Source organism: Trachinotus anak, unplaced genomic scaffold (assembly GCF_046630095.1).
Source record: "Trachinotus anak isolate AG129_WGS33_773 ecotype Australia unplaced genomic scaffold, CSIRO_AGI_Tana_v1 ptg000031l, whole genome shotgun sequence".
Classification (NCBI taxonomy): Eukaryota; Metazoa; Chordata; class Actinopteri; order Carangiformes; family Carangidae; genus Trachinotus; species Trachinotus anak.
The window spans coordinates 1-113,508 of NW_027273882.1; the positions used below are offsets into that span (position 1 = coordinate 1).

General features: G+C 41.4%; 3 protein-coding genes across 4 annotated transcripts; 1 reads left to right on the forward strand and 2 right to left on the reverse strand.

The window, feature by feature from the left end:
- Positions 1-6,176: 6,176 nt before the first annotated feature.
- LOC139612400 (protein lin-28 homolog B-like) lies at positions 6,177-12,145 on the forward strand. Its single transcript, XM_071467938.1, has 2 exons — positions 6,177-6,462; positions 9,526-12,145. Exons 1-2 carry the CDS (start codon positions 6,287-6,289, stop codon positions 9,836-9,838), a joined length of 489 nt encoding a protein of 162 aa, XP_071324039.1. The 5' UTR covers positions 6,177-6,286; the 3' UTR covers positions 9,839-12,145.
- A 9,353-nt stretch (positions 12,146-21,498) lies between these two features.
- LOC139612332 (glutamate receptor ionotropic, kainate 2-like) lies at positions 21,499-80,941 on the reverse strand. 2 transcript variants are annotated; one of them, XM_071467816.1, is made up of 16 exons: positions 80,411-80,941; positions 62,053-62,220; positions 61,058-61,321; positions 58,380-58,561; positions 56,817-56,870; positions 55,170-55,343; positions 40,542-40,685; positions 39,572-39,679; positions 39,310-39,423; positions 38,976-39,182; positions 37,775-37,998; positions 34,030-34,148; positions 32,809-33,026; positions 31,897-32,122; positions 27,847-28,097; positions 21,499-24,781 (listed from the first exon to the last, which is right to left on the reverse strand). In XM_071467816.1, the coding sequence occupies exons 1-16, from the start codon at positions 80,532-80,534 to the stop codon at positions 24,617-24,619; spliced, it is 2,742 nt and encodes a 913-aa protein (XP_071323917.1). In that variant the 5' UTR covers positions 80,535-80,941; the 3' UTR covers positions 21,499-24,616. The 2 variants fall into 2 exon arrangements, with proteins under 2 accessions (XP_071323917.1, XP_071323918.1); XM_071467817.1 differs by having other exon boundaries at positions 61,064-61,321; positions 80,411-80,940.
- A 10,807-nt stretch (positions 80,942-91,748) lies between these two features.
- On the reverse strand, positions 91,749-95,642 carry LOC139612446 (cartilage intermediate layer protein 2-like). The gene is made up of 10 exons (XM_071468026.1): positions 95,555-95,642; positions 95,165-95,203; positions 94,963-94,996; positions 94,797-94,844; positions 94,533-94,562; positions 94,378-94,407; positions 94,072-94,243; positions 93,319-93,428; positions 92,987-93,161; positions 91,749-92,342 (listed from the first exon to the last, which is right to left on the reverse strand). The coding sequence occupies exons 2-10, from the start codon at positions 95,174-95,176 to the stop codon at positions 92,243-92,245; spliced, it is 711 nt and encodes a 236-aa protein (XP_071324127.1). The 5' UTR covers positions 95,177-95,203; positions 95,555-95,642; the 3' UTR covers positions 91,749-92,242.
- Between the last annotated feature and the right edge of the window lie 17,866 nt (positions 95,643-113,508).

Sequence of the window (113,508 nt, forward strand, 5' to 3'; positions counted from 1 at the left end):
ACATACAGCGGAGTGATTGGTAATTGGGAAGGTGGCGGAGTAGAGAGCAGAGCAGAGCAGGGCTAAAAACAAGTCGCAGTTCACCTGAAAGACAAACGGAGTCCAGCTCAGCGGCTAAAAGTTGGTTGTTGGGTTTTGTTTGCACCTCTGACATTTATTTAATTTAATTTAATTAACGAAAAAAATTGAACAGACTGAATCCTTTCAGCAATAAAAAAAAATCTGTAAATATGTCTTTTTCCGGTACTTAAAATTTTTGACTTAACAAAAATAATCGGGCTGCAGTTATTTTCATTATCCATTAATCTGCAGATTATTTTCTTGATTCATTTTTCAGGCAGTAAAACAGTCAAATATTCTCACAGACTAAGATACAACAACAACAACTACATAAATATATATATATATATATATATATATATATATATATATATATATATATATATATATAAAATCCAACCAACAGTCAAAAGCTGAATTTTATTTAGTTTACTTTCATATATGACAAAGAAAAGCGTTGTAGTTTTGGGTCAACTAACCATCTCTAAAAGATATAGGGGTAAAAAAATGACATTTTCAAACAATATATCAATATCTTGGATATGGCAAAGCATGTGTTAAAATGTGTTAAATGTTTCAAACAGTGTTTCAAATGCATCAGGAATGGCAGTGGAATTCAAAAAAAGCCACATAAATAAATCTAAATGTCTCTTTTCTTTTTCTCCATCAGTCAGTTTTTATATATTGACTGTTTGTGTGGTGCCTCGTCTCCATCCGTCGTTTTTGGAGCAACAGTCGCTGTTTCTGTGAAAAGCTTTGTGCGTCGTAGTGGTGGTTGTGTTTCCAGTGGCTTCGCTTATTAGCAGGCTGTGTGTTTTATCACCAGTCACCTCAGCGAGGTTCATTTCCCCTCTCGTGCTGATAAACGTAGCAAGATGATCTAGTGCTTCCTCCCCCAGATCAAATATTTGCCCCAGTCATAATCAGGGGTGTTGGATGTTGTTAATTTGAGGTAGGGGAAACATGAAGGCTTTTAAGTGTTTGATGGGGGTTGGGCGGGGTTCAAGGGTCAGGGCCACTAATGACAACGTGTTGAGGAGGGCTGGGGTGTCCGCGTCATGAGAGCGGCTCTGTTGGTGGTTTTCAGCGGCATGTATGGGAGTGGGATTTTTTTTTTTCTCTCCCTCTCTCTTTCTTTCTCTCTCTCCCTTTCTCCTTCATCCAGCCTTCTCTCTCCTTCTCCTCTCCTCTCTTTCTTCTCTGGTTTATATGCATCCTGTTGGGTTATGTCCATCTGAGCTGATCTGGCCCAGCTTTGTCCACTTAGCATTTCCTGTGTGTAAAAAGCTACTTAATGGCACCACACCACATGGTGACCGCCATCTCCCTCACGCTCACCCCTACACGCCCCCTTTTCCTCTTAATGCGAGCACGATCCGGCGCGCGGCTCCGCGTGGGCCACCTTCAGATTTAAAGCATCCCATAATTAGCCATTCCATAGCTGGTGGTCACCACGGAGAGAGTGAGTGAGTGAGAGAGAGAGAGAGAAGCTGGTGGAGGGTGATGGGTCCTCCTCTCTCCCGCTTCCCCATCCCCTCACGTTACAGCTTCCTGTATCGATTGCTGGGCCTGGTGATGACGAGGGCCCGGCCAATGAAAAGGAGGGCTATTTCTATCCAGGATGTTGGAGTCTGTATTGATCGCTGGCTCCTTCCCACACACACATGCACACACACACACACACACACACACACACACACACACACACACACACACACACACACACTCATGAGCACACACACACACACAGTCACACACATGTAAGGCTATAGGAAGATATTTATTACATATAAGGAAGCTCGTAAGCATAATCAAGCCATTTCAGAGTCAGCCGGTTCCCATTTTGTTGGCTCGGTTTTCAGTTTGTAGGATGTGACAGTAGCTGCCGGTGGCTCTGAGTTAAAGAGTAGAGAGCTGGTGTGGTCCTCCAGTCGGGCAGGGGGTGGTGCTGGGATAGTTATACCGCTGACCCCTGGATTTCTGCCGCTGACCTGTGGGGCTCCTGATCAAATGGGGGGGTTTTGTGCCTGGGCTCCCCTGAAGTCCAGCCACTGATCAGGAGTTGCTCCTCCATTGGAGCTGAACAGAATGCGCTTGAGGCATTTCTATGAACCCCCCCCCCCCCCCCCCCCCCCCCCCCCAATCCAGCACCCCTGCTCCAGGCCACTCCTCCATTTTGTGTTCTCTCTCTCTCTTTTTCTTTTCTCTCTCTCTCTCTGACGTTCCCTCTCCCCAGCCGTGCCCTTTCCTGACCTCTGTGCGTAAACTGAAACGGGTCAGGACACCCGCCAGGTCACTCGAGAGGAGGGGACTCGGGTTGCAGGTTCTGATTTGTGAAGTTTTTCTTTTTTTCTTTTTTCCACACACATTGACACATGCATACACCAACTCAGACGCACACACACACACACACACACACACACACACACACACACATAAATCCACATGCTGCCTTTTATTACATAATTGAGGAAACTGAGCTGTTGCAATCCCGTGCTGCAGGAATTAAACGGAGACATGCAGGCATGAGTGTGCTACCACGTCCTATATGGAGGGGATCTGTGTATGTGTGTGTGTGTGTGTTTTCCTGCATTTCTGCAGAACAAAAGAGGTTGTGTGGTTTCCTCACTGGTGCATTGTGGGCATTGAGGGGGTGGGAGAGGGGGGTAGGGTGCTGAGACAAACCACTCAACTTTGACCTGGAGAGACAAGCAGCCCATGGACTGAAGACAGGAGAGGAAGAGGAAGGGCTCATGCGCCTCGCAGTCTCCCAGTCGATGATTATTCATCATTATTCAGAATACATTGTGTTGCATGGGGGAGGGGTGCAATTTTTTATTTGCTTTTTGACAAATTACACTGCAGGAAGGCCGTTGAGTCTCCGGGATGGTCTAATGATGGTAATCATAAAAATCAACTGGTGCTTTCATTTGAATGTTCAAACAGCTTGGGGTCCCTTTGTTTGTTGTTCATTAAAGAAAATATAGGAAGCCATGCGTGTTCCACGAGCAGTTTTGGTCGATACATTAATAACCAAATTGATGAATCGGTGAATTGTCGTTTTTGCGCAGGCACTTGTGATCGACTCTCAACGGATGCACAGAGCGACAAGCTCAGTTTGCGACTCACCTCGTCGTCCCCTCTGTTTTATTTCCCCCTCTCACATCTGTTGTGCAAAAAAAACTTTGCGTCCACTTATTTTTATTCCCTGATCCTCGTCCCTTTCCTCGACGCCAAATCCAATATCTGACTGCGCAAATCGCACCAGTTGTCCACCAGCGATCGACTTGAAGCACAGCGGCCTTGGCTGTCACCCTCGCTAACCGCAGGGAGAGAAAGGAGAAGATTTCTGAGAGAGAACAGAATTAATGAATTTAACCTGTGTTGAATATTTAAACGCCGACAATCTTTTCTTCTAAACTGTGGAATTGTACAAATGTGTAAATAAGGAGGAAGACTAGCTTCAAAGAAGTTTGATGTTAAAGCTGAAGGCATAGTTGTTCTGTGTACAAGTGAAAAAGCGGATTTTATTATTATAAGTGTCATTGTTATGCATGTTTCAGTTTCTCTAAGTTGAGGCAAAATTTGTTCTGTGATTGCTTTGATTGAGTCTGTGTGATATCTTTGCCTTTTGAATTTGACACAGTGCATAACTACTCAAGTTAAAATTTACTTAATATATATAATACATGGTTATGTTCTAAAAAAATGAATATTAAAAATAAAATCTAATTATACACATTAATTTAAAATTAACTGACATTAGACAAAACATGTTCATGTCTGTATTTGTGTTTTTAAAGTTTGAGAATTTTGATTTGAATTCTATCATTGTAATCTGCATATTTCTCATCCCCGAATAAACATTTTTAGTCACAAGATCGTATTCACACATGAGCAACGAGAAGGAATTGTTTTAACTTATTTAATTTGAATGTACTAAGTTTATCTTTCATACAAAAAGTTTTAGATGTTAAAGTTAAAGTTAGGTATTAATCCAAAAATCTAACTAACAAAATTGAGTGAAAGGATGTTTTTAAAAGATATTGCATGAAAAATTCATTTTGAAATAACCTGAAACTGATTTATTTCATTCAACCTTGAGAGGTAGAATTTCTGATCAGCTTTTTGTGCATTTTGAAAAATCTTGGCTTTTTTGACATGATCACATTCTGCTGAGTTCTTTTCGATTCAGTAAATATCATCATCATCATTTAAAAATAGTTTGGAATTATTTTGTGTTGAAAGTGAGTTAAATAAACCAAGCCCAGAATTGTGACATTTTCAGTCAGACCATCTGTCAGCTGAATTTTAAAAGCTTTAGCCTCCTAATAGATGGAAAGACAATTCTTTTATTTTGATTACATTGTATTGCTGCTTTTACTTTGTTTTCCCCGAATAAATTAGATTTAGAAAATAAGGGTCATCTTTATGAAACAAGATTTAAGAAATAATTTTATTAAGGTTATTCTCGACAGACTTGTTTTTCAGAAGCAACTTTTAACATATTTTTATATTGTTATGTAATATGTAAACATATCCTCTTATCTGTATTTTAATGTACTGTGATAATCAGATATCCGCCGCAGTGCAGTGAGTTCAGTGCTATTCTTAGTGTGTAATTAATTTACACGCCTTTCTTTCGCTTCTCCATTTCTCTCTGTTTTATACATTCTCACTTAAAAAAAAAAAAAAAATCTCCTACATATTCATTTGTATCTACAAATAGACCACCTATAGAGCACCTTCAGCTTCCTGTTGCTGTAGTCGTTGGCACGGATGTTATAGGGAAAAAAAAAAAATGCTGCTGAGCACATTTTTGCTTCTTCCTCTATAGTTTCACATTTGATTCCCTCTGATCATTTGCTCCTTTCTCTTCCTCTGTCTCCTACACATCTGTCTCTAGAGCAGGAACTGCATTTACAGATAGCCTGTGTGTTATTTATAGGAGTGGATGTATAGTAGGTAGTAGGTTCGCTCTGCACACTGCATGCTCGTGTGGGTGTGTGTTTACCTATGCCGAGATTTGCAGGGCTTGCTGCGATTCATGAAGGTCATGGATACAGCGCCTATCAGCAGTCCGTTCTGTGCGATCAACAAGGCATAAATCATTGTCCAGTGGTTATATAGTAACTAAATCAATAGCTCCGATCATGTAGATAAGATGGATGGTGGATGTGCTGAGAGAAAATGATTGCATGGGTGCGACGCTCTTGTCTGTTCTCCCTGCAGAAAGAATAGGAAGTGGTGTCTCTGCGAGAAGTAGATAAAGGGAGTCTAGCAAGTCCCTCTGTGCACAGACTGTCACGACAGTTGGTGCAAACCACATACAGTCGACCCACCATATTGGAAACGATGTCTCTCCGTGTTCATTGTGCTTTGCTGCACGTTTGCCGCGTGCAGCAGGGCTGGCGAACCCCCACAGTAAACTCGCAAGTGTTGATAAGTTAAGATTCCTCTGCGACAGTTATTTGGGGGGAAAAAAAGGCTTGATTGGACAGGTGTTTGTTCCCTCACATACCCGATAATATCTCTGGCAACTGTTCATTCAGTGTTTACGTTAAATTTCCCTCTGGTGGGTGTGGGAATGCAGAACATTAACGCAGAGCTCTGTGCTGTTGAGACAGGAAGTCGAACGAAGGCACTAAATTGAGTCTTTTCATCGAAAACCGACCCTTTCTGCTCACTCACACCTCTCACCTTTCACTTGCCAGTCGAAGGCCATTTATGTGTAAAGCTATACAGTCTTTGTCTCATTTAATTCATCAGCAGAGGATAGAAAGAATAACCACTGGGACCAGTCAAGGTAAAACACATCCTGATGATGCTGTGTAATTAAAAGCCTTTAGAAATGATGCGTTGGAGATATTTGAATCGCCTTTATTTGGTTCTCAAATCACTGATCATTATTTAAGGACATGCAATGTCTAAGCTAATTAAAATAATTTAAAAATCCTTCCTGCTATGTTACATAGAGTTGTGCTCATGCATGTGTACTCCACCAGAATTCATATTATAAAGATTATGTCCTATCATCAATCTACCCCATAGAGACAGGTGGAACTTCACGTTTGATACTAACATTAGAGCTAACACAGCTAACACAGGCACTGACTTAAACACACATTTCTTGTATTGTTGGCATTATCTTTAAAAAAAGAAAAAAAAAAAAGCTGCCACTGTTAAACGGATAATTGCTTTTTCCTCCCTACAGAGCAAACTGGTGATGGAGGGCTTCCGCAGCTTAAAGGAGGGAGAGCAGGTGGAGTTCACCTATAAGAAGTCCTCGAAGGGCCTGGAGTCCCTGCGGGTAACCGGACCTGGTGGGGGACCCTGCGCAGGCAGCGAAAGGAGACCCAAGGGGAAGGTCCCACTCCAGAAACGCAAACCAAAGGGTGATCGGTGAGTGTGATAAAATCAGGACAAAAATGTGTTCTGTGTGTGCAGGACTATAATAACTCACATGTATGCCTGCACCAGTCTACGCTTCATCTAAAAAAAAAAAAAAAAGCCCTGAATGTACGCGAGTGCTGGGAGCTGCATTCACAAAGCAGGGCAGTGCTATAGTAGGAGACATGTTATACGTATATCTCGCCGCAGTGAGCTGTTTCTGAGTGGGCTAAGATTATAGATAAAATCTATTAAATCTGCCCGAGTACATGCCTGTTGCTATGGTTATTGTGCACCATAATAAGGAATTGAATAGGGCACTTTGCCTGCCATTGCTGCTATTTTAAATCAATTTGCCAGCTTTTACATTAGAGACGGCTTCAGCAGAGGGATGGATTGGGCTTATATGCATCTCAATGCGGCAGTAGCTCAATCAATTGTTTTGTCCTGAGTAAAATCCTGAAGGGTGCTTTGCTAAAATCTGTCAGAGCGAGCCATATGGAGCTCCTTGAGCTCCCAGTGGTTTAAGCGGAGGAGGAGGCTGTGCTCCCTGTCCTCCTGCTGACAGAGAATGCCTTCATTTGATGTATAGCAAACCCTGCAAGGCAGAGCCAAGTATATGCTGTGTCTGTCGTAGGAAGGCACCACATGACTGCAAGGCTACATTTACATTCGAAAGTCCGGCTTTGCCACTTCTTTATGTTGCAGCATCACAGCTGCTACAGTGGAATAACCCTGTGCTATCCAGCTTTTTTTTTTTTTTTTTTTTTAAGGTGTGAAAAGAGAAGCTTTTGTCAGAAAGGAGGAAACAGTATCTGGGAGAGAAGGCTCCCTGATTGTTTTACACAGCTGAATAATTCAGTTTATTTGGGATAATTGATCCAGTGTTAGGTCAAGTGTCTCTACCTTCTACTAAGGTGGTAGCAAGGCAGTATTGGGTTCAGATATGGCAGGTAGATCCCTGTGATGTCATCTGTCTTTGTGAGCGCGCTCAGTGTGAGCGGCTCCTGTGGCAGTTACGCTGCTCTGACCCCTGCTGGTCACTCTGTTACGCAACCAACTATTGTGTTGTCTGTACACTAGTGCACCTTAGATCACAGCTGTCTCATGAGAATTGTGCAGAACAACCAGCAGCCAAGGAGAAAGTGGAGTAAGACAGTGGTGCGTTCTGGAAAACACAAATGAGGGCACAAGCAGGATGTTTATAACTGGCTGCTGAAGAAATGTTCTCCAAATGTCACTGGATTTTCTGGATTGTTTAATAATTTCATTGCCAAAAAAAAACCCTGCTTCCTAAAAGAAAATGTCTCTTCAACAAGATATTGTAAAACAATGCTAAACATTTTAAACATGTCCACAGTTTTCAGCTGCCTTGTCTTCATCAGAGCTGGTAGCAGTTTCTTTATATTTAATATAGTTAGTCAGTTAGTTACATGTCTTGTAAATCACCCTAAATACAAAGTATCAAAGACAATATTGTTTTCAGAATCGTTACAATATTTAATAAAATGTCTTTAGCATTGTACATTAGGTTGTATCTAAAGAGCAAAAGTACATAGTGTTAAACAATTTCCCTGCGGGGATCAATAAGGTTTTTCTGATTCTGATTGTATTGTATATGTTGCTAAGAATAATTTAATTGCATTTCTGACTCTATATTGTTTCTGTACATGTTAAAATGAACTCATCAAACTGTTTGTCTTATACTTAGTGACTGCATAATCCCAAATGTATAATGTAACGGTTTTGAATTTATAATTTAAATTTTACGAAATCTTTATGAAATTTTAATATAATAAACTATTATAAACCTTAAAGTAATCTTAAATCTACAATAGTGCATTTTTTATTGCTACCTGTGGATTTGAAATATAATTAATTTATACATATAACTGTTTGATGGTTATAGCTCTTTTAAAAAGCAGCATAATTTAATTTAAAGATCACTAATGAAAGTATATTTCATGATATGAATGTAGCTCTAGTTCTTTGAATCCAGACTGTGGATTGTAAATCCAGAATTGCTATGAATATCTTAAAACTTGCCTTTAAGTTTTACCTAATATATTGTATTTCACTGGTTGCTACCAACAACTTATCTGCAGTTATAGAAAAATACTGTAAAAATCTTGATTTGTAAGAAACATGAACACAAGTAAATTATATTTCGTTAATTCAAACTCCACGGGTGTTTGTAATAATATTATTGTTGTATGAAAGCTTCCTGGAAATAATTCAGCCTCTTGTCAGAGGCAACGAAGGCTGAAACAGACATTTCAAGCAGATTTTATTTCTTTAAATTCTTTTATGTAGCGGTATGAATTTGCTGACACACTGGTTTCCTGTGTCTGTGCTTGTATTTTTTAATTGGCTGTCAGATATTGGACGCATCTTGAAATCCTTAAAGTCGACCACTGTTTCATGACGGTGAGCTTGTTTAGCTTACAAATGAAATCAACATTAAAAACACAGTGATGTGTAAAAACTGTGAATATGTCACGTGTTCTAGATTGAATTGCTTAAGTGGTATTAAGCATTGAACAGCAGACCAACAATAAAAAAGGCATTGAACCCTGAATGGTGACATGTTTAGGTCATTAAGGCTTAAATAAGAGCATCTGACGCCTAAAGCAGCAAAAATTGTCCAAATGTCCGTTTGATTTGACGGTGTGCCAGAACGACTGGTGGCATCTTGACAGGCCGACATCTCCGTCACCTTTGCCTTCACAGTGTTCGCCGCTGCTCTTTCAGCGCTCTTGTGCCTCTTGTCAAATTTAATAACATGGTGTAGTTTGGCAGGCCACAGAGTGCCACTCACGTTGGATCCAGAGCAATAGCAAGTGTCACACTCCCATCTAGTGGTGAATTCACAGTGGAGCAGGTATTTCAACTCAGCAGGGCTGATGTTGAAGGAGAACGGAGACGACTCTTTGTATTTTGATTAAAAATGAAACGATGGTGCGCGTTTTATTCATGAGACTAAGGAATAATGTGATGAGGGTTTCTGCTTTTTATTGCTCTTGGATAGTTTGGTCATCATCACATGTGTTGTCTCTTTCCTCCACCCCTCCGTAGCTGTTATAACTGTGGAGGTCTGGATCACCATGCCAAGGAGTGTGGCCTGCCCCCCCAGCCAAAGAAATGCCACTACTGCCAGAGCATCACGCACATGGTGGCTCAGTGTCCCCACAAGGCGCTGGCGCCCGCCACAGGCTCTCAGGACCAACATGCGTCTACCTCGGCCTCCAGCCCAGGGACCGGGCCCTACCTCTGCGCCCTGGAGGAAGAGGAGCACTCCGGCTCGTCTCCCCTGGAGGGCTCGTCCTCCTCCCCCGAGGAGCCCCACACACACCGTGGCCCCCGGACCCAGAGGTGGAGGAAATCCTGAAAACGGCCCATAGAGGTGAACCTCTCACCGCTAACTCCCCCCGACCCTCATGTCTCCCCTCAATCAAGGATACCTGAAGCCCCACCCCCCCTCATCTACCTCACACCTGTGAAAAAAAAATGGGAGGTCTTAATTTCTTTACTTTTATTTTATTTGTATTTTATTTTGTTATTTTTTCTAACCAGCGCAGCTATGGCAACGATCAATGGGGTACGGACGTGCGTGAATGTGTGTGACTGACTGACTGACTTGCAGTCATCTGGTGCAGCTATGGCAACCACCGCTGGAATGGTGACTGCAGGGAATGACTGTTTTTTTTCTTGTTTCAATCAGTGCAGCTCAAGAGTGAAACGACGTGGTATGAATTTTGGTTTGATGATTTTTTATTTTTTTTTCTTCCCTCCCCCCCCCTTGGACCTAAGTGTTGGCCATTTTGAATGCTTTTTCCTCACAGATGTTGTCGATTTTAAAGCCGCAAATTATATCCTGTAGGCCTAATCATTCCGAAAACTCATGATGCATCCTATTAGCACACACGGTAGCTCATTTTAAGAAGGATTAGAAGAAGACTTTTAAAAGCTCTAAGACCCTCTAAGCGATAATCCAGACCCATAGGATTGTTAGCTTGGCTTATAAAGATCTCTAGGGAAACTTTATGGATTCCAGAGGGAATTTTTTTTTTTTCTTTTTAAAATACGGTGAGCTGCTGCTCTTGAAAACACTCACTACATACCTCTCTCTTACATGAAATAGACCGGACCAACTGATTGTCAAAGGGTGAGCATGTGTGTTTGTGCATGCACGACTGAGAGAGAGAGAGAGTGAGTGAGAGTGTGTGTGTGTGTGTGTGTGTGTGTGTGTGTGTGTGTGTGTGTGTGCGTTGTGCATGCAGACTGGAGCACCTCTTCTTCAGGTGCAGGTCAACACTATTAACCTTTTAGTCTCCTACTATGTTAGATAGACACGCCTTAGAAAAGACATCCTATAATTAAGCTAGATCATAGTTTAGATTCAAAGTAACGAATCGATCGCTAGACTTCCATTTTGATTGTTGTATAATTAGTTTAAAGTAACATTACAGTTTATAAATCATAGTATAAGTCATTAATATATATGTAAAGCCACAAGATATAATTGAAATTCTCTTAATTTTAAGTAATGCATATATAAGGAATTAGCTCTGACGTAGGTGAATAGCCCTGTATATTGCATGGGATACTTTGTTGTCGTGTGAAAACTCATAGCTCTCTCCCTATTTGCCTGTTTTCATCCACAACAAAAACAAACGGACCCTTTTTAAAAAAAAAAAAGAAAAAAGTTAGCTCCACGCCGCCTTATTCCTCAGTTCAAATAAGTCAGCAATCACGTCTGACACAGCACAAAGACGCCTCGTTTGATTACAGCACTAGTATCAGACCATTACAGCATCATCACAGCTGCTCTACTTACTTAAGTAATACCTCACCAATTCTTCCTCTTGGAGACGAATGTCGCAGAACGTCAAGCTGTTGGCTCTCCCAGCTGTGTTAACAGTAAGATCGAACCTCACCTGGTTCCTCCTCCATCTGTGCCTACCATTTGTTAGTCAGCACCAGCCAGGGTAATGCTCGCTCCTCTTGTGGGATGAGACGCCGTCGCTGCTGCTGCTGCTGCTTCAGACTCACTGAAGAGAGAGAGAGAGAGAGAGAGAGAGAGAAGGAGTGCTGCTTTTGGTATAACTTGAATCCCAAGCATGGCTTTAGTGGCACTTATATGTGACCTAACAACTCTTCTCTGACCATATTGAATGTGAAAAGAGCTTATCTGAAGTCGACTCCTCACAAAGTTCACGTCGAGTCGCTTTGGAGTTGTATCTTAATGTTCTGACAAATCAAATAACTTTGTATGATGATATCAAACTAGCTTGTGTGTTTTTAAAAGCTCTAAGTAGACAACCAACTTTTTTTTGGTATACTTCTATACCAAAGAGTTTGGCTTTATTTTTTTGAAGGCATTTAAAGTAAAGACTTGGTTGACGTGCTTGCTATCCTCGCTCTTTCAGAATAGGAGGGACTTATTGCTGAAAGCGCAATACTGCGGTTGTAATTTTTCTTTTCTTTCCTTTTCTTTTTATTTTTTTTTTAATGTACAGCTTTTTGAATGTGTGCGTGCGTTAAAAATCAAATCTCAAGAATGCAGCATGACAGATAAAAAAAAAAAAAAAAAAAAAAAAAAAAAGTGAATGACCAAACCACAGAAGGAGCACAGGCCATGCTCAAATCTCTATGGAAACAACATCTTTTTGTATGATGTATTTTTACATTTTTACACACAATTCCTCTCAGGATGATGAACTGTTCTCAGGGAATTAACCAAAAAAATGTATTGTATTCTTTTGGGAATCATCCACTGACTGACTCAACAAACTCTGTTAAGCAATGGTGAAGAGACATATGTAACCGATTCATGTACTGATATTAGCAACTACCTCTTGAGTTATACATAGTTGTGCATTTCTTTTTGTTTTGTATATTTTTTGATGAGCTTGTATGATTAACTGTAGGTCTCTATTGTACTGAGGTGTTGTGTGAGAAGTTCCCTAGTGTTGCCACAGACTCCCTGGTCTTCCTTCCCAGATTTTACTTTTACTGCAAACCTTTTTTTTTTTTTTTTTTTTTTTTTTAAATATTTTTTTTTTGTTTACAGCAAAAGCCTACCTCATATGCGCTGTTCCTCCACAAACTCCTTACCTCCTCCCAGCCCCTTCTACCTCCTCCATGCAGTTGTTTTTTTCTTCTTTTTTTTTTTTTTTTTTAAATTACATTGCCACTTGTCGCACTAGAGTCACACGGCGTTTTCAACAAATCAGCCCTGAAATGGCTCATTAACCTGTGACTCCAAATATATCTTACAATCAAAGCCCTTTTTGAAGATTTCACACAAGTTTTCGGAATGGGCGTGTTTGTCTCACACATCCAGGGTGAAGTTTTTCTGCCAGCTTTGTGTGATACTGTCGTATACTGACAGTATATCACATAGCTGCAGACAGCCAGTGAGTTTACCTCAGTTTGTTGGGCTAGCTATCGACATGTTAAATATGAAATATTTTACATTTCCGTGTGAACACATTTTGACACACATGGACTGTTGATTTTAGTTTGTAAGTATTTTATCATAACCGTTTTTGTAACCACTTGATATGATGGGCTAAAGGTGGTGAAGAATAGGATTGTACTTCGCACAAGGAGTGCCTATCTCTATGTTTTGTTTGTCTGATCCTATTACCAAATAGATATTTTCTTCTTTTTGGGCTCCATGGTAATGGCCTTTGTCAGCCGTTTTTACAGCCTCAGATAATCAGATGTTATGTGGTTTGGAGATGATGCCCCTTCTTGTTGCAAACTACATTTGTAGTTTAGAGCGACATTGTTAACATTTAACATGAAATCAGTAGATTTTTGTACTAATGGTGGCATTGCATAGACGTCATTCTAAACAAATGTTTATGAAGATGAATATTGTTATCATTACTTTTTAAAAACTAACTCATGAGATTAAAGATTGATTTTGCAGATGACTGTAGTACTACACTTCACACTCAGCTCAGAGAATCACTAAGTGGCAGTGGGCCTACATATGGAGTTATGCCAGTTATGAACAAAATAAACGGCCACAGTAAAATATAGTAATATTATTGTTGTTAGTAGCTTTATATTTCCTTCCAATCAATGTAACTACTGATTGATCTCTTGTTTATTCTCCTGTTCAGTATTCGACATAGCCAAGAAACAAATTGTCCCCTTAAGGTAGAAATAATCAAATCGTTTGTCAAGGCTGCATGTAGAATAACAAATTGTTCATGTTATCAATTTTCACACGTCTTAAGTTCTGAAGCAAAGAGCGCATAAGGTTGCATAATGTTGCATTAGGTTTTACCCGAGATCAAACATTAGCGATTCTGAATGTACCGGTTATATCTCAGCAGAGGGCTCAGCTGGAGTCTCAGACCTTGAAAAGGGAACACGGTGTCTCAGATCTCGGATTTGAGGTCACAGAATATAACAGTAAAATCAAATAAAATCTAGAGTGTGCTTACAAACTCATTAGAGTCCAATCCAAATTGAATTTGAGATTTATACCGATCTGAGAGTCGACACTGGTGCATTTCTGTCCCTCACTGGTGGTATTAAAGAAATGAAATGTCAGATGAAGAAGAAAACACTCGCTATTTGGCGTCATGCAGTGCTCAAAAGCTTTGAAGAGAAGATTGTATCACTCATGACACCTTGTTAACAAAGATTGTGATATTTGTTGAGAAACTGGGATAAATCAAAATAACATTTTCAAAACATTTTAAAAAAAAATAAGGATTGGCATAAAGTTGTGTATTTGAAAGGGTAATTCATGTTTTATATTTTTATCGTCTCATGATTCAGTATTTAAAATTGGGCAGATTTCGTTGCTGTCCTGTGAAACCAATGTGGCTCCAAATGTAAAAAAAAAAACAAAAAAAACAAAAACGGGTCTTGTTTTAAGGGAGTAGTTTGGCATTTTGGGAAAAAAGCTGAGTCAGTTCTTTCCTCAGTTCAAGAGAGAAGATCAATACCACTCTCACCCCCCATTTTTGTCTGTTAAATCTTAGCTTAGCTTAGCAAAAAAAACCAAAAAAAAAACACATACACACCCTACCACCAACTGACAACTGAGAAAACATTAGTTAATCTCACATTATACCTTTTTTAATTAGTGAGCTTTAGAGGTGCTGTCACCCTTGGACAGAGCCAGGCTAGCTGTTTTCCAGTCTAGCTGGGGTCCAGTCTTTGTGCTAAATTAAGCTAACCAGATTCTAGCGTAGCATATGAGCATATTTCCCCAAATGCCAAACTGTTGCTCAAAGCTTTGAGTTGAACTTCAATCCAGTAAAAACTTTTAAAGGACTTAACCTTTTCTCAAATCCTAACAATCAGTTTATTTGACAAGTTCAGAATCACAAAAACTGGAAATACTGGGGTTTCACTGGACAACAACCTAACGCTAATGAAATTAGAATATTGTCAATTAATATATTATAATTGAAGGAAAAGTGTGTTATCTGTGTCTACATTTTTCAGATGCTTAAGAGACAATAAATAGCTTAAATAAAACCATATTTGGTCCAAAGAGTACCCCCAAAACCCACGAATGATATGAAAAATACCTTCGTACAATGATGACAGAGGCCTGAATTATCCTTAATAATGTAACAAAAGCCTTTGAAGACAGAGAGGATGTTACTATGCCATGATCCCAGCCAGGGAAACCTCAGCAGGCAGTCTCACTGCTCCCTCGTGTGGTTGTTTAGGAGATGACTACAGACGGACCGAAGTTCACATACCTCAACTGCTGCCTTTGTCAGCTGCTCTGTGCTTTGCCTTGACTGGAGAAACAATGTGTTTTAGGGGATGATCATTTATGATGTTTATTTTTTTAACTGAACTGTATCATGTCGGATTTATATTGTGTTTATGTACGTGAAATCCATACTGGAACATAAAGGACCTCTAAATCCAACCAAGGCAGTTCAAAGCGCAGATACCTCCTTGTATTGACCAGTAACCTCACATTTCTCATGTTTGTCTGTGTTTTTACTCTCTACATCATGGCCAGAGGGAGCCTTCTGAGCTCTCTTTCTCTGGAGTACGTCCAGAGCCAAGCACTGATTGCTTCTGTATGGGGAAAAATGTTCTGCTATGTGCATATCACTCATTATTTTAGCCCCAGTATAAGTGTACTGCCTTTTTTATTTCTGTGAATCTTGGATTGGATTTTTAAATATGTCTTAAATGTTTTACTTGATTGGAAAATAAACATATTATATTGGCATTAAAGTATGTATAATTTCCTACTAGACACTGAAGTGGTTTAATGCTTGCTTGGATATTTTTTTAATATGTAATTCGGATTCCAGCATTAACTCTCACACACATTTGCACACACGTTTGTTTTACTTTATTGTTACTAAAAGCATATTTCAGTTGAAGGGGAATTCCACTGGTTTTACATATTAAGATCCGTTTACTTATCATGGGGAGAGTTATTCTGTGAAAACAGTTCTGCTCTGGAGGAGCTTCACCAATTTGCCAGTTCTAATAAGATGGCGTGACTGATTATCTTGGCCTGGGCTTGGAGACTACAAACGTATAACAAAAAGCCTGCATTACAAACAGGGTGTATGGAGTTGACACGAGCGTTTACAGGAAAGGAGGGTTTATTGAAAGATACTGATGTTAAGTTGCATTATGGGAAGTGTAGGCTCCAGCATTTTTTTGAAGCTTGACCAACATAAAGGACTAAAAATCACATTTTTGCCTTTTCACTATTCTTTTAAGAAGGAGGTATTTTTCAACCTGTTTTTTACGAAACAATATACAACTATCTATAGATAGTCAAGGCTAATTTCATCAACATTTGTTTGGACAAATAGAAGTGTTTGAAATTATTTATGTGAAATTTCAGTTTATTTGGAAAGCTTCAGGAAACCACATTCATCAGCATGTTGTTGCTGAGGTTTCCTGAACCTCTCAAACCATGGTGGCGAGTGCAGAGTTAGCATGATTAGCGTGATCACTAAGAATGGCCACAATTATGAAAATAAGATTCTTTACATTTTAAAGTTCCTCCTTTGCAAGTTCCTCAGCTTTATGTAAGAGCAATACTAACTCATTGGAATACCTCTTTAAAATCTTTTGCCTAAATAGCAATCTCCAAACCATAGACTGTAAATAAACATTCAAACACTCCAAACATACCTTCAAACCTTAGCTTAATGATATTTAAAAGGGCTGTTTTCTTTTTTTTTCCTTTCCTTTTTTTTGACACTTAAAAAAAATAAACTGTCAATTAATAAACAAAGTAATCAACAGATTACTTGATAATGAAACCGAGGAGAACTTCTGCACTGCTCGTTTTCCTTTAAGAGTTTTTTTAGTTCAACTCATTCTTGTCCACTTTGTGGTTTCGACCTTGAATAAAGTCAATTCTTTATAGTTTTTCGGTTATCTGATAAGAGAAAGAGTAATATACATCAATCACAGCACCGACGTGTCACTGAACCTCAACATAAATGATGGCAGACACAGCTCAGAGTGCAGAGAAATGGTTTTCTTTATTCTCTCAGTTCTCAGCTCTGGTCACTAGGGGGAAACCTGGTGCCGCTGTATCGTTGTTCCCCCTCAGGCCTGTGAAGGACACAGCCAAAGCAGATTAATCACCTCAACAGATCTGACTCACCAAAGACGCTGGTGTTTCTTCACAGCCATCTCTCTCTATTCTCCTGCTCCTCTTTAATGGCCCAGCGCCTTGCTTTTTATAACCAGCTGTCTCTCTCACTGTCTTTCTCCTAAGCACATCCAGGCTTAAGGGGGTCCATTAAATGCACACTCTTTGTTTACAGTTTCCCTTTGTTACCCACCACCATATCCCTATACAGCTCCCTCTTTTTTTTTCACACACCATCTCTGGAGATGGCTTTGTCAAGGTCAGCTATTTTTACAACTTGTGAAATTGGAGAGACACGGGGAGACAGTGATAAGAAGAAGGAAAGGACAGGAGAGAACGGATACGGAGAACTAAAGGATAAATACTGCTGGGCCTTTGCTGCAAATAGCACAGGGTTGTGTTTTCAGGATGTCAAAGATGGCACACAGGCCAAGGAGATGAGGGGAGTACATTTCTTCCTGGTCTTTCTCTCTATCGTCCTATTCCTCATTCCTAAACTGCATGTTGACCTTTGTAGTACCGCCTCCAGGCTGTATGCTTTAACCTTTCCAGTGAGAGAAAGGGGGCCCCTGCACTGGGAATACAAGATAAATCACAACTGCTGTCTGTTAATGCGACAGACAACAACACACACTGGCATGCAGGCACTGCCGAAACCTCTGTCCTTTCTCACCGAACCCATCTAGTCCCCCAAAACACACACATGAAAGCTCGTAGATGGCCAAGCCTCCATAAAAATGTTCACATCATCAGCACACTGGGCTGTTTCATCCACAAGTGCAACCTGAATTATTCATCCTTCATTAAAATGCATTATGAGTAATGACAGCCAGGAGTGTGTTTTGGGGTATTCTTTTTTTTTTTGGAGTAAAACATAGGGGTCATTAGGAGTCATTTCTGGTCAATTTTGTATGATCAACCATGCTCCAAAGATAGACAGAGAAAAAAATCCCATTTACTTTCTGTGCATTGGGAATTCATGTTGAAAGAGATCAAAGGGGACAGACAAAGAGATGAGAGAATCGACATCTTCTCATCTCCATTTGGCCCCCTATGAGAGGAGGAAAATTACTTTAAAGCTGCTGCCTTGATGAAAGAAAAAGGCCTTATGCCTGATGTATTCCTCCAGAGGTGGAATCAACAGTATGAATGACTCAAAGGCAGAGCGAGGTGGGGAGAAAGAGAACATTTGTTTGAGAGAACCTAATGGGGGATTTTGGTGAGGAGAGTGCTATTTGACAGCAGTGAACAAAACAGCGATTCCCCTGTCAGGAGATGTGACTGGTTCTCCACTCAACACCGTTATTTCCGGTTGTGTGCATAAAAAACGCAGCAGATGTCATCAGATAGCGAGCTCATTCGCACTATCAATCTGGGGATTTTATCAGATTGTGCCCCATCATCGTGTTCATCTAAAATGTGATTTAGCGCCACATTCTCCTTACCTTTCTCAGAGCAAGTGCAGAATACGTCATGAAAATGAAATAGCCTCCAAACGCCCCATTAGTTTTTCTCACCCTTACTCTAAGAGACAACCAGCACTGTCATTTTTCTGACAGAGCTGTCAAAGCATCCAGCCAACCACCCTAGTTACACATAAAGCAAATAGAAATGAAAACATTGTCAGTGAAAAGACTCATGGGGTAACGGAGACGCCAGGAGCAGGGTGAATCACTTAGCAAGCTGTGCTCCTCCATTCTGCAGCTGCCACCCACCACAACACATCTGCCACTGGGAAAAAACACTCAGATAGAAAACCACATCCAAACGAATTGCTACATGACACAAAAGATCACTTCTTCAAATTGAAATTCATTTGCTGCCGAAACGGGGTTTGTCCCCCTGGGCACACATGTGTGACTGTAGAAACCCACATACAGGTGGCAAATGGTGGAGACTCTCCATGCAAACACACACTTGCTTACACAGATAATACACTTAGCTCCTGTAAAACCATTAGACGTCTTTGTGTGTGGCCAGTGGTTCTTCCAATACACCCCCCCCCCCCCCCCCCCCCAATCCACCCCACTCATGCTATCTCTGGGCAGACACATGCCACTGCTGGGCAAGATTCTCGTGCGTACCAAATCATCACTTTTCGACCAACGACGCCTGCCCGGCTCAGCCAGCTACTGCAATTCCCCTTTTATTGCATTTCCCCAGGATTTCATATTATATGTGCTGAACCTCACAGAAAGGAGGACTGAAATGTCTACAGAGGGGGAATCATCAACCGCAGGCTGAATATTGCATCATATTGTTGATATGAGCTGCTTGGTAACATATCATCAAATTATTTACACAGACCATGCCAGGAATCAGTGATTGCTTTTCACTGAGGGAGAGTGAATGAAAAGATGTGAAATTATTGGATTTTTGGCTCTGTATCGTTGTCATATTTAGCACGATAAATGTGTAAATAAATTGCTTTCCTTGTTAAAATTAGCTCAGCTTTGACATAATTTGCTCTGATGTTTGAGAGTTCAAATGAAATCAATTGGAAATGTTTAGGTGAGTGATATTCCCAAGCATTATTCTGTTATGGGTTGCAGTGATTTTCATGTTCATTCACTTGTTCTAGGTGTGACAAGTACAGTTATGTATGCTTGTAGTATTATATATATTATTGTATATAGTGGGATATTATACATTTTCTGGAAAATTAAGTAAACAAGACTTTACACCCATGAAAGCTGCTCTAAGACTGTGCTTTAGCATTAGCATAGCAGTGCTTGAGCTAAAATGCTAATATCGGCATGCTAACATGCAATTGTTCAGCAGGTTTAGCATGTCAGCCATCTTTGCTGATTTGCACTGAGCACAAACTAGAGCTGAGGCTGGTGTGATTAGTTTAACGTGTTTTTGGTTATGAGAGTGCATGATCAATTAAAAATTTGATCTGATACTAAGTGAAAGGTCAAGAGATCAAAGTGATTGTATCACACTGAAGGGGACGTGAATGTCTGTACCAAATTTCATTGAAATCCATCCAGAGGGAAAAGTCAGCGATCTCCGAAGTCAGTAGGCTTCGTCCTCCGGGAGCCTGAATGTCCATTCATCCAATAGTTGATGAGATGATGATATTTCAGTCTGGACCAAAGTGGTGGACTTACCATGCAACGCTGCCCTTAGCATGGCTAATAAAAACTGTTTACGGAGACAATAACCAGAGAGGCATGTCTGATTTATGGTTCATCAAGCAAATTAAACACCTGACAAATCAAGGTTATTCATCAAATTGATGCATAAATAATATAAAAACCAAATTTTACCGTAGAGCAGCCTTGCTAGTTGTTTTGTGGCATTTTCCATAATTGTCTAAAACACCAAGGGAACAGATGGCACCAGTATGAACTGCATGGTAAAACCTCCTACGATATATAGTATGTCCCACCTTTAATGGCTTTACAAGTACATGTACTGCACCTTGTTCAACAGAAAAAAATCAAAGGGGACTTACATGATTCTTAATCTGGAATCCTGAATTATTAAACTGAATGGGAAATGAGCACAGGATTACATTTCCTCCTTCACAAAACCCTCCTTGGCAGGTGCTATTAGCCTGTAATATCTGTGTGACAAACCAAAGTCACATTCAGAAAGCAATTTTCTGTCCACAACGCAATCTCAGCCATTAATTGCCTAATGAACAAGATGTTATCCAAGGATACCTTTCCAATGACCACTTAGGAAAAGGAGGAAGAGGTTTTAATATGATGGAAATAAGTGTGACAGACTAAGCGGTCCCTGCTGAATGCACTGACGCATGCTCTGACCTTCCCTGTCAATCTGGAGGGCAGACAGGGTGGCCATTTATGTTGTGGCGGCAGAGGTTGGCCTGCAGAAACAGTTTTCATCATTACTCCCAGAAAAACCTTGTCAGAAATGCGAAGCTGTCTGACCGCCTCCCGCCGCCTGTGGGAGGGAAATAACAATAAACAATGAAAAATCTGAGAGTCAGAAGGCGTGGAACATTCTCGGGGCCCGTTTGTCAGGCTTTGCAGTCTCATGTGTATCATTGCGAATTCTATATACTTACAGTCATCTGGATTTCTGCGATCTCAGAGGGATATTCGAGAAAGTGTGTGGTCTGAGAAAGCCCGGCACAAAGCCAGGTGGATAGATGCACCAACAGGCGGGGTGCAAGTCAGGGAAACAGCTGCCTAAACATGCTTACAATCCTGATTTGATTAACAATGTTAGCAATTACCTAATGTAGTCAGTTAGATAATACAAATCAAGTCTCTGGGCATTTTATCAATTAGAAGTGCCTGACATTGCAGAATACTTCAAGAGATAATGCTCATCATTATACTTGATGGCATCGATGCACTCTGAAATGAGATGCCAACAGAGACCCCGTCTTCAGCTCGTCTGCTCCCAAAAGAAGGTGAAAAGGTTGTATGAATAATATAAGGCAGAACTACAATGATGACATTTTTAATGACATTATTTGTAAAACCTTGCATCAGTGTCAAATTCCATGAGTTCATACTTGTTTTCGACAGGACAGCAAAGCCTCTGGAGTTGTCTCTAATTAATGTGTTCCAGGTATTCAATCAACTTCAGCTCGTGCCAATAGATTTAGCTGGGTGGAAAAATGACAAGCAACACCGGTAGAGCACCAGCAAGCTTCAGGATTATGTCTTCCCCCGTCAGTTTTCATAGTATATGTGGTTGTTTTTAAAGAAATCATTAACTATACCCATTCATGTACAGCACAGATGTCATCACTGGCGATTTATTTATTTATTATTTTTTTCTCTTTGAAATCCTTGGAGTAACAGATCAAATAATTAATAAAGTGGGAAGACAGGGGCAGTGATGTAGTGCCCTACCGAGTATGCTTGTCATTTCACAACATGGAACAGAGTTAACAGACAAGAGGTGTCGTGGGGCCAGATGTGATTGTGTCACTTCGTGGAGAGAATATGCATTTGGAGACAATTAGTGGATAAATGATCTTCTCCGCCCATAAGCTATCATCAGCATCACGCCCCCAGTTGTTGAGGTTGCGGCAACATGAGTGAAGTGGCGCCTGGCATACGAGTGAAGGTGAGACATTTGCTATGGTAACATACGGCAAGGGCCTCGAAGCTGCTGCTTATTCCCACATCAGACCCACTGCAGATGCACCGTTTCATACATTCACTCCTGGAAATCAGCAGCTGAAAAAACATCATCACCACAAGGCACCTTTAGTAGCCAAACTGGACCTCTCGATCAGATAACGTGATCTTCATCAGCAGATGCAGTTGGAAGTTGTTGGAAGTGTAGGTGTTCAGATTTCTACTTTTATGAGCACTTGAAGGATTTCTCATCCACGTTTGCTTAAAAGTGGAAACTCCGCCTGCTGATGAAGATCATCGGATATGATTGAAAACTCCAGAGCTGCTACTAAACGGACCCTGGGGTACAAAAATCTACATCTTATCAAGTCATTTTTGCCTGTTATTGAGTCCTAAAGGTAATATTTTCTGAAATAAGTGAGAAATATCTCCCAGTGGTAGGAGATTATTTTAACCTATTTCAAATACAAATCAACTTGTGTTGAGAACCAAGTGACATTTTCCCTTTATTCAAGAGCAGCCATCTGTTCTATTCTGTCTGGGTTTGAGACAGTGGCACAGATTTTTAATAACTTCTTGAGAAAACTTGATTTGTGTAGAAAATATGACGGCCTTTCCAATACCCTTATGCATTGACACCCTAACTGAACAGGACAGCCTTAATGCATTGACTGGATATTTTTATAGCTAGACCAATAAATTGGCCAGGCCGATATTTGCTGATAGCAGATATATTGATGTGGATGTATATGTCAGCTGCTAAGTAACAAGACACTGCAGTACAGAAATGCCAAAATAGGTCATTTAGAAACAGTTTATCCACCAGAGAGCACTGACAAGTAGATTTTTTTTAAATTCCATAGTATGTATCCATATCAAAATTGTTTAAGTTGTGTATTTAGGTTAAAACAATTACTACAGGCCAATATATCATTATCAGTATTGGCCTCAAAAACCCAGTATTGGTTATAGTATATAGTATAATTATATAATTATTTTCACTAGTTTAAAAAAGTAAGACTTTAAGACTTGATACTAGTCAAAAATCCTGTGATAAAATTTGTTTTCTTTTTTTTTTTTTTTTTTTTTTTTTACAGTTTCCTAAGGCTAAAATGTAGTGTGCTAACAACATTGAAGCCTTGTATCTACAATTAGGTTCATCTTCAACACAAGCAACACTTCCATATTTTACTATGTCTTTCATGGTGACTCATCACAGCCACTGTTAGTTAACCACACTGGTTGTCAGCGCGCTTTCGCTGACAGTTGCAATTTCTCCAATGAGTCACCGCCTTCCTTTACAGTTTCATTGTTCTTACCCACCAAAATCCACCGCACTGTCCCCAGACACTATGTACAGCAGGCCCCACGAGACTGACAGAAAGAAAAAGACTTAATCTCTGAGTGATGAGAGAGAGATGAACCCTACACAGCAGAGTTTGAAGCCCCATAGCCACCAGTTGTCAGAGTTTGAGGGCTGAGATAGTATCTGCTACATATTTTGTCCACGGGAGGGGCTACCATGATACAAAGTACTACAAAACTTCTTGTTCTTGTACAAAAACAAACATTTTTGTAGAAATACTGCATTTTTAAACAACAACTGATACAGAGTGAAAACTGCAGACCGTGTTTAAGGACAGACATGAAGAAGGACTTTGACAGTATACGTTGCTTGTAGAGGCTTTGAACATAATAATAGGCATGGTAGAAAGTTCTTTACAATGGCAGAACTTTGGCACGAGAAAGGCATTACAGAAGAAAACGATGAGTATTCAACAAGGTCAGCATAGATGATTTCAAACTAAATATCACTTTTTTATACATCAGTTCATAGCAAACTGTTTGGCTCTGTCTGCCGTTCCCTTTGTTGGTGAGAGATTAGTGTTTGTTCAAATCATTGGAAAAAAACTCAATCCACTGAAGGGAGGGGCTGATGGGGTCACACACACATGGAGGTAAGACAAAAGGGCATTGACATCAACAGAAAAACTACATCTGGTGTTACTGTCACAATAGTGTTGTCTCTTCTGCACAGGTGTGTCAGATAAGAGTGTGTGTGTGTGTGTGTGTGTGTGTGTGTGTGTGTGTGTGTGTGTCTGTCTGTGTGTGCGCACATACATGTGTTATGTGTGTGTGTGTGTATATGTGTAAGTCCACCTCTAGTGTGGACCAGACTTATGTGTTGTCCCAAACCTGCTTCAATCAATTTCAATTTACATACTTTATCAACACAAACACAAACGAGTCCTTCCTTTCCAGCTCCCTTCAAAAGGTGAATGTCACAGTGAGGTGACACTGCTCAGGTATCTATATTTCCACAGGAAACATCTGTCTACGTAAGCAAGTGGGTTCAAAAGGAGTCCTGTTTTGACTGCTAACCTCAGTTTGCGGTTAAGTCAGCATTAATTTGACCCTGTCTACACCCTCCATGTTTGTTTAGTGAGGGGTGCGCTCGGGGTACGTTCAGTGCTCATGCCATGGTTTCTTTTCCTGGGAGTCTCCTGTCGTTGAACGTGTGCATGTTAATGACCTCCTCGGTCTTGACGATGACGGGCGGCTGAGGCTTCTGTTTGAGACGGCGCTGGCACTTCAGAGACACGCGCAGCTCGTCCATCATGGCACTGCAGAACGATCGCTGCGGAAGGCGAGAGGAAAGAGGGGAAAGTTATGGCTTGCATCACGACATCTGCCACATTAGTCAAAGCTGTGCAACTCTGCTGTGTTGAATATAGCTAATATTGGCATTTTTGTCAATACAGACTATTGGCAAGACATTATGATCTCCTAGCATAAATAAGTGTCTAGAAAATGTGATGAATGTATTTGTTTACATACTGTGAGAGTGCACAGATCAATTGACAGTTTGGACTGTCCATTATTAAAACAACCATGTGTAGAATTTGTATGTGATTTTAGCAGTTTTCAATTTTCAGGTGGCATTTGTTACTGTGGAAAATTTAGACAATACTGCAGGAAACTGGGTGCAGTCTATTATATGCGTTCATGACACCTCAGTATTCCTGGGTCAGGGTAGCGGTAAGCATTGATGATGTTTTTTTTTTTTGTTTTTTTTTTTTTACCACTAGGGGGCACCAACATTGAAATTACAAAAAAAAAAAGAGAAATGTTCACGTAGTAAATACTTCAAAAATCAGTTCAGCTTCCCATGAAAACAACATTAATGATTTATTGGACAAACATATGAAATGGTGCTTTCTGTTCCATGCTTTGATGTTTTTTCTTTTCCGTCTTCAGTTTTTTGTTTATATTGGTGCTGGTGTTGGTTTCATGTTGCGTGATTATGCCTAAGCCCTTTTGATCAGAAAATAATAGATTTTGATTTCAAGAGACCATTTACCTGCCTGGTCGTTCAAACTTCAAATGCCCAGTGTGCAACACAGGCTTTCTCTTAAAAGAATTGAAATCTAAAACCCAATCTAAAACATTTCCTCGACTTCAGAAAGCTCCTACAGAGCTGCAGAGGACGATACACAACTGTTTTTACATGCTAAGTGCTACTTCTCATGAGGAGTAAACCAATGTTCATGTGTAAAGTTGGTGAAATACCCCTTTAACAATGGCCTTATTGTAATTTGTTTTATTAAACCAACTGAAAATACTTTAAATCTTGTAAATGTAAAACTCCTAGATCCTAAGTCGAGTTTCAGCAACGGACAGAACAAATGAGGTTCATTTAATTTAATTTAGCTAAACAATATTTTTTGAAAACAGGCCTTTACTTAAAGGTCTGACGTGTCCCAGATTTTCCCCTTTTCAGCTTCGCTGCCACACAAAGGTGTGAATGCTGGTTTTGAGCGTTTTGCGTTCTGCCAAGAACTAAATCCTGAGCAAATCATTCAACACTTGTGCTTTCTGGCATGTAAGAGGAGAACATAAAGATATCGAACAAAGAACAAAACATCCACTTCAGCAGATTAAATCCCAAAATATTGGTACCGTCTTTTAAAACATCAATCACCCCCTCACAGAGTGACATGCGTTATGTAACTTCTGTAATATGAGCCTCTGTTGTCCCTGCATAATGCCTGTGGTGTGAAATCCTATAAAATGTCAATATGCTTGTTCACCAACGTTGCCAAGACGAATTCCCATATATTCACTTTCTGATTATGCAAAATCTAATTCAGATTCTTAGAGGGGGTAGGAGGAGAAGAGATATAAAAGAGGAGGGAGAGCATTAAAGTATGAAGCTATTATTTTTCCTGTTTGTGTATGTGTGTAGGTGTGTGAGATGGATATCTGTGGGTGGCTTATGCATCAGGTATTTTTATTTTGTTTCGCTGTTTTTTTTTTTTCTCCATTTTTACATATATTTGTCTGGTGTATGAATGAGAGATTGTGCATACTTGGGAAGATGAGTGATTACAGAAGTAGAGAAGGGCATGAAGGGCGAGGGGAAAAGAAATGGTGAAAAGCAAAGAGGAGGGATATGGATTAGACTGATGGGGGGGAAAAAAAGATGGAGAACCAAAAAAAAAAAAAAAAAAAATGCTGGTGATGTTTGGGTGGAGGAGGTTGGCAGGGCGAGGAAATAGAGAAGGAGAGGCTTGTTGTCAGCATGTAAATTACAAGCACCTTGGCAGCCTAGAGACTGTGGCATTTGCAAATTATCTGAATATTGTGACCCAGTCTTGCGGCTCTTGATTAATGATATCTAAAATGTGCTCTGAAACATATGCAGCCGGTAAAAAAAAAAAAAAAGGAAAAAAAAAAAAACGCCAGAAACTAATTACTATCCCAATAAAGTAACACACCACTGCGCTGTGATAATTCTGTAGATGTAAATAATTAAAATACGCTATCAAACGGACTTTCACAATTATCTGGAAACTTCATTGCACAAGTTAAAGTGCACTAAAATACATGCTCCACACTGTGTGATGAATCATGTGCACTCAGTACTGAAATAGACCACAGATAGAACAGCCTGAAATGTATTCAGTCTTTTGCTTTAGAGAAATATAACCAGAGGCTGGAGAAAAAAGCTGCACATGTATACGCATGCTGAATGTTTTACGATTAAAGACCGAGCTCGCGTTCTTCAAAAACAATACTCACACGCCCATATTTAAATTGAAATAGTTGCTGTAATTGTTTTGTCTGTTCTTACCGGCCGTGAAGAGACTCTGTCTAAATTCAGGTAGGTACAGAACCAACCAAAGTTTCAGTCTTTTAAGTAAAACATCAAGTCTTTTTGTTGCTGTCACTTTATAGTATGTGAGTATGTCAAAACACAAAGTAAAGGACAACAGAGGAATCTCACTGTAGAGCAGGAGGAACAATTAGAGCGACCAAAAATGATTTCAGTCTAAATATGAGCATGAGTATTGTTTTTAGACAGTCTTAATCCTTTAAATTCCTACAAAAAGAACAGACATACAAACTAAACTAACTAAACAAAACACTACATGCTCATAGAACAATATGTATGTTGTTGTATGTTTTATTTGATTTTAGTTTGGTTTAATTGCTTCAGTTTATAGTTCAACTCTCTTAAACATAAGCTAAAATAAGAAAAAGAGACAATCAATTAAGATGAGTGATGAATGAGGTGGTGTCAAATCCAAAATGAGACACAGCTTAAATTAAAAAAAAAAAAAAAAAAAAGAAAAAAAAATGACAGGGATAGGACAAGCAAGGAAATGCAGCAGAATCTTTAATTAGAAAAGACTCCAGTACCTTCTCCAGCTGTGCGTTCTGTTTAGACTTGTAAAGGACCTCCCCCACAGCCACGAACACTGACAGCACCAGCCCCGCAGCCAGCACGATGAAAATCCCACCGATGTTCTGCACCCCCAGAGCGCTGGCCTCTTTGCTCTCCTCCTCGGGACAGCCGTTCCCTCGCCACCACTTCTCCTTCATCATGTGCAGCTTCCCTTCCTCCTGCAGCTGCAGAATGGCTATTGTGATCTTATCTCTGTATGGAGAGCCTGTGGGGACAAAAATGCAACATGAGACCGGTGGACATGGGTACTGGCAAAATACAAAAAAAAAAAAGAAAAAAAGAACAGATTATGTTTAGGAGGGAAGCCATGATATCAGATTTTTTTGTTACATGGTTATTGTGGCCAAAAGAAACTATGATAACGATATAATCGTAACGTCTATACAAAATTTGAAAAAAAAAAAAAAAAAAAATGCTATCATTCAAATTCTTTAACTTTGTTTATTGTATGTTTTTGTCTCCTTTTTAACTAATGAATTAGACTCATATACGAATCCAGAGAGTCTGTGAAAAGGCAACCAGATGAAGTGATAAACAAAAGATCCACAAGGCCGAACATCACAATATCATGTGCATATATAACCACTGGTGGTGGGTGTATGAAACATGTGATCATATAACCTGTCATGTTATTGTTTGCTGCTTAGAGGGAGTTTTTTTGTAAGTCCTTCCTCAAATCCCACTAATCCCTATATTCACAGAGTGAGTCCAGAATCCTCACTCATCTCTGCAGTGTGTGAATTATAACGCACGGGGAGTTGGCAACAAGCACTTGGCTTTGTGTAGCCGAGCTGCTGTTGATTCTGATGAATTAGCTGCTGTTTGCACACGCTCCTGTGCACCATAAATGGAGCACATAAACAGGCGAAGCGCAGCAGCCCAGTGGGGTGTACGTTACATGGGTGCATATGTGTTTGGGATTATATGTGTGTATTGGAGATAGGGTTTCTCTATCAATGTGTTTTTATACATGTTGATTTCATGGTGAGTGAAAGAACCTAAATCCAGAGACAGTAGGAAGACGCCAGAATTAGTGACAAGGCATTAAGGCGCAGTGGGTGCTAGCGTGATCAAAGGAGGAGTAATCGTTGCAGAGTACCCGAGTGGGGTCGTGTTCCTCTCCCTTCCACAGCATGTTTGACACAACGCACGGCCGATCGAGGCGCAGCACAGACACACACGCTCTGCCCCAACCAGGCCGAGAAAGATTAATACTTACTGTGAGCGTTCATGTTTCATTTATGAACTGCTTTGAAAGCTTGTTAGTGTATTTATGTGATTACAGAAATCATACGTAATGAAGCCTGGTGGTACATTTCAATTTCTATTTAAGGCGTTTTGGCTCATGTGCTTACTCAGAGCGACTTAAAAAGAGATGAAACAGCAGTAAAAGATGAAATTTTTATAATGGCAGCATAATAGAAATCATTTTACAAACATGGGAACATTTTGTGCTAAAGACCTGAATCTGGCTGCAGGTAGCAGGTAGCATCACTTTGTCTGCTGCTCTCATACAGTTTTGGCTGTCAGCCCCTGTAGTTGATTCCCTCTCTGTCTCATCTATCATTTATCTGTTGCCATCCATCATCCTTTCATCTCAGAGTCTCTGTGTACTTTGTACTGACAAAAGGGACATTAATACAAAAAACTGGAAAAATACATAGAATGGCACTGATTTTTGAACAGCCTATCTGTGTTCACTAAAAAACCTTGTATTTTTGAGAGTTTATGTGTGTGTGTGTGTGTCTGTGTGTGTCTGTGTGTGTGTGTGAGTACATGCAGTTTCCTTTTCTTTTCTTAATGATGTGCACGGTTTGAGGTAATAACATAAAGCAAAAATGTGCATTCTGTACAGCAGGTATGTGGTGCTTTGTATGTTTGTGTGTATATATATATATATATATATACACACACACACACACACACACACACACACACACACACAGATATATATATACACATACATGTGTGCATGTGCATGTGAAAAGCATATGCTTGCTTCATTTGAAGATGAGAGATCTATCAAGTATCTGAGTTCCCCTGATTCTGGCTCCCCTCATATTTCAAATGATTAATGATGGCCTAACAAAGCAGGCCTTGGATAAATGCTAATAGGATGGGTCCTTTGAGAGGAGGATATGGAGAGCGGGGCCTGGGCGAATGGAAAAGCACTGTGCTTGACACACTGTGCATACACAACTACCTGACAGATGTTCAACACCAGAAGACATCCATCACTCCCACACTGTCTGGCTTCTAGTATTAATGTGATCACAGTTTAACTCGATGGCTGCAGATGACGCATTTGCGTTTTGGGAAAAGGACGTGTGAAAACCGACAAGCGCTAAAAGGTTAAGACTTATTATACGACTTGCTCTGGTTTACTGCCGTAACAGCCCCACAGGGAGTGAGCTGCTAAACAGTGCTCAGCGGGGGCAAAAGTTATAGGCTAAGAGGTCTTCATAGGGTTTGGGACAAGGACACAAGGAGAAAGCAACAATCTGCAGAAAAGAAAATATTCCTCCTCTTCGCAGACGACTGCTGGCATGAAAACAGAGCTCACTTTGAACTAATAAAGTAATTATCTCTAGACCTCTTCTATCACAGAGGAAACATTTTACAGGCTATAATCAGCTTTATTTCTGAAATACTGAGCAATGAACATCAGGATTAGAGATTGAAATGAGTAAGTGGGCAGTAATAACTTTGAAAGCGGACATTTTAAATCATGCATTTCAACCACTTATCGCTGAATTAAAATGATTTGGGTTATATTTTGTAGTCATATATTTGATACACTGTGTTGGCACATGAATGAAAAGAGAACTGATCCACGGACTCTGTGTCCATCTCAAGGGCATCAGTGTAAGTACTTCTGCACTTATGGAGCCACAGCGGGACTATATTTCACAACATCATCTCAGCTTTGTTACAGCTGCGGCAATCACGGCATCCCTGCAGATCTATAACTGCCTCATACCCATCAGCTGCGGCCGGCTCCAGATGTGGATGGGCAGAAATTAATCCTCCATATTTTGATGGCCTTCCTATCACTGATGATAGATGTGGCCATTATAGTGGGTCGCAGTGCTCTCCCTGGCCTCGTCATGACCACTCTAACCTCCGCGACACCGGGGCTGGAACCATCACCAGCTTTCAGCCAGGGTCCCCAGGAATGCCAGGGTTGTGAGCTGTACGTTTATTAACCCTGACATATGTTCTGAATACAACAAAACTGTTGGCGGAAAATATTTGATTCATGATATAATTTTCTAAAATGTCAAATAAAAAACAAAAACTGTGGTTTTGATGGTTTTAGCTCATCTGCTTCATCATAGGGTAATGGCCCTTTAAAATGTCAGAACAATAATTCCTGACAGGAGCTGGGTCAAACAAGCAGTTTAAAACAGTTCTTAGTGCTCGTTTTATACTTTCTGAAGTGGTTTGTTGTTGTGGTTTTATGCTCAGACACAATTCAGGTGGTGTCAAGTAACTCACAGGGAATTGCACTAAATTGACTTTTGGGTTGCTTTCTGCGATTGTTTCACTGTCTTGCACTCATCATCTTGCCTTGCATGACCCCAAAGTCGGCTAGAACACACCATTAAAAGTATTTGTGAACATTGTTTAACCCAGGTTTGCTTCTCTACTCTGTAAATAATCCTGGGAGAAACTCATTATGGGCAGAAAAAAAAGGCAGATCTCGAAGGGTGCCTGTTTTTCGAGCCTTGGGCACATTTTCACCTTATCCATAAATTCAACCTCTTCAGCCATTTGCTTTTCATTAAGCTAAACCTTTTACACTTCACTCTGTCGAACCATTATACCCATGACCCCATCAATAAAGGTCAAACTTTCCATTCTCGGAGCTTATCCATCATCCACAGTATATACCTTTATCTGTCACATAGTATCTGCAGTATTTCTCTCTGACCTACAGCTATTCAGACATTTTACAACACAGCAGGCAACACAGAGGTGTATAGAGGTTTGAGGTCATTTACCCATAGGTGTTCCCACTCCATAAGCTTTGGAGTCTATGAGGCCTCCGATCTGTGTGAGGTTGCAGTTGCGCTGGGTGACAAACTCGATGGTGGTGGACTCCATGAGGAAGGCGTAGTCCGAGGTCAGCACGCGCTGGATGCCCTCCTCCACGTTCTTCACCATCACAGATTGCCTCCTGCTGTTCATGAATTCCCACATCTTGTCATAGGTGGAGATTTTTGTCTTCTGCAAAGTCACCAGAGATAAGGAAAAGGAATGAGACTGGAGGCAGCATTAGGAAAAAAATAAATTCTGATGTTATGATGCAGTTAGCAAATTTGAGAAACAAATGATATAAATATCTGCATATATTTATATTTATTTATAAGAAAGGCATTTAAAGATATAATGATGAAAAACTTTTTTTTAGGCTATTTGTGGTTGGCATTTTTTCAGCAATAGCAATTATTAACTGAACATTTCCGACTGCCGCTGCTTCATGCACAAAGTGTTGAACTAGTGAAACACAGGGTGACTTTTATTGTGAAAGAAATGCAATTTAATTTTTAAAATCCATCTACTGAAACCAGACATGGTTATTTTCAGCATTTCTTTGAGACTGTGTCAATTTGAAATATTGCAGGGGTTACAGGAACAAGAGGGAGCAGCAACACTGAGTTGTTAGATGAGAATTGAGGCGATGCACAACTCCAACTTCTCAGAAAGGTAATCAACTCCAAAGCGCAGCGGGGTGCTTTTGTGTTGAAAACTACTTGCACAGTGTGCGGAATGAAATCAGACTGCAGTCGCAATTATTGTTGACTGATTCCTTGATTAAAACAACACGACTTTGTCTGGCTGCACTGTAAACAGACAGAAGTGACAAAGAAAAGCTTCCTCATAAAACTGCTCGAGGCGCCCAGCTCAGCTACCTTGAAGAAGGTCATGGTGGCTCCGTCCTCCACCACCCCGTACAGGATTTTAGTTTGTTTGGCCAGGTCATCGGCTGAGTCTATGGGCGACTCCATCCTCTCCACAGTGAGGAAGGCAGCCAGGTTGGCCGTGTACGAGGAGATGATGATGAGGGTGAAGAACCACCAGATGCCTCCCACTATTCGAGTCGACAGGGCCTTGGGCATGAGCTCTGAGCCTGGTGTGAGGGAGGTGGCAGGGGTGAATGTTACACTGCAAAATACATTAATCTCAACATGTCCTTATTATGATTCTAATCTTGTATCTATTGTGATGATGTCAAAAACAAGATAAGATCAGTTCCTTTAACAGCTTCATAAAAAAAGAAAAAAAAAAAAAAAAAAAATTCGGCTTATTTCAAGAACTCTTCAAGTTTTTTCAGCTGAGGCAGGTGCGCCACTCACTTGGAGATGAAATCACTCGAGAGAGCTCTCAAAACAAGATGATTGTTGGATTTCAAACAAGTGAAATTATCTTGTCTGAGTCACAAGTGAGTGCTTTAAATAATGCAAGAGACACAGAAAAGTGCTATTTAAAATGTCCCCCGAGGACGAGAGGTTTGCATAAAATCAATGCGATCAAATAAACACATTCAATATCGATCATTCAGAGCAGTGTGGAGAAGTGACGGGCTGTTTGGGCCAGAGAGTCATGTACCCAAGGTAACCTCACATCCTGACTCCACACCCCACTGATCTCTAGGTGCTGATGGGCCAAGGGCAAGAGGAGAGGACACTGGGTATTACAGCGTTATCATGACTGCGATAAAGAGCTGCATATCATTTAAAAAAAAAAAACAACTCAGAAGTGATGCTGTTTGAGCTGCTGCTGATAAAACATTGATGTATATTTGTGTAAATCATAATCTCTAAATCAGGGTTTTTAACGCGAAGGAAAATTGATTTTACTCAAGTGGTGTGAGGGCTGTTCAAATCTATCCCGCTCATATACATGTCTCATATACTCCTCTAGTGTAGGTTTATTCTATTCTATGTCCCCATGAGCTATGCTGATTAAATTAAAAAACCATTACATGCACATTTACTCCAAGTTCTGTCTGGACCCCCAGAGGTCTCTCTGTTGCCGCTGGCTTGTATAAAACAACCAATTCCTCAGAGACAGTGGGATATAGAGAGCTCCAGCTCCACAGAGCAACAGCAGCCACAGGCTGAGGCAACTACCTTGCTGCATGAGAGCCCCAACTCCAAACCAGAAACTATTGAGCAGCGTAAAATTGTTTTCCACTACGTCTGAGTCGGGGTTGCATGGATGCGGGTTGTACCACTCATAAGGGCTAAACCTATAAAGGAGAGAGAGCACAGAGACAGATATGTCAGCACAAAGCAAAGAACAGTGTGTACCCTGGTGCAGATTAAACAACAGATAAAACATCCATTTTGAAACACAGTGAGCAGGAACAAAGGGAATGTAAATGTGTAGGAATCCTGTGTTGTGGCCTCAGGGTCAGAGCTTCTGCTGAGACCAAAGCAAATCATTCAAGCTTTTGCTGAGATCAACTTATTGGCATATTCAAATGCCATCAGTTTATTGTGAGAACAGATCAATAGGCTGGAATAACACTGTCACTGGTGATAATGTCCAAGTACGTGATGATCTTTGGAGCTCATTTGGATTCACTGACTCAGGAGCCTTTATGTGTTCCCCCCCAGCAACTGCAATCACCATTACTTTGTAGACGCAATATCCTCCTTTTTTTTTTCCTTCTCGTTTCCCAGCAGCCTACCTCCATTCTTCCTCTCCGTTGCCGCCTTTTCTCACATTCCCTTCACACCTTAATCTCAGTTCGCTACCCTGCACCATTCCCACCCCAACAACCCACACCTCATTTTTTTTTTCCAGATTACCTTTCCTCCCCTATGAACCTCCTTCTTTCAACCCCCCCATCCTCCTGCTGCCTGCCTCAGCTTATTGTCACCGTCTTCAGGTCAGCTGTGGACATTTCTCATTTATTATCCTAAGCAAAAGTGGCATGGCATTAGCGCGGGGTGATTGGGTTAGCGTTAAGCATCAGGAACTGATTGAGTTTGTGCTGAAGTGGTTGATAGAAGGAACATTGCTTATGCAGAGTTGAGGGCCCCATCACATAAGGCTGCTTAGGAACCCCCCCCACCCCCCTCTCCAACATGCTGCATGCTAATAAGCCTGAGGGCCGGGTCTTAAGGGTTCAGATGGCACTGCAGTGTGGTGCTATTTGTCAGCTCCAGCTTTTAGAGACGCACAGATTATAGGATGGCTGTTTAATGGTGGCACTTTTTACCGCACAGCGCGACTTCTGTAGATCTACATGCAGATATGTCATCTGATCGCTATTTGTTGTTGTTGCAACAGCCTAATTAACGGTCTTATTCTACAAGCGTTGTGAATGCGGCAACATTTTTGTCATATTGCTCTTCCTTTACAGCTATTTTCTACGCTGTCCCCTTGAGAATCATCTACGTGGTCATGGCTGTGATGACACACTATAATTCTTCCTGTCAACCCCATCAGGATGCCTGATTTACTGGAATGTCAATGAGCTCTGTCTCCTTGGAACCACAGGCAACTGAAACGGCACAATGGCCTTGTGGAGCTGTACATAATGCAGTGTGCGCACTCGCGTGTGTCTGTATGTGTGTACGTTTACATGCCTGTGTGTATCAAAGCCTCTGGCCCATGAGCGTTTGCCCATGCGCCTTAGCGAGCTGTGTGGGAGTGGATTTCTCTGCGGTAGCGACTGTATTTGCACTGGCTCAATCAGATCTCAAAGTCAAATATTTTCAGGTTTGATTTATTCATGTTGTTGTTCACAGATGCTACATATAGTGTTTAGCTGTTGCCTGAGGCTAACTGTGGGCGCCATCAGATATGTGCCTCTGGTATCATAGAGGGTTTCAATCTATACAACACGCACTTGGATTGTGTTTGTTTCTCTCAGTGTCTACATGTGTATTTTGCATGTACCAGACCCGACAGCTCCTCTGTATGACCTTTGCCTGCAGCCAGCCTGTATTCCTGCGGGCCGTGTACTGCACACTGATCACCAGGAAGAAGGGGATGTGGAACATGCAGACGTAAGGTCACCTCCTCACACCGAGCACGAGGGACATGTCGAATTGCACACAGAATTCTAAAAAGATTCTTCCCCCCTCTCTCTCGTTCTGCCTGCCCCTCTCCTGCTCCTCTTCCCCTTCACACGTCCCCGGCCACAATAATACAAGGCGCTCCCTCCATTAACTGTCTGTTGGATTCAATTACTCTGGCTGGCTTTATAGATCTGTTGCCTTTCTTCTCTCGGGCCAAGTGAAGAGGCTGTATGGGGGGGGGGGGGTGTTAAAATCACAGGCGTCTGGGACTTGGACCACAAAACTGCAACAGCCTGTAACTATATGTAAACATGTTATAATGGAATTTATATCTTCCACTCCACTTGGCAGGTAGATGTCCTCTACTTTGGAAAAAGTTTCTATGATCTGAAAGAAGGCCATTTGTTTTGTTAATAAAGAGAGGAATCAATTCATCCACAAGCAGAGCGGGAAGGAAGCACCGAGTGAAATGTATTTTTCTGTAGCTTGAAGTGAGATCGCTTATTTAGCCAGAAAAGAAAAAAGTGTGTATGTGTGTGGGAAGTGGTTCAAAGACGCTGCGAATCCCTGGTGAGATTGAGGTGTTTAGTGTTTTATTGCGCAAAACCGAGACTTCATAAGCTCACTCCACTCCACTCTATTTGTAGGGGATTAAAGAAAATAATATACTCTGCATTTGGGGAATTGGCCAATCAATCGCTGGTCGTGCAATCAATACTACAATTATGAAAGAACCAGCTCAGTGAACTGTGGAGAAATACTGTTCTCCAGATTTAAACTTTGCTGAACAGTTTTTGGCCACACAGTGTTGTGAGGACAAGCACTATTTATTGCCATGGTGTGCAGAAAGGCACAATTGCATGCACGCAGACCAGAGCATTATAATTTAATAAAAGTAACAAGGCCATTTCATTACAACCAGAAGAATATCAATAGAATTGCATGCTAATCACTTACCCTGACAAACCGTGGAAACAAAAAGGGCTATGGGTATAATTTGCATATTCTGAGCTAACTTAGGTGACAGTTGCTGCTTTCCTCTCATGTGATCATTGTGCCGGTAACATTTCTGATGGAATGTGCATTAAACCCAAACCTCTCAGGATCAAAGGGGAAGAAGAGGAGCCCTGGGGTTAACACACATCTTTCTACATCGTTCATGCATCTGTGGTCTTGGGGGGAGGTGGGTAGGTGGGTGAGTGGGGTTGATCAAGATATTGTAAGAATTGTACTTGTACAATGTTGGCATTGTACTCGGACATTTCTTACAGCTGGTTAAGAGACACATAACGGGGGGCTGGATTTACAGTTGCTGGTGCCTGTGCGTAGGCGCCTGGAATAGTGTGAGAAATTAAGACTCATACCAGCGTTTTTCCTAATTGCTGTAGCTCATTTCTCTGTTTTCTTTTCCTCTAAACTGCTTCATCATTGCATGATAGTAAGACTAAAGCAATCTCTACGATTTAATTTGAATTTTTAAGTAATTTGGACAGAAAGAAAGTATCTAAAAACCAATGGTGTACTTTGGAAAATGATCAACAGTAAGCAAATGTAAAAACATTTGTATGATCTTTTATAGTAACGTATTTGCTGCAGATTTGATATTCTTTTGTTGTAGACCACATCTACATCACTGAAATCACCTAAGAATAAAGAGGCATGCACTGCATCTTGCAGGAGTGTTTTTTTTTTCAGCAGTCAGAGCTTGATGATTTTCAGCGAATGAATGACCCTCTTCAGGCCCAGAGGGAGCAACTGCTACGTTGGTGAAAGCAGGAAAACAGGTAGGTAAGGAGGAAGGAGGAGAGGACGGAGGACGGGAGAGGGAGGGTTGACATGTTACCTGGCTATGACAAACAGCACACAACTGACACCCAAGCAAGCCAGCAGAATATACATCCAGATATCGGGTGAGAGGGGGTTGAGGAAGGAAAAGACCCCGGGGTTGGTCCCGTTGGGCTTGCGGTACAGGATACTTATCCCCAGCGTCATGAAGGGCTTGGAGAAGTCGATGACCTTCTCTCTGACATACGTGATGGCCAGAGGCGCCACTGCCAGGTCTGCTTTCTGCAATGAGATAACAAACACCAATGAAAAAAAAAAATAATCGAATTAACATCTGATTTCTGTCAACAGCTGGTCTGATCAATATGTACAGGAGGAAGAGGCATGACAGAGGAGAGGAAATAGTCAGGGTCATTAGTTCAGCTAGATTAGCAGGTGGGAGGCTGGGGAGGTTTTGAGGAAATTGCAGGTTATATGTTTAATCCTTCTTATGTGGTGTCAAAGGTGAGTCACTGAGGCAACAATCTTGGGATTAGATTAATCTGTGACGAATTAACCCTCTGTCCCCTTGAACGTAAGATTAGCCTTTTTTGGTGCTGGCTCTGAAGTATTTTTGCATAACACCTTGAAGACATAACCTACTCATCCACATTCTGGTGTTTCAGTGGATTTTTTCCTCACATATTCTGCTCAAGATATTTGAGATTCTGTAGACGGCATGGCATTTTCTGGTCTTTGTCTGCCGGCTCTTGCTGCTTCTGTTAACTTAAGAAAACTACCATTCATTTTGGTGGAAAGTAAAACACACAATTTCCCATGTGCTAAAGGATCTTTACTGCCTAAATTTCTATCTTATCAAGTCATTTCTGTATATATTTGAGTCCTAGCTTATTATCTCAAAGGGACTATTTGTATGTTTTGAATCGTGCTTCTCTGCCGATACTGTGTCGTGGTGATTGTCGCTTGACAAGAGCTTCAGAAATCGTTGTCTTTATAATACAAGAGGTTGTAATCCACTCTCCGAGCAGCGCTACGTCTTCAGGGCAGATTGGAGGCAACAGTGAGCTGCTATCAGAAAGTGACAAGACTGACTGGGGGTCGGGGCCAGCTGGTTAGCATGCTAACTTCAGTGGAAGAAAAGATGTGATAGAGAGAGGAGTTAGCACTGGTTTTTGCTTTCCTCCGTAACTCTTGGGGAGTAAAGGAATACATTTTTTTTATTATTTTACCATGCGCAGCTTTGTTGTTTGTTGACTCACATGATCCATGAGCTCCCGCACCATGCCGTTCCATTGACCTGTGCTCTCATCCAGCGCGCCATACTTCCCATCTTCAACTAATCGCACCTCATAGCGGAAACCCAGGATGGCAGAGAGCTCCCTTAGCAGGTCAATACAGTAGCCTTCGAAACGGTCGTTCCCATACAGAGGCTTGTCTGACTTCTTAAACATCACATATGGTTCCTCCTGTACAGAAAAAAATAGAAGTGCAGAAGTCAGTGTGTTTGGTATTAGATAAATAGTTTTTTTTAATTCTGTGTGTATTTGTTGACTGTGTATGTATGTGCTCATGTTTTCATTTGGTTGTGCCTACCAGTATGGTGGATACACGCAGGGATTTGTTAGCCAGAGAGTCGGTGATGTTGGATGTCTTGCTTTTGTGAGTCTCTGTCATATTCAGACCGCTGGGAGGATCCCATGTTCCAATCTGTTGAAACAGTTCAGTGTCAAGTTCATATCACCTTGTCTTTTCTACAGAGGGGAAATAAGATACTCTGAAGCATCCAGACCTCCAACAGTTTGTTATTTAAGACTCAGAAGCCAGACAGCATCAATGACACCAATGAGTGACACACCTTTTCCAGCCCCTCTTCCTTCAGACTGATGACATCCAGGTCAAAATCTGTTCTCAGTCCATTGGTCTTGTTGAAGAGAACACGTCCTGTCAAACCATCCCAGTGAGCCTGCAGACAGTAATATACAGCATAATAAACTAAAATCTTCAGCTCTCAGCACAGTCATTCCATTAACCTTAAGGTATCGTCTTTCTCAACAATATCAGTCCAACCTCTAACCATAAAATTTTTTTTTCTGTCCCAATTATGAATGCTGGCTGGCTCTCTCCTCACCGTCTATCTCAACAACATAACAAGAAACAATAAAGCGGCGAGAATAGACGCAAGTTTGACAGGTAAGACTTCATTATGCATGTGGTTCATTGTGCTTGAAGTTTCACTTCAAAGCCATTGGAGGAACAGACGGGCATGGAGAGCGACAGCAGACACAGGAGGGGGAGGAAGCGCCAGCTACCACAATGGCTCATTCCGAAAATTACCTGCAATGATACTATCCAGAGAGCTTTGTAGAACAAAGCAAATGGCTGACCCTGACTCGAGTTAAGGAGACACACAGTGGCTTTGATATAAACACGAGTGGAGATATGCAGGGAGAAAAAGCAGGAGGAAGAGAATGAAAGATCACAAAAAGCATGTCGTTACTGTGGATAATGCAGCAGTTATTTAGATTACAGTTTGATGAAGATTTGTGAGAGTGTTAAAATTGGGCGATAAACTTGTTTGGGATGTTTATATGAGTTTTATCATGATCACACTTTTCTACAAGAGAAGAAACGGTTGCTGTGAAAACCACTCTCATCACACTCATAATGTGCAATAAAGTTCAATAAAAGCATTTCAGTGATTTACAAGGGAAATGCTTGCAAACACGTGATTGCACTGATCAATGTAACACAACAGAGCTGTAGGGTTCAGCAAATTCTACAGGTCAGAGGTCAAGACAGAGTGCTCGTTGACAGCCGTGATGTACCTCTTTGATGAGGCCGATGAAACGCCCTCCGAAGCGCCACGGCTTGTGGCGATTACACTGCAGAGAGCTGACAGTGATCTGCTGCGATTGCTGCACTGCCACCGCCACCACATGCACTGCGTCATACATCAGCGCTGCATCCGTCTGCAAACAGGAAGGTGATATTATTAGACGTTTTTATAACACCTGTCGATACATCTCTCCACCTGACCTTTAATCCCTCCATTTGCTCACCTGCGGAGGGACATAAGGAAGTGTGTGAAGTCTCGGGTGACTTGCTTTACACTTTGGTCGGGAAAAGAGAACATAAATTAGAAGTAATGCCAGCAGTAAATGCCCTGCACAAATGGCACCGTGTCTCAGCCTGTTAGTAAAAAATACCCGACCACTGTCTGAAGCAATGCGAAAGCTCCGCCAGGGAGAGTCTCTCAGAGGAAGGCCAGCCTGTCAGTGTGAAGACTAATGGTTCCTGATGGGTGTGCCTGCTCCCCAGAGAAGGGGGGAACGCAAAACAGGCACCAGTGCAGATGGGACAATTCTGACTGGCACACTTGGTGTAACATGCTAAACACACACACAGACACACACAAAACATAGCTGGGATACATGGTGGGTGATCATCCATTAACCCTAGTAATAAGTCATCAAAAGGAGTAAATGCTCAAGCTCAGAGTTCACACGCTGACAGGCTGAGATTTATCTTTAGCACTCCACCACACTTGGCACACTCGATTTCCTTATCCACATTTACTCAGATCAACACATTACAGCTCAGCTCAGATCCTCTTTTCATGGTCCCACACAGGCTGAAATACACTGTGGTGATCTTATTTGACAAGTCCTGGATGACCAACCTGCAAGTATGAAAAATGACTTTGAGACCACAAAGTATCTGCAGCTATAGGGTCTTTGTGGATGTACAGGCTGTCGGAGAGAATGAGCCGTGCTTCATCAAAGCAGCAGACGACTGACTGCAGACCGCTGCTTAGCGCGTATCAGTTCCCTGTGTTTGCCTCTATAGGGGCAGTGAAGCATCTATGCCATCCACGTGGGAGAAAAGGGGCAAGAACTATGCTTCATGTACAATTTACTCAAACCTTATTTACGGTGACAGGCCAATTAAAGAAATAAATCTCACATCCAACAGTGAGGAGGGAGGAAACTCAAGATAGAGAAAGTAGGGAGAGTTTATGTGTGGTTGCGGCAGTGGGTGCGGTAGTTTGTCCCCCAGTTCTTCTGTGCTTTTGGAGTTGGTGGCTGCTGATGTCAAAGGCAGCAGCAGATCAGAGGATGGGAGAGCAATCTCTGCACTCTTTCATCCCCACTGCTTCCCTGGGAAAGGGAACAGCTAGTGCCATATCTGCTCTCCCAGTGCCGACAGAGAGAGAGAGAGAGAGAGAGAGAGAGAGAGAGAGAGAGAGAGAGAGAGAGAGAGAGAGAGAGAGAGAGAGAGAGAGAGAGAGAGAGAGAGTGAGAGTGTGTGTGTGTGTGTGTGTGTGTGTGTGTGTGTGTGTGTGTGTGTGTGTGTGTGTGTGTGTGTGTGTGTGTGTGGTGGTGTTCATGGCAAATGCTGATTAGGAAAAGAGTCTGCCATTCCACTAATCTATTTCTTGAATAGAGAGAATAGAGAGGAGGATTTTTTTTTTTTTTTTTATACACAGCCAATATCCAAACACTATTTTCTCCACTGAAGGGAAAGTTCATCATGTCCAATCATCCAATTATTGTGTTACCAGCTACATTATGTACAAAGACATGCTGTAGGATTGAATCAAGGTTTTTCTTTTTTTTTTTTATATCCCCCTCTCTCTCCGGATGCATTTTCAAAAAACAGCTCGGCCTGAATTCAGAAAAGTTGCAACAATCACATTCAGTTTCAGTCCACTGCTTTCCATTTCAAAAGTACATGATACATTTTGAACTCATTTATTCAACAAATTCTTTTTGTGATTGATTTCAGTTTGGCTGTGGCATGGTTGAATTCATGCAATTCAAAAAAAAAAAAAAAAAAACCTGCCTGCTTCTACTGATCTTTTTTTTTCCTTCATGAATATCTCTGCACTTCAGTTTTGCTTCTGACCTTTTCACTTTTCCTCCAACAACCTTGACTTTTTTCATCCATATTCAATCAATATCACATTCCTATTCTACTAGCTGAATGACTTTATGACTTTATGACTTTATTCATTTGGGTCAAAGTACAGTAAGCCCTGCATTTTCCAACAAATCATTGTTGCTATAAATATATTCTCTGAAGAACACTTCAGGAAAGAAACAATCTGACAACGTGTTTGCAAAAAACAGACAATGTCTTAAAGATCTGCTTGGAAGTTTATTTTTACCTTTCTTTTCATACCGAATTATGCCCCGGTATAAAATCCAGCTGGGATATTTTAGCACAGCCTTGATGTGTGACAGAAGGCTGATAATTCATTTCATAAAAGCTTAACAGATATTATGTGGTATATTTGACTTCAAGAAATGCAGGGTGTCGAACTGTTTCCTTTTTTCCCTAAATATATGTGGCACAAAGAGTATCCATATCCAATTGTTTATTCCACTTCTTATTAAGTTGGATTTTGCATCAAAATACAACACAAGCAGCCTGAGGTGAGAGTTTCATTTGTTTTCCATGAATATATTTTCAGTTTGTTTTCTTTTAAGATATTAATGCTTTGCAGAAAATTAAACCCTCTTATGGCATCGCTGGAAATGAGCGGGATTATCTCATCCTCGTCCTCAGCAGATATTTCACATGGTTTGAGGAAAAAAAAAAAAAGATTTTATGAATAAATGTGAGACTGAATTAACTGCTAAAACGGACATTGCTAGTGTACTCTGAAAAAGCCTTATAACAGTCTACATGGACAGTTTTACAATGATAACAACATATTCATGCTTCATCAACAGCAGAGTAAAGAGTGCGTTTCTTTCTTTTATCTGGGCAACTTTAGAGACAGGAATTTATTTATTGTAACGTAAAGATCGATTTGGCTACAAGCTACAGTTTATTTGGGAGTTTATTAGATGTTCTGTAGTAGAAACACATTTGTGTATGCCACGGTGTTTGCAGTACGAGGACACAACACTATATCCCCCCCCATCAGCCTCTTTGTTTGAATGAATGATTTATATCATTCTGTTTGCTTCTCCTCTGGCTTAACAACCATTCCTGGAACAACCCCCCCCCCCCCCGGCAATCTTTTAACTTTTGAATGCTGTGATATATCAAATATTGCCCGACTCAAATTATTTATATGGCAAAGATCTTTTTCCTACTTTCCTTTGGAGCAGAACAATTCCTGAAAATCCCTTTGTGATGGAAACAAAAAAAAAAAAAAAAAAAGGCTGGCATCAAGTGGAAGGAGAAATCGAGGGGGGTGAAGTGGGTGGGAGGTGGGGGGTGGGGGGTTGGGAGGGGTTGAGATGATGGCTCACAGCTTTGGCAGATTGCATTCAATTTAAAAAAAATCCAAGAGTGATCTTGATATTTATTTCAGAGCCAGCACAGGTCCTGTGGGGTGCTTTAAGTGTTTTAAGTGAAACCAATCTCAAACCCCTGGGACACTGAGACAGAGATGGAGGGGGTGGGGTGGGGTGGGGGGTTCAAACAAGATGCCCAAAAACCTTCGTTGCCTTGTCTTTATCACTGCTCCCTTTCTCTCTCTCTCTCCCTCCCTCTCAAACACCCACATAACCATCAGAAATCACACAAACCCCTCCTGCTTCAAGAAATAGAGTAGTCTAGATACCTCCATTTAATCACACTTTTTTTTTCTCCACACCTCACATCTTCTTTTCCAGCCATTGATGTCTCAGTTCATCTTTGCATTTTCTCTCTCGCTCATAAATATGATACGTGAGGAACATACAAATATTAACACACGCGTAGGGACCAGTTAGCATGATGTGTGTGTGTGTGTGTGTGTGTGTGTGTGTGTGTGTGTGTGTGTGTATGCACAAAATATACACAAAAACACGAACACACTCAGGCACAATGACAAACCTCAACTTGCAGGCTTCCCAGAGGCAGATGCCTCATTTGTCGTAGTTGCATGCAGTTTCCTCATTTAGAGCAGGTGAACTGCAAACTCTACTGAGCCGGCTGCTGTGTGTATATCCGTGTGTGTTTACACAAATATATTCATTTTCACTGCATCAGTATTCACACCAGCTCTCCACCTGCGCATAATTCCATAATGCCTCTGATAATGTAGCACCCTGAAAAACGACATCTCTCTTTCTCTTCTCACCTCCTCTCAATCACTCATCCTTTTTTCCCCAGCATTCCTCTTACCGCACACACAAACACACACTGCTATCCATCTGGTGATGGACGTGTGCTGCGGCTGCTTGTGTACAGTGGAACTCCACTGTTTATACATATCATATACATCTGATTAGCCCTAATGAGATTAGCACTGACCTGTTATTCACCATGCATCGCTGGGTTGCAGCTGCCAGGCAGAGAGCAACAACACCCACACACACACACACACACACACACACACACACACACACACACACACACACACACACACAAACACACACACCGTCTCATACATATGCACTCTCTCTCTCACACACACACACGCACACACATATATTGGCAGTATTGCCATCAGCGTCAGAGTCACAATGTCAGCGGGAGAGAGAGAAGCTCATTGTTTTCTCGGAGCTGAAGTCACTCTGCCCTCAGATCACAGACAGACCCATGGGGTTTGATGATTTGATAGAAGACGGGGGTAATTATTCATTTCATTCCATAGTTTATATGTATTTGTGCCGCTTCACTGCACAGCCGGTGCAAGTATCACAGTCACCAATTCTTCTGTCAGATAAATTGCTGCTTTTCCAAACTTTATGATTTTTGGCTATTAAATCTTCAGAGTCTTTTATAAAAAAAAAAAAGAAACACAAAATTATAATTTCGACTCAGATACCACCCCCACTGAGTGACTTACTGTATTTGTTTTATCTGCCAAGATGAAATTCTCATGAGGGACATGGACACTGGTGGGAAATGTCTGTACATAATTAGTGAAGAATTTTAACTGCAGCAGAAAGCCTCAGTGAGATGCTCGGCCACTCGCTTTTTGACAATTAGATGAGAGGAGTAATACCACTCTCTTGTTTGAAGCTGGAGCCAGCAGCTGCTTAGCTTAGCTTAGCATAATGACTGGAAACAGGAGGGAAACAAATAGCCTGTCTCCAGGCTGTTTGTCATTTTCTTTTTTTTCCTTTTTTTTTTTTTTTGTTATCCAGAGACAACTGTTTCCTAACATCTCCTGGCTCCAGTTTCAGATTGAACAAACAGATATGACTGTTAGACATATATTTTCCAAAATGCTGAACTATTCCTTTAAAGTCCAGTGTTCACAGATGTTTACAAATGTTATATGATTTCTGATACCTCAACTGTCTCAACATAGTTATGTCTTTTCTGCCTTTATTTCTTTTGGATTAGTAGTCTTTTTCTGAGTCTTACTCTTCTGTTTATTCAGTAATTTAAGATTAGGCCTTTGCTAATGTATTAACTGAATTGTAATTTCAAGATGTAACCATGTGTTTCTGGCACTGGTGCATTACATGAGATCCTGGGCAATAAAAACTGTGTCACTTCGTTGAGAAGTTTCACTTTAGCACAAAAAAATGAAATGATGAGAGTTGAAAAACCCTGAAATGTGACATGCGTGATTTATGGGGTATATTATGGCTGTTTCAGGCTTCCTAGCAGAGAAGGGAGACCGGGCAGTGTCAGATAATTTTGCTGGGGAAAAAAAAGCCCTCAGGTGACTGAGGCTCACTGTAGTGTCATCTCGCTCTCTGTCCATAACTTTTCCTCTCCGTCTCGCTCCGTCTTTTTCTTTCTGACCGCCTATAATCTGCCCCAGTCCCTTTCTCGCCGCCCCCCTCCTCCCTTCCGTTCACTTCTATCTCTCCCTCCTTTCATCCCTTTTGTATTTCTTTCAGTGTCTTATCCAGTAGCTCTCTCCAGTATTTCACTGAGCTGTGTGTGCACGTTGCTCACTCACAGTGTGGGTATATGGGGTGGCTTTGCCAGTGCCGTCACTGTCATTTTTCCTCTTTTTCTTTTGTGCGTTGGAGGTTTAATCCCTTTCTCACATTGCATTTCCACATGCTGAGGCAACAGAGCAGCCGTGTTGCATTTTTTTTTTTTTTTTTACAATGCGTTTTTTTGTCACAGGGAAGTAAGACTGGCTTCCTCTGAGGAGGACCCCTGGGTAACACATCCATTGATTTATGGATTTATGTGAAAGCACATTCATGGCTTTATTGTAGATTTAAGTGCACTTTAAAGGGGGATAAAGAACTATACTGCAGAGAATTTTGGTTTTAAAGAGAGGGAGTCCTGTGGGAGTGATGAGAGAGTGAGCAGAACTGTTTGATGTATGTCTATATATATCTATTCAGTATTGATATTGTGTTATTAAAGTAGCCTCATCTTATCAAATACTGACAGATGCTTTAATGTCAAAAAGCCTCCACTCTGACCTTACATTATACTTTTGTCAGTGTCTAAGTGATCTCTGTGTTTCAAGAAGAACTTTTCACATCCCTGTAACCTTATAGTTCTCCCTGTAAAGCTAAAAGGACATTTTTGAACTTGGGAAAAAAAAAAAAAGCCAGAACGGTAGAGACACTTTGTGACCTCATGGAACTTCGAAAACAAACAATTTGTTTACATAGCTAAATGGGTAAAGCAGTTCAAACATGCACAGACTGCTCGTGCTAGCTATCTAGTTCATTCTTCTGTTTGTCCCAAACAAACCACTGCTGCCACTGCCAGAAACACACTCTTGCATACCAGATTTCCCCCCATAAAGATGTCTGATATTGGGTGAAAGAAAAAGTAATAAAGTTTAAGTACATAAAATTAAGAGTCCACAGCTGCTCTGTGGGGCTGTATTTAGGACATCAGAGTACTAACATGCCCACGGTCACAATGCTAATGTGCTGATGTTTAGCACAATGTTTACCATCTTAGTTTAGCATTTTAGCATGCTAACATTTGCTGATTAGCACTAAACACAGATGGAGATGTGACTTTTGTGGGTATTTGGTCAGAAAGCAAAATTCAAAATCTGACCTGCTGCTAGATGAAATGTCAGGGGATCATCAGAGTTACTACAATTCATCCTGAGGTGAGCAGGAATGTGTGCACTGCTTTTTCATAAGAATGCGTCCAATATTTAGTGAGACGATTCACTTTAAACCAAAAATGACCATCTCATGCTAATGCGAGGTGTAGGACAGTGTCAGTTGGATCCATCCTCTGGAGGCCATGAATATGTGTACAAAAGTTTGTGGTAAACCATCCAGTAGTTTGTTGAGATAGTTCAGTCTGGACCAAAATGGTGGACTGAATGACTGACAAACTGACATTGCCACCCCTAGAGCCATGCCGCTAGTGTGGCTAAAAATGTCACAGACTGTTACTGTAAGTGACTGAGAAACAATATGGCATGTGCCAAACTGAGTCCTCGGAGCAGTGGTGTCCCACCAGACCCTTCAGGCAACAGCATGCTGTTGGCAGCACTGTCCACTTCAGAGTCCACCCTAATTAGCGCCACGCTGCCTAACCTACATCTGATTAAGTGGCTGTTTAACATGATGGCCTTTCTTCATATTTAATCAGCCTCCAGCCAAATTTAGCTAAAGAGGCTGGTAGGTGCCCCACTCCACGGGTTTTTCCTCCCCTTAGTTCATTAGTTACTCTGTCCAAATTTTCCACAGTGACAAAGCTTTTACTATTCAAGCCCCTTGAAAACAAGCCAAGACATGGGTTGTGATTAAATGGTGAGACACTTAAGAACTAGGCTTCATCGGCAACAACCACCAGATAAAGCTGGACTCTACAGAGTGGAGGAGGAGAGGAGAGTTTGTTGGAGGGCTAAACAGTCCTTCGCATTTCGCTACCATCTGGTGGAGAGGATGCAGGCAGTATGGAGGGAGTCCACACTTGATTTATAGTGTAAACAAAACAGGCAGTGTTAATTACATCTGGGTTGCAGCTAAACAGTGGGCATTTCGCAGGGGTCTCTCCAGATTACCCGGGTAGAATGATGCTATCAGTTTCAAAAAATGCCCAGGATCATCTTTTTGTTCACTGCATGCTGATATTTCATGCGACTGCATGTGCACTAACTTGTTATTTTTAAACTGCAATAATGGAGCAACAGTACAGCATGAATTCCTCCTTGTTTTCCACGTGTGCATAGGAGAGATGTGCTTTTTGCAAGCATTTCTTAACAGCTGTGTTAGTCATTTCTTTTGTGTGCATGACTATGCATTGGTACGTATAAGTAAGTTTACTGTGGTAGTGGACGCATTCAGACCCTTTACACAGAAGAAAATAAAAGTAGCACTATCACATATTCCATTTCAAGTAAGTCTTGGACCGGAAAGGCCCCTTTCAAAGGGTCCTATTATCATATTATTGGATCATTAATACTGATGCAATAATGTGTAAGTGGTCTTTTAATGTTGTGGTTGGTCGTGGTGGAGCTCATTTTAAATATTTTATATACTGTTGGGGAATGCACTGCATAACAAGGCATCTTTTACGCTTTATCTCAATATGGAGTGACCACTAACAATAACTGCACAAATAAATACAGTGGAGTATAAAGCACATCTATACATACTGTGCATTGTATGTGTGTGTATGTGTGGCTGTGGGCGGACCAGCCTCCCCAAGGATGATAGTTTGCCAAGGCCAGCCAATATCCCTGAGCAAGAGTGTGACCATGACACACACAGCCCCTGCTGGCTGCATCAGCCTCCAGGGGCTGATTGTATGATAGTGATCTGATGATGGTTGTAGTCCCTGATTGCAAAGGCTTTTATTGTCCTATATAACATCAGCAGGCGCCCACTTGCATTATTCTGTCTGTCGTGTCAATGGTGCACGTGCGTGTGTGGCTTACAGGGTTCAGGATTGTGTTTGGTGGTGTTTTGTTGTTTTAACCTATTTGTATTGTATTATTGTTTTCCCCCTTTTTACAGCTTAGTTTATGAACATGTAAAGACAATAAATAAAAGAGACATTTAAGTAAAATGTGTTGGAGGGAGCAAAATCAAAGGAAAAAACAGATAATACATGCCTCCTTTTAAATTCCTCCTCTCCCTCTGCCTGTTCCCGCTCACAAAAGGCTTCTATGGACCGAGGGAGTACTGGTGCTAATAATGTTGATGCTGTGCCAAGCCCAGCTGGTGGTGCCCGGCACAGGGCATCGAGTGTCTGCTCTCCACAGTCGCTGTCTTTAAAAGGCTCTCTCCTCTGCCAACTGGGATCAGAGGGAGTGAGATCACATTGCTATAATGAACGCAACCAACCTGTGAGTCTGTGTGGAGCTCACTCTGTAAGCTCGGTCCGTACTATATCAAACGCAACATCCAAACAAGACGTTATTCTATGGATTTGTCAAAGCACTGGGGAGCAGGTTACAATGACACTTAATTAAAGGCTGACATATACCAATATATATATATATATCTATGTATATTTGACAAGAAAAATCTATAACACAGAGAGAGATATTTGTTTTTTTTTTTTAAAAGATACAGACATAAAAAATGAACACAAGTAGCTCTTGAGGGGGATATTTTAAAGTTGCAGAATAATTTTGTATGTGCTCTCAGAAGACAGACTACAGTTACTGAACATATAATTCCTTGTAACTAATTGGCTGACATATGCATATGTCATATATGCAATATATCTGAGATAAGCTAAAAATGGCCATATCATTCATGCTGATGTATCGGTTGGCTGCTGAACCAAACAGAATCTGCTGCACAGAACTTCTATGTGTGGATATTTAGTGTGAGCGCATCCTGTGCACTGTAGAACTTATTTAAGCTGCAGGGTAAAGACTGAAATCAGTTTTGAACAAAATGCTGAATCTAATTTCCAGTGAAGTTTATTTGTGCAGTGATTCGTATCAGGCAGAATTACAGTATGTGTCCTGCATTCAGTATCATATTGACAGGGGAGCGCCAAATTTGGCTCAACACTCACACCGAGGACCCTCATTTGGTTGAAATGCTGAATGCAGCTCTCAGGGAGAGGGATCCATGTGTCGGTATTCTCTTCCTATTGTCAGGCAGCCATGTGCTTCCCTGCAACAAACCCACTGGCACGGCCAAACTGGAGCCAAGTACCCCCCCCCCTCAGAGGACCACTAAACATGGGGAACTCAATCAGACATACTACAGTGTGTGCTCAGCGTGATTCACACTTACATACAGTACAGTATAAACACTCACTTGTATGTAAACATGCATGGTGAAACAGGCTCTAATCAGCTTGCAGGTTCCTCCATCCTGCTCTCAGTGTGTGGGCGGCTCCCTCTCTGCTCCCAGCAGTCCTTGTTAATGCAGCAAGGTGTCTGTTCTCTCCCCCTGTGTATTTCTCAGCAAACCTGCTTCCTCCTGTTTTCCCTTTCCATCTCCTTTTCATTTTCAGCACACAGTATCCCTAATTCAAGCCCGAACTGAAATAAAGTTTACTCAGCTCTTACTGTAGTTCTTAGTAAGTACACTTATTATGTATTCAGCTGTAACGTACTGCACTAAAATAATATTTAAGGCACAATCTGAAACACAGATGTAAACAAGTGGGTCATCACATCCAAAAGTCAAAATACCATAGTAAAACTTATACAACAAGTGCATTGCAATACTACAGTTCCAAAGAGACATGTGTCGACTGCTGGGGGAAGCGAACACGCCTTGAAAAGCAACTCTGTCACAAAAGCAAAAGAAGAAGAGAAACGTGTGTGTGTGCGTTTACGGTGTAACCAAGCAAACCATGGTTGACAGGATTCATCGTGTCACTACAGAGGTCTGATGAAGACGTCAACCAAACTTATGGTCACACGTTGTCTTTCACATTTTATCAAATGCATGCATGATTTGGATTTTGCTTTCAGAATAAAATCCAGGGGCCCGTTTCACAAAAAGCAATTTGTAAACGCTGCTTACGCACAGGCTGCAAATGGTGGCAGCGTCACGTTTCACAAATGACTCACGGATTTATCTGTGAGCTTCAACAGAGCACTGAAATGCACAGGCATGGGTTGCAGGTATGGGGGAAAAGGGGAGAGGGGTGAGGGGTGGGGGGATTATTTCATGCTGCAAATTTGGTGAAATGGAACCCAATCTGTGCATGCATCATTGAATCCTGCCTGCGTGGGCATGCAATTTGTATCCCCTTGGGGGGGGGGGCAACTATATAGGGATACAGTTACACAATGCAAACACACTGAAGAAACACCAGCATGAACAGCAATGTATAATGACAGTCTTATAAGACTAAATATGGAAAATACATCATGTTCTCACTTCATCATCTGTATGTCACCAAAGTTAACTTTCCTTGTGTAGCCTGTGCAGCCAAACACAGCTCTTTTATGACAGTACAGCTTTTTTTTTTTTTTTTTTAGGAGGAAGTGAAAAGGCAATTTAAAGTCGTGTGTTAGGAGCAAATGCTGTGTTGTTGTTTTTTTTAATCATTGTCATTAGCAATTATTTACAGTATCCTGGGAAAGTTTGCTGAGCATGCATGTTCCTGTGCTGAACTGAAGTTAAGTTTCTTGCTCAAGGATACGTTTGCAATAGCTGCTGACGGAGAGGGAGAAAACAGAGTCATAGCGGTTTGGAAGTATGTTAAGTATCTCCATGTGTTTGTTGTTTTTCCAATTCATTTCGCCTGCGTTAGTCTCGCATGCTTTTTATGCTGCCCCATGTGAGCTGAAGGAGCAGCCCCATCATGCCATTCACATTACACAAACAACCTCTCTCTATTAATAACAGAGTCATTATTAGGAGCTATTACACCAGAATTTTCAATTGTGTTGAGGACACTGGAGAACATCCAGTCCTCTGTTGTGGTAATTATAGCTCAATGAAATGTAGACATAAATGAAATGATGCAGATGTAGAAAATATCTGGCCCTAAAGCTTCAGTGAGCCGTACAACTGGGAAACTGTTTTCTTTTTTCCTCAATTAAATCCAAGTCTATACTTAGTTCAGCAAATGGGGATTTAAAAGAATTCCAATTACAACAAAGCGTTAAAACCAAATATCTCATTAGCTGCAGGCAATAATTATACACAGATGGGACAAAATAACAATCAGATTAGATGCGAAAATATCTAATCTGTATATCTATCTATCTGTACACAGGTTTGGGGTCTCTAACTGCTGTTAATTCACACGAGTTACAACAGTTTGAGTTATAAATTACTCCAGGGATATGGTTAAAGAGTCGTCAGATGATGAAACAGACGATATCATCCGCAGTTGCACGTCCACACACAAACGAACTGGACTAATTAGCATCCCTAGACTTATTATGCATCGCTGTGTGTCAGAGATGCCTCTGACAAACAGAGTTAAGAGGCAGAGGCCCAGTGTGTTTGTGTCTGCTAGTCAGCTTTGGCCGAAGAGGGACTTCTCATTATGCATTCTTCCCTGAGACAACACTCGGCCTCACCCAAGGCTCAGAGTGTCACTGTGATTATACACTACCCTGCATTAATGCGAGCCTAGTGGTGTGAAAAAACATCACATGCACCTCTCAACGCTCGGAACAACCCCACCCCCATCTTTCCTACCCGTTCTCCTAACCCACCCCCCCGCACTCCTCCTGCCGCCACCATTTCACCTACTGCACCTTCCTCCTCCTCCTCTTCCTCCTCCTCCCATCTCAGTCAATCAATCCCTCATGAAATCACAAGGTGACACGGACGGCGTTGTCCTGGTAACCATTGCTACACAACTGTTGCCTGGCCACCGAGCGCAAACAAGCCCAGAGCCCAGCGAGGCTTCTGTGTTGCAGAGAATGACAAGGTATGAGAGAGAGGAAATAAAAGGCTGGAGGGAGGGTCGCGGGTGGAAGGTCACACACTGGCTGCCGCAGCCCTCCTACACTTTCATTTAATGATACCCTTCAAGGTGGCTTCTCTGCCCAGAGCGCCGCAGCATAAATGTCGGGCAAATCTACAAATTAATTAGACACATTTGAGTTGCAGAGAAACCAAACATTATTCTATCCCATGCATTCATAATGGAGATACAGGCTATTTTTTTTAAAACTGCTCCTCGATTATGCCTCATTATACCATCAAAATCACAATGTGTATATTCTCGGTGCTATCTCTTCATTCACTCATTATAAAAGAATCCTCTTAGGGTGGATCACTCTACAGAAAAAAATACATCAGAGCTGGAATTTATAAATAGAGCGATCTAATTAAGTACTTTATCAAGCTTGCGCAAGGCTTTGGACGTATTATTTATTATTTAACGGTGGTTCTAGTCCAGTGAGATATGTCAATATGTAGTATAGGATCTGACAAAATGATTCATGCAATGCTAATTAATCAATTCAACATTCTCTACTAATATCCATTAATTTCCGGTGGAGGGAAAAAAAAAAAAAAAAAAAAAAAAAAAAACACTAGTGATTTAACATCTTTGTGCATTGCATTAATCTTTTTGCATACATAACTGCTTTGCTTGTTTTTCTGCACTGGATTGCTGCACAGGAAGGAGGATGCACATATGAAGAGTTTGTGAGGGATAAAATATGATGTTTCTGTCATGCCAGCAGTGTGTGCTGCATGTTTCTGACAAGATATTACAGTAAACTGTGACATGTTTACAAGGCTTTGTATTTAGGAAAGTGAAGTTAAAACACATTTATTTCCATGACTGAGTGTTTGTTTTTATTTTTGAATGTATGTCAGAAGGCTGTGATTGATATATGAATAGGCATCAGGCACCGTATCTAATCTGAAGACCTGTCTTCAAGTCTTTGATGTAAAGACGCTGCTTTCATTACACAGATTTCTCATAGCAGATCTTAAATCTGCCAAGAAGAAAGAAACACTGGCTGAAAGAAGGAAAAAAAAAAAAAAAAAAGGTGTTTGTCTGCATGGAAGGTGTCGTGAGGGAAGGGGGGGAGGTAAATGGACTGTTTACAACAAGAGACACAGAGAGGGACCTTGAACGTCCATGACGAGCTCCATTCCCGTTTTCACTTTCAAATCACCTTATCCAATGCTTTTTTGGATGGCATCCTAAAAAACCAAGGCCATAATTTCCATCCAATTTGCTCCCTCTCTCTGCATGAACACTGACAGATTGTCATATTTTGGCCACGCTCCCAGAGGAGAGTTGTGAGAGGCAGGAGGGCAGATAAACGGCTATTACCATTCACACCGGCTCATTACTGAGCATTTAGACCCAGGAGCACCAGCCCAAAAGCTCCACGCAGAGGGTGTTCATGCTGCTCCCATACCCACCCCAGGAGCCCTGAACCATGGAAACTGTGATTGACAACTCATGTTCCAATTGTATTTTTCAAAACAATGATGTATTTGATCTACCATCATGTATATCTTCATAAAGATCATTTTATTCAAACACAAGTGTCTGCAGCATAATATCCCCATAGGTGCAGTTATGTTACATATGGCTTTCAATTATTTTCTTCACTTGGCGATAGAGGAGTGAAGCAGTGGTAAAAGCATGTCTTTTGCATGCACAGCACAACACGTGCGTTACGTAAGCAGCATAAAAACGTTTAAGCCTACCGTCATGAATCCATCCAGCAGGCCTGAGTCCGGTTTGGGCGGGGCTTGTAGCCGCTCCATTGACCACTTCTCGATGATTGATGACACCTGAGAGTTTTCTGTGTTGAGGATGCGGAACCCAGTCATGTTGACTCCACTGTAACGATACGGTTCCATGTCCAGGGCAAAGAGGTCCTGGAAGCATAAAGATGAAAGTCTAGATGTGTTTGAGCTGCAGAAATAATTAATTTTTCATCTTTGGTTGTGTGCTGCTTTATTTTCTTAACATCTACCACCCTTAATAATTTAGGAATCATTTCTAAAAGCTATTTGAGTGGCAGCTTTAGCAAAAGAAGTGAGAACAGAAGAGTACAGTCGAAGGTATTTCAGGAGTTATTTTATCTCATGCTGAGGCAGTAGCCTTGATTAAGGCGAGGCTTTCAAGGTTACAGGCAGGCTTTTGGTGGACTGCCATCTATCATGTGGAAGTGAAAGGACAACCCAATTGTCCTGCATACAGCATGTCTGGCATCTCACCAGGCAGATGTCTCTGGGACGCTACAACACAGTTGACAGAGCAACAGCAGGTGATGGACGCAGAGTGGGGTGTGCCATGGTCAATGTTTGCAGTCCTATTCCGAAAGCAGCATGCATGGCTTGGTACCAGTATACACCAGCTTTGGCCAGCACAGTGGCCTCCAACCTGCCAAACACTGGCGGATGTTAAAGTAGGCGTGTTGCCACCTCGACAAGCAGCAGCAGCAGTGGCATGCCGTTGAAACACACCTATAGTCACCATTCTCTTTCCTCTTCCAATGACATACCTGCTGTCATTCACTGCCCTTTCATCTAGCCTGGTTCTTATGTGGATGCACTAGGGATAGCTGCATGTCCTGTGTACTGTCTTTTTCAGGTCAGTTTTCTCCAACCTTTTCCTCACCCTTTTTGCAATTGCGCTCCAAACAACACAGCATGCCATTTATTTGTTAGAGCTATAATGGACCAAATGGGTGACAGTCTCATCTGCTCAGGGCTATTATCTGAGCTCTCTGTCTTCTTTTCTCTGTGCTCAGCGAAGATGTACTGCTTTTCCTCTGGAGCGTGGCAATCTTTGTAGTGGCTAGATCAAAGAACTTTGGAGAACTTCAATCGCTGCCAGAGTCAGAATAAAATATATCCAACTGCTTTTGTTTTCTACACTCAGGGTTGTGGACAGCCACGTGGGGTGAAAGGGTTGGTGCAGAATTTAGAAAATAAACAGAAGTTAAACTTCCACAACTGATACTTTAAATGCAAATAATATATTTATAATCAACTACATGACAATGAGTCAGCTTTTCAAGGCCATCTATTTCTATCACCAGAAAGTTGGGTCGTAGCTCAGGTTCAAGATACTTTGCAAAAAAAAAAAAAAAAAAGGATGTTTTTCTTTGACTGGCTCGTGGTTGAGTTATATTTAATTTTGTTCTCAGAGAAGAGAAAATGCTATCAGAAATTTTGCCTTGCAACAATCAAAAACAGGTAAGTGTAAGCACTGCAATAATCCCTGAAAACGAAAAACAATTCAAACCCCACACATTTCCAAGCCAATGGAGCTTTGCAAAAATGCAACAAACAACATGTATAATTACATTTTTTTCAATATAAAAGAAGTGTGTGTGTACTTACCAGAGTAGTGAAAATATAATGATAGTACTCTGTCATCATACCCATGGCCAGGGCCTACAGGGCGGAAAGAACACTGGGTAGTAAGTAAGAAAATCAAAGATTAATAGCTTTGTGATCTTATTACTGTGTTTGTTTTAATTCATTTTACTTTTATTTAACCTGTATAGTGATGTTGACATCACCTCCATGGCCAGGAAGGCAGCTGATGATGGGGATTTACATTTAAAGGGCACATCTAAAGCATTTTGACTTGCTGCTAATGACTGATTAATCGATTCATTGAATTAATATCACACCTAAAACGAGACGCACACAAGTACTAACACCTTAACTAAGTTTCCCTTCCATAGCCAGAACCAACAGCTGAGTGAGAAATTCAAATAACACATCTAAAGCTTCATTACCTGTTTTTTATAAAAAAAATGTTTTTTAATTAGATGTTTTTCACACAAAATGTGTTGTTTGTACTGATCTGATTTTGTTTATTTCACAGCCCCCTCTCAATGTGATAAGAAAAAAAATGTGCATATAAAAACTTTCAAAATTCCTTGTTATTCTAAGTGAGCATACTATTTTTACAGTCCAGAAAACACAGTGTGTGGTCACTGTGAATACAAGAATTGTTGGAAAGCGGTGTACACACCAACTTTAAGCCAGTCCTCTTCAGGAATGTGTTGTAGGATGCACTGAATTGAGCTGTTGACATGCAGTTTTTTTTTTTGTTTTCGTGCCCACTAAGTATTCACCATTAATAAATAATCATTCCAGTTGCTTCCTGTAGACACACAGCTGTATTGAGAATTCAAACAGCGCGATATACTCGTGAGAAGGCTTCAATTCAATAAGAACCCCTGCAGTTTTCATAAATAATCTGCCTCTGTTAAATGAATTTAACATGCCTGTGAGCAGAATTAGGCTTTCTAATTAAAAAACCTTTATTGTGCAATGGAGAGCATCCATTATGACGGGTCAGTAGTAGAGATCTAATATTCTGCAAAGAGATTAAAGCTGCACCGAGCAGAAAGTAGGTATCAGAAACATTTGCATCAGTGCTTAAAGAGAGAAAGGGTAATAAAAGGGAACGCATATGAACTTATTGTTTTAGTATAATGAATGAGTCTTTGTACTGAGGACTGAGCCTATGTTCTATAAGGGGACGTTATGTAAATTTTGGGACTGCAGCTAATTCAATTTTAATTAAATTCAGGAAACGCTGCGATAAAATTACCCATCTTTTTTCACACACATAGACTGTTCCATCAATTTTACTGCTATTACTGTTGGTGAACAGTGTTGAATACGGCTGCAACCAGTGATCAGTGTCATTATCAATTATTTCCTTGATTGATCATTTAGTCTATAAATGGAAAAAAAAAAGTAATAGTTGAATTTTTTTTTTTAATAACTGCACAGACAGCAAGGTTATGCTTTGAATTTGCTCTGACTGACAGTTGAAAACCTAGACGCATTCACAAAAAGTTCAGCGCTCCATATATAGTCCCCCAGGTTTGGTTTTCCAATGAATCTATCTGTCTGTTATGGCTCATTAAGGTGGACTCGTACCTGCTTTAGGATCCAGGCAGCCATCTCGTGTCCACAATCAAAGATGACATGGAACTCCTTTGCTTTCTTCATCTCCTTCAGAAGCGGCTTTGCGTCCTTGGTCTCAGTGGGCAGCTGTCGGATCTTCAAACGAATGTTGTATCGTGACGGCGCCTTGATCAGCTCCTGCAGTCGAATGAGTCCTGCAGACAAAGAGGATACATATAGCGTGAAAAATGAATTTTAAAAATGTAGCTACATAGTGTGTTTGATCTGCCGCCATTTTGAAGTATCGCTGATGCTGAAGAGGCCACAAAAAAAAAAAAACAGGATTCAGGTTTTCTCAGCAGAAAAAAAAGGCTCATATGCATGCCTTCCTAATCCACAGTCTATTGATCCTCCTACTCATGCCTGGCAAGCAAACAGACTGCTACAGACCTATCAAGAGAATTTAACACCAAGCCAGCACATTGCACTCTTTTATACCAAAAGCACAAAATAGAAAGAACCGCGATCTGCACCCTCCTACAGAAACTTCCAATCCCACAGACGGCTCCCGAACGTTGAATCGCTCTCATCTTGCATGATACCATACAGCAGTACGGAATAGGTTCAATTTTATCCTGATGGAAAGCCGTGGTCAATCCAGGCTCTCCTGTCTCTCTCACACACACTTCAAATGTGCTCTGATGAGAGCAGCTCTGTTTGCCCACCTTGTACTTGCCCCTAGGGAGCCCGACGCCGCCGTCGCATATTGAGCTACAATCTTCACCTTTCATTTCTCGACCACACGCTCAGGTAGAAAGCTCTTCGGGAGATACTGTGATGAGATTACAATGAGTTTCTCCCTCAGTAAAGAACTTCAGAGTCCAGGGATGAAAGAGGCTGGATTGATGGGAGAGATGATTACTTGTCATGGGTATAAAAATGGTTGGAGCGGTGAGGATAGTTTGAGAGGGAACTGGAGAGAGATAGGATTTTTTTTTTTCTTTTTTTTTTCGTGGAATCACTTTAAGATAGCTCAGCCTATTTTTTATTTTGAAATGAAGTGCTGTGTGAGCAGTTTAATGGTGTTACTGTGGAGTGGGGCTGGGTCTCCCTGAGGCCTACAGAAAGATTGGTGTGAAATAGGAACATGCAGGTCTTGTTGTGAAAGGTACTATTGTAGGGAGGAATACTGAACCTCCTAGAGCTTTCCTCAGGTAATCCCAAAAGATCCCTACTCTAGGGCATGTCTGCGTCTTCCTGTTTTTGTTCATCCTGACACTTTGGGAGGTGTTAAGCAAGAAAAAAAAAAAATCTGTCAAGGGAGCTCAACGTTTGGGTAACACTGTCAGCGTAGATGTTTGTGGGCTCTGGCTAATGCCTTCAGACTTTCCCCCTGGATCTTCTAACGGCTGTGTGTGAATATTTTATCCCCTCCGATAGTTTTTCCTGCCAGCCGTCAGATAGGCTCCAATCAGCAGCGTGGGGCCCTGGAGCATGAAGCTGTGTGATTACAGCCTGGGACCGGGTGGAAGCGGCGGTGGGGGGATGCAATGCGGCTATGCAGCTGTCACACTTTTCAGGGCGTCAGGTGCGTTACAGCAGAAACGCTCCATAGAGGAGGCCCAAGCGGCTCCTATCTGACAGAGAGAGAGGCGAGAGGTCACCTTTTGGCATCTCACTGGGGCAGTATGCTGGAGAATGAGGGTGTTAACATACTGAGCTCCAAGGCAGGAAGTGAAGAGAGGTCAAGGAGATGAGTCAGAATAATGTGGCAAGTGGGACGAGTCATTGGGATATCATCCGAGGTTAATGTACAGGCGCTGACGATGCTGCAGGACTGGATGTTTACTGAAATGTATGCAACAGATGTAAAAGAGATACTGGAGGAGGCAAAGTAGCAGTGAAACTAATATTTCCATGACACTGTTAGCTGATAAAAGGAGCAGAAGGGGTTTAAATATCTATTTAAAGGCACAATTTAAGATGTCAACTACAAGACAATATTCATTTTCTGAGAATGGGGAGTGAATTCATTATGCAACCTGTCTAAAATTTAAACCTCATCTCAACTCTGTCTAATTTACTTACATTAAGTTGTCAGCCACATTGTGCCAAATCGCTCGTAAATTGCGAATAAGCATTTGAATATTGTTATCTTCTCTGGAGCAGTTACACTTTACCTCATAAAAATATCACTGCTCTCCAGCTAAAATATGACTGGTCTTTTAAAACGCACATTATGAGCCACTCCACAAAGTCACAGGATAGACAAAATGGCTCAAAGACACATTTGATAGCCAACCTCTGAGATCAAGTGTCTCTGTGTGTTATTAATGGCTGTTGTCGGCCCACACATACTACAGTTCTGCATTGCATTAATCTGAAGAGACACTGGGTCATTCTGGGTAATGTGGTTCGCTTTTTTTTTTCTCTGCTGCTGCTCACTCTCCTGGAAGACTGACATGGGCAGCACCTGGAGGACTGAGGCAGAACAGTAAGCTATTGATTTCTGAATTAACTTGACAGGTTACAAAGCACTCTCTGAACTCTGAGGAGCAGTGCTGCTTTTTGTAGCTCACCTGGTACCTCTTGCTTTTCTGGACAGTTCTGGCTGTAAATGCTGCAGGTTTTCACACAGTGTCACATTCATCATCATTATCACGCACAAAACAGACGCACCACTGGAAGATGAAGACAGACAACAACTGTACCTGTACCTGTGCTGTCGTCGTACACCACAGTGACCGTTCTCCACTTGAAGAAGTGCACCAGGTCGAGGATGGCTCTGCTGAGGGAGGAGAAGTCGGGGTACAGGCTGACATAGTACGAGTCCCTGTTGTCTGACACTTGATGCTTCCACTTGGTCTGGATGTGGGGCACTCCCAGAGCGTTGCAGATGGACTGGACCGCATTGGCCGACGAGCTGTGTGAGGGGCCAAAAATGGCCGCCACCCCGAGGGAAAGCTGGTCACATGCTGGTGGGACAGCAAGGGGGCCGGTTTTACTGTTTTAAAAATCTTTATGTTCAGTGCCTGACCATGTCACCCCAAAGAAACAAACAGGTAACCAAAATAGATGTTTGGTGATGATGACCACGATCCAACAGGTTTTATTCATTTTATTCTACTCTGAGGAAACTTTGGCTCAACTAGTGGCTTATTTGTAACTAATTCACGAGTTCAAATGGTGTCAGTCAAAACATATTTAATCTATATGGTCTAATTTAATATTTCTTTCTTTTTAATTTCTTTTCGGGTACCAGTTAAGTCTTATTCTGTTATGTGTTTTTTGTTGTTGTTGTATTTTATATTCCATGTTTTTTTTCTGTTTTTATGCCTATTAATGTCGAGATCTTGTCTCATGTATATGTGCATGTATTTACATGATAAAAAAGTAAGCCAACAAGGATAAATAATTACAGATAATAATACTCAATTAACCTCAATGTCTTTTCAGCGACCTCTAAAACCCCTGGTAATTAATGTTTTGTGTACCTCACAATAGTTCAGTGCCAAACACTAAAAACTAAACATTTTAAATGATTTATTTTGGATTGTTGGACAAACTCATATGCATGTTCAGTAAATTTCCTCACTAGTTGTCAAAACCTGTAATAATATCACCTTCAAGTTCTCAAATACACGGGTGTCACATGACAAAAACAATCATCAATCAATAAATGTCTCCTTCATACATCCGGACTCACCTTTCCTGGAGGCCTCAAAGCTGTCGAAGATGTTTATTCTCTGGATGTCATAGGTCAGTGTGGTGTTGGGGAGCAAGGTGCGGTTCCTGTTGATTGTGTTCAAGGCAAATTTAAAGGCTAGTTCCTCTGCTCCGGAGGGGCCGCTCTCTATGGATTCAAATATTCCTCCTGAGGGTCAACAAGAAAAAAAAAAAAGAAAAAAAAAATCAGCAGAGAACAAGAACTCTGAATAGCCACTTCCTGCTTCTGTAATTGCAATAGATTCCTTAGCACAAGTGACATTCAAGTAAATGGTCGATATGATGCAGGCAATTACAGCTCGAGCAGTGCTATCATTTTTAACACTTCAGTGTTTGTACTCTCATATTATTGATGCTATTGTGTTCGCCGCTTCACAGGGCTCAGTCACACGCTGACATGAAACAGATCTACAGTGCGGATTAGGCGTTTGGATCTGGGCTGATTTGCATTCGGTGGCAGTCGTCAGTGTAATTATAGGCAATTAGTTCTGTAGGGAGGTGAGTTCAGGGGTGGGTGCCCTTCTTTAACTCCCTCGCTCAGCCTTGACAGAAAGGTTCACTCCTCAATTTTGTCCCATTGATTTTAATGATTCTCAAATGAGAGGAGAGCAAAGAAAAACAAGAGTGCAGGGAGCGAAGAGATTAGGGTGAAAATACAGAAAGGCGGAGAGGAGAAAGGGGCACGGGTATATGAAGTGGTACAGACAGAGAGACAGGAACAGAAAGACTGGCAGTGAAGGAGAAGGTCAGTCAAGCCAGGAAGACAGAAGAGGTTCAGAGAGATTTGAACACACTCGTTAAAAACAAATCGACTCCAAGGTTCAGATTCTTCTTTCTGCCTCATATTTCACTGTGAGTTTTGTTGGGGTTTAATGGGAGAGCATCCTGAAGGGAGTCCCACGCTGTGCCTGCCTGAGAAATCTCGTTACCTTTTGGATACATGAGAATCGCACCTCGCAACGCTCATTAATTGACAAACTAAAAGCCTCAACAACAGGAAAAAAAACCAAACAATGCACACTGCTTCACCACCGCATGAGTCAGACAATATAATTACCACCGCAAAGTACGGTGTTGTCTCCTTAAAACAGCTCCCGTCAGGCTTGTCAGTTATTTTTATAAAGCTTCAGGTAGTCCAGAGGAAGGCGACATTTGAACTGACCCTATAGAAATGTATTAATCATTTCAAGATAATTTACCAGAATTTATTTACACCTGACAATCATCAGAAATGCAAATCAGAAAATTGAATTCAAATGTGCACGGACAAATTGCAGTTATAATCAAATTTCCATTTTTTTTCCCTTTTTTCTTTTAAAGTGTATTCATCTTTGTTCCATTTAATTTACAAGCCAGTCGCCCAGGACGTATCTAATTTCAGGTGTAAATGGGGTCAGTGAGAATGATCACAGAGTAGTTTTCACACATCCATCATCTGAACGAAGCAAAGCCATTATATGTAACGCAATATGCCAGAGTATGTAGCATATTAACATAATAATATTTTACAGATAACATTTCTATGTCAAACAGCTGGAACAGCTGTAGAGTCAAGCAGGTATTTTCAACTTTCAAAATAAACATAATGAAAAAAAAAAAAAAAAAAAAAAAAATCAAAGCTACGTTCCAACATCTAGTGCACCTTTAAGGATGGACTAAATCCTGAGAAAGCTTTACAGAAATCAAACTTAAAAGAGAGTGGATAGGGTGGTGGGGGGTGATGAAAGGGGCTTGCGAGAGCTGCTCTGAGAAACACTCTCGGAGACAAGAGCAAAGTTCAGGAGTCCATCCACGGTTCCCACCCTCTCGGAGGACAGAGAGTCAGTAAGATGAAATCCAAACTGAAAAAAAAAAAAGTTTAAAGCCTGTTTATTGATTCAATTACAGAGAGCGAGGGAAAAGTGAGACTGAGTGGGGGAAAGACAGAGAGAGAGAGCGAGAGAGTGACGCATTTTTAAAAGAGTGGAGAAAGAGCAAGAGAGCTTTACATTAATAGACCCAGCAGGCTATAAATAGCAGCTGGCCACAGCAGGGAATGATAGAAAAGGAGTGCAGGAGGGCAAAGAGGATGTCATTAACTTAGGGAAGTGAGCTCTATCACTGTCACCATGATACAGCCAGACAGTGTGTTGTGCCCATACGCTCCAATAGCGAAATTGAGGAACGTGAATTGGAGTTGAAAAGATGTCACAGCCAAAGATGAGGGACAAACTTATAAAGGAACTCAAGTACATGTTTTGTGTCACTGAGTGAGTCATAATAATGAGGTTTTCTTGTGTTAGTCCTCCTGCTATACAGCACCAATGTGATGTGAACATGTTGCTATTCATGGCATTTCATTTCACTGCAATGGCACATTAATCTTCAAAAGAACGAATACCCGAGAATCAGCATTAAAGATGATGGGAATCATGTCAGTCTGACCTAATAGATAATTATTATACTATTGCCCTGAGGGAGCAGATGAGGCTCCAGTGGCCTGTTCAACGAGTCTGAAAAGGAGCATAAGGATATTAAGTTGGGTTCATCAGATTTCTTTGGCACGCCGTATGGCTCGGACATGCTGGTTTAAAAAAAAAAAAACAAAAACAAAAAACTGTACCGTATTTTCCGGACTATAAGGCGCACTTAAAATCCTTTAATTTTCTCAAAAAACGACAGTGCGCCTTATAATCCGGAGCGCCTTATATATGGATTAATTCTGGTTGTGCTTACTGACCTCGAAGCGATTTTGTGTGGTACACGGCGCTCACGGCGCTCTGTCAAAATGTTTTAGTACGACTTTGGTAAACTACAAAGCCACACCGCTTGCAGCATTACGGCTATCGTAGTCAGGAGCGTCGCGGAGTAATACATACTGTGCTTCACCATAATATTACAGTGTGTGTGTATAAGGACCTATAAGGAGTTATTGTGAATACGCTAACGTTTGATTTAGTGGTATCAGACTGTGTTTTTTTTACGTGTTACAACTGAACAAGGTTGGGAGTTACTGTGAATACGCTCATTAACATTTGAACAATGTTGAGAGTTATTGTGAACGCGTTTAATAAAGTTTGACTGACTTATCTGACTGTTTTGTTTCGCTTAATGCGCCTTATAGTCCGGTGCGCTTTATATATGAAAAAAGTTCGAAAATAGACCATTCATTGACAGTGCGCCTTATAATCCAGTGCGCCCTATAGTGCGGAAAATACGGTAAATCTTTGGGGACATGGAGGAGCAGAAACATTAAATTAAGTATTTCACAGGAGGTGTCAAATATTAAATTACCTTAGAATAACCTTGGAATCAAACACAAGACCTTGGTTCACATTTTTTAGAGAAGATATCTTCAGTGTTGTTTACACTGAATCATGAATCTGAATTTCAGCATCTTAGAAAAGACGCTGCACGCATTAATATGGGATGTAATGTATATTTAAAGTCTAATAAAGCCCTGTCTTGTACCATCCATCCTCTTCTCACTAGTGGCTGTTGTGGTCCGTCTGATTGCAGGTGTGTGAGTTACAGCTGGGATAATCAGTGTGTGTGTGTGTGTGAATTATGGAGCCGCCATCATTGGGACTGGAGTGAATTATGGTGCAAATGAAAGCTCTGAGTGAGTTATGAGCTGGATAATCACCCTGACGAAAAAACAGGCTTGCTGATCTGAGTGTCTCAGTGTGTGAGTGTGTGTGTGCATGTGTGTCAGAGAGAGAGAGAGAGTGAGACTGAGCAGAAAGTGGAAATGAAAGTGCAGTGTGGGAGGGCGCCTCCTCTATGTAAATTTTATTCCATTTTAATGTTTGTTCAGAGTTAATCAAGTGCATTTGGACTGAACATAAAACAGTAACTTGGTTTGTGACAGAATGAAGTCTATTTGAAATTAGTCCCAGTAAACAGAAACCTTTCACCTCTGAAAGTCATACATCACAAATGAGAATAATGGATGAAAATGGTTTTTATTGTAAACTGAGCTCACTATTTCCGATTGTGCAGCAGTTTGATTGTGGTGGTTTATGTAAGAGTTTGCTCTTGAACGTCTAGTTTTGCTATTTGTTGTCTTGTTGCTGCTGACGTGTCCCCCTACAGTGGTTCATTCACAGATGCACCTAATAAAGCAATCATGTTGTAACCTCAGATGTGTATTTACATATATAGTCTGTTTCACCACTGTTTCTTATGCTGATGATGACTTACAGCTGAAACACATTCATTGATTGCCACGTTTTAAATATCAAGACTATTTAAGTGTGAGTGCCTCAGAAAATAATGGATGAACCTTGACAAAAAATAATAATGAACAGATGAACAAAATATGTATTTTGGTGAAATATATTCTACTGCTGCTCTAAACAAACATTAAAACTAAGATTGTATTTTTGTGACTTCAGTAAATAGAGTAAATAATATCAGGGAGAATTGAATTTTACTCCTTAAACAACTATGAATGAAACTATGCTCTCTCTACTCAAGGATGCTCTCATACAATGGGAGATGGGAGTCAGATATGTTGCCATGGTGACTCATGCATCTATGCTATGGCTGAGAGGCATCTGCAGTTTTGGAACCTGAACAGCTGATTGGTGGATGAAGGGCGTTGTGATAGTGTGGACGGCCTGTCTCTGTGACTAATGACCAGCAGCGCAGCTGCAGGATAGTGGTGGGCTGTTGGGTGGCTGCCATGGCAACCGATGAGCAAACTTGTCGCTAGGGCAAGTGGCTCAGGTATGCACATGAAGTCACTCTGTTAGGCTTTAGGACCTCTGCTCAACACACCCCAACCCCCCGGCCTGCTTCTGTCTCCCTCCGTCTTTCAGCCAGTGAGGATCGCTGCTCAGAGCCAAAAGGCAGGAGGCAAAGTGATGGAAATGCTCCGTAAATATCCCAGAAATTCCCAGTGGGAGCGCTCCCTGACATGTTTGGCGGTGAATGGGACATGATGCATGAAGGCCTGCAGAGAGTCGCCGCCCCTGGTCATTAATCTGAAGCTCCCCTTGCGGTAGACTGACCTTCCTACGCTGCACAAGGGCCAATTCTCTTGCTCCCTGAAGATCCCCTGAAAGCTGACCAGGGTACGGGATACATCAACTGTGCAAGGCGCTTGCCAATGCTATGATATCACACAAACAAGCCATTATTGGTGTAGCCGGTATAAAATTCACTAGAAAGCTATCTGGAGAGATGCATGGAATGACTTCATTTGTCTTACCCATTGCTTCATTGTTTGCTGATGGGTGACATTCTCTTCTATCTTATTCTACATATGAGGGCAGAGACAAATGCTGCTATGATACCATTTGTAGCAGAGGTGATACACAACACTGTAAATTTTTTGACAACACCCCTACATCTCCACAGGCTTTGGCTTGGAGATAGTATCTTAGAGAGAATTGGTTTTGTAAGAGCAAGATAAGAGAAGCACTAAACTTGGTTAATGGAGTTTCTTTTTTCTGAGATGACACTACATTATTGGTTGAATCTAGTAGACTTAAACTTAAACAAAATCAAAGAAACAGTATTATAAGTTATAAAGTAAAATACTAGTATTGGCAATTTAAGAATAAAACAGAAATCCCTCCACAGGAAGTCAGGTGTTAAATAGCATGAAAGACCAAGAAATAAAAACATAAAAAGGATCCATAAACTAGAAAAACCAGTGAAAACACACTTCATATAACCATAAAAAAGCCAATCAATCCAGTGACTCAGCAATAATCAATAACTTAGTCCAGCAAGAAACCAGAAGGCGAACATGAAACCAGTAGAAAGCAGCTTATGTGAACAAGAGTGTAGCTGTTGTTATCCGACTTGTTTGGCTTGTTGGTATTTTCTCCACAATAGAATCACTTGTGTCACCCTAAAGCCTCTTGACACAGGACTAGACTGTCACCTGCCACTGCTGGATGCTAAGCCTCAGGCTGACTCACACATTTCAACATACACGTGTGAAACACACACAATCACGCACCTCAGAGATTGAGCCTAAACAAACCTGTCAGGTAAGAAAGAACTGAGTCTGGGGAAAATGTGACTGATGTGAGAATTTAAAGCCCACGCCCGCGGCATTCAAAGACACCTCGGTTCAGTTGCACTCAGGGTAATAATTAGCTCTACCTTTGCCAAAAAATCAATCTCATCAATCTCTTATAATGAGCACACACACACACACAGTCTCCAATTGGAAATGTGTGCCACCACGCTCATCTCTGACCCAGCACCAAGTGAGAAACCAGTGATCATATAACATGTATTAATTCTGAGCGCTGGCAACAGATGTGCTAATTTGCAAGGCTCCCTCTATTCATAATAATGTGCCAGCTCCCTCCTCAAAATATGTGCTAATTTGCAAGGGCTCATTGTGGATGTGCTAAACTACCGGCTGACATTTTGTGTGCTAATTTGTCAAGCAGGGACCCCTTTTGGTACTAATTGTGCCAAACTGTGAGTACACTTCCACAGGCCTTGAATTGCTGAAGTCCCAAATGACTTCTCTCTGCTCGCAGTTTCCAACCTCTCCACCGCTCTCAAATTGCTAATGCAACTGAAAAGAAATACCAACTACTGTGAAAATATGATGTATAAGCACTTAGTGCGCACGCTCGCCTGTGTGCACACAGACACACACAGAGACACATCCACACACTCGCATTTCATAGAAATATGTGCCTGCTCTTGAGAATTGACAAGCTCCTTTAAGAAACACAGGAACAGACCTAGAGCCAATTGCTGTGGCAGTTCTGTAGTATCATTAAACGCACATACACACATACACACCATAGAGAAATAATGGCCTGTTCCTCAGATTTAAAAAGCTACTTACACAAACATAAGGTCATAACTACTGCTTACATTGATGATGTGTTATATTAAAATACACTATTTTGCTGAAATATTTCCCATCATCGTGAGGCATAAACATGCCTATATGTGGGTACACATATTTTGTCACTATATTCACAAAACGATTATAGTCCCGCTCTTGAGTTTCAATTACCTGCTTAGACCAACAGAGACGCAGCATGGTTTGTAGAGTCGACACACACACACACACACACACACACACACACACACACACACACACACACACACTCACACTCACACCCGCAGGGAGAAGCTTTTTTTTTTTTTCCCCTAATTGTCAAGTACACAGAGTATTTCATTACCTGAAAATTGTCAATCAATATTTCACACAAACAATTCTATTCAGGGCTGCAAGCTATGATTCTATTTATTGTGAATTAAGACCTGTTTTATTTTCAGTTGACTGATTAATTGTTTGATCTATAAAACACCCAAAAATAGTGAAAAACGTCCATCGCAATTTCTGAATGCACAGGGTGATTGTTTATAAGAAAGAAAACATCTGTTATGACATACATAGGAGGGAAAAATAGCATTTTCAAAAACGTAATTCATCAATCACGTATTTTTCTTTGTGGAAAATAGTCATTCTTATTTGTGGAGGTGAGACATGAAGCCCCAGAGATTCACTTTATAATCACAGAAACAAAGGAACGAAGCAAATCCTGACACTTGATAAGCTGGAAGTTCTTATTCATGCTACAGGCCAGTCAGTGCAAATCACATGCACTTAATGTTCCTGCCAACCATTTTCCAGGTGTAGAGTGTGAGCTCTGACGTGAGGGGGACTGTAAAGCCCCCTTGCTTGCAAAGAGTAAAAATATTTACTGTTGCTTCTGATGTGCACAAATCAACAGAGGCGCACGGAGCAGACGACAGCCATTACAGTGGCTGTAATATAACATGCAGAGAGGTGGCAACGCGTTTTGAGGTCTTCCTCAGTCTGTGCTGAATGATGCCCGAGGAAGAGCAGCCAAGCTTCAGTAAATCTTCTCGCTCTTCGCAAGAGAAGAGTGTTCCATTGTTTTCACGCGAGCTCACTTTGAAAGTCACTGTTACAGTTACCAAAGCTGATCATAATGGAGTTTTCTTGATTTTTGAATGCACCCCTCTCACCTGCCCTGACATGTAATATTGAGTATTGTTGCCATAACTGCCAGTGTTATCATGTTTGCCACAATGGGAATACTACTTTATCTGTGCTACTATACATGGCATGTAAATCTGCTCAAGAGATGCAGCATTAAAGCTTGTCATCAACAAAACAAATATGCATCGCGCACTAATAATGTGCTCTACATTTCATCTGTGGCATAAAACATTACATTTTAGGGGGGGAAAAATCTTATTATTTGACTGATGCAAATGCAGTTTGGTGAAAAATATAGAGGCTTTAATACACTGTAGGCTTTATGACTTCCTATCTGACTTTCAAGTATAAACATGAGTATTCCCAATACTGCTGTCACGAGGTTATAAAGTTCAAGTAAATAAAACAAATCCCAAAACTGCAGTCAGGAGCTTTTTCCGCCGGCACAGAAAATATGTGATATTGCACTGATATACAGGCCTTAGGGAGTGAGAGGGGCCGCTTACTGAACAGAATGCCTCCTAATGCTTCATGCCTCACCCATCTCTGCCATTTCTCTTCCTATGCCCCATCTTTTCTCCCCTTTATCAAACAGCCACACACACACGCGCACAGACACACACACACACAGACACACACATACACACGAACGCACCGTCCTCCTCACTCCCTCTGACTAGAGTACGTCTACGGTGGCCTCGGCAGGTGACAGATGGCGACCTCACAGCGCTGCTCACTGTAAACTGAGTTTTAATCAAGCCTAAGCACGTGTGAGAGATGCTAATTATCCACTGCAGGCTAAGAGAGGCAGGAGTCCAGCCTTGAGAACATTGTGGCGGTGCATGTGCTATCTGGTTTGTAATCACTCTCCCCATTTTGGATAAAAAGCGTTTTTACTGGCGTTATTACCATTTATGGCGTTGCAGCTGAGAAGTACGAGGCGGGATGGACTGGGTGTCTCGAGTGTCCCTGGACACTCCGGCCCTGAGGCTGTTATCGCTCACCAAAATAAACATAGCTGAGAACTTGACTAACAGTAATCTTCAAGTCTTAAAACAAACTCCCTGAAAGTTAAGCTGTGGGATTTCTCATCATACTTGCCAAAAGGTGGGATGCTAAGACTTTCATCTCACTACCGTGCCACCTCTCCCAACAATTACATTTCATGAAACTACCACTCTTATCCGAAAAGAGAGCGAGAGCAGGATAAACTTACACCTCAACATCTCTCACGTGCACCCAACATACATCATGTGCAGCCGACCTTGGTGCAGAGCTAAAAAGAAGTTCAATTTATAATGTTGCAATTAGGTCGCAGCAAATTATACGAGACCTCTTTACTCGCTCCTCTGCTCTCATTCTAATTCTCACCGTTCTCCTGCTCATCAAAATGGCCCTGTATTACACTCTCCCCATTGTAAGTTTGGACAAAATGGCTGTAAAATTAGACTTTCTTTCTTGTAGAAGGGCAGATGTTATCTCCTGTCAGAGCCAAAGGTCAAGAATTAATTCAGGAGGCGAGTCTTTAATGCTCACAGCTGGGTTTTTCTTTTTTTTCTTTTTACGGTGATGGAGAGAGGAATAAAAGAGACATTCTGCTGGATTTTGTTAATCTGATTAGAATAATTTTTAATCTTCAAATAGGAAAAGACACAGCAGATGGTCAACCCTGACTTAAATATGCTAAAAATGTATGAAGTAAATTATAAATATATAGATTAGATCAGGCAATAATGTTCCAACACACATAAATTTCATAGCAATCACGAGGAGAATCATTACTTGAGGTTTGCAAGGCATTAAAACTACAGTTCTTTCGCTACATCATCTATATAGTATCTATATTGTCTCATTAAAGCCACGTCTCCATGAAAAGAATATGGAGACAATCAAGGAGGCAATATAAGGAGCAGTTTTAAGCCTATAGACAAATGGATATTGTGCAGACCCTTCCATTTCCTCTATGTGTTACAAAGCACGTCATGTTGATAGCTGTAGTAGAGTGTTCTATTCCAGGAGTGGGGAAAGTTCAATGAGAATCTGAGACTGAAAGCGTATTCTCGGCTTTGAAATCCAAAGGTATAATGAGAAATGGAGGTTTGGAATGTGTATATCAAATGAGGAATCATGCCTTTGTGTGCATGGATACTGAGACCAGGGGATGAGGGGACGTAAGGCTTGATTACAGGGAGAGAGAACAAAGTAGAGGGGGAAGGTCCAGAGGACAAGCTGAGAGCTAAAGGGAGACAAAGACGACACTGAGACGAAGGACAGAGAAGGACAAAGGGGGGTGGGGGGGGTGGGGGGGTGGGGGGGTGGAGAGAGAAAATGGGCAGAAGACTCTATTTTCTGGATTCTGGGTATTGATCTGATGCTGAAAGTGCACGTCGCCGTCACACTGTCTCCTCGCAGCCCGTCAGATGTGTTTAGAAAACAACAAGTGATGGGCATGATGTCTAAAGTCGCAGTAAGCTGTAGGTATTTACGCAGATGGCAGACGGATGTGCAGTTAGGCAACCAAAGAGACGAGCGTGTGGAGAGGGAGGAAGGGAGGGAGGAAGAGGAAGAGGAGGGGTGGGGCATGAGAAAAAAAACAGATGAGCGAAGGAAACGAAGAGGGAGAAAAGGAGAATAAAAGAGGTCACTGGAGGCAGATAAAAGACACTCAATTAAACGACTGAATGGATGGCCCATTAGACCTGAACGGACACCTGCATCCCCATCCCCACCCCCCACCCCCTCAGCCACAGGGCAGGAAAATGTCAGCTCCTGGTTTGGGTTCATCAGCCTCCCATGACCAACTGCTGTACACAAGCTAGCTGATAATCAGAGCTACAGGTACAAGTCAATATGCTACTCTTTGCTGCAAAGGTGTGTCAATTTTTCCTGCTTGTTCTGCAAACACACGCAGGCAATTGCGCGGCAGCAGAGAGAGATAGAAATGGAAAAAGACCTGCACGCTGACTTTAGCGAGGAAAACAGCCAGAAGCATAACGATCAAAAAAAAAAAAAGAAAGAAAAGAAATTAACTGAATAATGAAGGTTCTCAAATATGCAAGCTCATTTTTTCTCTAAAAATAAGAAATCTATTGAGGATGAATGTAAAACAACAAAAAAAAAATCAAGAGTCCTGTTCTAATCTTTCTCCTGATCTGCAGTTGACTGTTTATTTCCCCATTTCTCACATTCATTCACACCCTGTTGAGTAGGAAATGCAGAGTCCTTTGTCATGTTCAAAAAGCATTGGCCGGGTGTGGGTATATCTCATCAGAAGCTGTGCAAGGGAAACGGAGGCGATTGGCTTCATTATGTCTCCTCAAAATTCTTAAAACAGATTGTGCAAGATGGGAAATCAATCTAAGTCTGTTCCACTCCGCTGTAATGCTCTGTGTGTGTGGATAAGGGGAGGATTGCTGGGTCATATCAAACGAATGGGGGAAGTGTGTCGTTCTGAGTGTGGGCGACTAACAACAGAACCCTTACGAAGGCTACTGTAGCCAGACGATGTAGGTTTTATCAGTAAGGCTTTGTCTAAATGTTTCCCCAAAGGAGGTAGATCTTTTTTTTCTCATTTCTTTAACTAATGGCAGCTTACATCTGTTATCTTTACGCTTTCTTTAACACTGCTTACTTTAAATTAGACACAAATGCACTAGCTTCTTTGCAACATATTTCTCTTTTCACCTATCATTTTGCAAACACCTTAAAAAACAAAAAGATTGGAAGGCTGATTAGAGAATGCCACACAGATACTTAAAAAAAAAACCCAGAGGAAAAGAAAAAGAAGAACAGTAAAAGGGAATTCAACATTGCAGGAGGACGTTTTTGCATAGCCCTGGTGGATCGTGGAAAATGTGAGTGTCATGCTGATTCAAAGAACATGATTTTAAGTAAGCCTGTCTCAATACGTCCTCCCCCAGAGCCCATTTCCCCAAGTGTCCTTGGTTCAAACAGAGAAACGTTTTTACATCCGTCGGGCTGTGCTGTCAATGGGAGCCTGAATTCTGCTTCCTCTCTTTCAGCCAGTTGCTCCCCTCCTCCTCCTCTCACTCCTTTATTCAGCTGGCATGGGGATGAAGGTGAATCACCACATCCTAACCTGATCGGTGCCTCACATCATAGCCAACACAGCCGGAGGGCTTTCTGTAATCGATTGACTTTTGAATCCCATGTAGTTTGGACGTCAATGCTTTCATTTACAGTGTATGTGCCTTCAAGTGTGTTTACTTGGTCCGCGTGTTTGGAATTCACATGTAATTGCCTCGGTTCACAGGCCACATTAAGACACAGTTTTAAATTCATATATAACTACATGGGTGAAATTATGAATGCATATTTACAACTGAGCCCTTTAGCAACAAACACATCCAACAAAAGGCAATCAGTGGCCCTCCTACAAATTAAAATACACATTAAACATTTACTCTAGCTCCCAATCAGCACTATTACCAGCTTCCATAATAAAACATTGACAAACCAGGTTTGTTTGCCTCTATTAAGCAATCAGTTAATTACCACAGTTGAGCTCCAACGAAGTTAAAGGTCTCACATGTTACTCCCACGTACAACGCACAAGCTCGGCGCAACACTGCAGCAAGCGGAAGGTCGATTTTTCAAACCACTTAAAGCGCAGCCAGTTAACAACATACATATATCACACAGAGAGTAATTGAACACGTACAGTCGAGTTTGGAACGTGACAGACAAATCGAAAGGAGAAACAAGAAATGTGATAACGTCTAAGAAGCACATCCTAAAGAAGTCACTGCAGCCTGTGGCTGTTTTAAGTCGTCATTAATTCACAGCGACACTCATGATTAATCCACTCCCACACATCCATCTTATAGTACACATTTGTTGTTTTTCTTTTGTGTATGTGTTTGCATTCTCACAGATGGTAACCTGTGATACACAGACTGGGGCATCTGGGACTTGGCACTGGTTACTTGCTATGCTGCCAGTTTCTGTCTTTTTTTTTCTCCTCATGATTCCTCTTAGCAATACAAACATATTGATTTTTATTGATTCTCATCTTACGGTCTAGTGGAAGTGGAGACAGTCAAATACATAATGAGACCTAATAGATAAATTCATTAGAAGCTAATAAAAATACATATTTGGGTTCAGTTCCCCAAGGAACCTACAAGGATATTTGTGTTATTAATGTTTTTTTGCCATTTTTATTTCCTCTAGGAGCTATTTCACGCAAATCTATAGGCTCGGGCAAATTTTCAGCTTGCTAATACCATACCGCTGACATTTATTCAGAGCTGCAGTGTATGACTCCTGGACTCCCACTACATTTTCACGGCATACTCGACTGTCCTTCCTGACTCTCTTCACAGAAGCCATCACAAAAACAGTAATAAAAGACCACAACTGAGAGTGGGCTGAGAGTGGACTGCTCTGAGGCAAACTAATCTATCTTTACTTGGTATCTGCTGGCTTCAACACTCACTGTTTTTCTTCTCAGTCACACCTCACACAGACTCCCCCACTCTCTATAACAAACACTCTTGTTTTTCTTGCACCGCTCGGTGACTTCAAATTTTCTTCAGTCTCCCTTGGTGGGATTGTGAGAAGGACCGTTCCATGTGTGTTTAAGGATGCAAAAAAATACATACATATAAATACATAAAATACAAAATGCACACATAAAAATACATATATATATGTATATACACACATTCCTTGTGAGCAGTTTGAGCTCTGACCTTCAGTCAGCTCTGAGCCAGACAAGCAGGCAGCTAGACCTGCTGCAGGGTCCTTCTCAAGGGACAGTTTCACAGAACAATTGCACACATAACCCCTAACCCTTCCGAAACCCAGGGAAGTCCCTGAGTGACAATGACAAAGAGTGATAGGCTGTGAATAATGAAAGCCAAGCAAGGCAGTAGAAGAACAGGACCGATGTGTTCTATATGAGTCGCAAAAATAGACCATGTGTCAGAGGAGGCACTGGTTACACTGCATAAAAAGTCAATCATCTAAAGCCTCCTTCAATGTAAATAATCTTTTCCAATGTAGCTGGGAAATCTCAAAAAAATCGACTTGATTCTAAACACAACAGGAAAACTAATTTCATACCTCACAGATATTTTCCATTTCGAAATGCCAAGAAATCTGTACCCTGAATTAATCACCATTGAGCCTTTTGTAACTGAGCCATGACAGCAAGACCTTCAAAGAGTCAGGACTGTAAACATGTTTTAGAAATCCATCTAGATATTTCCCTGCTTCAAGCCCATGTGTGGTGCTGCATGCTAATGTACGACAGATCTCCTCTTTGTTCTTGAAACCCACGGTGGGTATTTTTAAACCATGGAAATCATTTGCCAGCAGAGAAGAGATAGTTTCATATTTCTATAAGCTATGGCGGGGCCAAGTGACACATGAATATTTTAAGCAGCTTTGTGCCTATTTAAATGTGTTTGCCGTGAACACGCTGGCAGTGGGCCAGGGCACAGGGTGTTATCCATAATTCCTGCAAACCCAAGCTAAACTCCAGCATGCTGATAATTCGGGCTGCAGGAAAGCAAAAGCAAATAAAGTCAATTAACTACGAACTCCCCTTGAATTTGCTCCCTCTACCCTTGCTTGTTCTTGACAACCTTGAAATTTCGCCACAATAGTTGAGGGGATAAAAAGAGTGTTAAATATTAGAAACGCAATAAAGGACCTTTATCCTGGCACAACATTGTGGAAGTAGCTAGATAAACTTAGCTTCTACCAGAGGGGATTGTGTCTTTTGCCAGAGGACTGACAAAAAAACAAAACAAAAAAACGACTTGATCTCCTTTCCAAAATGAAAAACAATGTTGTGCTTTAGTCATAATATTCCCAGGCATGGCTGAAGTGGGAAAATATAAACATAAGCAGGAAATAAACAAACAAAACGAGCATCTCTGAGTCAACAATGCTTTCAGCAGCAGTTGACAGCCCGGGGACGTTCTGCAACTGCCAATGTTGCTTGAAGATGGCGGTGATAATGTTATCACTCAACCTCACAAGCCGCAGACCAACCATGGACATCAGAAATAAAACACTGCACACTATCTCAGTTTTATTGCTGATTGTTGTTCCCTTTAATTTCTTCATTTACGAACAAGACATACGTCTCTAAGTAGAACTCAATCAGCTCTAATGAAATGGCAGATGTGATGACTCATTGCTTGAGTGACTGAATGCTTCTCTGTGGGGAGAGCTAAAAAGGATCATGTGCAAATAGCAATATTTCAACGGAAGGAAAGTCAAATGAGCTCCTTTAATTTTAGCCTACCAGTCAGCTGTCACATGATGCTATAGACTTTAATACAGCCCCGAATTTCCACCTCGCAGGCCCTGAGAAAGTTGAACTTTTACTACAGCAGCATCTTAGAATACTACTGTGCAGAAATTTCATACATCATTGCAGCAAGAAGGTCAGATCTTTCTACAGCCTCTCCTGACTTCCCTGTCATAAAAATAATATCTTAAAATATAAGGAAAAAATTGTTCTATTTGCGAGTTCAATACACTATTCAGTTTTTTCATGCCAGAGAACCAAGTTCTCATTTTCGTGTTTAAAATGGATATTTTACGGCCTGTTCTTCAGTCTACGTTGTACAGGTGGAAGTGGAAAGAAAACCTATATTGTATCTGAAATATTACCCACTTCATTCTGGGTCTCTGAGACCCGTAGCTACAAAGTCCCATTAAACACTCTCAAGAGGTAAGTAGGTACTAGTTATAAAAAGAGGATCTTCTCCCATGCGTATTTTATTACGCCTTGTAAGGGCTTCCATTTCAGTATCTAAGTAAATGAATTATCTGTATGATTTATAAATGAGCAACAGTGAAAACAGTAATTCAATTCAGTCTGGGAATTAGCTCAGCATGTTTGCCTGCAGCTGGTGGCCCAAACGCTTATTGTTTTATTGTTTTTCTTTTTTTCTTCTCTCCGTCACTTATCGCTCTACGTGGTGAGACTGATGCTGTGAATACAAAGGGCTGACTATGCTTTGGTGTTACAGTGTGCGTGTGTGTGCATGTAAAGGTCTCAGTCTGACAGGAGAACAGTGGTTGTACAATGCGAGCCGCTTGTCTGGGCAGAATGGAAGTGGGGCAGGAAGGGAACAGACAGACCCAGGGGAGCTGACCTCCTCATTTAGCCAGCCTCTTGCAGGAGCAGCTGGGATTATCTGCTGAACAAGCACATCCTGCAGGACAGGAAATGCACCGGGGGAAGGACCAATGGGCTCCAGTGTCTCTCAGGGCAATTTTGCTTTTCTCCCATCTCTCTCTCAAAAAAAAAAAAAAAAACATGCACTTACACACACTGACACAGCTGCATCTTACTTTCTTGATAAAAATCACTCTATCTTTCTCTTTTGGAAAGTCAGTCCCTTTACAAGCAAACACAGACAGATAAAGTATGTCATCTTTTCTAAAGCGAATGAAACACACTACAGGAGATGGAAGCAATCTTACAAAGGAAAGATATGAAGTGGATGCTGCTTGACTGACATGGGATAATGCTGCACCAAAAACCTTGAAACTAAAGCTTTTATACAACACACACAAGTCTCTTTTTTTCCCAGCAACAAGCACTGACCGCGCTGCCAAGAAGCCGAGTCGCTGTCCGTGGTTCTGAACAGGCGGATCAGTCGCCTGTTCAGGACCACGGACAGCGACTCGACTTTTTTGCCACATCAATCGCCTCACTGCCACCAGAACACAAACTAAAAAAAACAACAAAAAAAAAACAGGAAGAGAGCTAAAAGATTTCAGGGACATGAATCACCTCTTATCTCACATGTTTGTGTCTACCGCGCTGATCCAACGTGTCAGACAACAAAAGGCCAGTTTCTGTCATTATATTCACACAATATAATATTGAAGTATACATGTCGGTGTGACATCCACGGCCAGATTTCACTCCACGGTGTCGGAACAGGCGTGCTTCACATATTTTAATCAATCGCTGCTCCACTTTCTCTCCCTAGAATTTAGTCATTATTTGCCGGCTTGGAAACTTTGGTGTCAAATACTATTACGCAGGGACGTCGCCGTCCCCCAAGGATTACTGAATAGACGCCCGGCGTCTGTCAGACAACGTGTGAGACGGGAGCTCTCTCATCGGGCTGAGGAGGATGCAGCAGGAAGAAAAGCACATCCCCGTTGCCATAGCGGCGGCTGTTGCGGACGAGGCCTGACTCTTAAAAAGGACCCTCGGGGGAATTGGGGGGGGGGGGACTGTATAAGGATGTGTTGTCAACACTTGATGACATCCGCTGTCAGGAGGGGGGCTCCCCTGCCCTGTCACTCCAAGATGCTTCTGTGCACATGCAACAGACAGCGGCAACAACGCAGCCACCCTGAGACGGATCTGATTAAGCAACAGATGAAACCACGGGAGGCCGTGATTTAGTGACAGATAAAACAGGTATTAACAGCACAGTTTTTAAAGCTGTGAATCAGCAACAATGCGCTGTAGCGACAACTGTTGAAGAGCTATCAACATTAATAATATATAGGCTAGTTCTTCCGCCAAGCGATATTCTGTCGCCTAGTTCTTGGAGAGAAGTACCTAATCAACTTTAGGCCACTTATCAGTATGAGTGATGATTGTTCGTTGGTGCATTTAACAATTATGTGGTCACATTTGGCTTTCAACATGACTCAGCCAATTACCACTTCAAAGCCGGAACTATCCGTTTAATCAATGCCTATGACTGTATAAATAAGCAATATAAATAAACCAGCGGAATCCATGCTGGATAGCAGTTGAGTGGGATTAAAGATAAAAAAGTACTGGCGGGCGTATTGATCGGCCCTTGTGATAGATCAGAGGGATTGATCCGCACTCTGGGGAGTAATGTTTACATGTAAACATTTACTGCAGAGGACATGTTTGAGGTGTCAGCAGTTTAAAAGGCCGTGAAGATACAAGACTACCGTGAGGATACCGGTGAGGAGATGTGAGTCCAGCAGTGTTTTTTGTTTTTTTTTTTCCCCTCCAGTTTCATCAGCTGCTCACATCCGTGAACTGTTGCATAGGAATACGCCTTCATCTACGAGTTAGCTACAGTTGATTTTCTTTTCCAAAAGTTACTGTTCTATTGGTTTCGAGGTTTGTGGGGAAACACCATACAGCCTTCATGGTGCGATGCACACGGCGAAAAGCAGCGTTATGAGACTATAACTGCAAACTATCCATCAACACACATGATTTTTGAGTGCGGGAGAAATTCTTCCGCCAACTAGTCTATACAAGAGAAGGCGAGAGTGGGACGCGGATGTCTCGATACATACGCTTTTGCATTCCCGTCAATGTCGTCTCACTGTGGACTGTCACAGAAGCACCTTGTGCGAGCAGATATCGCCACAGACGGCGTCGCGTTAGAAACAAGGAGGATCTTACCGAATCTTAAAACGTGTGGCATCCCGCGAGTGTAACCAAGAAACAGCAGCAGAAGCGGGATCAGCCTGAGGTTGGACCTGAAAACGAGACTGGTTATCATCAGATGATGGGAGGTAATCTTCATGTTGTTTTTAAAAAAATGCACAGTGGTTTAATCCCCCCGGTGCGCGGGTTCGATTCCCCCGTAATTCTTCTACGGTCGTTGGGCAAGGCAGGGTGACGGCGGCCCTGGATGCGCAAGATCACGGCATGGTCACTTGCGCTTTCCCTAAATCCATTAGCAGTCCCGGCATGATTCCTTCCCCCTTCTCCTTCTCCTCCTTCACTGCGCCAAGAAACAACAATCCTCCGGGTCGAGGGACGGCGGGACATCCATGTCGAGGAGTACGGATCCAGTGGGGAGGAGGGGGGGGAGCCCGAGCATGGGCTATGTAGGTGATGTACTGGAGAGGGGCTTGGAGAGGAGCTAGAGAGCGCCAAGCAGAGGATACAGCAGCGATATGCAGCCCCCTATGAGGCGCTCTGGGTTGCTTGCGCTCCCATTATACTGCACTGCTGCACAGGCTCTGACGTCGAGCCAAGGTTGGTGTTGTGAACGCGCAGCAGAGAGAGACAGAGAGATAGAGAGTGGGGGGGTGGGGGGTGGGGGGGGGGGGGGGGGGGGCGGGTTGAGGTGGGGATATAGGTAGAAAGAGAGGAAGAGGTGAAAGAGAGAAAGACGGGGGTGTGGGCTGGAGAGAGAGGGAAGGAGAAAAACGGTGGGAGGGAGGGAGGGAGAGAGGGAGCGGGAAACTTTATTTCGTGGGCTACCGCCTTACTGAAGCTGCGTTTTCTCCCTTTCTTCTCCACGAACTCAACGGGCTCCAAGCTCCAAAGCGTGGATCTGACATCGTGTCGGTAAATATGCGATCTCCTAAGTTCGGGCTGAACCCTGAGTCCAATTTACTCCAGGCTACCACCAGACTCACAGACACAAGGCGATCCTAAAATGATGACAATAAAGTTATTATGTCTTTGATCGGATCCTCTGATGTGATGAAGTGCAACACCGACCTCTACTTAAAACTACACCTTTACGTTTTCACTTGTTCTGTCCTCAGAGTCAGCTCCATGTGATCTCCATCAGAGTTTAAGCAACTGTTAGCACCCATAAGCTTACTTTATATACAAAGCAATAACTCTGTACACACTGCACGCAATAGCCGGCCAACCTCTACACACAGGCAATGTATAGGCTGATCTCAAGCCTGCAGGATATCATTGCAGTGATCTTCCCTCCCCATCGCTATCCCAGAGCATGATATGAAGGTCCACTCTCTGTTTTTGTCATTCACAACTTCCCTTTCTGAACCTCCTTTTACGAGATTTCAGGCCACAACCTTTCAACAATTTACACCATCATTCCAGAAATGTGGGAGGAGTGGGATGAAAGGAATTAAAATTGGCAGAACAGCAAATCCGTTAGGCTATATCGACAGAAGCTGCTGAAAGGCACGAATATTTAACCTATGCAAATAACTCCACTTTAGACTTGAAAGCCTTCCAGCAACTGACTATTCTCGAGTGTGAGCCATCCTCCGACGCGAAGGGGTGCGTGTGTGTGTGTGTGTGTGTGTGTGTGTGTGTGTGGCATACACTCGATGGCTCCACTTGCTGGTGAAATTTCACGGGGGAAATACGTGCAAAATATATCTCTCTAGAGATTGCAAGTAGGCCTATCGCGTTCCTATCAGATTAGCGGGCTCAAATGAGGGTGTGTGGCACCGAGAAGATGGATATCGGCAGCTCCTCCACGGGCCTACATGCTATTGATTGGACACTATACATGCACCTTATCAAAGTCCGCCTCCGTCGTGAAGCTCTTCATGGGCCAGCGCATCAGCTGAAGCTGCAGGTACAGGGCTATGTAATCCCAGCGGGGATGTGAAAGGAGCTCTTTGATCGGCGCCACCAGCATCCAGGGCCTGGATGAACACTGTCACTGTGTGACTCAAGTGTGAATGGCTGGCCTGTGTGTGTGCGTGTGTGTGTGTGTGTGTGCGTCTGTCTATGAGCGTGTGCTGTTGAAGTAGTTTAAGTTGGCTACTCCAAAATAAAGTCACCGTATGGACTTGGTGCATTTCAGATGACCTTTTCGTGCTTAATGATATTATCTCCTCTAATATTGCTTATGTATTATATCGTTGTTATACTGCAGAATAGTGAAATTATGGGTAAACGTGTGGATGAGCAAAGGAAACTGACACTCACACCCACCTATCTTTTGTTGGAGTGCTACTCCATTATACACGACCGGATCTGTCAAATCCCCTCAGCAAATAAAAGCTAATGCATTTAATAGTGAAGAGGGCGCTTGTAAAAGCCAAAGGAAGACCCAATCACATGGGATCAAGTAGGTGGTGTGAACGTTGACTTTGAGCGTGTGTCAGCTTGCGTGGGTCTGCACACCAGCACTCTGCAGTGTGAGAATATCAAAGAGAATGGCACTCATCATGCTACCATCTGGACCATTAGCATAATTATGGAGAAATTCGGGGTTTCCGTAGAAGTCAGCAGAGCTGCACACAGCATGAAAGGAATGCTTATTGAGCTCAGGGAGAAGACGTCAACCCGCATGGACGCCGCTTTCCCTTTTAAAGTCACAGCGCCCTCTGGCCCAGCACTGAGGCACTGCACCCAGTGTGGTAAGCAGTCAGGTGGCCCGACACCCAATGCACTCAAAATTAAATTAGCCAAATAGAATTAAGGCTGCCACAAGTGATTCTGACTTGATTTTCTAATATAAATCTAAATAATATAGCATGTCTGTGACTGAGCATTCACTTTGAAATTAGGCCCAGTTCATTATTACATGTGTTAATATCTTGATTACCAATTAAATGCCAGAGTTTAACAAACTTTTTCTGTCCACATGAGCCAGTCAGGGTGAGATAGTGGTGTGTATAAACCAGTTGGAAAACAGGAGGCGATGGGTATGGAAAATTGCCTCATTATGATGTTAAAGTGACTCCTGTTCCTTTAGCTTGTTGTGGCTAATGGGAAAATACCCCTGTGCCATTTGGGAGATGTACTCTCACTCTCTTTCTCACTCTCTTTCTCTCTCTCCCCTTCTCTCTCTCTCTTTTTTCATCCATGATCAAACCGTGTCGTTTTTTGAAGGAGACCACAAATTAGATGAGTTTATACACACCCACTCGCTTGTAACCCATGGAGGCTTCCATATGAGCTGGCTGGTGTGTTTATTCAGATGCCATTCATGCACTGGGTAATGCAAAGGGGACTTTATGCAAAGGAGAGATAACCACTGCTAAAAGCCTTCTGTCATTCTCTCTCTCGCTCTCTCTCGCTCTCTCTCGCTCTCTCTCGCTCTCTCTCGCTCTCTCTTGCTCTCTCTTGCTCTCTCTCGCTCGCTCGCTCTCTCGCACAGGCAGACTGGTGGAAAGATAGCATTGGCACAGGGAAGGAAACCATGGAAACGAGAAGCTGATGCACTTTGAATGGTAAGACCCTGAAAAAGAAGACATTCATTCACTTCAGTCGCCCTGTACTAAAGGCTCATCTCTACCACATTATTCTGAACGCCACAAGTTTATTTTAGCATGGTTGGCCACAGAAAGCCAACAATGGTCTCACTTCATCTCCCTATTATGTCAGAATGACTGAGGATGTCATAACATTTCGGCAAGTTGAAAAGAGACTTCTACAAAAACACAAACACTTTCCCCTTCACTACGCAATCATACAAAACATATAAACCTGTTTCTTTATCCCAGCTAAAGTCTCACAGCATTCATCACTGCAAATGCACCCTGCTGTGCACCTCACTTGAGCCGCCAGCCTTTGCAGTTTTGTGTTCAGTATATTTACATTTCCCACTCAGGGCTTTGCTTCAGCAGTGCCTTTGAACATAACAGTACGCCGAAGTCAGCATTGGCCTATATGACTTGAGCAATGCTATCAATGAGATCCCTAGGACCTAAGTGGGAATACATTCTTCAGAGACGACAATTAGTCAAGTGAGACAGTAATTAGGACCTCTCTGCACACTGTCACTTCCAGTTAGTGCTGACGGATGCCCTCAAAGCCCCCCCACCCTCCAGCAACTGCAGTCAGGCAGATTTACTTCTGGTGCAGCACTCTGACTTTGTAATGTGACAGCCATCTGTAACTACTATCTACCATGGTAATACTTCCCAAAAATGGCATGCTAATTTAGTCAGTCCCATGATGGTTGAGTACTATGGTAAATTCTACCAGGTCTGTGGTCATGCATCATCTTAACTGTGACCACATCACCAATTACCATAGGAGCACCAAGGTACTTTATCATTACAGTAATGACCAAATTGCCATGTTACAGTACTACAGAAGTTAAAAAGTCCCATTGTTAGCATTACAGAAAAAAACTATTACCGTGCATTACCATAAAACATATGCAGATTAACTAGTATTACATGCTACATTCGGCTGCCAGTTTATTGGTTACACACTGCTAAACTAATGGAGTCTAATACAACAGTCCTGCAAAAAATGTTTAGTTTTTGTTGAGACCATTTTAGAGAGGAGTTCATTCTTTATGCTTTTGGAGGAAGTAATCTGGGATGCTGTTGAACTGTACTGCACTGTACAGAGAGGTGTTTCTGTTGTTTACCCAGCCCTCACTTTTATAAATGGGGTGGGCAACCGGGTGTACATAATAATCTGGCAACTGAGTGTGAATTCAAAATTATACAGATTATAAATGTCGACATGACTGTGAACTTTCAATTCTAACAAGACAATCGACTAGCTTCAGCTGAAAAGGCATCACAATATAAACAACGTAAAATAAACTTGAAAATTTACAAAGAAAAAAAAAAAAACTCTGAAGGTTCAAAAATGTAAAGCTATCTTACCTAATATTTGCTATCAAAAGTGCCCATGCTTTCTGGGAACGTAAGAAGTATGAGGCTATTTGTCGATTTTTTAATACTACAACATTTCAGGTAGCCTAAATTAGCATTTTGTAACAAATGTTCCTGTCAAAATATGAATGGACCAACCGTAATAGTTGTCAAATCAAAAGTTGCTTACCAAAAACATCGTGCGCACTGCAGTGAGGTTAGCTCAGCTCAGGTGTGTAGTTAGCCTACATGTTTCCGTTTTGAACGGACTAAGCAAGAAGACAGATGCTGTTCACGGATAGGCTAATACAGAGCCTGTCCAATCAGGTTACTCGTAGGCGGGGCGAGTGTCCACCTTTTTTTTTTTTCTTTCTCAAAGACTTTATTAGGAAAAAGGTTTTCCACGTCATCTTATTTACAGTATTAAAAATTGAAAATGGAAGATCAATCAAAACCTCTGAAATAAGATACATAATAGTGAGGATGTGGACAATAGATACAAAGTAAAATAAATAATGAAACAATAAAAATAATTAAATACATAAAATAAAATACAGGCTATAGATAAATAAGGACAATCAAAAGCATTTTCTAAGTGTCTCCAAAAAAACATACTGTATACTGCTCCATCTGATTGTTCTGTTGTTATGCCATATTCTGTGACCACTGTAAAGGGTGACTGGAGAGTGCTCTATTGCATGGACGTCACTTTGCATAATTGGTTGTTTCTATTAACATTATTCAGGCTTTAAAAAAAGAAATGCCATGTAGCTACCTGATAATTATTGACTTTTGTTGTTTTTTTTTTTTTTTTACAGGTACAGATTAACAGAAGCTCATTGGAATGAAGGTAACAATCTCTGATGACCTGTGTTGGAAATTGTGACCCTACAGTGCCTGATTGCAATAATAGTCGTGATTTTCGACAATACAAGTGTATTTTGAATGACTGTGCAGCATAGCTTGATGTGCCTCGTTTGTTTCTGGCAGTACATCTGGATTGTGCCACATTTTGACTCATGCATTGGTTTTTATATATTTGTAAATTCATTGTGTCTTCTGTGTCAAAGGGTGTCTTTATTCTGGTATAATCCCGTCATGTTAGTGAATCTGTATTGCAATGTATCATAATAATCTAAATCAATACCAGTGATTACCTTGACAATTGTGACCCTTCCGCCCCCTTGGATACTTGTAGCTTAGGTCTCTAATGATACCAAATGGATCTTTTTCACAGCAGACATTTTGGCATGTCACAGCAGGAGAAGTACAGTTGTAATCAATAGGAACTGTATTCCATTTAGACTAGCAGTTTCAGTTCCCTGCTATTGTGCATGTTGGTTCACCGTCATTTCTTAATGGGACATTTGATGGAATTGAGTCATTGTTAATGCTATTAGTTCCCCCCCCCCCCCAAGTGCTTTTCCTGCCATGAGTAAGTAAAAATGTCTGCTGTGGAGTCTATTCACCGTCGATTAAAACCCCTGTACACCCACACAGGTTTTCACCTATTCTGTCTGATTAGACCTCTACTCATGTTGAAGATAGGTGGAGCTATGCTGGAATTACAGGAGCTCACCAAAACCTCTCTAACCAATAAAAGTGTCAGGGAAATTCTTTACACGCCCAAATAGCATGAGATGAGGTCTAATCAGGCAAAGTAAGGGAAACACCTGTGTGCACAGACCACGGGTTTGCAGGACCTTTAAATTGGCTCCTGTTCAGATTTTACTCACGTTATATATCTTAAATTAAATCTCTTTCACTCTCTGGATCCATAATTTTTAATTAGTTTTAGTGAAAGATAGCATCATAATTTCAGACAAGAATGAACAAGGCAATAAAGCATAATGCTTCATAGTCCTAGAGGGCCCATATCCATTTGCACAAAAGTTCAAAATAAAAGCCAATAGACTGTGTATCCAACATTTACGAGTGATGACCCTTGGTGTCATTATTATAACATATCTGCCATGTTTTCAATGCTACTGCAAAGGAGATCCTAATACTGTCGTCTGCTTGGATTCTCAGCAGTTCTAAAAGATGGTAAATTTGGCCCAGAAAAAAGTCAAAACGTCCATAGAAACTTGTCAAACTTCCCCTTCAGTGTAATCGGCTTCTGTCCATCTGTATGCTCACTATGTCCCAAGCAGTCAATAATTTAAAAAATTATTTTATTTTAAATTTTGTATTTTATTTTCTCAGCATCAATGGCATTATGTATGAGATAAACACAGAATGGTGAGATTTTCTAAGAATAACCTCTAAATGCAATCAGACTCAAGTGAGTATAAATAAATAAATAAATATTTTTTCTCCCTTTATTTATTTTGTATGAGTTGTTTATTTCTTTGTTCTTGTCAGGAAAATAAATGCCTTCTGTGCTTTGTGGTTTCAGATCAAATCATACATATTCACAAATACCGACTCACACAAACACACACGCATGCACGCACGCACGCACGCACGCACACACACACACACACACACACAAACACACACAGCAGAGAGCAAGGCTGATTGGATGGTGGACGGCTGGAGTTGTTATTACAGAGCATCCAGCAGAGTCTGGTTTGCAGGATAAGGACATCCTTACAGGGCATTTCTCAGTGTGAATGATGAAGAAACAGCCCCCTATGTGTGTGTGTGTGTGATGTGTGTGTGTGGATGTGTGTGCGTGCGTGCGTGTGTGTGTGTGTATATATATGAGAGAGATAGAGACAGAGAGAGACTGAGAAAGCTGCAGAGAAAGTCTGAAAGAAAGGACTAGACAGAATGTGGACAGATGCATCTGTCTGCCTCCATATTTTGGCCCTCAAATAGAGATCTTGGCAGTGCTTGCTAAAAGTGACTTTCCCCATTGGAATAGTCGGTGTCAAGAACTTGCCTGCAGAGAAGGAGACTGGAAAACAAGAGAGAAGCTCACAAGGCTTCACACACTGTTACAGGATAGCTGCCAATAAACTTTCTTCTCCGCAAAGACATCTCCATCTTTGGTATCAATGAACAAGCCCCAGTGGAGGGTCCTTCAGAAAGAGACATGAAGTGTAATGAAAGAATGGGCCCACATGGGTGATTTGTTTATGTCTGGGGCTTAATGAATGGGTGCCTATTCCAACAACTCGTTAGTGTTTGGTCTAATTCTCACCATTTTTCAAACCACTGACAGAAGAGACATAGAAACCACCTGTAAATGTGAACGGCACCATCATATGTCACCATGCAATATAAAGCTGGCCCCCACAGGTGATAGCAGGAAAACACAGGGCATCTTTTCAGGTGTGTAATACCCCTACAAGGACTTGTGTTTACAGTAGCAAAGATAGGGAAGATCTGATAGAAATGCCTCAACTCTTTCATTAGAAAAATCTGCTTCACATGCAGTCACACACCTGAATATTTTCCTCTCAGTGACAGGTTGTAGCAGGCAAACATCCCTGACATTTTTAGGCTTCCATCTCAGTAATGCAATCCACTCTCTTTCCACAAAGATCCAGGGATCAACTGTTGCAGCTGGGGATGAGAGGGCCCAGCAGTCGCCTCAGACATCCAGGATCAGAAACTCCAAACAGGGATAACAACCTCTCAGCATTCAATGTTTTCAATCAAGGGATCAGCTACTGTGACTGGAAACAAAATGTCCCAGACAGCTATCACACAGGAGTTGCCGGCAGGCAAAAGCTGGCACGACTAATATGGCTTTTCAGAGTGAAAATAGCCTGGTATTGTTCTCACCTTCCGGAAAGGTACAGGCATAACGCTTTTGTCTTGTTCATCTCTCAGGAGTCATGCTCTAATAGCTTTTCAGGCTCATATTGCTTTGGTAAGGGGGATTTAAAGTTGGTGTTTCACTACCCAGACACTGTAGTGATGGAGGCTGAGCTATTCATTTACACGTAATTCAGCATGAATCAAATTTATACCATCATAAATGTGATAAATTTGTGTCCTTAGATTAAATGGCATTTGACGCATGGATTTGAGAATTATCAAATTGCCTGGTTAGGGATTTATTAAAAATAACTCAAGGTACATGGACTGTGCCTTCTAGAGCTCAAGTGCTTTCATGGATTGCCAAGACTGCAGTAGCACCAAAATATATTGGACAGATAAACAGCAATGCTAAAAAGTGTGACGAATTTGTCTTTAAATACATGCTCCAGTTGTTATATGGTTGCATAAAACTGTGATAGATTTAAGGACATTCAAGATGTGTTCAATTGCAATAAATGTAGCTAGTTTCATTCCCTAACTATTAATGTTAGTGACAGGAAGACATACATCATCTGTTTCTGCTTATGCATGTAAAAGATTTCATTGTACAACAAATGAACCATGCATTTAGAATTCAGAACATCTCACTCACAAATACAAGCGGATACCCTTCTGCTTTTCTGTCTGAAAAAATGGTCATTTGAACATATTCAAGTCTCAGGTCTTAGATTACTCTCTGTTGTTTCTCATCCTTGCACAAATCCTCAGGGTGGTTTTAATGGACAAATACTTGTTACAGAGGTGCTCGGCATCGACGGTGAGCCCTGCACAAAATCCACCCTGCAGGAAAATGTTGCCACCTAAGCCTCCGTCAAAACCTGGGGAAAAATATGGATGTGGACCAGCAGATAGAGCGTCAGCGAGGAGACATTAAGAAGAGTTTGATCTCATTTATGCCCTCTCTGTTCTGTAGGTGATGAAATGAGGACGGTCTTGAGCGTGAGCGAGGTCAGTCCTCTCCTCTCCTCTCCTCTCCTCTTCTCTCCTCTCATTCCCTCTTCTCTCCTCTCCTCTCCTCTCTCCCCCTCTCCACCATTAATCATGTCTGTACACACGAAAATGAGCTTAACCCTTCTTCTTGTGCAGTGCTCCACTTCCACTCAAGGACACCTTGCGATAGCGGGTATAAGTCGGAGCTCTGTGCATGTTTTCCTCTATTTACAGCTAATGGACACCCCTCAATCTTGATCCAACTTGATTTAGTGATGAAAACACACTCGATGGGACTTCATCCTCCCTTATTAAGGCTGTCACTCTTCCCTGTGTTGCCTCAAAACAATTAGCACCTCCATAAACCCTTTTGTCAAATGCTTAATAGAAAAAAATGAAATGAGGGACTTATCCTCACCCCCTTGAGTCTATTATAATTCTACTGACAACTAAACTATGTAAAGGAAGGCTGGGTATATAATATAATGTATATACTTATGAAAAAGAGAGCAATGGAGAAAGAGAGAGAGAGAGAGAGAGAAGACAGTGAGAAAGAAAATAAAGATGCTGAGGGAAAGAAAGAGTGAAAGGGAAGTAGGTAAAGCATGAGTAAAGAAGAGAGAGGATGGGAAAAAGAAAATGAGCTTGGTTCCCTTTGTGGCACAGTGCCTCACCACTTAATCATCCCCTGGTCTATAAATAGGCCTTCACAGCCATGGAATATTGGGAGATTAATGGAAGAGAATGGAACGCCATAATGCTCTGAAGCTTCAACACTTCTGTTGTACTTCAGTGGTGCAGATTTCATTTTACTTCACCACCACTGGCAGAATTTCTCCTCTTCAGTTTTATGATGAAAAAAAAAAAGAAAGTGAAGAGGAAAAGTTTAGCAGATTGCATCCAGTTTACTCCCTCCCTCCCTCCCTCCTGCTTGTCTCTGTCTCTTCATATTTTGCCTACTTCAACACAGTCTTACTGGAGGACAGACATGCATATTCAAAGCTAAATAGCAGCAAAGTATATATGTTTAAGGGCAGAGAAATGATGCAGTGCAAGCATTAGCAAAACATCCAAGGTTTCCCCATAACAGAAGAAAAGCTTTCGCCCCTCACTTTACATTCTGTGCAATGCACTGCAGTTTCTTTCCTGCACCTATCACAAGTGCTCATCTCCCGAGGAAACGTTGATGGTGTTGGGGTGCAGCAGGAATCACCTTGTATCTCTTTGTGTGTGTGAGTGTGTGTGTGTGAGTGTGTGTGTGCGTGTGTGTGTGTGTGGCTATGTGCTTCTGCATGTGTGTACATTCAAGGGTTTGCAGGAGCATTGTGTGGGTGCAGGCTCACATCAGGAGCATTTGACTTTGAGGGAAACATGGCAGGGGCGCGATCTGGGTCAGAGAGAAGTGAGTGAGGTTGTAAGGACACCAGACCTGCACTGAAAGCTATCACTGCTGTAACAAGAAAGAATGCTGGTTGAGACAGAGGTGACAAAACGCGAGCAGTTGCACCAGTTATACTTGTCAGGGTTGCCATACGTGTTTTTTTTTTTCTTTTTTTTTCTGCCCGCATTGCTGTTGAACAGCACTGCTATCCAGCACCTCCTACTGTCTGTATATCGTATCATTTCCCACCATCTGTTGAGAAGACATATGTCTGCATTACTCACACCAAATCATAACTTCATGTGAGCCTGCGAGCCCATTAGTGCCGTCCTAATAAGCTGTGTAGAGTGGGACTTAATGAGAAAAGAGATTTGCTTGCTGTGTATCACTATTTTTAATGTTGATGATTTGTTTTCTACAGTCGTCATACAAGATAATGATTTCATAATCACTGGAAACAAAAGATCAACTGATAAAGCACCTAATAGGCCTTTTTCCACCAAAGATAATTTGACATTTCACGGAAGGAAAAGCGTAGATGTAAATAATAGAATTAACATTGAATTCCATGTTGGTGCTTTAGTTTCAGGGTCCTAGTGTTGTTCATGCTGGCTCACTGTCACATTGGGCCACTTGAATAGAACAGAGCCATTGTTAAGGTTATTAGTTACACTGGTGCTTTTCCAACTGTGACAAGTCAAAATATCTGCTGTTTAAAAAAAAAAAGGCCTATTTCTACATATTTCTTTCACCAGGAGAAGTAAAATAATACAGAAGAAAAGAAAGATCAGACAAAAATTAAAGAGATAAGAATGGGAACGTCTTCTCTGCCCATCACTCTCAGGGTCGTTGTGGACTCAGGGCTTAATATTTGCATGGGCATCCAAACCGAACTTTGTAGTCAAGGCATCTGCCATCTTTCTGGTCCTTATTGCGGCAAACAAATCCTTGAGTTGGATTGTACCTGAAAAATCATTCCAAGCAGTTAATAAATCAGGAGAATTTAAACCAAATGTTTTTTTTCTTCTTGTTTTAACATAGGGTGCATTGCCATCACCATTCATTATTTCATTCAAATTAAAATGTTTAAAATAATCTTAAAAATATAATCTAGTTGGTAAAGTTACTGCTGCCAGTTTGAATAAAGATGATATCTATACTTATCTGTTCTTATTTTGCTCTTAATCTCAGGTGCCCCATTCTTTTTAAATGTTAACTATCTCAAATCTCCAATTAAAATAGAACAAAAAAATAATCACACATGAGAAACGTCAATTCGTTTCTTCCTCCTCAGACCACACAGACTATATTTTCCCAGTAAAAGCAGTTAGCACAAGAATAAAGTAAGGCACAGCTAGGTTTAAAAGTTTCAGACATTATGTGCCTATTACCCAGTTTCCTCATGGGGCTCATTAAAATTTCATCTTATCTAATGTAAATGTGCATCTACAAAGTTCCCATTCTCTGTTTAAGCAGTAGCTCCAGGCAGTTTATCTTGATGACTTGGAAACTTTGGAAAAGAAGCGTTAATGTTGAGAAGTAATGATTGATTGGTAGGTAAATTACTGCATGTAAACTTTTATGTTCTTCCCTTATAAGACAACTTACACAGAGAAGGTCTCCCCTGTGGAGATGGCTGGGGTCAGTGAGTCAGTGGTGACAGCTTCGATGTACAGGGGGTATTCACAGATTTCACCTGGGTTTTCTGCCCTCAGGTTACTCAAAAGCTCCCAGTCCCCACTTCCACTGGGATTGTCCCGGTCATACCACTTGGTCCAGCATACTGCAGGAAGCAATAAAAGAAAGACAGCATTACTCGTAGGAAAGTGCAAAGCTAAATAGCACCATTCTAGATGAATGCTTATGCACACAGACAATAAAAGGGAAGAGGAAATCCACTTTGCATTAGCAGCTTAACACTGCTCGTGCTCACACAGTACCTCCTCCGCCGCAGAAAGGGGGATGGCAGCTGAAACGAACACGATAATCATCGCACTTCTTCTTTGATTGGTCCTGGTTCCTGCAGACGAATCCTACAGTTGTGTCGCTTCTGACAAAAGAAACACAAAATAATACTTAAAATAACCTGATGGATGCATTTGCTTTTATGTGCATTTTTTTAGGGATGGTAATATTAATCTGTTGATCCTGTAGCACCACCATGAGTTTCACATTTGTGGATTTGAGGGAATTGCCTCAAATTTTAATCAGCCCAATACTTGACGACCAAATGCCCGCAAACCTAATGACATTGCCATCGGTTTGTTGTCATTGTGTTTGGTGCCAATTCGTAAATGTTAGCCTGCAAACCACCGTTTGCATGTTTTGCTTTATTAGGATGTGGTATAAAATATATAACTGTAAATTATATACAGTAGGTTCATTATTATGATTGCCAAATAAATATACAGTTTTAAACAGAAGAGAATTATGTCCAATTAACACATTGTCATTGTACCACCACCAATTGTTCAGATGTATACATCATTTTGCTGGGTATGTCGTTACTTAGTACATGGGTGATGAATAGCAAATAATAAAATGTGAAAAGTGGAAGCAGTGGAAATATTGTATGTTTGGTCTCACCACGTTCACAAACACATACTGTGACAAGATTAATACAAAACATTCAGTAGACAACAAGATGAATCACTGCAGAAGACACGTTCAAACTGTATCCACAAAGTACTTACTTATAAATCACATTCCCTGCTGCAGCCACACTGAGCCCAGATAGAGTTTGGGCCTCAATGTCTACTGGGCTGGGGCAGATCTTTCCTGGATTCTCAAGGCGAAGATCGTTGAGGGTTTCCCAGTCTCCAGTTCCAGATGGGTCATCTCTGTCAAACCAGTCCGTCCAGCATTCTGGACCACGGTATGTAGATTGAGATAAATTATGGTAACAAGACATCTGAAACCTGTACTTGCACATGATGAGCATTAAATGTCCAAAAATGAAATTATGATAAATATAAAAATAAAAGGTATCATTTTCTTACGAATGTGGGTGGGAAAGTAGCAGGGATATCCTAAAGTGAGTCAAAAACAAACAAAACCAACAAAAAAAATCAGACATTTCAATATGGAAGGAAACCACTGAGTGGTTTAGTTTGTACTGTAAATGTCAGAATTGCAACAGAAAGAAATTTCTAACCTGGCTTCGGTGAAATGAGGGAAAGTGATGCTGTGTGACAAATTGTAAGAAAATTCTGACTTTAGTAGCAGCTTACAAGAAAAGGAAAAACCTTGCAACTCCAAAAAACACAACTGTTCAAGTGCTGCAGCACCTGATTCAGTACTGTCTGAGAAATGCTCTGCTGCTACCATAGTTTGATCTGTGTTTCCAAACACACAGTACTGCACACTGGATGTGAATCTGATAAGAACAATTTTATTGAAATACAGTAAAGGTGCTTACTCTCTTCAAGAGCTGATGTTTTAGACACAGTGAGGGCCTGGTTGCTCTCTGGTAAAGATAATCAGAAGGATGTTATAGTTTGTGATTGTGTAAAGTGCAGATAGATTGCAGTGTCATTAATATTTGCAAATGATCATGGTGATTGCAGTGATTGAGATGAACCTACCGAGAACCAATCCTGCAACAATGGCAAGACTTAGCTATCATGGAAAATAGAGATTTCAAAGATTGAACTTGCAGAACATGACAGATACATCAGACATATTAAGAAATTACCTCGTACCTACCTAAATACGTTTTAAAAAATGTCCAAATGCACATATTTATGTCTAAAAACTGGAACTATAACACAAAAGGTCATACGTTACCAATTTGGCCATGATTGGAGATAAAACTGGAACTTCAAACTGTAAAATAAAAGAGAATAAAATAACAAATTTGTTCACTATCAAAATAAGTTCTTATGGGTTGTATGAAATAAAAACTAACATATACAGATACTGATATATAATTATTATTACTTTTTACTGTTTTTTATTTAACACATCTGAAGTTTTAGTTAATTTCTGTTAAAAGATAAAAATCCAGATTCACAAAGTGCCACTTTATGTAGCTGTAAAATAATTTACTTGAATGTGCCGGAACACATTAATGAAAGTGTTCTTACGTAAGTGTCTTACATTATACATGAAACAAGAGGCAACAGACAGAATATTACAAAACTTGAGCTCAGAAGAGACATTATGTTTAAGACTCACCCAGAGAAGCTTTCAGTAGACCAGTGTGATTCTGTGAATCTCTGCCTGGCGTGCAGTCAAGAACACTTCTCCCTGCCTTTATATATACATGCCTTAACACAATCTGGAAGATATTTGGTTACTGACAACAAGTAAACAGTCACACCTACTGGGCTTAAGTGTTGCTGAGCACGCCCATAGAAACAATCTGCCATTCAAAAAAACTGCAACTGGAGAATAACACGTGTTAGGATGTATAATTCTTAAATTTCACAGGTTTAAAGAAAGGAAAATAATAGTTGGAGAGAGGATGTACAGCTCCACTATTCTTCTATGGTCACTTCATTCCCTTGCATATCTGTTACAAACCCACACCAAGGGGATGCGTATGTGTTGCTACACAATGAAGAAGAGTATCCTGTATCCTGTTTCAAAATTCTCTGATTGCAACATTTCAGCTCCTTGACCGTAAAATGAGCTCAATAGATACAGGATAGAGGCTCACATAGATAGATAGATAGATAGATAGATAGATAGATAGATAGATAGATAGATAGATAGATAGATAGATAGATAGATAGAGACTTAAACATGCTGACCACGATTTTCATCTCCTTAACTGAAGCTATGATGATCATGAGCATTTACAACTGGAGCAGTTAGCAACTTCTTGTCCTTTACAGAACGGTGGGTGACAGCTGAAACTGCACAGCTGCAGTGAATGCCATAATCCAGACATAAATGTGTCTTCTTCTTGGCAGTTGAAAGCATCTGTCATGCTATCACTGCAATTATAAAAGGATGATCCGAGTGCAAGTGCCTGATAGGAGTTCATACATAACACCTGCACTCTGCACCAGTAATTATTTTAGAAAGTCTTTAGGTGTTGTGGTTATATAAGGAGGATGATTTGTCTCATACGTAAAGAACACTCTGATGCCCATATGGGTACATGAAGACTTCTTCTGTTTGAGATGGTAAACTGAATTTTGTTCGTAAAGACCTTCCTGTGTTCTACTTTCCAACATTGACAATGACCTGCCCATGGACTGACCCAGATTCCTTTCCAACCTGTCAGTCCAGCTCTTTGACTGAACAAGCACATCACAGTGGGACAATGTGAGAGAACAATTCTCATAATCTTAATTATATTAATTACACAGCAGAACAAACTGTGAACAAAATGGTGTCACACTGTCAGCACAGTCAGTGACAAACTTAAAAGGCTGAACACATTAGTCTATGCGGGCTTTGAAGACATGGAGCAACATTAACATTCGTTTGGTGCCGTGTTTCTGGCCATGTGACGATTTTAGGTTGAGTGTTTGATCTCCTTTTAGCTTTCTCCTTAGTTTTGCTTTCCACCAAATATCTGGCTTTATACTCGAACATGTTCATCAGATAGCCGCTAACGGTGCCTGCTATTTTGTGTAGGGCAAATTTTGGTGCTTTGACTGAAAACAGTTGCCTGGTGTGCCTGGAAACGATGCTGATGACAACAAGAATAAGGTTACGTCCACGTTTTAAAATGTCGTTTTAAAACAAAAATGATTTACGTCCAGATGACCTTTTTAGCACCATATCAAAATCGATCTCTGTCCATACTAACTCATGTGACCATTCAGGTTCACTGGGCATGTGCATGCTGGTGTAAACAGGAAGCAGATTGTCTACTCTGCAGTTGGGTAGTTGCAGAAAATAATACAATGGAGGTACAGCAAAGGCATTTGTAGCTTCATAAAAATTTGACATCCATGTTGCATTCACCACTGGCAGTTGAGCTCAATAGATAGATAGATAGAGACTTAAACATGCTGAACACCATTTTCATCTCCTTAACTGAAGCTATGATGATCATGAGCATTTACAACTTGAGCAGTTAGCAACTTCTTGTCCTTTACAGAACGGTGGGTGACAGCTGAAACTGCACAGCTGCAGTGAATGCCATAATATAAATGTGTCTTCCTCTTGGCAGGTAAAAGCATCTGTCATGCTATTGCTGCAATTATAAAAAGATGATCCAAGTGCAAGTGCCTTATAGGAGTTTGTACATAGCACCTGCACTCTGCACCAGTAATTATTTTAGAAAGTTTTTTGATGTTGTGGTTATATAAGGAGGATGATTTGTCTCATACGTAAAGAACACTCTGATGCCCATATGGGTACATGAAGACTTCTTCTGTTTGAGATGGTAAACTGAATTTGTTTTGTAAAGATCTTCCTGTGTTCTACTTTCCAACATTGACAACGACCTGCCCATGGACTGACCCAGATTCATTTCCAACCTGTCAGTCCAGCTCTTTGACTGAACAAGCACATCACAGTGGGACAATGTGAGAGAACAATTCTCATAATCTTAATTATATTAATTACACAGCAGAACAAACTGTGAACACACTGTCAGCACAGTCAGTGACAAACTTAAAAGGCTGAACACATTAGTCTGTGCTGGCTTTGGTGCCGTGTTTCTGGCCATGTGACGATTTTAGGTTCAGTTTTTGATCTCCTTTTAGCTTTCTCCTTAGTTTTGCTTTCCACCAAATATCTGGCTCTTTAGCAGCTATACTCGAGCATGTTCATCGGATAGCCGCTAACGATGCCTGCTATTTCGTGTAGGGCAAATTTTGGTGCTTTGACTGAGAACAGTTGCCTGTTCTCTGCCCATACTAACTCATGTGACCATTCAGGTTCACTGGGCATGTGCGTGCTGGTGTAAACAGGAAGCAGATTGTCTACTCTGCTGTCGGGTAGTTGCAGAAAATAATACGATGGAGGTACAGCAAAGGGATTTGTAGCTTTATAAAAATTTGACATCCATGTTGCATTCACCACTGGCCGTCAAGGCTGAGACGAGCCAATTAAAGAGGGACTGTGGGTGTGTACATCAGCGATTCCAAAGGTCTCTGTGGACACCAGGCCTAAACGTAGCAAAAGAGATGTGTTTTAAAACTAAAACATAGGAGTGTGCACGCAGCCTGAGTGAACCAAAACAGTAAAGTTGCAAATTTAAGACCAAAACAATGATTTCTGGACACTAATTAACTCTAAATAGTTGAGGGAAACTGAATAGTCAGGTAATAATCCCATGTGGATGAGCAACACCTCTCACTTTAAAATGGCTCATTTCGTCCCCTGTCGACTAGAGCAGCTTTAAAAAGTTACTCTCACAAAAAAATTGACAAAGCCACAAATGACTGTAGGCATCACAGAAAAAGTAAAAGAATTTCGTTTTCTGTAATCTAAATCAAAAGAAAAAAGTTCAGTTGTATGTTGTAAATTCTAACAGGAAGAGGAAAAATGTGCAAAATCAATAAAAAGGCTTCGCATGCAACAGACGGTATTCTTTAAAAGTTGATGGGCTGTGAAAAACAAGAAAAAAACAAACAAACAAGAAAACATGGATAATTGCTTATTATGTGATGCATCGTGTCAAAAAGTTATATTCTAGAGTCCCAGAGCTCTTCAGGTTCCCGCCCTCTCGTCTGTGTTTTCTTCCATCACTGATCACTACATGGACTTGTTGTTGTTACACATACAAGAGCAGAGTATGGCTGCCCCTTTTTCAGTGTCCATTGCCTACAGTGGTCGTGTGTGCACTAATTAATTGCCCTTTGAGAAGAATGGCTACCTCCTTCTGTTCAATAGCAGCTGGGGATAGTCTCTGTCTGTTCATACATCAGCATTAAACTTTGTCATCTGAAGGGGCTGGCGTAATATTTTACACTAAATTGTGCTTTGGACTGGATGCCAAAGTACAAATGACAGCATGGTGTAGACTCATTTATCACCCCCCCCCCCCACCCCATCCCCTCAACATACACACACCTCCCTCTATCGCTCTACCCCCATACTCCCCCCCCCCCCCCTCTCTCTCTCTGTTCCCGTCTCCATGGAAATCATTGGTGCCTCCGTCCTCCTGTGGTGAGGGAGCTGACTGCAGACTCTCTGTTGACCATCAGCCCCTTTTACACAGACAAAGCTTTGAGAAAACACAATTTTTGGATGGCATCTCCAGTGCATACACGCTTACCTTCTCCTCACATTCATTTTATAGCACCAAAGAGGCAGATGCCCTCCACTGTCATTATGCAACGAGGATGCTCAGGGCCAATTAATGCAGGAAGCAGTGAGATGGTTCATATGATGCAGCGGGCAGGAAGTGTGTGGAGGTCTGGTGATGAATGAGTGTATATCTTAGTAGTCAACACTGATTTGTACCAGGGCACTGACAAGAAACAGTCTTCATCTTGATCCTAATGACTGAGATAATTGTAAGTAATTAAGGGATAAAAAAAAACCTCATTTGGTTTTGTTTTCTGCCCGATGTGTCTGCATTAGCACATGTGCTACGTTACAGTCTGCTTACTGTTACTTGGTCATCTTGTAGCAACTTTTAAATAAAAGCCTCTGCCACCTCTATTGGTAGTTTAAAGGTATGTTTACTGAAGAAGACAAAGTGTAAGGGAAAGTTCAGCCAAATGACATGGTGGATAACTCACAGGCATGCTGTCAGCAGTTTGCACATAAACAATACCCTTGGTAGGAAGTAGTTCTTAAAAAAATTCAAAGAAAAGTTTGTGGACTATTGTTTCTGAAAAAACTAATTAGTTGTTAACAATTGCTTAAAATTCAACCTTGAACTGACTGATTTTTCTTTTTTCTTTCTTTCTATCTTTGGCTGTTTGTGGGCAGTGGAAACAAGCTATGAACACAACAGTGAAAACATTAACACCTTTTAATGTGGCAAGTGAGCAAAGAGGTGCCTTTTCACACATCCAGCAGACACGGGGCAACATTAGCATTCATTTGGAGTGGTGCTTCAGGTCACCCGCTGAATGTAAGTCCAACATTCAGTCTCCCTTTAGGTCGACTTTGCTCTCCAGCAACTCCTAAGGGAAATATGTGGCTCTTTAGCTGCTCAATGCTCCACTATGTCTAGCTAGTTGCTAACTGTCTTGGTGCTGAGCAGGCACCATACAATGGGTTTTCAGAACTGTTTTTTTTTTTTTTTTGCTGACAACAGCTGCCTGTTGCAGCAGAAAACAGCACTAATGAGAGCAATGCACCAAAACATTCAAGTTGTGGCCCAGAAACCAAAACAATGAGCTGAAAGTTTGCTATACAACTGCTGAGAGGTGAGGGGGACTGCAGAGAGAGAACGGTCCGTGGGTTTGTCTCCATGAGCGGCATCTTTCACATTGATATGAAAATATTGATTAAAGCTGCTTAATGTAATTTGTCAGTAATGTATGCACCACAAACAAAATTCCATTCCCCTCCATTGTAAAGGAAGAAATCTCAAAGGTGCATATATCACACACATATATGCGCACACACACACACACACACACACACACACACACACACACACACACACACACACACAGTATATATACTGTATATATAGTCTTTTCGTATGAAATGATTTTTAAATACAGCATGCAACATAAAATATGTGGAATATATAACGAGTTAATAGGTTATAATTTTATAATAGTGCTGCTTCTGCTTCTTTAATCTGCTGCATTTAATCTACTGTATAACCTATCTATTCCTTTTTTCTCATTTCAATCATCAACCCAACTCCTAACCCTGAACTAACTGCTTAGAAAAGTACCATACCCTATAACCACCCTTTGACAAATGTATTCATTGTAGGGGTCTAAACCTCAGGCAGCTCTCTATTAGGACAAAACTAAAAGCACACCCAGACATAGGCATCACACCTCTGTATTTATATATTTATTAGTGAATATAGCAGCTTTCTTGTTGCTAAAAGCAGCTGGAAGGTAGAAGGCCATTTGTGATAGCACATACGTGAAATGTTGCTCGCACACGCGATGCACAAAGACTACTATGGTTTAACTGCTGCATGTTATAAAACACATCTTTGACCTTTCAATGCTCCTCACTCACCTCTAATGAAAGAGGCTGTTTAGAGGGTCATAAACTTAACTGTAGCATTAGTGAACCACTTATGCAATTGGCAGGCACTATCACTGCAGTCACTTACTGATAGTACAAAGGGTACATTTGCGATAGGGTTAGTAATATGTGTTGATTTGGACTGGTTTGTTTTCCCTTGAGCAAATTTGCTTGTAATTGTTTGTGACAGTGTTCCTGGATGTTAGCCAGAAACATCATGACCTAATAACAGCTGATTGCTATACAAAAAAAAAGAAAAAAAAGAGCGAATCTCATGTTGTATTCACGGCATTATGTTGGTTTGAGAGTTTAAATGTTATTATAATCAAAGAATTTCATTTGAAACTGGAGATCAAAGTGCCGTAATGAAAGCCCATGTGCCCGTATCTGGTCAGATGTGTCAGTGACGATAGCCAAGAACTGAAAAGTCTATTTTCCTTGCATGCACATTACATCCTTTGAGAGAAGCTTTGTCTTCACTATCCAGCTGTTAAAATTCCATGCGGTAGAAAGTGGCCCGAGGATAATTATGTAAAGTAGAGGTAAGAAGATGAAAATGTGCTAAGGGTTTAATTATCACTGGAAATGAACTTCACATTGCATAAAGGCAAGAAAGACAAGGCACTTAGGAGGCACACATTTGATAATGCGCCTTTTAAATGCGGCTCCCTGTGTCTGGCACATCTTGAGGTCGCACAAAATGGAGAATGGTGTTCTGTGAACCTTTGCGCATTGTTGTTAAAATGTATTGGTATGTTTGTTGCACATGCAAATTGGGGCCACAGTAAATATCTATTACACGCACATACCGTGGCGGGTCATTTTATTGATGCACACGCTTATTCCGAGAGAATTCATGCCATAAAATATGCATGTGTGTATTTCCAGGATGAGGAGTGGGTGAGTGTGTGAGGACTCATTGATATTTTTCTCAGGCCAGCAAAAAATCCTTCTAGACCCCCCGGTGACCCGCTCTTTAAAACGTGCTGTATACACACACACGCCTACACTTACACACGTACACACAAACATACCTTTTATTGCTTTTAACTGTGCCTCTGTGTGAAGTGCATCTGTCAGTATAGTGCTCTTATACGTCATCATTCGTCTTGCATCCTGACAACCATTCAATCAAATGCTGGCCTCCGGGATTGAGCCAGAACCCCTCTCCACGGGGATGACTGTTACCATGGTAACTGTGAAGGTGTGCGACCCACCACCAAGCTGGAGAATGCAGTGTTTTGTTTTGGTTTTTTTTTTTCTCTGTGAAAACATCAACTTTGTGTTAGTTTATCTGTCTCTCCCTGTTTCTTTCTTTCTGTTATTTTTTCCCCTGTGGAGGAGTATAAGTACCTTTCACACACACACACACACACACACACACACACACACATTTACAATTCTGGGGCTTGTGGGTAATTGTGATGTGTCACAGGTGTGTCAGAGTACAAGGTTTCTCCCGTCAGGTGTCAGCCTGGAAAATCTCCACACTAGTTATCCAGCAAAGGCTGCAGAAGCTGCCGCAGCAGTATATCCACATGGAGCTGTGCAACATGGTGATGCCAAAAAACATACTGTTTAATTATAACTGAGTAAAGACGCTTAAGGTTGAATGCATGTGCTTTTAAAAAATGTCATCATTAGGTAAACTACGTCTGACACCATGGCTGATTGTAATTGCTGATTTGAGCAGACTGAGATCGTAAAGCCATGCAGCTTTCAAAGGTTATACTTGCGCATTATGGCAAGTGCGTTAAGCAGGTATTATTTTTACCATGTTTACCAGCATATTAATTTAGCATGTTAGCATGCTAATTAGAGCTAATCGCACTGTGCAGCTGCTGCTGGTGGTTTTGCAGGCTTGGTCATAAGCAAAAGTATAGGAAGATTTTAGATGAAAAGTCAGGGGAGTTATAACAATTCATCCTGAGGCGCACACGAATCTGTGCATTAAACATCATAGAAAATTAATCCAACAGATGAGACAGACAAAATCATGAATGTCTGTAGACGTTTTCAATAGTTGTTGAGATATTTCAGGGCAGAAGTTGTGGGCCAACTGACCAGCTGACTGCTAACATGGATAAAATTTAAAACATGAAATCAATTCAAATAAAAACAACTTATGTAAAAAAAAAAAACAAAAAAAAACATGTTATGCTAATGCTATAATTATTCTTTCAAAGTTGCATTCAGCTCTGTGTGATGGATTGCACGTCTGAGGCTCCTCCCCAGTGCTGAAGTCTGAATCTCTGCTGCCCCACAGCAGAAATCATGCAGCATATCTTACACAGAGCCTACTTGCTATTTTCACTTGACATCCTCTTCTCTCTGTGAGTAATTAAAGAGAGGGTTTGGGCACAGACAGTGACAGGAGGTCCACTGAGATAGCCAGTGGTCTAATTAGAACCACTGTATCTCCATTCTCCTTTAAAAACACTAGTCACCTCCGTTTTTACACCAGCTGTGATTTCAGCATCCTGCTGCAAAATGGGTGTTTAATGAAACCCTTTTTGCTGCAGGAGTTTTACGGGTGCTGAACAGCAAACAAAACAACACTCGGGAGAGTTAAGGTGTTTTTTCACTACAGTGTTATGTCTGAAATTATGATTAATCACCTTGGAAGAAGAGACTTGTAGCAAACAAGCTGCGCCTCACTCTGAACTCACAGACAGTGAAAAAGAAATGTGGAACAACATATGGTCACTGCTCGCATGGATGCTGGTTCATCACTTTGTGATGTTTCATGTGGTATGTAACTGATAAAATATTAACCAGGGAGAATATTTATGCATGTGTTTTCATTTTTCCCCGACAGGCTTCTGTTGTCAAGGAAGTGCTCTGAACTGAGTCATTACGCTGGAGGATCGTGTTTATTCAGCTTGGCTCTGTATTATTTCTCATTCACAGCCCCTACAGTGCCCATGCTTGTTCACGTTGAACGGCTTTACAGTCAACTGCCAATCTGCACTTCGTTGTGCGGGGCTTGCCTGCTGACAAATGGCCCGGAGGAGAGGTCCAAGGAGAGTCCTGTCAGAGGCAGTCAGCCCTGTGATGCTGCAGCAATCTGAGAAACTATGGGGGGAGGGAGAGTAAGAGACGGGGAGGGAGAGAAGGAGGTGTCAACAAGCTATATCTGTGGAGCCTTAGAAAGTTCTTAAAAGGTGCAAACATTCATAGCTTCAGTCTCTGAGACAGACATTCAATGAATTTATGCCAAAACATTGTTCAACAAGATGTTGACAAAGGATGTATCTGAAAATGATTTGCAAAAAAAAAAAAAAAAAACTCCAAATCCTAATGGATGCAAGCAATCAACATACAGCACTACAACAAGAGGAAAGGAAACGATATGATCAGTGAGCATCATAACTCATGGTCGGCCTGCTTTGGGGTTAACCGGTGTGCAATTGAAAAGCCATCCATGGCAGCTTGATTTACAGTTTTACTGGCTGATTATTCAGCTCAAAACTGCTGAGTCTGGATATTATCCAGAGAGGGAGAGTGAGAGAGAGAGAGAGAGAGAGAGAGAGAGAGAGAGAGAGAGAGAGAGGGTTCAGACATGAAAGAGACATGATGTCTGACGCATGGGGAATAAAGTCTCTAATAATCCCATAACATGAATTTCAGATGCATTCCCAGTGGTTGATTTCGATGTGGGGTGTATTACTGTACCTGAAGAGTTATGGGGTGAGGAGCTCAAATACATTAGATGCTACTGACTGATTAGAAGCAGCGCGGCTTTTACAGGCAATTCGTTTACCCGCAATCAATGTTAAATTCACTGACCAGTTGTTAGATTGAAATGTCAATGATGGCCGCATTCAAACACAGAATGAGGCTCGAAATTGGACGAGTTAAACAGCTTAAATGTTAGATTCAGAAATGGATAGCGTGCTGAAATGAAGTGGTGGAAAATAATGAAGTAAATTCACTCAAATACCCTATTTAAATACAAATTTGAGCTTTACTGTGTAGATTTCTGGTGGTTTCTATGCTGATAACAATACTGTAAAACTTGAACTAATGTACACGGCACTTAAAAAAACACCACTATATTTTAATAGTGTACATTTGAAATGTATTTGTATGTGTTATTGCTGAGATTTTTCATACAAAACACATGGTAAGCTTACAAAAACATGATTTTGAATTGATGATTATCTACAAAACTGTATATGAAGTCATTAAAATGGTTGTAGCTTCACTCCAGCTAATGCATCTTAATGAATATTGTATATCAGTAGCAGCTGGTGAGTCAAAAACCTGGGGAGGACAAGAGGAATACCAATGCATGGTTATTTTACACTATCTGGCAACGTAGCTCTACTTTCACTACCTTCTTATATTCAAAGAATAATTAAGCAATGGCATCATTGCTTCACACTCATAAAAGTAATGCGTAAAAAACCAAATTTATATGGGGTTAATAAATGCAGGCCACGCATACGGGAAAGCCAGAGATGAGAATCTATTGTGAAGGTTAAATGGCAAACAATTCGTGATGGCTGTGCTCTGAGGGGTGAGCGGGAGGAAGATGAAATCCAACTATAAAGTCTTTTTCTTGAGCCGCTTGATTTATTAATTTGGCACCTTTGCACCAAACAAAAAATAAGTAAAGAATGTGGATCATCTTGAAAGGAAAAATAAAAACATGTACAGCATTATTTATAATAATAATAAAGAGGATCTAGAGCACAAAACAAATGTTCTTCTATATCATATACATTCAAATGTTGCAGCATCCCTTTCAGACCTTTTTTTTTCAAATTAAATTCTTTTTTTAGGCTGGTGGGTTTTAGTCCGCAGGAGCAACATTTGTCTTTTTATCAGCAGCCTCCCATCAAAGATGTCTCTGGATGTCTCCTAACAGACAGTTTGCTTAGCTGTGGGCCATTTGCGTTCAGGCTTGAGCTGCTTCAGAGTCCAGACCTGAGGGAGCTACTTGGAGTTTGCTGACCTCAACTCTAACGGCGCGGGAAAGATGAGGAGACAATGAAGAGGACTGTTTTCATCTGTGTCTTTCTTTTCAACTTCTGGCACTTTATTTAGGATTTATTTTAGTCTGGTTTATTTGCAGCATTTTCTGAATACCCTTTCAAACTAAGAAAAACGTTGCCAGTGATGGTTATGGTTTGGTTATACCTGGATTAAATATGCTTGTTTAGTTGAATGTGAAATGGCCATTTTTGCAAATATGAAGGGTTAGATTCAAAATTACAATTCACAAATTCCTCATTTGTTATTGACATGATATTTGATAAATTGTATGCAGTGGCATATTCCCTCTTTTGTCCCATGGTCCCTGGTAACATTAGAATGCTTCACCTAGAAGTGGTATAGTTTTACCTTTATCTAGAAAAAGTGATCCCAAACTCCTCAAAATAACTGAGAAATCACAATAAATGGAACTCGAAATATTTTATGCCGTATAACCTTGTAATTCTCAGCTGTGACCTTTGACTCACCTGAACATCCTCCATGCCGTGCAGCAGTCTGTCGCCCATACTGGCATCCTGTCCCAGGTGAGCGGAGTGCAACAGAACGTTAGGCCACCACATGGCAACATAGTCCTGCTGTGGGTCCAGCCCCAAAAGCTGAGGCAGCGCAGCCCCCGATCTCTCCATCTCCAGTTCAAGTCTCTGCTGTTGATGTGTCCTTGAGCAAGACACAGAATCACTGAGAGGCGGAGGCAGATTTGGAAAGTCACGCAGAAGTGAATCTCTCCTCTGGGAATCAAGAGCCTGCCAGTGAGAAAGACTTTACAAAATGATTTTGGGGACATTTCTGCTTCATCACATAGAGCTGAGTGAAGAGACAGGACAGGGGGTTGGCACGTCCTACAGCAAGGACTCACATTTAAATCCATAATGTGCTGAGTACAGGGCTTTCACCTTAATATTGCTGTTCCACCCTGATATTGCGCATTATGAATCATTTCATTGTAAACATCCCGGAGTAGTGCTCCAAATTCCAGATTTGGTTCAACAGCCTGGAGTGGTTTGTGCTTTGAAAGCTGTGCCTTTGTGCAGAATACTACTGAAACTATTCTGCTGGGAAAAAAGCACACACACTTGCAGCAATATCACAGTCAATGTTTTATAATATGAACAAGGCGAAGGAAGTAATACATCTATAAATCCTCCCGTTCTCCTTCAAACAAACGTGTAAGTACACAGGGAGACACATGCACACGAACGCTCGCACGCACACTCGAGCACCCTGCTTGGCATGCACTGCAACTCAATGATAGAAAGATGTCTCACTCCAGGGGTGCAGTATTGCATTGTCAGAGGTGTGTGACAGATATTAATGTCATGGAGGAACATGATGGATGGAATTCCTTTGTGATGTTGCGTTCTATCTCCGGCTCTGTCTTCCAGAGCCTGGCATGCCGCAGACAGGCCTTTAATGAGCTCTGGAAGCATCCATTTCCGCTGACAGCCCTTCCTTAGCGGCCTCTTTGCCTAAAAACGCTCTGACGGGCTCTGACGCCCCGGGAGATGGGGGAAGTCTACGACAGAGCACCCAGACGTCTTGTACCCGACAACAGGAAACATGTGGTAAATGAGGGCATTTTTCTTTTTCTTTAATAATAAATGAGAGCGTGATTGTGGCGTTTTAACACATTTTATGTTGTGTTCAGTTACTGTATGCAGAGTTAGTTGGTTTCATGGGTAAAGCGACACAACCGGAATTAGAAAGCACGTAACCTATGTCACTTTTCATTATATTATCTTGGTCAAGCGTCAACATGACCGCAACATATGACAGAGCTCTGACTTAAAAAAAAAAAAAAAAATCATGACATGGAGATAAAAGATGACACCACCTGTTCATTTATTAGACACAGAAGACAAGCTAGATGAGTATCATCATGTTTATCCTAATTTCTGTCTTCTATCTTGCGTTTATCATCACCCCATAATATTGAGGGTGCAATATGTTTACAACAGCATTTTCTCTATTATTCATGTGAGAGAGATTGTGAAACTGCTGGTTGATAGACGGTGTTGTTAATCAGTACTTAATAAGTGTTGTCTGCGCTGATTACCTGTCTAGTCAATGAAAATGATTACTGACTAGAGGAAATTCTTCTGCTACTGACTACAACCAGCATTACTTCTACATACAGTGCCAGGAAAAAGTAAATGAACCTTTTGGAATTAACTGTTTTGTTTTTTTTTATTTTATTCATACAGTGTGATCAATCTTCATCTAAGTCACAAGTATAGGCAAACACAATGTGCTTAAGGTAATAACACACTGACAATTCACAGTGCCGACGGAAAAAGTGAGTGAACCCTCGGATTTAATAACTGGTCGAACCTCCTTCGGCAGCAATAACTTCAAACAAGCTCTTCCAGTAGCTGCTGATCAGACCTGCACAATGTTCAGGAGGAAGTTTGGAGAAGTCTTCCTCACAGAACAGCATCAGCTCAGACATATTCTGAGGATGTCTTCAGGTCAGTCCACAGCATCTCCACTGGGCTAAGGTCTGGGCCGCTCCTACAGGTGGATTATCTTTGTTTGAAGTCAGTCTGTAGTAGATTTACTTTGATGTGTAGGGTCATTGTCCCGTTGCATTACCCAGCTTCTACTAAGCTTCAGTGGGTCGACAGACACCCTGACATTATCCTTGATAAACTTGGGAATTCATATTCCTCTCGATGACGATGAGCTCTTCAGGCTCAGAGGCAGCAAAGCCCCAAATCATGATGCTCCCTCCACCCTACTTCACCTTTGGGATGATGTTTTCATGGTGGTATGCAGTGTATTTTTCTCACCATATATAGTTCTGGGTCTTCTTCCCAAACAATTAAACCTTAGTTTCATCTGTCCATAAAACATTTTCACAGTAGTGTTGTAGAGTTTTGATTTGCATACAGTAGACTTGTGACCAGAGATGTTAACCAGCTCCAATGATCCCTTTAACCCTTTGGAATCATCTACGCTGGGCGCGCACTTCTAGGAAGAGTAGCTACAGAACTAAATCATCTGCATTTATAGACAGTTTGTCAGACTGTGGACTGATCAATATCTAAACTCTCTGAGAAACTCTTTGACTTTGTAACCCTTCAGTTTTATGCAAATCAACACTTCTTGATCCTAGGTCTTCTGAGAGCTCTCTCTTTTGCGAGGCACGGTTCACATCAGCAGTCTGTGAACTTGTGAACAGCAAACTCAAAATGTTTGAGTGTTTTTAAAAGTCAAAGTTGCTCTAACCCACACCTCCAATCCAGTTTCTCTGACATTTGCCAACTCCTGACTCCAGTTAGCTTTTGTTGATGCCATTAGCCGAGGGGTTCAACCTACACTGTGGATGTATGAATGATATTTTCAATATGGAAAACAATACAATGACTTGTGTGTTATTATTTAAAATAGATTGTGTTTGTTCAGTACTGTAACTTAAATGAAGATATGACCATATTTTAAGACAAATTCATGCATAAATGCAATTAATGAGGTTCACTTACCTTTTCTCACCACTGTATGCTACATCTCAAGCACAGTTAAAGGCATCGACTGTGTCTGGAATATAAATACAAAAATATTTATAATCATGAGGTCAGTCTTGCAGAGAAGTACATTAATGTACTGTACATAATCTTTGGTTATCATCTGGATGACTTTTATACAGGCTTCATTTCATGTCAGTGTAAGCAATCAAACATTTAGGAGCTCAAGGAACGTCAAAACTTGTCTTAAGTGAAAAGGTGTGTTATTGTATATAAAAGAACACATGCCAGTGTATTATTGCACTGAATGTACAGCATCTTTATACTTTCATGATATACTAAGGCAGCATGCCTTTGCCGCTGTAGTTTTACAGTAAAACAGAGCTGACACCTAGTGGTAGAAATAGCTACCAGCTACCATACATTATTCTCTTTTACCTTTAGGTTCTTTATTGATCCCAGTCAGGAAGTTCTCCTCCTGTTTGCCATCCTCCTGGGTGGTCAGAGGTCAGGATTAATTACAGAGCCCCCCCCCCCCCCCCCCCAGCAGCTAAAGGGATTCAGCATCTTATCAAAGGACAAATCAGCAGGGCTCGGGGACGCAAAGACCTGAACCATGGTTCTGCAGTTGAAGGACAAGCCCCCCCCCCCCCCCCCCCCCCCCCCATCCCCACCCCCACCCCCCTGCCCCCACCCCCCTGCCCCCACCCCCCCACCCCCACCCCACTGCCCCCACCCCCCCACCCCTAAACCAAGCAGCCCCCTGGTGTCCGTCCCGGGCATCCAGCTCAGGTTATTTCAGGTAAATGCATGGAAATCAACTGTTCTGTTACCGCTGCTAGTGCTTCCAGCATTTGTGCTTAATCATGCATTTTCAACATTTGGTGTGGTGTAATGGTGTACATCAAGCTTTACACACCTTGAAAGAACTAAGTGTCTATGGCCATGACGGGACTTTTTTTTTAGCATATTGCATAGAGATGAAAGTTGACAGCAGAAACAGAGAAGAAATGTGGGGAGAGAGTGAGGGGGATGATAATGCAATAATGGTCCCCTGCCAGAGATGATGCTATAACAAGGTATGTGCCTCAAAACACTACAGGCCATAAGGGCCACTACTCAGGCCTGGACTTTTCTGCCTGGAGTTTGCATGTTTTCTTCATGTTTGCATGGATGTCCCCAAAGTGCTCTGGTTTGCTCTTTCCTCCCATAGTCCAAAGGTACGCTGGTTAGATGACCTGGAATCAATGAATTGCCCATGGAGCAAGTGAAAAGTTTCATAGACACTCAAAAAAGAAAAGAGAATGGTTGTGAAAAAAGTTTAAGATGCAAATATCAATTAAATGTAGGCTAAGGGATGTAGCGTATGTTACAATCTTTACTTAACTGTATCTCAGGCTTATTCTGATGCTGTTATCTTCCATTATTATTTCATCAGTCATATAATCTTTGGTTTAAAAACACTCAAGGAGGTTCATGAAAAAATTATTAATTTAAAGAAAAAATCTAAATTACAATTACCGTCTGTCTTCAGTGTCAGGCCATTTATAATTTAACGTTGAGTTGTTGAAGTAAAGATCATCACATATATAACACCAGAGGGCGCCACAGCTCTACTGGTGATCTTGATATTTTTCTGAGTCTCATGTGCTCCATGTTGCTCAACATTAACAAAGGAGTGTTTAAACATATATATATATATATAGGGAGGGGGAATTCTTTGAATACACACAGTATTCTTTAATATAGTTCAACTGACAAGTAGTTACCACAACTCCAGTATTTAGTCTGCAGTCAGAGAGAAGAAGACCCCAGAATTAGGAATTCCATGCCCAGCCTGAGGATAGCCCCATGCTCAGTGGAGGTCAGTAAAGCGTACAACTATTTCCTTTCTGCAGGATATTAACACCTGCATATCTCTCCATCACAGGCCTCACACCTCAACAAGTGAAATCATCCACTTCCTGTGAGCGCCCTCTCACTCACCTCCCCTGCTTTATTGTTCATCTCTGATGTGTGACGGCGTGCATCCGAGAATGTCTCTGTGCTGACGCATGATTGGCAGAGCCCCCACCCCCACCCCCCGCCGCGCCGTCTCCTCCAGGAAGTAGGCATTTCTGCCCAGTTCCTGTCTTCCTCGCTGACCCCTCAGTCAAACATGTGCATATTTACAGGCAGTGGAGCGACGGGAGAGACACTTTAAATTCAGATAGAGGCTGAGCTTAATGGCTGCATTGGAGGGACAGTGATATCTGTTGATTTGTGTTTGATCGTAGAGGGAAGACGCAGAGAGAGTAGAGATTATAAGCGCAGGACCGGCCGGGTTGTCAGTGGAATCATTGGGTGAGAAGAGTTGCAGACTGTAGCCAAAGTAATACAGCCCTGCTCTTTTGTCTTTCACATTCAATGAATTGTGTAATTGCTGGAGTACAAGACTGGCTGTATTGTACAGTTGGGTCAACATGAATGGTATCAATTAATAATCTAGAACCAAGATGAGAGGCAAGTCTCTCAGTATCTGTGGATCACATTTCTCCTTCTCTTCAGAACCAGAAGTGGGTCCATCCTCTTGTTCCTCACCCGAGGAAGAGAGGAGAGAGCCCAGGCGCTGGAGGCAGGAGGGTAAATATTTGTTTTGTGGTCTCTCTGTTCTGCTCCAGATCTTTGTGTGCCTCTTAAGAAAACTTTCTCCTGCACGGGAGCAACAAAAGCAAACAATCCCACATCATGCCGTCTGGCTCGCCGTGGACCCTCGCGTGTTTGTTTGTTCAGACAGCCGCCATGACAGACGGAGAAACGCTGGGAAGGAAGAAAAGTGAAGAACGAGAGAGACGGGGAACAAGAATTGGAGAGTAATGGAGGAGGAGGAGGAGGAGGAGGAGATAGAGGACTGATGGAGGACTACATCACAGATGGTGCGCTTGTCCTATTCCCAAAAGCTTTGCTGTCTGCAGACATGGGTCAGACAGTATTTAAAAATAACTCTTAGCATATGCTATAACCTGCTTGGTGTCTATAAAACAGAAAACAACAGGGATGAGCGAACATTAAGACAACAACAAGATAGCGTTGGCATAAAAGTTTGCCTCCCTGTCACTGACAGCAGTATTTTTAGGGTCCTTATTTGGGGGCTATCATCCTCATGATGCTGAAAGTGGGCTAAATTAAAAATTTTGTATCGCAACAACCCAAAACTGTCTGCACCAAATCTCTTTTTATTTATTTATTTATTAAGTTTTTCATGTGAGTAATCTGGATAAAAACTAGTATCTTAAGGCAACTATCCATCTGTGTCTGTGTGTTTGCATTTATACATGGTTGTGTGTGTGTGCATGGGTGTGTTACTCCCCCCTCCCCTCAGCTCAGCTCAGGCCCATTTTTTTTGTGTGTGTGTGTGTGTGTGTGTGTGTGTGTGTGGAGCAGGGGGTTTTGAAGGAGCAGATCAGAAGACGCTGTAGAGGCTCACTGAGCACTGGGGTGAGATTAGCTCCCTCACAGAGGAATCAAACTGACCTGGGAGGCATGCCATCAGAAGGACAGATGGATAAGAACTATTGACCTGCTGACCTGCATCAGATTCTCACTAAC

Excerpts from the sequence above, each read along its gene's own strand:
- LOC139612446 (XM_071468026.1), bottom strand. Across the intron at positions 94,563-94,796 it reads AACATCAGCTCTTGAAGAGA|CATCACTTTCCCTCATTTCA; the intron begins GTAAGCACCTTT and ends TTTGTCACACAG. Across the intron at positions 92,343-92,986 it reads ACAGGGGAGACCTTCTCTGT|GTACAATCCAACTCAAGGAT; the intron begins GTAAGTTGTCTT and ends ATGATTTTTCAG.
- LOC139612400 (XM_071467938.1), top strand. The coding sequence starts at position 6,287 with ATGGAGGGCTTCCGCAGCTTAAAGGAGGGAGAGCAGGTGGAGTTCACC. Across the intron at positions 6,463-9,525 it reads CGCAAACCAAAGGGTGATCG|CTGTTATAACTGTGGAGGTC; the intron begins GTGAGTGTGATA and ends ACCCCTCCGTAG.
- LOC139612332 (XM_071467816.1), bottom strand. The coding sequence starts at position 80,534 with ATGAAGATTACCTCCCATCATCTGATGATAACCAGTCTCGTTTTCAGG. Across the intron at positions 39,183-39,309 it reads TGCGTGTATCCACCATACTG|GAGGAACCATATGTGATGTT; the intron begins GTAGGCACAACC and ends TTTTCTGTACAG. Across the intron at positions 37,999-38,975 it reads TGCGGGAGCTCATGGATCAT|AAAGCAGACCTGGCAGTGGC; the intron begins GTGAGTCAACAA and ends ATCTCATTGCAG.